The sequence below is a fragment of the Ciconia boyciana genome, chromosome 5 (assembly GCF_034638445.1).
Source record: "Ciconia boyciana chromosome 5, ASM3463844v1, whole genome shotgun sequence".
Classification (NCBI taxonomy): domain Eukaryota; kingdom Metazoa; phylum Chordata; class Aves; order Ciconiiformes; family Ciconiidae; genus Ciconia; species Ciconia boyciana.
Window position 1 is genome coordinate 31,485,455 of NC_132938.1, and position 144,179 is coordinate 31,629,633.

At 39.7% G+C, this 144,179-nt stretch overlaps 5 protein-coding genes across 14 annotated transcripts in view; 2 read left to right on the top strand and 3 right to left on the bottom strand.

Moving 5' to 3' along the window:
• Positions 1-23,907: 23,907 nt before the first annotated feature.
• Positions 23,908-31,158, top strand: SRD5A3 (steroid 5 alpha-reductase 3). The gene is made up of 4 exons (XM_072863244.1): positions 23,908-24,263; positions 27,190-27,345; positions 27,766-27,956; positions 29,758-31,158. The coding sequence occupies exons 1-4, from the start codon at positions 24,055-24,057 to the stop codon at positions 30,015-30,017; spliced, it is 816 nt and encodes a 271-aa protein (XP_072719345.1). The 5' UTR covers positions 23,908-24,054; the 3' UTR covers positions 30,018-31,158.
• Positions 31,159-31,926: 768 nt separating this feature from the next.
• Positions 31,927-43,225, top strand: TMEM165 (transmembrane protein 165). The gene is made up of 6 exons (XM_072863245.1): positions 31,927-32,226; positions 33,702-33,927; positions 36,580-36,755; positions 37,659-37,841; positions 40,704-40,809; positions 42,302-43,225. The coding sequence occupies exons 1-6, from the start codon at positions 32,062-32,064 to the stop codon at positions 42,376-42,378; spliced, it is 933 nt and encodes a 310-aa protein (XP_072719346.1). The 5' UTR covers positions 31,927-32,061; the 3' UTR covers positions 42,379-43,225.
• A 5,162-nt stretch (positions 43,226-48,387) lies between these two features.
• CLOCK (clock circadian regulator) lies at positions 48,388-114,303 on the bottom strand. 10 transcript variants are annotated; one of them, XM_072863253.1, is made up of 26 exons: positions 114,117-114,303; positions 103,016-103,117; positions 99,426-99,513; positions 94,183-94,241; positions 91,918-91,991; positions 84,601-84,715; positions 81,465-81,555; positions 79,719-79,778; positions 79,157-79,305; positions 74,824-74,915; positions 73,244-73,333; positions 71,590-71,710; positions 70,314-70,427; positions 68,645-68,763; positions 64,699-64,781; positions 64,371-64,477; positions 63,580-63,727; positions 63,289-63,364; positions 62,209-62,350; positions 61,725-61,825; positions 60,964-61,053; positions 59,900-60,058; positions 58,152-58,358; positions 56,664-56,872; positions 56,098-56,365; positions 48,389-54,143 (listed from the first exon to the last, which is right to left on the bottom strand). In XM_072863253.1, the coding sequence occupies exons 7-26, from the start codon at positions 81,509-81,511 to the stop codon at positions 53,955-53,957; spliced, it is 2,571 nt and encodes an 856-aa protein (XP_072719354.1). In that variant the 5' UTR covers positions 81,512-81,555; positions 84,601-84,715; positions 91,918-91,991; positions 94,183-94,241; positions 99,426-99,513; positions 103,016-103,117; positions 114,117-114,303; the 3' UTR covers positions 48,389-53,954. The 10 variants fall into 10 exon arrangements, 9 of the variants coding, with proteins under 9 accessions (XP_072719356.1, XP_072719354.1, XP_072719352.1 ...); XR_012042814.1 differs by lacking the exon at positions 91,918-91,991 and having other exon boundaries at positions 48,551-49,448; positions 53,666-54,143; XM_072863255.1 differs by lacking the exon at positions 91,918-91,991 and having other exon boundaries at positions 48,388-54,143; positions 59,900-60,046.
• A 4,599-nt stretch (positions 114,304-118,902) lies between these two features.
• PDCL2 (phosducin like 2) lies at positions 118,903-131,338 on the bottom strand. Its single transcript, XM_072862422.1, has 6 exons — positions 131,162-131,338; positions 127,899-128,007; positions 127,312-127,402; positions 124,605-124,748; positions 119,447-119,655; positions 118,903-119,105 (listed from the first exon to the last, which is right to left on the bottom strand). Exons 1-6 carry the CDS (start codon positions 131,336-131,338, stop codon positions 118,903-118,905), a joined length of 933 nt encoding a protein of 310 aa, XP_072718523.1.
• A 2,605-nt stretch (positions 131,339-133,943) lies between these two features.
• The window catches only part of NMU (neuromedin U), a 16,750-nt gene continuing 6,514 nt past the window's right edge, over positions 133,944-144,179 (bottom strand). Inside the window, exons 3-9 of the mRNA XM_072863136.1 lie at positions 143,348-143,395; positions 143,190-143,249; positions 142,620-142,649; positions 142,463-142,513; positions 140,342-140,416; positions 135,269-135,322; positions 133,944-133,979 (exon numbers count right to left, since the gene is read on the bottom strand). Of these exons, the coding sequence (XP_072719237.1) occupies positions 133,944-133,979; positions 135,269-135,322; positions 140,342-140,416; positions 142,463-142,513; positions 142,620-142,649; positions 143,190-143,249; positions 143,348-143,395 (354 nt within the window). The remainder of the gene's footprint in view (positions 133,980-135,268; positions 135,323-140,341; positions 140,417-142,462; positions 142,514-142,619; positions 142,650-143,189; positions 143,250-143,347; positions 143,396-144,179) is intronic.

The window sequence follows — 144,179 nt, forward strand, 5'->3', positions numbered from 1 at the left end:
TCTGTGTGGCACATTTTCACCTGGTGGAAAAGATGGAGTCATTGCCATGTTTTAGCTCATTCATTGCCCAATTTAGGTGCCTAACTTACCTACGTGGTGGTAAAATCAAGTCCTCCAAATGTGGATAGTTACTTCACTTAAATTGTACGTATGAAGAAGGAGGGGGTGACTTAGTCCTCTGAAAATAAGCTCTTAAACTCACTATAAAGGCCATGGAAGGAGGAAGGTGTCTCTGACAACCCCCAGAAGGAGATCCCGTCTAGTGAACGGGACCTCTCACCTGTATGGGGAGAGCACGCCTGCCCAAAGGATGATCTGCTCAGGCCAGGTTTGGTGTCCATCCCTCTGCCAGGGTGCCCCGAGAGGGGAAGCACAAGCTGGGGGACCCCCCTGCCCGGAGGAGGAGGACCCAGCCTTGAAGGGCCACTGCGGGCTGTGCTCGCCCTGGCCACTGAGCAGGCAGACGGATGGCTGCACGTCCCGGTCGGATGTAGGCAGAGGGGCTCCTTCAGACTGGGGCAGACGTGGACCCCATTTTGGGGGGATTCTCTAGCAATTTGATTATTGCAGAAAGGGGGACAGGCCTAAATGTGTGGGTGTGGGTTGCTAACAGTATGCTTATAATTTCTGGCTTCAGTAGAGAGATTAGCCAGTCCAGGAAAGTAGGATCAGTGTGGGGTTTAGGCAGACCAAATCCTATCCCAGGTTTTATGCTATTTTGATTTCTTTAGTCTCCTGCCAGGCCAATACACAGATCTGCAGGAATCTCTCTTCTTCCAGCTTCACACATGCTCACAAATGCCAAAATTAACAAATCAAGATTGCATTTAATTCCAGACGAGCACATCTGAATTGCTCCATCTTACAATAATATTTTGCATCTTATTCAGAAGAAATGCTTGCATACTTAAACAACTAAGCAAAACATTTCAAAATCAATTTCTAGCTCACGTCTCTGGTCCTGAATCCAACACTATGCACGAGTCCTCCAGTCAGTCTCGTCTGGTGCAAGGCGGAATTTTAGGAATTGGGCTCCAACAGTGTCAGGCAACGGAAGAAAGTGACTGCAGGTCACTCATGGGTGAGACGTGGGCATCTCGGCGCTGCCAGGACTGGGACCCTTCCAGCCACTTCCAGCCGTGGGCACTGGTAGAAGTGCGGTGGTGAAAGCTGGGGTGCTGGCAGGGGCTGAGTACCGCACCCCTGGGCACTGGGGCTGGTGATCCCATTAAGTCATAGGGCCGCCCGTCACTTATGGACTGCAGTCCCAGGGGCTTGGCCGCAGCTGCACAGGAAGACTGCAGCAGAGAAGGTTATTGCACACACGGAGCCTGTGTTCGAGGATAATTTCCTTACCATTGCACCCTCCTTTATTGTTTTTAGTGCTTCTTCACCATGCAGATCTTCTATTTTTCAAAGGCAGGTGCAGCATGGCGGGGTCTCCCTAGGGGTAACACAGGACAGCTCTTGCCAAAGCTCAGACCTGTCCTGCACCAGCTCTAAGCCATTTCAGATGGATCTGAGAGGAAGACTTGGCAGTCATTCAAGAGGTCTGAGTTCCTGGTTGTGGAGTCCACTGAGTCTGTAAAAGCATTCTTGAACATTCTGTTTAAATGCCCCCCGCCCACCCCAGCCTTCCCTCTCCAACCATTGTAAAGGAATAGCAAAGCCAAAACTATGGAGTTTCTTAAAAATAGGTCCCTTGTATAGCGGACTATGAGGAATACTAGGCAAATCACCAAATGATGAAGACCTAAATCCCTAAGAGCTTATATATATGCATTAAAAAAAGGAGTTTGAATGTCAAAATAAATAAATATAAAGCCGATTTTACACTACAGGACTATGCTTGGGAGGGAAGGTTTTCCTCCTGTCTTAACCAAACTTCAAAAGAAAACTCCCTGTGAAACGCTACTGGGTTTCTGCAGTCATGCGGACGACTCGGTTGGGCAGGACAAAGCTTTTTTCTGTTTGAGGGAAAAGCTCCATTTGGAAGGTTTGGAAGCAATTTCTGCTCTCCGTTTGCAAAGTGCAAATCAGGACAGTTTGTAACAACACAGAGCTATTGAGAAGTGGGGAACTATTTACATAAGTAAGGTAAGCAGGATTTGACCCAGCCCCGTGAGCCCTGCAGATAGCATTGTCCTGTCAATTTTCACTCCCTTCAGCAATGAAGCCAGATAAATGGCTTCCTGCCATATGGCATCTCCTTTTTGCAAGAGATCATGTGGACACTGCCACTGGCCTCTAGGTGCTTTGGAGGGAAGATCCCACTTTGCTTCACAACGTAAATTACAAAATGTTTTCCAAATCTGCCATGTATTATGAATTGTCTGCTGAAATAGATAAAGATGTCCTAGGTAAGGGTACCATGAAAAAGAAGACTCATGTGTGCTAGCTGTGAGGTTCAGTGTCTTCAGCCCTCACCACTTGGCAGGACGGAGCTCTGGACATGATCTGTGTGATCACTCAGGGTCATTATTGCCTCTTTTCGCTGGGCAAGGTTCTGTACATAGTATTTTCAGCCATTTGTGATTACTTCAGTGAGAGCAGACACCAGCCCAAGTTTTGAACAGCACCTTTCATTGTAGGGCTTAGACCATCAAATGAACAAAGTTTAATAGCAGAGTTTAGCCTGTTGGTCAGAGAAGATCTTCCTCAGTATTTCCCAGGCTGTGCTTTATCTGTAGATGCTTCTTCTCATCCTCTACTGCCCCTCAACTATAGACCAGCTAGCTGTGATGTGTTTCATGATCATGTTACACCAAAGAAAGTCAGAGAAAATAAACGGTATTATTCCAACTTGACTCAAGAAAAGAGAAAATCTCTAAGGAAAGCACTCCTTTTATTTATGAAATAAAACTCTAGAGTCTCACCCCTCAGGGAGGGATCGCTTTATATTCTCACTGTATGTAAAATTTACCCTGCCAAGAAGCAGCTGATAAACTCAAATCTCTCCTCACAGCGTGAGCTTCTTAATGCCTCTGCCTCATTTGTTCATCAGCACTTTATGAGAAAATAAACAAAAACACTGTCTGTTTGCCCATTGTCATCAAGGGCATCTGAACACTTCCTGCCGGGAGAGGTGGTTGTACCACCCTTGGAGCAGAGGCGATCGCATCTTTCTTCTGCCTCTGCATTTACAATGGCCAATCTACAAAGCTGGAATCCCAGGGAGCTTAATCAAAAGCCAGAAGACACCCCAGGGTACGTGTTATTGTCTAATAAGAGTAAGCAGTGCACGCTGTTAGCACCAGCATCAAGCTAGTGTCAGCACTTCTGCATACTTGGGCATCCCTTGGAGGAATCCTGCTGCTCTTACAGGGCAGGAATTGTTACAGATGTAAAAAGCAGGCTGTCACAATCATACAATGATTTTTAACAAGGTAAAAATTAAAAATAGATCCTCAGTGTTCCCCTCTGGTAACAGTTTTCTCTCTCACATCAGTTTGGAAAGAACATTTATGCTTTTTTCAGTTCAGCCTATCGGCTGCTACAGCAAACCAGTGCAACACTGCCCCAAAATATCCCCATCATGGAACAGGAGGAGGATCACAGTGATGTTTAGGTTAAAACCCACAGGTTTCATTGCAAGTGCACTAGCCAACATTTTAATGTATTTTTAAAGCGTAGTTCTGTGAGAGGCTCAATGCAGCTCCTACCATCCATCCTTGCAACTAGGCAGCAGTGTATCTGCAATTTCTATCGATTAGCACAGTGGATTTTTCTCCAAGTGCCTTCTTTTCTTCTTTCCTGCTTTTTTTGCGGTCTCTGGCATTCTTTTTGCCATCATTCCCCCTCAAATCTGTATTTTTTTCCTGTGCAGTTGGTCCATTCTAACGGTATTTTTCTTCCTTGTTTTAGCTGAAGTGCATAGATGTGGATTATTTGACCCCACTTCTGAGTCCACATGTGCACGTCTGAGAAGCAAGGAGCAGCGGACGTGCAGCTGGGAGGCATGTCGTTTGTGCATGCTTTGCTCATTGGCATCTCTCCAAAGAGACAGAGGGAACCGGTTTGTATGAAAGATGGCTAATGGCACTCATCTGCCTCCATCCTTCATGTAAGGGGCAGCATGGAAAAGGTGCTGGGGAGGGGATTCACAGTCCACAGGGGTATTCCTGTGCCCAGAGACAGAGACAAAACGAGGACCTGCTTCCATCCCTGCTCACTGTACCCTAAAAGTGAGAGAGAGAATGTACACATGTGACTATAAGTGCTATAATCAGGGGAAATACTCTGCTAAGTCCTATTTATACCATTCTCAGGCAAAGGGAGACGTAAAGATCTCTGCATCTTCCCTTTGCACCAATTAACTGGTTAACAAAGGGAAGAGGGGACGAAGCAGAAGTGTCCTGGGCAGACCTATAGCAACGTCGCCATTCACAACAGCTGAGTGCCGAGATGTGCGTTCAGTAAATGTGTTGTCCCATCACACTGACACTGCAGTGCTCCTTCTCCTCCACAGCCACAGCGTGGGAAGATGTATCTCCAGCTCATACACTGCCCTACACCATCATACCTATATACTGGGTATACATGCAGCTAGCAGACTGAGGTGTTACAGACTCTCAGAACTGCTGGGAAATCTGATGCGGAGAGCACTCTTCCTGGCAGAAGTACCTCCTGTAGAGAAGGCATTTGGAAGTAAATTCTGAAATTATTTTTTAAAGGATTTTGCAGTTTTCTTCGGTGGGGAACTGGGACTCCTATGCAGGTTTCAAATCTCCCTCTTTTAAAGTGTTGATAGTCTGGTACCAAGTGTTTTTCACATTTTAACATTACAAAAAAATCCTTGAACTTTAAAATTCCTCCTGCTATCGCCTGCTAGCAGCCAAATTTGCATAAATATACCCAGAGACACACATACACACAAAGATACAGTTATAAAAAAAAAATAATAGAGCACTAAGAAAACTAACAAAAGCCAGGCACAGCTCAGCAATTCTCGCTGACTTGGTTTCTTGTGCTGCCAGAGACCATTTTAAAAGGCAAATTCTCATCAGATATTGGGAAGGGAGGGAAGGGAAGGAAATTCATGACAGATTGTGCTGTGAATTCCTAAGCCTGGAGTTTTGTTTGTGATTTATCATTGCTAAGCCTTATCAACCACTGATTGAGTCTTTCCTCTCTCAGCCCTCGAGGGTGGCAGTCTCTGGTCTCCTGCAGTTCCCTCCCGGACGACCAGCTTCTCTAAATGCTAATCAGATGATACGGACCCTTCTGTGATCTTGTGAAGGGCTCTATCAGCAGTTTGGTAGAAACACCGTCATGTAAAAATGATACTCCCTTGTCATCTCCGAGAGGTGTCTGCCAGGAAGCAGGGTAGAAACACAACATCAAATGGCTTGTATATTGTCAGCTCCTACAGTTCTCCCTGTGATGTGTCGAAGTGTGGACAAATACTTACCTGACATGGCTTGTTACAGAACCGGGGCTTTTGCAAAGAAAAGAGATGTTTTATAACTCACGAATTTTGTTTCTTTGATTGCTAAACTGAATTAATTTCAGCCAAAACCTATGCTGGTTCCAAATAGGATGAACTTGGGGCCAAGGTCCTAGCAACTTTAGTTTTCTCATGGAAGATATTGTAAGCACCTACAGGCAACAGGGCCAGCAACTTCCTAACACATAAGCAAGCAAGGAAGCAGTGCTCCTACCACCACAACTATGCAGCCGAACAGCTATTCCTCAGTGCAAACGGCCAAGCTATGGGCAGAGGAGGAATTTTGCTTCTCCTCTTGCTGGGCAAAGCTTCTTGTGGTGGGGATCTGGCTAGTATGAGAGGGTATAAACGTGATCCTTCCATCACCAGCTACTGTCCGAGCAGTCCTTGGAACAGAGGGTGGCCAAAAGCTGCCTCGGGAACTCTATGTCTGCCCAGCACCTCCACCATGTCGCATCCACTAACTTGTCCAGGCATCACCTGGGATGCAGGCTCTCTGAGGACTTCTTCCACAGAGCTTGTGCGGCACTTTTCAAGTGCTCCCTCAAGCTCAGAGGGTTGCAGCTCCCAGTTGTGGGCAAGTGCTCTGACCATATCAATATAACCCCCATTGAACCAATATTCAAAATATGATAGATAATATAATAGATAAGATAATCCAAATGCTGGGCACTGCCTGCCCTTCCCTTTCAGATGCCCTTCCCTACTCTGCAGGGTGCCCAGCCTCAGCAGAGGACTGGGTGGTCTGCTCCTCCAGCCTGGTCCGGATTGCCCTCTGGGGGCAAGTGGGTTCCTGGGATAGTCCAGGGAGAGAGGAAGGCTCCTTTCCAGGACTGGATCTCCCTCCAGAAACCTGCAGAGGCACCTGCATACAATTCGCCCAGGGGGCTACGAGGAAAATGCCTCTCCAGCTGTGCAACGCTATTCTACTGTCCAAATACAAAAACGATGCAAAATGTAATTAATTCCTTTTTGCTGTTACCATTCAGGTTAAAGCTAACTCAGCTTGTCTCATTGCATATGCCAAAAAGTTTCACCCTGGGATCAGTCAAAAATCATTTATTGATTTCAGGTTGTTCAGTTATCAAACAAAAACTATTCCACCCCACACCCAAAAGCACCGTGACAGGCTTTGAGGAAAAAGCCAACCACCTGTGTGACAATATGCCAGAAATACCCACCAACCAAGTATGCTGAATTTAAGCTATCCAAAGAGAGACTGTCTTCTAAAATGGCTAATAAAATGTGTCTTAAGAACACAGAGGCAGCCCCTAACCCCAGGCCACGAGGAACCCATTCCCCAGCCCAGGTATTGCTCATGTGACAATTTTCACAGAATCACAGAATCACAGAATCGTATAGGTTGGAAAAGACCTTTAAGATCATTGAGTCCAACCGTAAACCTAACACTACCAAGACCACCACTAAACCATGTCCCTAAGCACCTCATCCAAACGTCTTTTAAATACTTCCAGGGATGGCGACTCAACCACTTCCCTGGGCAGCCTGTTCCAATGCTTGATAACCCTTTCAGTGAAGTAAAATTTCCTAATATCCAGTCTAAACCTCCCCTGGCGCAACTTGAGGCCATTTCCTCTTGTCCTATCACTTGTTACCTGGGAGAAGAGACCAACCCCCACCTCTCCACAACCTCCTTTCAGGTACTTGTAGAGAGCGATAAGGTCTCCCCTCAGCCTCCTTTTCTCCAGGCTAAAAAACCCCAGTTCCCTCAGCCGCTCCTCATAAGACTTGTGCTCTAGACCCTTCACCAGCTTCGTTGCCCTTCTCTGGACACGCTCCAGCACCTCAATGTCTCTCTTGTAGTGAGGGGCCCAAAACTCAACACAGTATTTGAGGTGCGGCCTCACCAGTGCCGAGTACAGGGGCACGATCACTTCCCTGCTCCTGCTGGCCGCGCTATTTTTGATACAAGCCAGGATGCCATTGGCTTTCTTGGCCACCTGGGCACACTGCTGGCTCATATTCATCTGGCTGTCAACCAACACCCCCAGGTCCTTCTCTGCCAGGCAGCTTTCCAGCCACTCTTCCCCAAGCCTGTAGCGCTGCATGGGGTTGCTGTGGCCCAAGTGCAGGACCTTGCACTTGGCCTTGTTAAACCTCATACCATTGGCCTCGGCCCATCGATCCAGCCTGTCCAGGTCCCTCTGTAGAGCCTTCCTACCCTCAAGCAGATCAACACTCCCGCACAACTTGGTGTCATCTGCAAACTTACTGAGGGTGCACTTGATCCCCTCGTCCAGATAATTGATAAAGATATTAAACAGAACTGGCCCCAACACAGAGCCCTGGGGGACACCACTTGTGACCGGCCACCAACTGGAATAAACTCCATTCACCACCACTCTCTGGGCCCGGCCATCCAGCCCGTTCTTTACCCAGCGAAGAGTACACCCGTCCAAGCCATGAGCAGCCAGTTTCTCCAGGAGAATGCTGTGGGAAACCATGTCAAAGGCTTTACTGAAGTCTAGATAGACAACATCCACAGCCTTTCCCTCATCCACTAGGCGGGTCACCTTGTCGTAGAAGGAGATCAGGTTGGTCAAGCAGGACCTGCCTTTCCTGAACCCATGCTGGCTGGGCTTGATCCCTTGGTTATCCTAGGGGGCAGGGTCTAATTTTGGGAGCAGGTCTGCTACCTGGCTTTCAGCACGCACCGCCCACCTACAGACCTCGTGCAGATTCACAGTTCATTTCTCCTCTTTCAGCTGGCTGTCCCTGAAGCATCTCACCGGCAGATTGATGGCAGCTATAGTCTCCAGGTGAGAAAAACCACCGGGGGCTTCAGGGGCAGTGCCGTGGCACCAAACTATCCACAGTGACCATACATTATGGGAGTGGGGTGGTTTTAAACTCACCGCAGGGCTGCTTTGATTCATTAGTGGCAAAGCAGTTTCAGATATTAATTACTGCTGGCACTGCAGGGCCAAGTTCAGTTCCCCAAGCTTTATCCAGAAGTGTAGGAGACTATAGAGATACAACCTGATATGTTTATCTTTGCGAAGCACGCTCTCTGCCTCAGTCGTGTGCCAGATGTAGCCACAGCTGCAGGAAGTTGTTTATCTGCCCTCATGACCCTGCAGAAGTGTCAGGCGATGGTAAAATCATGTTTTTATTGAGCATCTCTTCTCTTCAACTGGAAACTCTTCACCATCAGTTGAAATGTATTTTAAATTCTATAAGGAAGCCAAGCACTGATACTGCAGAGCTCTGTAAGCCAATTATATCCTTTACTGTGTGCTCGCTGTAAGAATTTATTTTGGGGTGCTAACTTGAAAATGTTCACCTCGGTGAAAAAAATTGACTGTTTGAACACCTGTGGTAGCTACTGTTACTGGTGCCCTTTCTAAATCTCTTAAGTCTGTATATTTATTGCTCTTTACATCTCCACATTTTATAGAAACGTAATCTATCACATTAGATGTACTGTGACATTATTCTGGAGCATAAGGAAGATCCTAATGAGCCTTTGGCTGGGTTTTCCAGGACTCCTGGGGCACGCAGGCACTCAGTGCCCCTGGGATTTCCCTAAGAGGTGGACACCGAATTCTCCTAGGTCCCTCTGAAAATTTTAGTCTTTACAGCTCTCCAAAGGAAAAAGGATACTGTGTGTCAGATAATTCTGTTGAAATAAATTTACAGCTGCAAGTGACAGAGCAAGAGCATTTGTCAGTAGAGCTAGATACTAATATACATTGATTGATCAACACTATGGTGTAAGTGATAGTCCTGAGCATGGGAGAAAAAGGATTAAGCAAAATACAAGTGGTATGTATCCATCAACCTTATCACTCAGGAGAAAAAATAACAGTGTCATTAGCTAAGTTTCCAAAATAGCCCAGTTTCCTGCTTGAAAGTCAATCCTTCAGAAACAGGTTAAGCCTTCATTTTGTTATGACATGCTGGTAAAGTCACAAGGGTGCCTTTGGTCTTTTTCTGTCAACATTAACGTGCTAAGTGAAAATAACTGTTCCAATGGAAAATACTTGCTTGGCTCATAATACATTATAATTATCAATGTTTCTTTTCAGTCGAACAGCAGTTGTTTCACAGAAAGACCTTGTTTACCAAAAAAAGTGAGTAAAAGAATTTGATAATGCTTTGTTTTCATTTTTCCCTTCTACTTTTAATCACCTCATTTGAGCCAAATTAACATACAAATTTTAGTAATTGTTTATCTTTCGCATTTTTAGAATAAGCAACGCAATTAATAGTAATCTAGTCACTTGAATATTAAATCTTCCACATAACATTAAAATCAATGCACATTTATTACGCCTGCTGGTGCTGTATTCAATTAGCTGCTTCTGTCTTTGCTGGTAACTTCCAGACATCCACAGTAGCTATGTTTAGACACATTTACTATGTGCTCATGACAAAACCACAGAGCCATAGATGCTTTAAACCTTGGAGTAGATCCCCGTAAAGATGAGGCTGCTCTTGAAGGTTTTCACTGACTGGAGGTGACGTTTGAGAATTACATAATTCTTCACAGCAATCTCGTTTGTTAGGGCCCAGAGATAATCTGTTTACATTTGGATACAGACCCGATTTTCTTTTAAGTTAATTTAGTGTTCTTGAAAGGGTCAGGAGCAAGTATCTTATTTAGTCACAGGAAAATGACAACTCAGGTAGGAGCAGCATAAATTCCCCACCTGTTCCTACTGAGGTGCCTCATTTCTTTTTCTGAGAGGCATCCTAATGGGGCTGAATGGGTAGGTCTGTCTCTGTAGTCATTTTGGCCTTGGAACATCTACCTAGCCTTTGGGAAAGGTGCCTGCTAAGAACAGCCGTGGTGGCAGTACCATGGTGTGGCTACTTGCGGTTATAAGACTCCAGAATTCCCTTCACAGGGGACACCAAGTAACCATTAATTGTCAATAACTCTCACTTACCAGTGATATGGGGACAGACTAAACCTACAATTAAGTTCCTCATCCAAGATCTTCTAGTTCCCCAGTGGAAAGTAAATCCTTATTTATTTATATGGACAATTAGACAACTGAATTACATAGACTTAGAGCACACATTTTTTCAAAAATGTTAGCTTGATTCTATGCCTTACATGACTCTTTACTTCCTAAAACCCCCTTTTCCAAAGGCAAAAGAGCTCCACTCTAGGCAAAGACATCCTCAAGAAAAACCTAAAAGTGGACCTAGGACATAATTCAGTTATTTGTGAACACAGTAGAAACCCACTGACTTCAGAAAATTATCTTCATACATATTTAGTGACATATGATGTTGGCATGCAAAATTTTTAAGGTTTCAATTCTACTATCAGACAATTAGGTGGACCAAATGAACACACTGTCTTATTCAAACTAAACTGTATTCAGGTATTAATGGGGTATTCGTTGATAATTTTTTAAACATGAACTCCTATTGCAATAGGATGACTTGTGCAATTCTTGGTCATATAATATAAACTGAGTAGGAAGGTTAGATTTCTTCTCTATCTGGCATGGATGAAACTGCTGCCAGAACAGTGGGATTCATTCTGGTGCTCGCAATCAAAGAGTGACTCTGCTCGACTGAAAGAGATTCAAAGAACAGCCGTAAAGGAAGTATGTCTTTCACAGATGCAAGTAGTGGCTCTCATCTAAATTAACAAATAAGAACAGGGATGATTTGATCATAGGTGCATGCACTTGTGTTGAGTCTACGAGCTGGATTTTTAACTCTATAGGACACCAAGGTATAATAAGTCCATAGAGTGAGAAGCAGAAGCCACACAAATTCAGATGAGAAATAACATGCAATCTCTTTACCTGCGAGGATTACTAATCACTGAAACACTTAACTGAAGGCTGTGGGAATTCTCCACCACTGAAAATTTGTAAGTTGAGAGTAAATGTCCTTTTTTTTCCTAAAAGATCTTCTAGGTCAAACTTTCATGGAAGTCTCACATCTTTGCTGGGGAAGAAAGGGGCCTGTATGCTCACAGTGGCTTCAGAGTCCATGGCACTGTCAAAACTGAGGTCACAAAGACTCATTTTGATTAGAATTATTTAAAATACCATATAAGGAAAAAGTTAAAACAGAAATTGAAATTATCTGTGTATTCTGTTCTCAATTAAACATCATGGAAGTGTACACATTTTCACAAAACATTCCACCTGAAATGAATCCAAAAAAGTGCTTCTACGTGCACCATTGGGAAATTTTGGTCAGCTCTAGGTTCAAAAATATACCTTGAGGGCTCTGTGCTTACTGTTCCTTTTTCTGTACAAACCTCCAGTTGAGACCAATACAAATTGTGATGCTATGAGAAACTCAGGACTGGACTCTATAGGCAATTTCAACTCAGGCATAAAACAATAGAGGTGATATTTTATATGCGGCATCACTAATGTTCAACAGTTTCTTTAAACATGAACTTTTTAAAAAGTGAGTGTTCTGATCTTTTTTTGTTATTTTGTTTCATTAAGAAACAGTTTAAAAGTTGAACAAAACCTTTTATGTCTCCTCCTGAGATTTATCTTTTCATGTCTCTATGGTCTATATTTCTTTTGTTCACACCATAAATCTAGGTTCCAAGCCAGATATTTGTAATAAGTCTATAAAGAAAACAGAAAGAGGTGTGGTAAGTTTATCAGCTTGAACCACACATTTAAGTTTCTGGTGTACATAAAAATTCCAGACTTAAGTCTCTTGACTCTCCCTTCCAAAACATTTCCTGCATGGTTTTAAAAAAGAGAGAGAGAGAGAGAGAGAGAAAGAGAGAGGGAGATTTTTGCACAGGAAAGACACAAAATACAGTTCAATTTAAAAAAAAAAAAAGTCTAATAGCAGAATTTATTGGATCCTCAGCAGCGGCATGTTCAGACTAGCACCACTGTCAGGACCCACCAACCACATTTGATTTCCGAAGCAGAAAGAATGGAGCTAAGTAAGAAGCAATGGTATTTCTTGCTAAGATTTATGCCTGTTCTTCATTTCCAACGAGAAATGAAGAAAGAATCCCCTTTGGTTTCTCTGGGAGCGTACAGGGGTTTCAGTACACACCAGACTGAAGCTCCTGCAAGGTGAGGTGTAAGGAGCCAGCTCCCACCGTGCAAGGGCTCGGTGCTGCTGGTGGGCAGTGGTGGGATAGCACCGTGTCAGTCCCTCAAACAGGAATCCAAAACCCCAGGGTGGAAAAATTAGCGCTGCAGAGAAACCCCTTTGTTTTTCCTCCCTGGCATCTCAAAAATCCTGTAGTGTAACAGCCTAGTACTAGTCACAGAAAGACTTGAGGAAGTAACAGAGAACTATGTAGAGTTATTTTCATTTCCTCCCAAGTAGCCTCTTCTGATTCATCAGATCGCTTTCCAAGTCTCTTTAGATGTAAGTGGAAACAAATGCCACACGCAGATAAAAGGAAGGAACCAAGCAGAGAAAAATTATCCACTGTCACAGCATTTTTAGGTGTGACAAACACCGAAGCCGACTCTCCAGCACAGATATCACTCCAGCATGGGTCGCTGGAAATTAAACCATCCTTTTCCTGAAGTCCTCAAACGAGTTGGAAGGTGTTAATTCCATTAGGAGGTGAATTAGGCAGGACTGCAGGCTAAAACTGTCCGGATCGGGGTGAAATGAAGAACTAGAATGCATGTTTCCTCAGCCAGGCTGGATTTTCAGAGGAGCTCATTGAGCAGGTCAAGAGTTGAATTTAACTAGAGATGGCCTTGGTAGGAAATGCTGAATCTGGAGATTTCCACCAGTCTCTCTGATCACTGAGCACCGGTAGGCAGAGGAGATACTGTTAAAACTGATTTTTGCAGAGGCAGAGAGGAAGCAAGTGGTGTTGTCCCCAGACGCCAGGTCGGGCAGGGGCTGAGGGCAAGCAGAGGGACTCGGCGTGAGTGTTGCACAGGTGGTCCCATCAAAATGCAGGAGTGATGAGCAGCAGGCTGGCCACTCAGTGGGGCTTCACAGTTCTTCCATACACTGCTCAAGACAGCCAGACCTCTGACTATCATGCTAATAAATACGAGTAAGGTCCTGAGCTTAACTCTATCCCTATTCAGCAAAGCCACTTAAGCTTGGGTTTAATCCTTTGCTGAAAAGGGACAGGCTCCTAAGTCAGCCACAAGATAACCTGAATTTGAAGGATCAGGGAGAGTCACTGTCGCCCAGTTAGAGCTGTGACGTGCCACAGTCTGTCCTCATGGCCAGCAGTGTTCATGCACCTCGCCAGGCCAGCCCACCAGGCACAGACCCATCACGCACGACACCCAGTGCTTCTGTCCCTACGTCCCTGTCAATGAGAGCAGGAGACAGGGCCATTCACACCCTTCTGAAATGGTGTAAATGACTGGCAGTGCAGGAGAGGTCTTTAGCACTTATTCCCCTGTGCCCTGTCTGCCATAGGCGCTGGCTTGGACAAGCCAGCCTAGAAGGTTTAGTGATCTTACCTTGGTTGTATTTCTTCTCGCATCTATGGGCTGTGTGATTGGAAAGAAAAACTAAATTGTTTACATACTGGTCCAAATTGCTGCCATTTTCATCTCCCCTTTTTTTCTTCCTTTAACTACTTCAGGACTGGGAGTGATTTCAGTAGGAATAGTATTCTGTACGTAAAACACAGCAGAGCTATGGGTATAGCAGAGCCAGTGCATTGCTCCATGCTCCCGGCACGAAGGGCCGAGGCACATGCAAGCAACACATCCCTACTGCTCTGACAGTTGTCTTGTTGCTCTCATTTCAAGAGTTTTAAGGCCTGTCAGGGTAAGACTTCATTAGAACAGCCCAGAAATCAGCAGTCTGGAGAGCACAGCCTGCATCTCCTCCTAGGTAACGGTGCCAGCCCCGCATGACCTCAGCTTTGTTTTGAGTCGGGACAATAAGAATATTTATTAACTGCTGTCTCGATTGCTGAACGGCACACAATGAATCTGGCGAGTAACTTGTGACGTTAGGAAAGCTGCTTGCAGTACCTGAACACAAGGGCTGAGATTATTTATCGTCAGAGACCCCACACGCCTCAATCCTATCTACCCGCTCATAACCGTTTATTTTTCTAGCCTCTAGTTCAGAGAGCAACAGAACAGCCTGTCAGTGCAAATCTGTAGGTAAGGCACTACAAGTAATTAACTTGCGGATGACCTTTTATTTGCTTTTACCACTTCCAGATTTTTTTAAAATTATTTTGCCCAGCTGTGCGCACAGAGGCGAATGAAGTGGGTACCGGCACGCTTACCTAGCTGTATCACAAGAAGCCTTTCTGGCTTCTCATGTGTCTATCAAACTGGCAAGACTACTTCCACCAGGGGAAGCTGCAGTGTATTTTTTAAAAAGTCCTTTAAAACCAGTGTCAACCCCCAGCTCCCCTTGTTTGGCTGCTGCCATTTTAAGAGATTTGCCTCTTAATTCTGTGCCCCCAGCTCAGGAGCTAATCCTGCACTGTCACGCATATGACAGATCTGGGAGGTAAGGAAAGCTCAGCTCTCCTAGCTAAAAATCACCAGATATTTATACCGATTAGCTGCATCTGAACATGCTCGCAGCACGCAGTGCTCTTCAGGCACTGTTTCTGTCTTGACTGTAGTAAATATTTATCACAATTCTACAGGGGTTTGTAGTGTTAAGCCTCTAATAAATATTTATTGAGAAAATTACTAATATAACACTTTCCTGATAAATATTTACTAGAGATTTTCTGTCAGGAAGCACACCGGGGGAAAAAAATTTCCTTTAAAAACCTGTTCCTACAAAAAATCAATTAGAAAAGCAAGCCAAGATAAAAATTAATCAAACAGCTGGCAAAAAGGAGTATACAAAATTAAGCATATGCCAGCAGGGGAAGAAGTACACAGCAAAGTAAAGGTTTGCCAGAATAAAAGATGTGTGAGCTAAAGGGGAGCTGACTCTGTTCCCATCTCGGTTTCATTCAGAACTAGTCTGGGATTTGTAACCAAAAGCTACAGATAAAATTAATTTATTTTGAATAAAATCACATTCTCTTGCAGAGAGACACCTTCATTTGGAAATACTCCAAAGCCAGCACTACTTTGTCTCATTTCCAGCCCGCACATCAGACTGAAAGCTTGAGCTCAGACATATTTAGGATCAAGTCCTGCTAAGATAACTCAACAGTTTGAAGCACAAACCATATACTGTTAGCACAGACCTTACACGCTATCTATGCTATCACCTTTTTGCCCTTTATAACAATGTGTGAACACTTGTATTAATAAGAAAACAAAGATGTTAAATTATTTTTCAGATATTTCACTGAGTTAATCAGGAAGAGTTAATTTGCCAGAATTATATTTATACAATAAAGATAAATGGAAAAAAAAATTGGATATTCATAAACAGCTTTCATTTCCCCTGTGATATGTTTAAGTTTAGCAACACAAATTATTTTCTACAGCTGTTTTTACAGCTGTTAACTGTGCTTAGTAGTTGAAAACCTGAATTTCTTTCTAGTCACAGGTCATGGACAGTAAGGGTTCATTGAGCCGCTGTATCTTTCCCAAGGCAGGATCACCGGTAAGTATGAGCAGATACATGAATGAAGCCTATGTCTTCATGTTATGGCACAACTCAGCAAAACACAGAAAACATATGGAAAAAAATACACATCTGCATTCTGGAACATGGCAATAGCCTGGCCTTTTCAAACCTAGCGTTTGCCTTGATGAAGCAGGCAGTATCATCTCTGGAACACAGGCACTTTCTTTAGCCTCCCATACCAAGGGAGAGGTACCCACTCCAGATGATGCTCATGTGAGAAGGTGCTTCTGCTACTCAGCAATAGCGTTCCCATAGCCCACAATAAATGTGGGTGATGTTCTTCAGATGTCCTGCTATGGGATTTCATGTATAGACTGGGTATCTAAAACGAACTCAGTTGCATTCACAATTCTCTACGTTCACAACATTGCAATACAAAATGGGGAGTCTCTTCTTTCCAAATGGGGCCATATGGATATTTGAGATGTGACCAGATCCACGGTCACATCTTGAACCTGCCTCTATCTAGGAACAACAAAGCATGAGGACTTTTTTTTTCTTTCCCTTTTTTCTCCATGGCAGATGAAATCTCAGAGTTAGAACACAGGTTCTACATAATAAAGAGCAAATTCATAGCCAAGATTATTCTACAACACATTTTAGGGAAAAAAAAATGGTAGTTTTCAGTCCTTGCTGCTGTGAATGACTCAGCTAATGAGCAGCAGAAGAGCAACTGCCTGAACTGTGCTCTCCATGACCTCTACGGACCATATGCAGGCTCCTTTCAACAGCCACTGTAGAGTTTCTCCAAGCTATGTAAGTCGAATAAGCTGCCGGTCATGCTCACGACAGCTTGGATGCTTGGCTTACAGCTTGGCTGCTGTGGAGTTTGGCCACATAGGCCATGCTTTCAGGCTGGCCCCCTGAAAAGCAACCTCAAAATGGAAAGGAGCCACAGAGTGGTCCACCAGATGCGGTGTAGACAAAGTCTTTCTCTTGAGCTAGTTCTGAAGCAACTTTTATCCTCCTGGAACAACTTCTACAGCCCCAGAGAACAGCAGCTATGTCCCAAACTCCCTTCTGTTTCCCAGCCGATTCTTATGAAACAGGTACCAACATTAAAATACTTTCCGTTCACAGTCCCAGAGGGCATAGGAAAGGGCCACTAATGCCATCCATTTCCATGGAGTGCATAAAGCGGCATACAGAAGGTCTTTTTTTCCTTAAGGAATTTTGACCCTTCACAATTGTGAGTTATAAATGTTGCTATTACCTATCTCATTGCCTGCCAAGTTTATGTAGAGCCTTCCCTTGTCAGCTGATAGCCCTGTTAAAACTAACTGTCCTCCATGGTTTTTATCAGCATTGGTCTTTCTCCACTGGCAGGCAGTCGGTGCCCCTGAACTCTCAACTCTTGTATTTGAGTTTGAAAGTTTAAACAGGAATCTCAGGGAAAAACCTTTATTTTTGAACCCATGCCTGAATGCAGTCTGTCTATTCCAGGAAAACCCCAATCATTTTGCAAGCAAATAGGTTCTGGTATATTTCTGCAATAACATAAAACAATATACAGAAGACAGAGACAGGTGAGTATGTCTTCCATAAATCCTTTGAGGATTTTGGTACAGAGTCAGACAATTATTTGCTACTATTAAGGGTCTGAATTCTGCTCCTGCCAAGCCCTACGGTTGTATCATGGACCAGTGCCCTTTGACAAATAAAGTATTAATGATTCATCCCTGAGAATTTTGTCATCTTCCCTGCTCTCATTTTAACTTGTAACTCACCTATAATCCTAAGTAAAGGCGTATTTATTTTTCATTAAGCTATTCTGCAAATCAAAATTATTCAAGTGATAATTACGAGCTTTAGGTAGTTTTCTCCCTTACAAACTTCCTTAGATAATGACAGTTTTTAAAAAATCCAAATGCAGATTCATATAGCAAACAACAACTTGCCCAGACTTAGCCTTCACAGCACGTGACCAGCCCGCGATTAATACCGTATCATACAAGCTGCAATAAAGCTGCTTTTATTCCCAGGGCGAAACCCCAAACTGTCTCAGATTCCAAGTCGACTGTGTCGGCAAGATACTTGCTAGCTGTCATCAGTGAAAACTCAGCAAATAATATAGCTGAATAGTGAATAAATCATATATCTTAGTATCATGGCTCTAAGAGATGTAGAAGTCACACCTTGAAGTCTACGGATTCATGTGTATGAATTACGCATTAAGAGCTATGCAAACATAACAGTGTTTATCCCAGGAGCACAGCACCGATCCTACACAGGAGCTCTCATCTTATCAGAGAATAATTCCTGCTTTCTGTCAGCTAGTGGAAACACTCACATTTTCTAATTTGAAAGCCAAGGGCACGTAGTGATCCTTGAATGGTGGGAAGTGCACTTCAGTGCAAGTTTCTCACATCTCTAAGTGCTCTTTTTTTGTGCTCTGTAATTTATGTTTTCTTGGCGCAGTATCTTGGTATTATCTTCCAATGATTAAAACCAGTAGAGCACAGGCTAGGATTTTAACCTTCAAAATGTAGCAATCTGTTGGCTTTCTTGGTTTATTTGCCCACAAATCACAGAAGTGTGTGACTTTACCCCATTATGCTAGTTAGATGAATCAAGGAATGTTTTTATAATTAAAGTTTCTAGACCCACTGGTACTGACCAACTTAATTAACGTAGATTATCATGTCCCATAACTGAGTATCTAGATTTTAAGGTCCTTACCCATATTGGCTTTAAGCATGTTCATAAAGGTCTGAAGGACTGTGGCCTCTATTTCTACTTTCAAGGTTGTCCTTGTGCTAAATTCACATTGAACCCTGTCTCACAGAGATTACCAAGAAATCCACCTGTAGTTATTTTACTCACAAAGCTTTTTGGGCTTCATTAGCAAATTAAAATCTTCGTTGGAAAAAATCTGAACAAAGCAACCAGCAAAAAGTATCTGAATAACTGAATAATTTCCTATTCTCCCTTATAAATTAAAAAATAAACCAAAACCACTACATAAAATCAGTGGGTAAGTCTATTAAGTCCGAAGTGGCAGTGAAATCTGCTGTGGGATGGCCAGTAAACGATGCTGCTTTTTGTCCCTCATGCAGACAAATTCCTTTGAATAATATGATGGTCTGAGTTAGAAATCTCCAAAGCAGACCTTTGCTCTCCCACCCCTACAGGCATTTCATGAAGCGCTATCAGACATTATGGTCCACAGTGGCCCACACAAGTCCAGCTTTGTGATACATAAACTTGAGCTCTCGTTTGTTCTCTCCAGCATTTTCCATATGGTTCAGACAAGCCTTGACCCTCCTTCGCACCTTTTGCACAGCATCTTTTCTGGCTCTCTCCCCATTCTCCTTGGTGAACAAGTTTTGTTATAAGTGATATCTCACAGCAGCCTATAAACTGTCCAAGCAGGTCTCCTTTAACATGCAGGAAACACGAAGCAGTTACATTTACAGATAACTCTCTTGTGTGGCCCAGGCCTTTGTGAAAAAGTGCCTTTCTTATCTCAGTGAAAGCCTCTTTGCATGACGCTCATCGAACCAACCCTAGATCGAGGAGCATAAATAATTTATACCCATTTTTATTCTGGATCCTTTAAGATTCTTTTTCCATCAGGAGGACCTTCACCAGGGAGGACAATTCAGCTCAACAGCTGAGACATCTGTGTTGAGGAAGAAAAAAACTGGCACCCTGGAAGTACCTGTCTCCATCAGTTATATTAGGAATCCACTTACCTAGTTTCAGCTAGATACCTAATTTATAGATGGGTAAAGTTAGGTAAGGTGAACTCCACCCATCACAATGGAATAAATGTCACAGAGCTGAGAACAAATATTTGCCACGAAAAGCTAACACGCAACCACAAACGTTTGCAATTGTCAAATTACAAAGCCTACAAATGCTACCGGTATTTCGACTGGTACAAATCTCTAACGCCAGGAGGGACTGCGGGGCGAGAGCCCCGCAGCGCTGCTGGTGGAAGGATGCTGGAAAGATGCTGGAAGGATGCTGGAAGGATGCTGGAAGGATGCTCGAAGGATGCTCGAAGGATGCTCGAAGGATGCTGGAAGGATGCTCGGGGCCCTCCGGGGCCCTCCCGGGCAGCAGGGGCCGAGCCCAGCGCAGGGCGGGCGGGCTTCGGGGGAAGCGAAGAGTGCTGGTGCCACCTAGAGGGAACTATTGGCCCAAAAAGTGGGAAAATCATGACGGCACACGGGTGTCATAATGTGCCACAGATGTACAGCACTGGGGAAAAAATTCCTAGAAAGAAGGGCTCTTACTGCGGTGCAAAAACTATACACAATTACGAGAAGTAGCAGCGTACAACTTAAATCTTCTTCTCAACATGACTTGCAAATATAAATATAGAAGGTATATTTAAGACGACCAACTGCCGATTCCTCTCTCCTTCAAACCATTTCCCAGCCTCACAGCTGTATTCCTTCCCTTCTTCCTCCAATTATCTGAACTCTGGGGAAATAGCCAGCAAACTGACCACAGCTGGAGGCTGGATCCCGCTTCCCTGTGCTGCTGTCGCACCGGCTGCAGCCGGAGCCGGCTGGCGTGGGGGGTGCCTCGGGCATCCATGAAGCACCGACTGCGCGGCCAAGAAAGCCTCAGGAATGCAACTTCACAGCCCTCTGCTGATCACCAGCTTTGCCGAATCACCCACCTGAAGCCTAGCATCTGCCTGTATAACTTAAAACTGCTCTGCATTATAGTGGGAAAAGAACCAGCACCCACAAGCAAAGGAAGGACTGGTGCATAAATACAAGTTACCTCCTTCTTTCTTCCACCATTAAATCTGTCACTTGTAACCTATGTTTACTGTGATAACTACAGCAGTGGTGATATCACACTGTGGGACTTGGTGCAAGTTGCTTATGGGTGGACTCTGCAGCTCTTTCATAGTAGATTGAAGTAATTTTTGAGCAAGTGTTCACCAAAACAGTGCTTTTCTCACCCGTAAGCGGCTGCACATGGTCCCTGCCATGGGCTGGTCTGCGGGCATGGGATTCATGCTGTGGCTTTTACTTGCCCCACAGGAAACCCCACGTGGTAACAGTGCTGGAGTCAAGGAATAAGACAGATACTAAAAGAGATCTGCTCTGTCTGTTACAGCTGTACTTCTCAGACACTCATTTCTCTCCCTTCCCACCTATATATCCCAGTAGAGTGCAGAGCAAGACATGGCTCGTGCTGACTAAATCCCTCTTTGCCTGGCTTTGCTAGTAACATTGCAGTCAATGCAATGCGGACGGTGACACAAGGTGCCAAGGAGACATACTGCCTCGATCCTACCACGCACTACGGGCCCATGCATAGAGCCTTTCTGTCCTCTGTTCCTTAAATAAAGGTTAATTGACAGAAGAGTATTTGATACTAAACATCTGCTAGTTCACTGACCTCTGTGAGAGCTGTACCTCCGAGGCTGTGGGTTAGTTAAATTTAGCAGATGACTCAAGTGCCAAAAAGCTGGGTACCTGTCACCCCAAAGGGGAACACGGCACGATGCCCTGCGTGTCTCTGGGTGCGTGTGACTGTCCTGCTGGAGTCCTGCTGTCATTCACCAGCTCCATCCCCCAGCAGCATGCCTGTAGGCCCTTTGGTCGCCACTGTCTCACGGGCACCATAACGGCCACATTCCTTATCCTTCGCTTTACAAACACCCCCAAAGTCCAAACTGCACAGAAAAATATAACTTCGGTGCAATGGGAGCCAAAGACCTGGTCAGTATGGTGCAGGGCCATGCCATACACCCAGCCAGGAGTCTTCAGACCATGATTTCATGAAAATGGCATCCACACTGGCCACCAAAATTGCTGAGCAAAGCTCTTTTAAGTTTTAAAAGTTTGCTGTTCAGACAAAGGAAGGACCCTCTTTGTGGGCCAGACCATTGCTCCCCCCCTTGCCTTATCTGTCTTGTGAAAGCTGCGAAAGGACCAGCCTGCAGAGACAAGGCTGCAGTGCATCTCCTTCATGTTTCAGAGAGGAGCTGATGCTGAAAAGAAAGAGCACGTCTGCTGTGCTTCAGAGAGACATGCTGCAAGAGCAGACAACCTCCAGCTCCAGGGAATGTGCAGCACAAAAGGACATGGTGCCTCAAGTCAGGACCTGCAGAAGCACATCGCTGGCGTGACCTGCAGGCTGTCGCTGGGGGCTCCCATGCCGTCGCTGTTTGCAAAGCAGACGTGGCTGCTCCCTGCTCACGCAAGGCCTGCTCTGCCCAAACCAGTCACTGCGGACGCACTTTCGAAACATGGCTGTGTGGGATGCAGAAATACGCGCCTGCCCGCGTGCTCCCCTGCACAGGGGCGGCCACAGCAGAGCGGCTGCTGCCGGAGCTCCCCGGGGCACGGGGCTGGGGAGCAGCGATGGCAACAGCCCCCCTCCTCCCCAGCGCTGCCCAGGCACGCTCTCCTGCCCCTGCCCTCAGCAGCTGTGGGATTACCTGCACATCGCCTGCTCCTCCCTCCCACTCCCCAGAAATGTCCACCCACCTGCCTGGTATCTTCCTCTCCTGCTAATTACCCAAAACAATCAGCCATGAAATCCCCGAACCAGATTTAGGATTCAGTTATACTGAATTGACAAGAGAATTAGACTGGGCTCCAAATCTTGACATAAATTATATTGACTTAAAAATATTTATTATAACCCATTATGCAGATATAACTGGAGAGCTACCAACACATGTTTTAGCAGAAAATGTGAACTCCAATGATTTTTTCCCAAAGCAACGTTACTGATGTCACAAGTGCTTTAGCTGAGCATGTGCTGCTCTGCAGGATTCACTGGATGGATGGAGTAACACAGTCATATATGTAAAAATAATTTAGGGAGGGTTTATACCTCTGTTTAGGAAAGCACATTGGTAACATTTAAAAAATTTCTTTCAATCAAGCCTGATCCACACCAAAAAAAAAGATACTATATGAGTTTGGTAGCTGGTAGGGATGGAATTAAAGTGCTTATGACATAATTCAATCCCCTATGGGAAAAACTCATCGACACCTTTAAAGATGCCTTGGGAGGTACCACTATGAAGGCAGCCCCACCGGCGCTGTGGAAGCACATGTGGAAGTCACTCCTGAAGTCAAAAACCCATGTGTACTTCAGGCCTGAAGCTCAGTGAGCTGCAAGGTGGTGGCCATTGCTTTATGGTCTTAATCTGTTGATATCATGATGGTTGGAAGTAGCACTAAAGACTAATAAAATTAGGTTGTTCTGTATTTAAAGACTTGGAAATATAGTCCAACTATTTTTTCCTGAGAATCCTGACTTAAAATCTTATTTTACTCTAGAGCATTAATAAGTACCAGCATGACTATGCCCACACTAAACATCATTACTTTTCTCATAGATATTATGAAAAGTTTGAAATATCTTTCGCTATCTCCTTGGAGGCAGTGAGTCGGCTAACTGACTCAGTGATATTTGGTCAGATAAACCAACACCTGGATACCTGCCAAGTAACACTCGGGTTTCTCTCAGGAAGGGAAGGCTTGACCCGCACACATGCAAGAGGGTCAGAGGGAACCGTCTCCCTTTGGTGCCAGGCTGGTTTGCTTTCTCAGGGCAAAAGAAAGGCAAAGGAAGGCTTTTCTTTCTTGTCATGACAAAACCTGTATGATTAGAGTGCAATTCTGAATACGGGACCCCACGTACGTGTAACGTGAGGGAGGTGGCTGACAGGTAAGCACTGTAAACTCGGTGAGATTACAGGCAGCTGCAGGGAAGCTGTTTCTGGGTTACCGGAGGAGACCGCGGCCGAACTAGCGGGTTTGTCTCTCCCCAGCGTTGTTAAGCCTGCGGCAGCTTCCCTCCTGCCTCTGAACCTAACCGAAGAGAGAGGATGGCGACAGCCCAAATGCACAAGGTAACGTTATAAACACAGATTCCCCCCCTCCGCGCTGTTTTGGGCGCCAGCTGCAGGGACAGCGCACCGCGAGCACGGCCCCTGCCAGCCCCGGGCCCTCTCGATCCCCGGGCTCACCGCCCCCACCGGGGCGGGCACCGCTTTCCACAGAGCGGGAAGAGGAAGTGAAGGCGCCGCCGCCGCCGCCAGGCCCCAGCCGCCCTCCGCGGCGGTGGGCGGAGCGGGGCGGGCCGGGGCCGGGGCCATGCCGGCGGTGCTGGGCGCCGCCTGGGCCCTGCTGGCCGCCGCCTTCCTGGCGGCCCTGCTGCTGCTGGTGCTGCGGCGGGCCCCGGCGGCACGGCCTGGCGGCGGCAGCGTCTCCAGCCTCTTCCAGGATCTCATTCGCTACGGGAAGACGAAGCGCGGCTGCGGGCAGCGGCCGGCGTGGCTGCGCCTCCTCCAGGTGCCCAAGAGGTGAGGGGGCGGCTTGGAGGGCTGCGCTCCTCCGAGCGAGGCTGTTCCGTTCCCTGCCGCCATTTGTGCCAGTGGAATGCTGCGCGCCTTATGCCACAGGAGCACTGGAATAGCTATATATGCATCTCAATTAATTAAACTGAAGATGTAGAAAATAAATAGCATATGCAAATAGCATTGCGTATTTTTATAGAGTTGGGCTCAGTTTCTTTGCAGAAGTGTTACTCTGTGTTTACAGATGGGGAACCGAGGAGCATAGAGACTGTGGTCGTACAGAGTCCGTATGTTCCAGATTGGAACAAAAGCCTAACCCCTTGAATCCCAGTCCCATGCAGTATCTGCAGAACAAACCTTCCTGCAAACTCGGGTCAGGGACCTGGGAATACGGATTCCTGAGTGTAACTGTGACTGTGCAAATATACTGCCGGTTCCCTGTCTTAAACTGATTCTCAGTCGTCGTCTTCTTCCTTCAAGGTTTCTTTTTGAAATGTGACTTAGGATACTAGTAACAGCGTGTTAACGTAACAGTCTGGACCCTGCGTGAACAGTCTCTCATAAGGCAAAAGAACCACTGCGTTATCCAAGCGCATGTCTTAATAGCTGTGTAATAGCATGAAAGAGGGAAAAGGTGGGGGGGAAACATTTACAGCTTTCTATATGTTACTGGGATTTCATCGGTTTTGATCAGCCAAGATTCATGACTAGAACTAGCCTTTGACTTGAACGTAGGCACGGCAGGATCTTGCAAGGCCAGCAGGACAGGACTGGGAGGCTACTTAACCCAAAGATCCGATCACCCCTAATGTAACCATCTTGTTATCACTGATGCATTTTATATACGTAGCTTTCAAACCAAATGTTAAAAAAAAGTTTTGTGACACAGCATGTTGGTCACGGAAAGGTTGTAATGTAGTATCTTGGTTATCAGGCTTCTGGTTACAGAAACTACCCAGGATTGTGTTTAAGCTCTGCGGTACCCTCAGTGAAAATAAGGGCTTGTAAAGGCTTTGTCTTAATTGCAGTGTACTGCAAAGTGCCACATTCTTAAGGAAGGTTCTTGTTTGAGTTGACCTTTCTCCAACAGAAGTTTCCCACGACCCCTTCTTAGGGAAGATGGTGTCTGAAGAACGTGGCTTTTTCAGGGAATTGGTCTCGAGCTCTCAACATCTACGAAGCGATTCTGTTACTCGAGTAGTGAACCCGTAACCCTGCTAGCTGAAACAATAGAGAAGATCCTGAAGGTAGCCATTGAAGGATTTTCTGTTTCCATTCATCTGCATCTTGTTTCCAAACATGCATTGTATTTTCACTAGCCTGGGCTTGTTTTTAACTGTGCCATTCCATCTTGTCAAATGTTATGATTCGTTTCAGGTTGGTTTGGCAAATAGTGAACATTCCTCTCCTTGAGGGATGACACATACTTACTGCAGTGCTGGATCGCTCTGTAGGTCAGATACATCCCCAGTGTAATTGGGATTGCTGAAAGCTCGCGGGGCATGTCTCTGCTAAGCTGGCAGGACTTGTTTGTGTTCTGGTAGCAAAAAGCAATGTGTGTGGAGAAAGTTCTCTGGCGAGTGGTGAGGCAGAAGCCTACTGAGTAACAGGACAGCAGGGAAAGAGCTTGAAACTTGGAGGTGGCGATGAGTTTTTTATCAATATACAAGTTCTATTTATTTGTCTTCTAAGCAGAAAATGAGGAAGAGGGGCTAAATTTTACTTCTGCTGTTTGCAGATCAGCAGAGCGAAGGTTGCTGTCTCTGCTTGGTAGGAGAAGGAACCGAGGAGGAGAAGTGATTGTCTGAAGGGGCTACTGACTGCTAATGGGCAAGGCGCTCTGGGGCACGCAGGGATGCTTGCTACGTTTGTGGTTCTAACTTGGCCTCTGTATTGCTGTTGAGAGATAGCCGAGCTGCTCTGGGAGGGGGTCACTTTATTTGGTTTCACTAAGCAGGGGTGTTGTACCCCTACACTCCCCCAAAATAAAAGTTTGCATATTCCAGAGAAATATAGTGTCTGACTATGGAGTTATATGTATTTTGTACCAATAGTTACTTTGTCAAGACAAGGCCATCAGTGTCTTCCCATGGTATGTATTTCATCTCTTTGCAGGTGTTCCCAGAGGTCCTGATTTTTATTCATAGCCAAAGGGGCTTTTAGTTTTAAAAGCAAAAGGAAATACTGAATCACTTAGTTTGAACTGGATATCGTAGGCTGTTTAACTCCATCCAGTTACCTGTCTTGACCGTAATGTCTTGCATTTCAGTAATGCATAATGTGCTTTTATAAGTGCATTATAGTGTTGGTGGATTCTTTGTGTTCTTCAAAAAAAGATGTGGTCTTGCCTTGTAATCACCCAGTAGCATTGGTGGTCTCTCCTTTTTTTCTATATGATTGTTGCAGACCTTGAATTTGCAGAGGGACAAGATATTTTAGTGTACAGCTCAGTAATTACTTCTGGGTGCCTTTTAGTGTCTGCATTTGTCATTTATGAACTTTTAACACATCATGTAATGCATCCACTAGAACTGAGGCAAGTGGGAGTGCTGCTAGGCACAACAGCCTGGAAATGCCCAGAAAATTAATTTGGATATGCTTTCAGTGGTGTAAATTATAAAGAAAAAGTTGTGCACATCATGATTAGTTGTAAGCATTGAGGAATACCTTTGCAATGTGTGGTTTATGCTTTCTCCTCTATAGTGCAGCTAGTAAGGTAAGCTAAGTTAGAGGTTATTCCAGGCAGCATTTTGCTGGAGGAAGAAGGGGTTAGGTTTATTCCTGCTTGGTACCACTGGGGTCCCAAGTTCTCTGCTTATGGATGTGGGGACTAAAAGGGAATGTACTCACCATCAGGTAAGTATGTCCTGCAGCTACATTTCCAACTAAGGAACAATGAGAACATTAATGAAGACCCTTTTTGTTTCCACAGGTGGTTTACTCACTTTTATGTGGTTTCTGTGCTCTGGAACGGCTTTCTGCTGATCTGGCTTTTCCGAGCTGAGTTCCTCAGAGGGTCGCTCCCATCATGGATTCAGCACGTGCACCGTGCTCTTGGCAGAGATTCTCAGAGTGAGGACGCGGGCAAGTATTCCAGCTATTATGATGCAGCCATATAAATATTAGAAAGCTGCGCTACCATCCTGTGCTGAATTTGTATTCTTCAAGTGCTACTTCATCAGCTGCTTTTAAACTAGGTTCCAAGTGACTTTCCTGGAATACCAAGTCCCTTTGTCGTTATTCAAGGTAGAAATAATTCTAATGTATCGATATGATGGCTTTCAGCAGTCCTTTTAGCAGAAAGGGCCATGAGCACCTTCTAGAAGTAATCTTGCTGTGGTCAGCGGTGCCTCACATGTACAAATATTTTCCCCAGTGCTCAGTTAATTTAAAATGAGGGTAAAATTTTGCTGTGGGGAGGGGAAAAAATAGCCTTTTTGAAGGACTGTCGGGGTTAAATTGTTCCTATCTGTCTCAAAGTTGATATTTTTTACCTGCAAGCAGATAGTGAGCACTTCTCTGCGCTCCTGGTTCTCCTGCTGCTTTGGCTGCATAGCTGTCGAAGACTTGCAGAATGCCTCTGGACCAGCGTGTTTTCCAATGGAGTCATTCATATCGTGCAGTATTGCTTTGGACTTGGTTACTACATTGCCATTGGCTCAACTGTGCTATGTCAAGTGCCTACTAACGTCAGGAATGGTAAGTGCCTGCTTAGTTATTACCAAAGGTGCAGTTTTGCTCCCATTTGTTTCCGTCGTGGCAAATAGTTCCGTAGAGGGCTGCTTGTGTGAGAAGTGTGTTAACTGATGAGATGTAAAAATACTTACTGGCATAGTTCAAAGTAACTACGTTTCAGTATATCACGTAATCAACCAGCATTATACACAAACACAGAGACACTGACACACACTTTCATGTTAACCATCACTGTTACTTCCTGAAAGACATCTCATGTAGATACTTTCGGGATCATTACCGATTAGTTTTGCGTTGAGATACGTATGCTTTACGAAGGACAGTAGTAGGTACCAGTTCTCAAATGCCACTACGCAACTTCAGTTCTCAAACAGGAGTTTGTTTTTTTGTTGTAAGCTTTCCTGTAAGGTGAGTCTGCAAGTCTGTCTTGGCCACCTCCTTTGTTTTCCATTGAGAAGTCGCCACTGCTCTGCCTTGCATCAGTCAGTCACATAATTTTTGTAAGGTGGTCATTACCAACTATGTAACTTTAGTGAAGTTTTTAACCATTTCCAACCAGATCAACTCTAGTTTAATACAGTGATTTTTTTAAAAGAACCTTCAGATCTCCTACATGTAGATAAAGCCCTTTTCTTTCTGGACCTGTCTTCTACTTTTCACATCTTGTAGATTCTTAGAGATGGTGTTTTGGCTTTTACATTGGAAATCATCCTTAATACAGTTAACATTTTTTTGAAGGCCTAAACGGTTCACGCTGTAGGTGTAAGTGTATGTATGTATGTATGTATATATCTCACTCACTGTGAACAAGACAAACAACTGTGTACTTATATGCTGACCTGAGCCATGACAGCATCTTTAATTAGGATGATAAGAATTACAAACAGTGTTGAATATTGAGGTCTTAGACTATCAATTATGTATCGGTTGTACATCATGCTGTACCTCAAGCTACTGGATTAAAAACTAGATATTTTTAGTATAGAGCAGTTAAGGGAAATGAACTACCAGCTGAGCACTGAAATGATGCAGGATTTAAAAGCATCTTTCAAGGGATTAGAGGCTTACTACTAGAGTTTTGTAAGACACTAACATTTTAAAAATGTATACAATGTTTTGGGATGATGCTTGGGAAGGTATTTCCTGGCCGTATATTAATGAAACATATTTCATTCAGGAAAAGAGCTTTCTGTGCAGATCTGCTGGTATCACATTGTAGGAATTATGATGTACATTTGGGCCTCTCTTCACCAGCACAGATGTCTTGTGATTCTAGCTAATCTTAGAAAAAGTAAGTCAGGTAAGATATTTCATTTCTGCCAGCCGTTCACTTAGGTAATTTTTTCCTGGTTGTTTCAATAGGCTTCTGTAGCTTCTGGTACCTTAAAACACAAGTATTTTTCAGTTCCGGGAGTGTGGTGCTCTCTATAAGACTTTCAGTAGATTAAATAAGGTTGTTTGGAAAAAAGATTGGATGGCTGATAGTTTTATAGAACTTAAAATGAAGCTCTAGCTTCTAGTATCCTAAGGAGAGACACATGCTAATGCTTAGGACTTGTGCCACTCCTCTGGGACCTCACTCCTGTCTCCATGTGGGCTAAAAATAGGTTTCCTTACTCTGTATTTGCGCAAACAGCCAGAGGTGGCATCTTGTTTCATTAAGAAGTGAAAGCTGCCAGATCAGATGGAGGTGGATGATGATGATGATAACTTTTAATGAGCATCTTGTTCTGTAATTGTGAGTAGAAGATAAAAGTTTGTTTAATGCATGTTGTTCTCAACTGATTTCTTTGTTTGCTTTCAGGAAAGGTCGTAAGTCTGAGCCACAGTGTACCTTTCGGAGACTGGTTTGAAAGAGTTTCTTGCCCTCATTATTTTGCAGAGCTCCTCATATATGTATCTATGGCCATCACGCTTGGATTTCACAACGTGACGTGGTGGTGTGTAGTGATGTATGTTCTTTTTAACCAGGCACTGGCTGCTGTTTTGAGTCACGAGTTCTACCAGAAAAACTTTAGCTCCTACCCAAAGCATCGAAAAGCATTTATACCATTTGTTTTTTAGAATATTTCTTCTAAAGTATCTTTAGTGCAAACTGGGAAATGTTTTCTATAAGGGAACAAGAAATTTACGGTTTATTAAAGCCAAGGTAAAATCGCACATTTTCTCTAATTCTAGCTTAAAAGCTCATAATTTTAATGATAATCTCATCTGTGTTACCAATTTATATGTGTAAAGGTAAGGTCTCTGCATATCATACAAGCTAAAAAAAGGTTTATTGAAGACCTTAATTCAAACTGAAGAGATGCTAATTGGCTCTTTTCTGTTTTATAATTATATCTTATGCATAAAACACTTGCTGCTGTACAGCAAGCCCAAATACATATATGTGAAAACTGTAGTGAAAGGAGGGTGCAGGGAATCATTTGAACTACTGTATTTCATGCCTTGTCTAATATTTAAGCATATTTTTCCTAGTCTCTTTTCTTTGAATCCCATCAGAGGGAGGCAAATTGTGTATTGTCTTTCTGTGCTGCCCTGTTGATAACTAAAACCAGCCAGTGCTTTATAACTGCAAGCACAAAAAACGGTGGAGAAAGCTGCGGTGGAGGAATGACTCATGCTCAGCAGTGAAGATAAACAGACCCATTCTCTGCATTATCTCTTCTGCACTGAAGTGTTTTCATTCATTGATGAAAACTCCTTGTTTATCCCTAAATTGGGAAAATCATGGAAGGTTCTCTGCCTACAGAGACAGCAGAAGAGAATTCGCAGAAAATTAACGTTCTTGGTTATGGTTCTGTTGTCCTTATAGCGGGTTATTGGAATCCCTTGTGTGTTAGAGGGGGCAGTTATGCAGGATGACCGTAACCACGGCTACACTGGTTTTCAAACAGCCTGTGAGAGCAGATGTAATGAACTTCCGAGACAGAGAACACACGGAAACCGGTACCTGACACGCGTTGCAAAGAAGTTCTTTACTGGGGAGGTGATGTCACTCAGCACAGGGGGTTTTTTGCACTTAACCATTGAATATTTTGGTCCTTTTCATGATACTCGAGTGAATGATCAGTTTGCGTGATGTAGCATACGGATGCTGGTGTTTCAGCGTGTTTTCTACTTACATGCGTATACTATTTTGTGTATGAATTTTTATATACTGAAGTATATCTTATGAATTATCTTAATTAAAACAGTTTATTACACCTTCTATTTCCATTTTGTATAATTATTCAAAATCAAGCTATGTCTTTGCAAAACATGAGCAATTACTTTGCACAAAATGTTGTGCCTCTCCTGGCTCTTGCGACCCTCTCTCCATCAACACTTCCACAGCTTCAGTTCACCATGGAACACAAACAACCCTGTCTTGGGACCGCATCATTCCCTATTTTTTTTTTTTTAAGTGATTCTCGGCAGGCTCCTGCCTCCGAGCATCTCCTGTTTCCCTGGCGTTCTTGGTCCTGTTACTGGACTGTTAATTGCTCCTCAGGGAGCACACCCCTCTCCTCGCCCCGGGGAGAGCACCGGGGCCCTCCTCCGGTCACGCGTAGCCAAAGCGCTGCTTTGGACTTGGGCTTTGAGAAACCTGGATGTGCCCAGGCCATTTCTATGCACTTTTTTTTTGCCTTCTTACGCAGCCGTTGTGCTTTCTGTCCCTCCGCGCCCTTTCCCTGCCCGGAGGCAACTCCGAACGGAGGAGGAACGCGCTTCGACTCGCCCGCTCCCCCGGGAAAGCCGCACAGCCGCCCTCCTCGTCCCCTCCTCGACGCCCGGAGCCGGAGAAGGGGATGAAAACCAATGCCTAGGGCTCACCCCGGCGGCTGCGGAGCTACCCCTGGGCTCGCAGGGGGCCGCGACGGGCCGCGGGACCCCCGCCCGTTCCGGCCGGGCGGGGCGCAGCGGAGGGCGGGGCGCCTGTCAGCGGCGGCCGCAGCCAATCGGCGGGGCGCGGCCCCGCCTCTCCGGGCCGGGCCGTTGCAGGAAGCGGTTGGGGGACGGTTGCGGTGCCGCGCGGCTGGGGCGCTGCGGGCAGGGCGATGATGCGGCGCCTTTAAGAGGGGCCTCGTGCCGTGCCGCCCCCCCCTCACCACCGCGCTCGGCCGCCATGGGCTCGTTGCCGTCCCCGCCGCCGCTCCCGCGGGCCGCCGCGCTGCTGTTGGCGGTGTCGCTGCTGCTGACGGCCCCGGCGGGGCTGCGCGCCGCTCCGGAGGAAGAGCCCGGCAGGAAGAAGGAGCCACCGCCGGCGGCGCAGGGAGCCGAACCGCGTGAGGTGAGGCGGGGCCGGACCGCGCCGCGCCGGCTGCCTGCACACCCCCTCCCCCCCCCGCCGCTTCTCTCAGCCGGGTCACGGGAGCGGGAGCGGCCCAGTCGCCCCCCGCGGCAGCTCTCAGCCGGTGGGGCGGGCCCGGCCTGCAGGACGCCTCGCCATTTGACTCCTAAATTCTCCTCTTTTAGCGGAAAAAAGGAAAGCTGCAGGGCCAGTGGCCCTGCAGCTTTCCTTTTTTCCGCTAAAAGAGAATTTAGGCCCATTATGAAGAACGGACTGATGTTTTTGTGCCTCGCTGCATGCAGGGGGGGAACCCGACCTCTCCAGGTCTTCCTCACAGAAGCAGATGAAAGCAGGCTTTGTTGTGACTCAAAACCTGCCGGTTTTTCCTCAATATTTAAGATTAATTTCCTTGCGTTAAAACTTTTAAAATGGTGTTCTTAGTTAGGGGATTCTAGTGCCGGGTGATCACACAGAGGGATGAAAAAATTGTTAACATATGGCTTGATGTAGCATAGAGTATGCCAGGTTTTAAAGACCAAAAAATAAAAAATTTACAGCACTGCTAAAGGTGAAGGAATTCTGGGAAGTCACCGTGTATCGTATAAAGCATGGAAACTTTTAAATTTCAAAACAAAAAACTTACAGCACTACTAAAAGTGGAATGCTGGGAAGTCACCATGTTAAAACACGTTGCAATCTGTCTCCTGGTAGACGTGCTGAAACAAGGTTTCTTAGCCATCTCTGGTCAAGCATGTGAATACCGACTTCCTTGTTTTGGGTCTTGCTTTTAACTGTAGATATCTTAATCTCTGTAAAAAGTAAGCTCTTCGGTGAGTAAGTGAGATCTGGAGTGTGCTGGTCTGGTTTGACCACTGGAAAGTGTTAAAGCTTGTTTTCAGCAAACAGAGCATGTACAAAAAAAGCTGATGAAAACTTCTGTAAAACTTTCATGCAGCTGAGACGCAAGATTCTGCAAGGGAAGAAAGTGATCCTGACAGTTTTTGAAAGGACTTCGTATTTCTGCTTAAGCTATCCTAGTTGCCCAATTTTAGTTTGAAGAATTTAATTCTTAATATTTATATCAGAAAATTGCTTGTTTGGTCAAGATCATAAAGTAAATAACCAGGGATTGTAAAGACAGCAATATTAGAGCTGAACTAAAGCAGCTTTCCCCATGTTTTGTTGTAACAGTGGTTCTCATGTTCTGGTAATAGTGTGCACGGTGAAGTACTGCTTTAATAATCAGTGCACGATCTGACCTTTTTGCTAAGTGCCTAACTAGCAATTTGAGGTAGGTGGCAGCCAGTAACTAGTTAATGATCATTAATGATGTGTGAGAGGTGTATAGTTAAAATGTCACACTACGCAGTATGCTATGACAGGAGAAACACAAGGCTCGGTACTTATGCAAACTAACTATTCAAGCCTAATTAACTAGTGGTGTTTCTGTTGGGTTTTTTTCCCCCCTTTTACAGAAGGGGTCCTCGGCGGTTGCTCCAGTTCACATTGTCAATGAAGAGTCAGCTGACAAGACTAATTTGGGCTTTATTCATGCATTTGTGGCTGCTATATCGGTCATCATTGTATCAGAACTGGGGGATAAGACCTTCTTCATTGCAGCCATCATGGCAATGCGGTACAACCGTTTGACTGTACTGGCTGGTGCTATGCTTGCCTTGGGACTGATGACATGTTTATCAGGTTAGCACTCCTTTCTTTTTGTTTCATCTCTTAAAATGTGCTGGCTACATATTTATCAATAAATTTTACTTGAAATTAAAATGAAGGTAGTAGGTATATGCAGTTTTCTGTTTAGAGGAGAGTGTGAGGGTTTTCCTGGGGACCGTGGCTCAGATTGAATATTTAGGTTCTTACCTGTAATGAGGTGTTTGCGCTCCCTGGACCTCACAGTGAGCTTAAGGAAGAGGACTGGGATTGGGAGCCTAAGCACTTCCTTTGATTTTTTTGGGCCACTAGTTTCCTTTTTATTTTTATCTCCTGTTAAATTAGCATGCCTAAAGGGAATGTGGGAGTGACTTCTCTTTTTCCTCCTAAGGCAAAAGATTCTTAATATGATGACAAATTTCCCTTGACTGACTTGTGTCCCTGTGTGTGTAGCTGTTTGGATTTGTGCTGGGAGCTGCATAAGTGGAAGATGACGTTCTGCTGTGATCCTTCAGGATGGGTGGTACTGACAGAGCCAAGACCTGGGGCGGTGGGAAGTGAGCTATCAGGTGGCACTTGAGGAACCTGTAGCTGTGGGTGCTTACGTAGCTGTGATTGTAAAATGGAGCAGCTTTCAGGTGTATCAGATGCAGCATAAATTTTGTTGTGGGTGTGCTCATTCCTAATGATGCCCATTTCAGAAATAATTGAAATAGTGTTCATTGGTTTATATACACTGGAGACAGCCGATTAACTGGCTTCAGGCTTCTCAGCAAGTGTTTCTATGAATGGTTTTTGGATGTGTAGCCATTGCTATACATATTGCTTCAATTATTATTGCAGTCTCAGAGCACTTTCCAGTTGCACTGTGTGTAGTGATAGCATTGTATGAGTTTCTTCTGTTACTCACTTAATATAAGTCTTTGACGCTTCTTCCACTTCTGCACTGCTTGCTTCATTTATTTATTTAGTACCACAGGTGATGCACTATTCTGTAAATCTTGCAATCTCTTTTCTCCTGCCCATTATGGCTCTCCCATTTTCTATACTAAGTCTTTCTTCAAATCTTTCTTGATGCTTTTTCATAAAACCTTTATTTTCTGCTTTATCCCCCAGTTTAGAGGTTTCCCACTCTTTCTTCCTTTTCAGAAAGGAGCCCCCCCTTTTTTTTTTGTTTCTGTTTTTTTTGTTTTGTTTTGTTTTTTCCTTCTCCCCTTTCTCTACTGCCCTTGTTTTATACAAGCTGTGTCTGGAAATTCTTGAGTGTTTTTGCCCACCTTGATTTCATGAAACCATGCTCACTTAAACTCACTGGCTCCAAGTAATCACTATTGGGGGTATTTATCAAGCTGTGCTTAGGGACAGTTCTACCCTTGTGACAAAATAAGCTGTCTTATCATTCTGATTATTTCATTCCTTCTATTCTTGCATATGCAAATAATGCTAAAAAAATCTTTTTGTATAGCTTCTTGCATTGCTTTACTTTAGTATTTTCAGTGTTTAAAAAGAAGTTTAGTTTAAGTCCTTTTTTATTTAGCTGTGCAACTAATGCTGTTATTCATATATGTATGTGCCGTGTTTTCTAATAGTACAGCCTGATTAATTTTGGTCTCATAGTCTTACTTTTGGTAGTGGTAGTGTGGATTAATTTCCAGATTATGTAGTAACTTCTGAGTGCATTTTTCAACTAAGAAAGTGTGTGCAAGAGAACACACACGGTAATATGCTTCCTTTTAGCTGATTGCACGTGGAGTAAAACAACAGGAGTTGTGAGTGCATGGTCCAAGCAGCCTTGAATGTTAGGTGTGTGGAGTTTTAATTTCCTCTCATTTATGCAGGCCTTTTTTGTCCAAAAATGCTAACTAGTCTTACTTTGTGAAGAAGCAAGTAATTTGTCCTGGATACATATTTATTCTTCTTTGAGAACTAGTTTTGGCTTAGTTTGATTGCCTTCGATACCCATAAAAGTAGATAGATGCACCGTGGAGGTAGCTTTTTGGTCTTTGAGTGGGATCAGTGTTTTTAAATTAAAGGAAGATCAAAGCTGGTTGCATTGTGTGTTTGTGGGGAGCGTGGGAGAGAAGGCAATAGTAATGTGCAGGTATTTGCACTTGGCAAAAGAAGACAGACATGGATTCATGCAGCTGGATGCTTTGTGGGTATGTCTAGTAGATTTAACTTGTAGAAAATCTTATCCTAACTTTATCTGATAAATGAAATTATTGGAAAGAGATGCTATCCAACATATAGCCATATATAAAAATGGAAGTAACTGGTATATACCATGACTAGTCTAACATGGTTACAGATGATAGTTTCATGGCATGTTTGGAGAAAGGCAGGATGTGCATAGTCCTTGATGGGAAGGATAATGCTGCTTGGACTGGCTCTTGGGAATAGCAGCACATCAGCTTTGCCTGGTGTGCCTTGTCTGTGTGTTAATAGACTTTAGTTTCTGGTATGACCAGTAATGGTTGGAGTTTCTAGAGTGTTGTTATCTTGCAAAAAAACCCAAACGAACAAACAAAAAAACCCACAAAAAAACAAAACCTAACAAAACATGCAATATTTATTTATCCGTGGGTATTTGAATTGCAGAGTTTGCTAGTGAGCATTTCTTAGATATGGGAAATACAATTATGATCCTCATGCTTATTTTTTTAAATGACACATTTGTTTTCTTTTCAGTTTTATTTGGATATGCCACCACGGTTATTCCTCGTGTGTACACATACTATGTGTCAACGGCACTGTTTGCAATTTTTGGCATCCGAATGCTTCGGGAAGGCTTGAAAATGAGTCCAGATGAGGGCCAGGAAGAGCTGGAGGAAGTGCAAGCAGAAATTAAAAAAAAAGATGAGGAAGTAAGTCATAAACTTGCTGTGAATTATGGATGATGAAATAGTTACAGCTGTGAAGCTGCAGAATGGCACTGTCATGTTTGGGTTGTTCAGCTATGTCTGTGATTGATAATCTGACACAGAAAACGTGTGGTAAATGGGACAGAAGTGGCCCCTGGAGGCTGTTTCAACAGTTGATTCTAGTTCTGTGGCAAGCCTGGCTTCTCAGGAAAAAAGGGACTTTCTCCATAGATTCTTTTTTTTTTTTTTTTTATGCATTACTAGCAGACAGGGTATCAGCAGTTTACTCTTGCCTCTCCTTTTATTTCTTTTTATGGTCAGGCAGAATAATGCGGAGGTTTGTAGTGTTGCAGCAAAGGTCTCTTATAATAACTTTCTAAATATACTGGTCCACTTCTAAGCAGTAGTGTGGAGTATTAATCTTATTTCTTTCAAGATTTTTTTTTCCCCTATTCATTTTATGAAATCCTAATTTGAGAGCCACCACTTGGGAAGAGGGGGATCCCTGCTTTAAAAATAGGAGGAAATCTGTGGTTAGAAACCAGGTGTCATTCCTACTGAAACTGCTGCGCAAGTGTAAGCAGTACAAGATGGACAATAACTGGAGGTTAGAGGTGATTACAAGTGTTTATATATGTGTGTGTATATGCACACACATATGTGTGCATATATATATTATATATATGTGTGTGTATATGCACACACATATGTGTGTGCATATATATATATAGCTAGTTTTTTTAAAATGGTATCTAATATAAATAATACATGGATAATGCAGCAGTCGGTGCCTAATAACATTCCAGATACTTAAACTGTAAAGCTGGTATTTCATTTGGGTTGTGTAGATGACATTTCTAGTCTTACGGGTTTTGTTTTGTTTTGTTTTTCCCTTGTCCTCCACAGCTTCAGAGAACTAAACTGTTAAATGGGCCAGGAGATGTGGAATCAGGGCCAGGCACAACTATACCTCAGAAGAAGTGGCTACATTTTATTTCTCCAATCTTTGTTCAAGCTTTTACTTTAACGTTTTTAGCAGAATGGGGTGATCGTTCCCAATTAACAACCATAGTCTTGGCCGCCAGAGAGGTGAGTGTTGCAGAATGCCTACTGTTCTTTTTCCCTCTTTGGGCTGCCTGCGGAGAAGTGGGAGAGACAAAATACTCTTGCAGGAGGTATCAGATTCACACCTGCTGCCTTGCTGTGCCTTACTTAGTGTCACAGCTGTGCCGAGACCTGAAAATAAATGCACTGAAGCTCTGTGTATTATTAAAACTATTGTTACATGATTGGGACTGCACAGGCCCTTCTGGAAATAGTTGTCTTGTATCATGCAGCTGAATATAATTGTTTTTGTTAGTGTTGAGAGATGTTACAGAACCTCTTTTTCTTTGATGTATGTGGTCATACAGTTTTAACACAGTAGCTTTAAAAAGATACCTTCATCCCAGCAAACTTAAAGCTGTTAAAAAGATACCTCTTTTTAAAAATCTTAAGTGAATACAGTACGGTGTATAGAACAAAAAAACTCTAAACTGCTGTGCAGTAATACTGTAAATGAAATGGTATTCAGCATGATGATTAGAATGTATGTAACTGTATTTAAAGGAAAATTAAGGCTTATAGTCAACCTTGTAATAAACATAAGGAGCTTGCCTGTGCTCTTTCATGCATTGAGACAATTTACAGTTTTTCCCTAGGACTCGTGCTTCTTTCAGTGTACTCTCAGACCTTCCCTAGGGATAAATCAGGGCTGTGTAATGAAGGAGGCTATAATCTGTAGGAACCTCTTGTCTTTATTTACAGTGCAGGGAAGGTGCTTAGAGCTAACAAGGCAGGGAACAGTGGGACGAGAGGATGATCTCATTGTTCAGGCAGTTATGTGCCATCTTGGAAAATGAGGAATTATTACTGCCTCTGCCCAAGTTTTTATATGGTACTAGGAAAGTTGCTTAAGCCCATCTTTTCACAGGTGGTGGTTGACTTCTGGTTTGTATTTTCTGAGTGTCCCATTAGGAAGTGTCCATCTGACTCTGGGGTCTGATCTGTGAAGTGCTGAGCATTGCAACTAAAGACTGTGGATGTTGTACCTTTAGCATATGAAGTGTTTGTATAAGTGCTACAAAAATGAATACTACAAAAAATGAATTGAAGATATCTTGATCTTGGCTTTCAAAATCAGTGAATGATTATGATCTGGATCTTTTTTCATTTTATCTGTGGGATTCTTTTATACCCCTTTGTGTCATAATATGTTCAGATCAATCCTTGTTTGTGAAGTACTAAGATATATAGCAGAAGTACTACAGAAGTGCTTATAAGGAAAGAAATTATCTTTATACAGAGATTTGAGTAGTGTGGTAAGTCAGCTGGGACCATACATTCTTCAGTGAAAAGAAAACAAAATACTGGATGAATGTTCATTAAGCGAGTAGCATTCATCTTGTCACAACCAACAAACAGGGCTCCTTTGGAGGAAAAAAGGTGATAATTTGGCTGTCTTGGTGCATACACCAGGGGAATGAGTTAAGTCTGTCTTAACCTAATCCTCACAACAGTCCTTAAGAACTTAATTTTACACCTTAATAGTTTACTGTGTATAAGAATTGTTCATCTGTTTCAGGAAACAGAAAAGGAAACTCCACAGTGTCCTACTAGACTGGCTCTGCCTCAGCTGCTGCGTCTGAGCACTTCTGCTCCTGGAGACGCTACGCTGAGGGAAGCTGTTATAACTTGTTACCTTCCAGGGACAGCTCTAGGGAATGGGGTGGGGGCTGAGATCTACCCTACCCAGTGGGGGCTGTATAAGTAACTCCTGACAGCAAGGAAATGGGGATTTACAGACTCTTTGGGTCCTGCCCCTGATCCTGGAGGCAAGTGTGTTCTGCTGGCACAGCCCTGCTTCTGACCTCTGCTTGTTGGTGGTTTGCTACTTGTCCTCTGCTTCCTTCTCACCACCTTTTCTCACTGACATGAGGTTTTAGTTCTCTTGGCTGGTCAACGTTGTCTGTTTTCTTCATACTGTATCATTTCCTAGATAGTTTTGTTGTTTGTCTGTTAGAGATTTCATGCATTCCTCGTCTGAAGGCAGCAGCTTTTTTTCTTCTCAGAGCTAAAAGTCTGAGATGTGCAGGGGACTCAACTCCACTTTCCATCATTCATCTTTGTACAGCAGAAAGTCATGCTCCTACCTTGCCTTCTTTATCGGTCATTAAAAGATTGGTTTCTGTTTCTAATGCTGAAGTCTTCTGTTTTGAGATGTTGAATACAGATGCTGACCGTAACTGTGTAATTTGTAAGTAGATCTGAGAAACTTCTTTACATAGTAGACTTGTTCACGTATTGATTAGCTGTTTGTTATGCAGTGATGTGAAAGCTGTCATTGACAGTAAACTTTGAAAACAGTTTATAATCCTCTGGACTTAAACTCTTTCGTACTTCCCTCTTTGGATGATTGAGGGGGAGAGTGTAGAGCACAAGCTTGTGAAGCTGAACAAAGGAGTCAGAGTGTTTTAGCTGCTGAAAGCTTTCATTTGCAGTTCATGGTTTTATTTTTCTCTTTCTTTATAATTGGGTTGGTGTTCTTCCAGCTGATGCATACTGTGTTTCTCAACAGCTGCCACCTTCCCTCTAGAGGTTACTTAATTGTTTAAGTACAGTAGAGCGATTTCTGGATCTATATTTAACAACTTGAAGATGCTTCTTGGTTGAAACATGCCATATGCTCCTGTATTAGTCAGATTTAGATTTAAGTCTGTCTAGCTAGCTGACGTACACTGTTACTGGTCTTTAAGGCAGTGATGGATAGCAGAGTAAACAACAGAGAGTATCCTCCATGCTTGACAGTGTGCACAGGGCAATCAAGGCATTGCTCCTTCATGGCAGGAGGTTGTCGTAGGACTAGTGGGTTTTCAACTGTGCTGATATTTCCCTTCTGTTTTTTTTCCTCAGGACCCCTATGGTGTGGCGGTAGGAGGAACAGTGGGACATTGCCTATGCACTGGTTTAGCAGTTATTGGAGGGAGAATGATAGCACAAAAAATTTCTGTTAGGACTGGTAAGTGAAAACTCGCTCCAGCCAAAAAAATGCGTTAATGCTGGTAATGTCTGTGGTGTAAATGACTACATGTTTGGGAACAGTGTTTCTCAAAGCTTTTGGAAAACCCAAAAACTTTGGGTTTTTTGAGTCTGTGTCTTCCATCCCACCTCTCCCTGCCTTCCCCCTGCCCCGTGGTCAGCTCCCCTCGTGCGGGGTGACCTTGCACTGTTCCCAGGGCTGTGTGTCCCTCCTGCCAGGCAGAGTCCCAGCACGTGTCACCCACCCTGGACAGGGTGCTTCTGAAGGGTCTGGCCTTAATTGAACTTAAGGGTTTACTGACTCTGATTTAAGGAATCAGTATTGTAGCTCCAGGTTTAAATATGGACACAGGTGAAGCACGTTTTGCTTCACTATTAGCTAGCTTGTAGGAGACCAGAGGAAGGAAATACAGTATTTTGAGCAGTCGGTATGTATTGTTCAACAGCGGGTAATAGAAATTCTGTTGTAATTCTGAGTGCAGACCTTCAGGTGGGCAAGAGAACTTCATACTTACAAGTTATGCCGGCCATATAAAAGCTTTAAAAGCTACTCTGTGTGTGGCATAAATGTTTTTTTTTATTTTATTTTTTTATCATACCTGCTATCTGTAACAGTAAGTACCAGTAAGGTTACATTGTGGTGTTGGGTTTTGGTTTTTTTTTTCTCTCCTTAGATTAGGTTGCAGCTTGTTTCAACTGTCAGTCCTGTGATGTAGTGAGATTTCTTGCTCCCAGGAAGGACTCTGTGAAGCTGCTTCCTGTATTTGTTCTGTAGTTGCAGAAGCTGTCAAAAAACATGTTCACTGCAAAAAGTGAAATGTGTGTTCTGTCTTGTTTGTTTGCCAAGGAAATCGGTGATGAGGTGCTAATCTAAAAATGACTTAACATGCTCCTCATAAGCTCAACGTGGATCTTTGGCCACAGGAATAGCCTTATTAGGTTAGACTAAAGATCCATCTAGCTCGTTAGCTTGTTTAGAGAAGAGTAGGAGAGCGGTCCAAATACAGTGGTGCTTTCCTGGAATACTGTCCCAGCCTCCAGCCGATTGTGGCCATTGCAAGCAGTTAATGTTTTTGATACTGTCTCTTCAATGTAGTTACCTGAACTGTGCAAAAAATGCTAATTAGTATGTCACTCTTAACTGATGGCTTGCTCCAGCATGAGAATATTGTATCTTATTTTCCCCCATAGAGCCAAATACTCAACAGCAGATATCAACCTCAGTTTTATACTAGCTTAAAGTAAGAAGAGTAAAACAAAGCTTCCTCCTAAGGACCGGAATATATTCTTGTAGATGCAGTTAGACAATGGGATGGCATATGGGCATCCTGACACTGAGCTAGAAACAACGTCCACTGTTTGCAGCATACATTTTAAAGTAAGATTATAAGAAAAATAAAATCAGTAATGTGTCATGGAAGATATTTAACTTTCAGTATCTAATTTCTTTTTGGTTTGTTTTTTCTTTTCAGTGACAATCATAGGAGGCATTGTCTTCTTAGCATTTGCATTTTCTGCACTATTTATAAGTCCAGACTCTGGTTTTTAAAATTTTTCATCACTGCAGAAGAACAAGGATTGGAAGCATCAAGCAGCTATCCTTGCACGTTTTTGTATATAATGTACAGAATTATAGATAAAGAAGCACTGAAGATGAGACACTGAACTTTTTATAGCAAGTGATTCATGGGACTGACACATTTATGTACAGCTTCTGCAGTGGAGATCTGCTTATTGTCTGGTTTGTTTACTCTGTGGTGCCTGCTCCCTTGGTGGGATTTCCATGGTTTTCTTGCTTGCTGGGCCTGGCTCAGCTGAGTTCTGAGGATCTACTCTCATAAGTATTGAGGCTTCCTCTTTTCTTCCTCTGTTACACATGGCCACCTTTCCTGTTTCTTCAAGAGCTGATTCTTAAGGCTTCTGGAAGCAGACTGTGTCTTGTTCCATGTTGCTCAACAGACGGCGTTAAGGAGAAAACTGCTGGCTCCCACCTCCAAGGACTTCGGTTCCAGGGTGCCCCCGAGGCTGGATAATCTAAGCAACAAGAAACCTGGGAGCAGTTCCTATGCCATTGAGTGGCTGAGCCACCGGCGGAGAATTTTATAAATTTAATTTAGAGGGAAAACTTCTTAATCAGGGATTTTTATCAGGAAATTGATGTGTGGCGATTAACAACCTACCATGTTCAATATGCAATCTGTCTGGAGCTAGTATTTGACTTTTTTTAAAATTTTGAAATATTAAAGTATATGAAAAGTAATAAAATGGTCCAACTTAACAATGTTCCATTCCCAGGGTTGAACAGTAATGGAATTCTTAGATTTAGATGTGTTCCTATTTTTCTTTTTAGAAATAGAAATGTAATCTGGAAGAGTATTAATAAAACATAGTGTCTCAATTTGAGTTGTTTTCAGTATTGTTTTTGATGGTTCCCATAATTCCTGCCCCAGAGGTTTACCTAGTGATTATGTACTTAAGGTGAGGGAAGTTTACTAAATTTATTTTGGATACTGTTATAAATACCAGTTATACAGACTTTGAAAATGTTGACCACTGGAGATATGTGGGTTGCTGAAATACATGCTTTTCTCTGCTCTTCAGTGATGCTTTGGATTCTGAGCTAATGGCTTGAATAACCCACTGAGATCTGCTCAGTAGCAGTCTTGTAAAATAGAAGATACAGTTTCTAATATTGTGAATCTGCCTCATTGAAGCTAAAGCAAAACAGCATTACAAATGTGACCATTCCATTTGTGGCTCACAAACAGAGCAGTCCCTAATCGTCCTCTTAGGTTTCTCTGCCCAGAAAACCCCTTAATGCCACACTTCTCAAACTCTTAAGACCGCAGCAGCGCAATGCCCGTCATGCACAGTGGTATGAAAACAGGCTACAGTTTCAGGCTCCAGGTCTAAAGGTTCATGTCTTGGCCTGAAGGAAGGGTGCTGCTGGCAGTCCTACCGCTAATTACTAGGTGAGGCACTGCGTTGGTTTGGTGTTGTGGTTTTGGGGGTTTTTTTTGCTTGTTTTTTTCTTTTGAACCAAACATTGTAGCCAAAACCTGCAGCCTCTTCTTTCCCACAGCTGGAAACACACACTCTGTCCATGGCGTGTTTCAGCTCCTGTGTGGAGGGGATTTGTAGCAGAGGTCATGTTAAAACAGGGCAGGAACAGGGAACCCAAAGTAGGGAAGAGCCTCAACTTTTAACTGTTTACTGGACAACTGCTTGTTGTATTAATCAGAAGTGGTGCTGCTGGGCTACAGTATGGTCATACGGATGTGTCCTGGGTAAAGTGACTGTGGTGCCGTGGTTCATCCTGCTGAAAATTCTTGCTCAAAATCAAGAAAGCCAAACCAGTTGGCTGTGCTCTAATGTAGAAGCTTTCCAAACTTCAAATGCGCTGTTTAAAGCTGTTTTGATATGAAAACAATTAGGATCAACTGAAAGATGAAGCTATTTAATGTGGTGTTTGTAGAGGTAAGTGTGAAGTTGCAGAACAAATCTCTGCAACTTCCACACTTATATTTTGCTATTACAAACTTACACATGATGCTAAGTACTGCTTTTGACCAGTCATGGCAATGCATTTGGCTGCTCTCTAATGCTAGCTAGGCAGGTAGGAGTGAGTTTGAATAGTGTTGTTTTTTTTTTTTTTTTAAAGCACAAACATTGTCTTATCCTTGGAAATCTTATAAAATCAGATAGCTCATTAATTTTTAGTAAAAGCTTTGAAAGGTGCTTTAGTAGTTGCTACTAATTACAGTGATTTAATGTTGTCAAGTGCCTGCTGTAATTTTTCACAATTTAAAGAATCTAGTTGGGATGTAACTGAAGCCTGGTGGAGGTGATGGAGGACTCCACTGATGTATTTTTAGCAGCACTGTGGCTGCTGTGCTGTCTCTAGCACAAATGGTGTCCTTCCACAGCGTCTCAAAGCACTCGCACCCGGCCATCTCTTGCCTGTGGGCTGGTTGGGATTTTAGCAGCTTTCGTCATGCTTCTTTCTTCATCTCTAGTGCATTGCCATCGGAGAGGTGTGTGGCACTGTTCTGTCTCAAAATTACCTGTATCTCAAGTATCCAGGTGTACCTTAAGGAGTGTGTGCATGCACATATATATATGTGTGTGTGTGTGTGGCTTACCCTTTAGGGGTAAAAACTTCCAGATTTTGTTAAAGCCTTTCCTTTGCCTATGCTTTCCTTAAAGTAGTGGGAAATCTTAATTGATGAGGTAGGTATGTTGTTGGTAAGATGAAGTAAGTCTGCTTACTAGAGCTAAAATGTTCTGGGAGAATATGTGAGCTGGGTCACTGGCCCCTGGGCTAAAACACCCAGTGTGGGAGATGTTGAAGGCAGAACATGGGAAGATCTGGACTGAAGCTGCAGTGACTTGCGATGCCCTCTGAATTCAGAGGGCGGGGAGCCGAAAGCTAGTGTTTTGATGCTTGAGATACTGATGCCTGTGAGCAATAATTCATTCCCTGCCCCTCCTTTCCCCACCCGATGCCCAAAGTGGAAGTTACTCACCTCTTAGTGAAAGAAACTCTCTCTTTCTACTTCTCCTTATGCCAAGAGATAAAGTAGGAACCATGGGGCGTGTCTTTCTGATTGAATGCGCTGTGCAGTTCAGGAGGCTCATGTGTTGCACCTTCATCTAACTTCTTCCTTCAAGATCCTCAATGAGCTGAAAAGTGTTTTAACAGTGGAGCTGGGCATATGGGAATGGATCATTTTCTTTTCAGCAGCTAGCTGTAGCACTGGCTTCCTCTCTTCCGAGATACTGTCCTGACAAGTTATTTACCAACTTGCAGGAGCGTTAAGCCTGTACATTAAAGCACCAAGGCTGAGCAGAGTATGTGGATGACCAGATCGGGGGCAGATGTGATGTTACAGAGATGCTCAAGCTGTGAAACTGTAGCCAAGCGCTTGGGGAGGGTGGTTTAGTGCTTTTGGCCACATCAGCTTGCTCATGAGGAAGAAATACAACCACAGCTGTAGTTGAGTCCTGCAGTGGCAGTGTTTGAGCTGCTCTCAGGTAGGAGGAGCATTTGCGGGGCTGGGAATTGCAGAATCTCAAGTTTCAGGATGGCAGAGCAGGCTCGATGCTGTACTGGTGGGAAGCGTGTCCCATATGGCTTTGTAAGTGCTTCTGTCCTGAGCATTAAGTGTAGCTGCTTCCTAGATGGTGGTACTTTTGGGGAAGGAGCTGGTTGGTGTATTAGCCAGCCAAGGCCCAGCTTTTCAGCAACAAAATATAGAAAAAGTTTAAATAATAGCACTCTTTCCCTTTTAAATGGAGGTAAGTTTGGGGGTTGCCTTGCATTTTAGAGTGTGAAAGAAACACTTAAGGTAACTGGCTGAAGTTTTAATTGTCGCAGTCCTGTGCAGTTTCTTGTTCTTTTGTAGCTGGAGAATGTGAAATCCAGCGAGTGAGCGTTTCAGTGTTGAAGGGAAGGCTCTGCAAATCGTTGCCCCTGCAACATGGGAGATGATGGGCAACTGTCTGCTGCAGGGTTCCCGTCCGTCTTGCAGCTCTCCCTGCTGGGGTGAGATGCGTTAGCAGCTGCAGCCGATTTCAGTGTCGCTGCCAAAGGGACCTCTAAAGCAGGAACGTGCATCTCTGCATGTGCACACAAGAGAGGTTTAAAAGTGCACATCACCTGGAACTGCTCGTTTCCAGGCTTAAGCAACAGGAACAAAATAGAGATGATGACAGTCCTACTGGGATGAAAAAAATCTCGCATCAACTGACATGTTTAAAACAAGAAAGATCTTGTGCTTGTTATTTTTGAAGGTGCCTATTCCCAAGCCTTCGGTAAAGCCTGTCGCATTACATCGTACGTGGCAAAGTGCAATAAGCAAAGATTAAGGCAGACTTGTAATTTCCGTCCTGCCAGGACAAAGTTTTTCAAAGGAAACCTACTGAACCCCGGTACAGGTCCAGTTCACAAGCAAGCCTGTTTGTTCCTTCTAGGGCAATGCGACCAGGTATGTATATGCTAGGCTGGTGCTCGGGCTTGCTGTTTTGAGTTACAATAGTCAGATACCAAGTCTGGAAACTTGAAAGTTAGTAAGCGGCTCTATTCACCCAGTGCTGCAAGAGGCAGCCTGCTGCTGTACAGGCTTCCCCTCGCCTCAGCTGCAGCTCCAGCTCAGGGCAAGCTGCGCAGCAGCTGGAACGCTGCCACCATCTTCACGTGAGTGGTTTTACAACACATTTCTAGAAAGGGGTTGGTGGTTGAGCCTACCTATGTGTTAGTTCCAGATTTTGTATATTAAGAAAAAAATCTCTGATCTTGAATTAAGAGGATCAGGCAGTTCCATCCTAATATAACCCAGAATTATCCTGAATTTCCAGAGACATGGAAGTAACGATGTAGTGGCACTTGCTGTACTGACATGGCATTTTTCCACAGATGACCTCGTACAGTCCCTGAAGTCAGCACCCTTGGCGAGTTACAGCTATAGGCTGTTGGTAACGTAGATACAGGTTACATTTAACCTGTAACATTTCCCATCTGTATGTGGCTTGTACTACAGATCTGTGTTTCTTCTGGAGTATTTGAGTGTGCTTCCCAAGTGAAAATATAGTTGCCAAAGGGTCTGACAGTGATGGGGACCGTGCGCTACAAAGGATGCTAGTAAGACCATGGAAATTTTTGTTCTTCTTGTATGTTACGCTCGAACAGCTGACATCTTCTGGAGTTTATATCACTAATGCCTGAGACTCAGAAGTGCAACTAACCTTTGGATTGCTAATCTTTACAAGTACTTAACAGTTGCATTCTCATATAAGCATGGCTTTTGTTTCTAAGTTTGCACGACAGCAAAATGCCATTGAACAGCCTTGCTTCAGGTGTGGCAGCAGTTATTACAGCTCTTCTTCTTGATAAGTTTATGGAAAAATATATTGATATTTCCAAAGTTCAGTTTTAAGAAAACTGATAATCTTGCTTGCTACATGCTATTGGTCTTATCGCTGGTGGGTGTTGACAGTTTTTAATGACAACTACAGCACTTCTATAGCTAATTTTGACTCCTGGGGCACAGGGGGTTTATGGCATCTAGAAGTCATATACAACTTGCAGAAGTATTATTTAATTCCCAAAGGCAAAAGATCAGTATCTTTGCATGGGCATCTAGTGTGATACTACGGAAAGAAAAGAACTGCAGACTGTAAAAACGGCTAAGCGTATTTATAATTTTCTCCAGGCATTCAGCTTCAATTACAGGATTTCCTTCCCTCCCACCTTTCCTCAAACACTTAATTTCAGATTATTAAATGCTTATTATTGATGTTCACACTTTGATCAGTGCAAAAGGATGAGGGAGAAAGGATTAGAGCACCCTGACAGGTTACATGCTATCACACAGCTCTTCAAAGCAATGCTCTAAATGAGTTGTGCTCTCAGCTAAACACAAGTCTCTGCTCCCTTTTCCTGTGGCAGAGCTGACATTTCAGATCATCTCTATTCCTTTAAAATATTTTTCTTAACAGTTCAGCAGCAGTGGAAATATCCAGGGAGGGGAGTTGAAAGAATTAAAGGAGGGTGTTTTGCCCATGCCAGAATGTGAGGGAAGGGCTATGCTCGATAAAGCCTCCCGTGCACATGCGTACACCCTGCAGTGCTGCCCCATCATTTGGAGAGAGCAGGGACTGTACACGTGAAGATACAAAAGTAGCTTTAAGTTGTGCACATTCAAACAAGTGCTGTGTGAGTAAATTCCAAGGCAGTAATGTAAATACACAAATCAAAGGTCTCTAGCCTTTAGAGTGGGGCATCAATTTATAAAGATATACAGAGAGAAGACAAGGAAAAAAAATACAGTATGCATTTTTACTGAAATCTCACAAGTCAGTTGTCTGGGTAGGGGGAGAAGATAAAATCGACATCAAGCAATGTCTTGCAAGTCGGTTCTGTGGGTGGGGGAGAGAGAGTGTCTTTGTTACAGTTGTGGGAAGGGTAAGAGAGTGCTTCACTGTGAAACTTGGATAAAATTGACATCAAGCAACTCAGAAAAAAAACTTCTAGAACCTTAGAAGCTACAAAAAGCGAAATTTTAAATGAGTTACATTTATTCAGTTAAAAAATTGACAGTTAGTAATGGTCACATGAACACCAGGGAACTGTATCTACATTTCCTGACGTCAGTATGAGCGGCACTAGGGTTTTTCTGTTTGTTTTCTTTTACGTATACAAATCTAATGCCAGTTAAAAAAATACAAAACAAAACTGAAACCCAAGACACTGTGAAATCAACACTGCTTAAAAACTCAAAATTCAATCTGATATATTTGAAAATAAATAATTTTTACCCTTTCTTGTTAAAAAAAGACAACTTGCCAACTGCTTTCAAAGCAGTAACATCTTTAAGACCATTCCAAGAAGTGCTTCATAAATAATTACCCATTGATTGTCTAGTAATGCAGCATCTCTCAGTCTCAGCTGGGGTCTCTAGATTAGGCCATACAGTATTTTATTCAGACACAGTGTTTTGTTTTGTGTTGTTTTTTTCCCCCTCCTTTTTATTTAGGTACAATTTCTTTGAATATAGCATATCATGCTGGCAAAATTCATGCAGATGACATAGCATGAAGCATAGCAGAGTTTAAAATCACCTGTTTAAAAAAAAAAAGACAAGGAATGTAGTGTTAAAAATCATGATAGTGAAAAAGCAACTATCCACTCTCATGGACAACCAAGACAATTTCAAATGATCTCTCACAGTTGTCTCATCTACTATGATTTGTTTAAATATGTCTTTTAAAATCCAAATTCACTTAGTTCTCTTCAACTTCTTCCACCAGGGATAAGTAAAAAAATAAAAGGTTAATTATTAAAACTAGTCTCTTTTCCCTTTTAATCAAAATAACCATTTTCCAGCCCTCTGACTGTACATCTGATTTTAATAATGATTTCAAATAGAGAAACTTATGAATCTGACATGTTTGACATCTCCTGATGCCACGACATTTAAAACACTCATAACAATACCTGGGTTAAATCTCTGAAAATATAAATGGTTCTTGAATCAGCTTCAACACTTGGAAAAGGCCACATCTTTAAACCTTCAGAACATTTTCACACAAATTATAATCCTAAGGGACACTTAGAATTATTGAGCAGGCAAATGAGCCTCCAGATTATTCTCTCTCACAGGCAACCGTGCAACTTAAAAAGTCTCCTTCCAAGGAAGCTATCATCACTAATCCCATCCCCTGGCCATATAAAACACAAAGCCAACTAGTTTTAGAAGCCTTTTTAATCTTGCACTTTGAGCCTCAAAGGATCACCATATTAAAGAAACATTTTCCAGAAATGTCTCTCTTGACAGTTTTATGCATGTTATTCCTCAATGCCCCCCCTTTTTAACAGTTTCACTGACTAAAGAAATAAACTGTTTTTCAAATAGTCTTTTCAGTAAAGTGCTTGTTATTACTCAAAAAAAAAAGAGAAAGTGCTATTTGAGTCTTAACAGAATTTCTTTTTCTGTGAAAAACAGCCTGATATAGCTTTATTTTATTCATTTTTACATAAAGCTGAAATGAAACCTATCTCTTGTAAGGATACTGGGTTACTAATTTTGGTGTTTGGCAGTAGGCAAGATGCCCACAGAAGGTGGTGACACACGGGAACCATAGTGCAGAAGGTAAACCTTCTAGATGAAATGGAAGGCATATGGAGAGCTCCTACTAGAATCCTTTCATATTTATATACAAATATAATATATATTAAATATAATATAAAAATAGCTATATTCTTTTTCTCTGAAGTTATCCTAGAAGCTTTTCTTCAAATCCTCACCCATCGCAGGCAAACAATGTCTGTCTCCTAAACTCCATGCAACTATGCTGTCTTTTTCACTCCATTATGTATCACCAGCCCCTTCCTTCATAAATACAATCCTCTCCTTAGCAGACACCTTCCCTTCTGTCAGAGTCATTCTGTAACGTTTACGCTCCAGAACCTGCAGCATCACAGTATTCATTATCGTGCTATTTATTAGGATGTTGCAAATAAGCCTATGGCTGTAGTACACAAGTCGGGCAGAAGCAAAAGGCTGATTAAGAAAGAGGCAATAGGCTGGTCCTCTTCCCACTAAAAATCAAGGACAGTTCAGCAATTGATTCAGCAACAGGGGAAGCTGCAGACCCTTTAAAACTACACTTTTTAGTCATTAGCTGTGAAACAAAGCATCTGCATCCTTGCACAGAATCTGGACCAAGTTCTACGTACTCGCTTTTGTAAAAAGTTTGCCTGATTCATGGCAGGAATTTTTCAAATGCATGCTGTATTTTTCCAGTTTCTTTGAATTTCCCCATCTTCTATACTTTCTCTACTAGCTGGTAGTTCTGTAATTGAATGACCTCTCTCTGAGGTTACAAAAAGCTTCTTGATCAAAGCGTACATTTCTATAGTTCTCTTTCAGCAGTCACGCTATTGTCACCATCTAATTTCTCTCTCACCTAGTTTAGCCTCTTTACTGACAGACCTATAGCAGCACACCAGAGTATTTGGGAAGGGGGAAATGGGAAGCGAAGTTTAAACGAAGCTTTATATAAAAAGCTGCATCATTAACTGTCTGGCTGGTATCTCTATTTTCCGTAATTCTCAGTATAATAGCTTTATAAACCTATTTTACCACTATTCAATAGTTCTAACAGCACTATTAAAGCTCTCCCAGTTTTCTTTTTTAGTGCTATATTATTATTGTAATTGGTTAAAAAATTTTTTATCTAATCTATTTTCCATTAAGCAAAAGTACTGATAGCACAGATCTCTAGTCAATGCAGCTTAATTTAGAAACAGGTGGAACGGCATGGTAGGGATAGTAGAGCAAGGCAGGATTTCTTTACATAGAACTTCACAGAAACAGGTTTCTGACAATTATTCCAGCCCAGAGAATGCCAGAAATCCCTTTAAAGAAGGGGAATTGTTCCTTGCTATGTTTGGTATTGGCATCTGTTCCTTGCTCCAGGTTGCAAGAGGCTTCTTGGAGCGGTAAGCAATCTGATTCTCTTTGGTACTGTTTCTCACACTCTCCTTCCTTGTTCACTACTGCACTTTTTGGTGCCAAACTCTTGCTTTATAACTGGGGAATAACAACGACCTAATGGTGGGACACGTGCAGAGGCAAAGGCTAGCCTCAAAACGCAACCAAATGCTTGGCTAAACTGGTATTACCTTCCTGCGGGTTTGGTTCATCCAGTAATACAATCAAACTGTTTCATAGTACAAAATAGTCCATCACCATTTGGTTACATTCATTCAACTCCTCCTCAGTATTCAAGATTAATCCAGCTTTCTTTCCCTAGTACTAATTTTAACTGCTTTTACTGTTTTTGTTTTTAATTATCAGATCTATCAGCATTTATTCATTCTCCTCTGAAGTTCCGGTTTCCACAAACTAGTACCATAAAAACCTACTGAACATTTACTTAAAATAGCGCATCATATCTGTTGGAACTTTTTATTTTCTTTATAAAGTGAAGTTGCCTTCTGAAGTCTTAGTTCAGTGATATCTCTTAAATCAATAGCCTGTAGTGTTAAATGCAATCATGATCTCCCCCAACATGCACTTTTAAATGGTACGAAAATGATTAAAAAACAAAAACAAACAAACAAATCAGCTTACTATTCCTCCTCCTGCAAAAGGAATAATCTATACTTTTAGATTTTTTGCTCTTTTAAGAGTATTACCTTCAAGGGCTGAGATTTTAGAGACTCCTCTGTTTCTGGCTAGTGTTTGAGGGGGAGTACCACTCAAAAATGCTCATGTTCTCAGACCATTGTTAAAATCAACACAATACAGAAATAGCTATGAAGTAGATACACAAGTTTGGTTGACAATGTACTAAGACTTCAAAATCGAAAATGGTTACAGATTCAAGACGTTGTAATTCAAGATGTTCAACATTATCACCTGAATTAAAATCAAGGCACTATGGGTTTTGTTGTTGTTGTTAAAATGACCCTGAATTAGTTCTGACTAATTTTTGAAGGAGAATAAAAAGATTCCAACATATTTTAACAAGTTACAATTCTCACCACAGAGAAAGTGGTTAAAAAGTGCCCAAAAGGTTATTAAATGTAAATATATTTTTGTGCAAATTACTCCTATAACTGAAACATTCTTGAAAATTACTGTCATTTTTTTTAAACCTTTTACATAAATATTTCCAACTATGAACTATATCAAAAGATAGCTTTGGGGAATAAAATTCCAAACCATCCGCAAGAAAGCAGTGCAAATTCCTATTTTTCAAACAAAACGATGAATTAATTATGAAATGATGGATGATATTCATGAATCTGAATGTCCTGAACCCTGATGCATGATCACCAGTTCAAACAGCTTCATCAATAATTTAACCTCGAGAAGTCAACTAACCAACACACTATACCTCACCGAACAAACCCTGACATCACAGACAAAGCACAAACAAGAGACTTGTGCCCACATTAAGGGTGAAAATAATGATGCATCATGTTGTAAACAAAAGGGTAGAACAGAGGAAAACATTAGTCTGAGTATGGCATGAGAATTTAGGGAAACATATTCAAACCTACAAATAACAGATTACATTTTCATGCATCATATAAAATATTTTGCTCTTTCTCCTTTTATGCAGACATATACACAATATTTTACAGCATCTGTACAACAGAGAACTGGATTTCACACAACATTTTCAAAATATTTACTGTCCCATGATCATCTGAAAAAAATTAGATGTTTTTTGGACTATATTCCTGGCATTTTTTCCTGCTAATTTAAACAATTGCTCCATGTCTATTTTAATACTTTAAAAATGTACAGGATTGATAAAAATACCAATATTTTCGGCATCCCGCTCATTTCAGTCACATTTTGAGATTTCACCTGGACAAATTAACACATGGCAGCAAATCCCTTAGAACACAGAAACTGGGGCAACTATCAAAGTTGGCCATGTCCCCATCATCATCTTGTGGCTTTTCTTAACAGATTCCAGACGTTAGAAGTAGATCTCAACACTGTGGTGTTAGAAAGCCTTCATACTGCTACCTCAGTAGCCTCAGTGCAACTGTTTGTGGAGAGCCCCCTCCTGGTAGTTTGCTTCAAAAAGAGGCAGAACCCCACACTATTGTGGCTGAACTTTGGAAGGATCAGTCATCTTGTCAGTTCTGTGTCGCGAAAGTTGCTGCTGCTGCTGCTGCTGCTGAGACTGATGCTGCTGGTGGTGGGACTGAGTAAAAGTGCTTTGTTGTAGTGGGAAAGCAGCAGAGAGGATAAGCTGAGCTGACTGATTTCCATGAAGTAACCTGGATGTCTAAAACATGCAAATAGGAAAAGATTATTTTCTCCTGCTGCACTGAGAAACACAGGCCTAGCTGCTTTTTAACTTTCCACAAGGGTTAACTGAAAATAAACTTCTGATTGGTCATTTAAGCTCAGCAAACAATGCAAAGATTAGTTCATACTAATAAAGTTAATTAGAGCATCTGACTAATTAGCAAAGCAGCTGTAACTGGTCTTCGCAATTTCCTGTGACAATGGGTAGGAAACACGTGGCAATTTGTCTCCATTTCAAACCACAGGAGCATAACAGGGCTTAAGGAATCTATTTGAACAAGTGCAGGTGGCTGTCATTGCAGTCAAATGAAAAAACAGTGCATGACTTGGCACAGATCACATGTACCCCCCACAGCCAAAATGAACAGTCAAAGAAACTGCCGCATTTGCAGACCCAAACATCCCCTTTCAAGGGGATTCATTACTATTGGAAACAGTACTCCGTTTCAATATTCATTTTCTTAGAACCAAAAGATGATGGTTACTGAAGAAAAGCAATGAAGGATGGGTACAAATGCACTTGGATGTCTCAATCCAGAAACACGTTCTGCAGCAGAAAGTAAACTACATCGCCTGCTGCACCCACAGAATCAGACTGTAAGAAGCCCCAGTGAGCAGGGGCAGGAAAAGCACTGTTCCTTTTCTCCATTTTAAAGAGCATTTGCTTCACTTCAAATTCTAGCACTTTAACAGTTTGTATTGAAAATACTAAACTTTTTCCTAGAAAGAAATTCTAAGACAGGAACAGACCTTTAGAGATCTTAATCTTTCACAAATCTTCTGTTTTTCACCAGAATTAAGCCAAAATTGTACAAACTTTTTAATTTAGAAACAGAGCTACAGACGTTACCAACCTGCTAAACAGCACTATTGTTACAGTATTTATCTGAGTTGCCAGAGAACACACTCAAATCTGTGCTCTGGTTTGATTCAGTTCAAGAGTCTCCCACTACATAAATGAGTGCTGAAATTCAAATCACTAGGTATTCTTCAGCTCTCTTTTTAAGAGTCAACTTGCAGCTGAAAAGCCTTTGCCTGATGCATGACTGAAATTGGTATGTTTCCATGAAAGATTTTTTCAACAAGTCAATATTTTCTGTCAATGACCTAGTGAAAATAAATTTTACTCAGCCCTTATCAGAACCATATCCATTCCTTGTGCACATAAATGTACGTTAAGCCTCCAATTACTCACTCCATTTGTATATATTCCACCTGTGCACAGGATCCCTCATTTAGTGCAAATGGGAGACCACACATAGTAAGAAAGAAGAAATACTTGCAAAATAAGGATTTTTGATTATGTATACTCTTAAAGAGTAAAAAAAAAAAAAATTTACATTCCCGTAGTTAAAGAATGTTAAAAATGTGCATAAACTACATTGTGATAGTTATATGGACTTTATCTTTCTTTGGAGAAGGCAACATCAGAGGCCAAATTAAGATTTTTTTAACCCACGCCTTCTTGGAGGCACTTCCTCTCTAGTGTTCTAGCCACCACTACATCTCCCTCAGCAACATCACCTGCTGGGTGAGCTATGTGCCAGCGATTAACTGGAATCAACAAATGGCAACAGATTCCCCCACCAATTCTTTCTACCTTCTGGTTCTTTTCTTTTCTTTTTGTAGGCATTTCCTATCTGTCTCTAAACTCCTTGGGTGTTGCCTTCCTTCTCTTTTGATCCAATCTCTCTTCTTTCTCCACTAAACCAAGGCTCTTCTCTTGAAGGCTCTTCTCTGCTTACAAGGTTACTTGCTGCTCAGCCTCCCCTGTAGCCTAGACAGATGTTCATGCCTCATGTTACGGGGCCATATCTTGCTTTGGGCTGCCATGCTGCTTTCCAGACCAACCAATTCTGTTTGAGATCATCTCTCACACCTGCTTGCATTAATACATGAAAGCAAAGAATTTGTAGAGAATGCTGCATTACCTGTAGGAACTGTTGGGGGTGCTGGGTCACCTGCGGCTGAGCTGGTTGCTGAACTGTGGTGAGCTGCTGCTGATGGTCTTGCTGACTTTGCTGCTGCTGCTGTTGTTGTTGCGTTATTGACAAAGTCTGTGGCTGCTGCTGTTGGGCAGCAAAAGTGGGATAAGCTGTCACCACCTGTCCCATAAACATAGTACTTGGTACCATTACCGCTCCACATGCTACTGGGGCCGTGACAAGTTTTGTTACAAGTTGCTGACCTTGAGAAAATCTGTTAATGGAAAAAGACATTGGGAATCCCTTTAGGGAAAAAAAAAAGAATCAAGCACCACGTGCACTTGAGAAATGCAGATTTGTCAGGTTCATACTTTGCTACAACAACATGGGTTTTGATAAGCCTGCCAACATGTTATTTTGGGCAAAGGTTAGTTTAACATTTCTATCCATATATAGTTAAAATAATAAATCACGTGATTTTTTAATGCTACTTTAGTTCCTTTTGTAGATGATGTAGCTATGTAAGCATATCACTATAGCAAGTCATCTGAATATTGGTCTTGAAGATTTACCTGATTTGTCTGTCCTGTGTGAAAGTGGTTACTGCAGCAGCATTCTGGTTATTGTTCTGTGGTAAGCTAGAAGGAACTTGGACCACATTCCCTGTTGTTGGCTGAGAAATCACCATAGTGTTATACAAAGGTGCCGAGACTGTGTTCTGTGACTGACTGGCAAGAGAAGACTGTTGACTGTGTCCACTAAGTACATTTTGTTGATTATGCTGAAAAGAAAAAATATTTCATGAGGTAGTAATTTGAAAATAGGCAGGTACTATAGCTGTCCTCCTCACTGTCATTGCCCATGCTTCACAACTGCCAATGTTTTTCTATTAAAAATGAATTCTTAATTTAAAGTCCACAGGTATTTCTACCAACTGAGGATTTGGAGGTGGGACTGACCCTCAGGCATCTGAAAATCTATTAGATTAACCTCTTCTCCTCTTCAGGTTATTTTTTTCCTGAATTTTTTAGCTACTTGCATACTGTTTGTTCAAGATCCTATTTTCCACTCCTTTAGCATCTCTGTGCCAGACAGACTAAAACGTGCACATCACGTCAATCAATTTCTTACTTGGAAGTTTGGAACTAGCTTACTGCTGAGATGGTAACACTGTCCACCACTAGTCTGCCCCTTCACAAATCTCAAAAAGAAAGTATGGAATTTGGATACAGGTACAGAGGAGGGTGACCACAGAGATCAGAGGTATAAAGAGCCTCCATACACAAAACGGTCAAACCCGTTAGAAGTGTTCAGCTTGAAGAGCAAGCTTCTATGGAGATATATGTGACAGAGGACTTTTAAATCACTTATGACTGAGAAGATGAAAAGTGAATAGCTGCTGAATGTGTTTCCCAGTATATGAGCTGGGTGGCAGGTTTAAAAAACAAACAATCATATTTCACAGAAAGTAAAGCTGTAGAACTCACTACGAGATACCGTGGATTTCAAAAGTTTACATGGAATCAAAAGAAACTGGATAAACTCATAGAAGAAAAATCCATCAAAGGCTATTACATTACAGGTGCAATACACCCATGGCATCTGAAATTGAAGACTAGAAAAGTCAACTGCAGAAGCACCAACATATGCTTGTCCTGTTCCTATGCTTTTCTAGGTATTTGCTGTAGACCACTGTCTGGACACTGGGTTTCAAGCTCACCTAGTACAAATCTCATTATGTGTTCTGTCAACAGACAATTCATAGCCATTCAAAAAAAGGCAAGCTAAAAGTTTTCTTAATACTGATCTTTCCAAAAGCTACTTGTTATTAATTATTTACATGCCTAAGTCTCAAAATAAAAAACAAGATCTGAAATTGCATTAGCAAGAACAGAAATGCATTTCAATTGTAAAACTTGGAACATGAAGAAATTAATACGATTCAAAAGACATTGTTAAAAAAAAATTTGGGAGAGGGATGTCAGGGAAGCCGTTGTTGTGTTTCAGCTATGGTTTTGAGTATATATTCTATCCAGCAAAATCAATAATAAGAATTTTACCTGTGTTGCAGTACTCTGCAAAGGCTGCTGCTGTATCATGTGTGGAGTACTTATATGGCCTGTGTTCATCCCACTTTGAGTCTGATTAGTCTGAACAACTTGACCTTGCATGTTTATTGGTGTAAGCTGCTGAACATTTGAAGAATTTCCAGAAGCAAGCTGCACAGAACCAAAGTTGAGTCCAGAAGTTGATTGCTGCAAGAACATCTTAAAAAAAAATCCACAAGTTAGCTTTTAAGAAAAATCTGTTAATTGTTCAAGATGTTTTAGAGAAACTAAACTTAATTATTTTAAATCAATATAAGATAAAGTTTCACCTTAGTTATTAGAGGTGTTGAAACAGCATTGCAACCACCAAGAGTAAGAGGCCCAACTCCCATATAGGGTCAGCATTCAGAGACCCTACTGTAACTGATAAGAATCAGAATCCCAATTTCTAGACCCCTAAACATTGTTTAATATTTGTTCTTAAAGAAAAAGTACTATTTAGAGACTAACTTGTAATGTAGTCTATAACTGTCTAAAGACAAAATGTATTTGAGATCACATTTCTATTTGGAAGATCTCCAGCAGTGAAACTAATTCAAATGAAGAAAATCTCAGAGTCAACAGATCCAGGCATAGCACCAAGAACGTAATCTTCCTGGGCAATCAAGAAATCATAATGATTATACTGAATTTTCCAACATCACCGTAATAAACTGAATTCAGCACAAAAATCTATGAGTCTTTACAAAAAGTTAGGCCCAAGACTGCAATGAGACTGGGTAATAAGGTAGAATGTGCAGCACTTGGATATTTTTCCCTAGTTTCCACAGTCCTGAATAAGGTCGCTCCACAGCGCATGGGAAGAGAGCTGTGAAGCTCTCCTTTTCAAGTATCTATAAGGCAGTCTACTGCTGGCAGGCTTACACTAGACACGATAAAACATTGAAAATGGCACATGCCAGAAACTCCTACTGTTCAACAGAATTTAAGCAAGATACTCAATACTTCCAGAAAGTAATATTTTCTACTCTTTATTCACAGTTCACACTGAAAATATTTATAATCTTTCCTTAAGATCTATTTTAGTTTTTTGGTTTGGGTTGGGTTTTTTTGTTTGTTTGGGTTTTTTTAACTAGAAAAACCCAATAGGATCATTCTTTTCTTCCAAAGATAGCTGCTGAAAAGAGAATGACAAAATTAGAAAAAAAATATACTGGTTAAAATACAGAAATCAGGTAGTCAGCTGCTAGACTGAGTAATGCATCCTCTAGTGCATTCTTGTCTTTGTGGCTTAGTAACTACTTCAGTACATCATGAGAACCACTTCACCAGGAGGGTGTGTAGGAGGACCACAGCCTGATAGTTAGGACAGTCTAAGAAACAAAAGGGATGAGTTTGACACCCTTGAGCTAAAAGGGGAAATAAATGCTTATCTTGCACATTTTGGATGAATATTCTAATGACTGCAAAACTATGCAAGAAGTAACAACCACTGCATCCTTTTACATTTAGGGATAAGCTAGGCTTGAGCTGCTCAACATTGAAAAGATACATTGGGGCACTTCCAGATACATCCAGAAGCAAAATGGCAGGTACCTCAGGAACAGTAGCTTCAGATGCTATGGATTTTAGGCACTCTAGGTCCAGATGGTAGCTGGCAGGGGGTAGAGAGGATCACCTTGTGGAATTAAGTGCCCAAGACTCATTTGAGATGCCTAAATTCTCTACAGATCAAACCTGTAAGAGTTACACTAACTCACCTGGAGTCCTTGACCGTGGACAATTTGAAGCTGCTCTTGAATCTTACGCAACTCTTCCTGCTGCCGATGAATATTTGCCTCTATCATGCGTGTTCTTTGCTCTAGCTGGTCCTTTAGATGCTGCATAGCTCCTAATTGAGCTGAAAACTGAAACACAGGCTGTAGTGCAATGAATAAATGAAAAGCTGAGCAAAAATAATGACATTTTATTTAAAAGCAGTAAATACACTCCTCCACAGTAGCAAAGAAATCAAGCACTACTTTTTAAACTGCTAATAACCATAATATGAGGACAAATTCATTAGTATGAAAATGTCACAGAACTCACATTTAATTGATGTCACATTTAATTGATGCATCAGAATTGGTGAACTAAAAAAAAAAATCCATTGCAAAAGAAATTGACTGCTGTCCAAATCACCGAGACTCTATAAAAAGCCTTAGTAATTACATGGTACTGTGGATGTTAAAGCTCTCTCAGGTTAAAAATTAGAGTTGTACCACTTTACAAAAAAAATTCACCCAGAGCTAAAACATATGCAAATAACTTGGGAATACCCTCAGTCACAAACTGGTGAAGGCTGAGCCCGCAGAGAACCTGTGTTTGCCACTTCTATTCTTCCCTAGGCATCTGCCTCGGGCTACAAGGCAATACAACCTTTTGATACTTATATCCTATCTACAGGACATAGATCTTCAGTTGGATCTTATACCACTGTTCTTATTTCACAAAACTGTTTTATAGACTAAGTTGCCTTGTGTTACAAGCATATGTGTAGAATGTTAACAGCATAGTAGGTGGATTTTTACATTAATATCCCAAAATATTTTATCTTGTGTTATCTATGTTGCTCATGGCCAAGGCCAAAAACTATATCCACACAAATAACGGGAAGAAAAAAATAAAGGAAAAGTGTCAAATTGGGGAATTGGCTCATTTCAAGAGAATAATGTTAAAGGTGACTTTGGCACCCAAGAACTCAATTTCTGAAAGAGAAATTAACCTTATATTCAGAACAAGACTGTTTAAAAAATAATAAGCAATAAACCAACTTAATCCATACCTGGGACATGCCAGACTGGAGCTGTAAAGTTGCAGGCTGAGACATCGTTGGCTGTGTTACTGGTTGTCCAAGAGACTGGGAGCTTAAAGACTAGGATTTAAAAAATTGTTCCATAAATGGAAGAGAATGAACTTCATACTTGACATTAAATACTTCTTTACATAAAGTATCTGTTCCAAAATATCATCATATGAACATATGATAAAAACAAGTAAACGTTTCCTGAAATATCTAACCCTTAAATATTAGAAAATTAAGAACACAAGAGCAACTGATTATATACATAATGTATGTATAACTTTTCCATTGCTAAAAATATGTAAAAGCAATAGGTATAAAACAGGAAAAACAGAAATTACAACTGTTTTAAAAGTCTTATTTGTAGTAAGGGAAAAACTTTTTCAACAAGTTTGGAAGTTGACACCTTTGATTTATTCTTAAACTAATAATTTTTCTTAAATGCATATTTTAATAAACATTCTATTTTTGAAGTGAATTTATTAGTTCAACTGGAACATGAGCACCACGTACATGAAGCATGACATTTTCTCCTGTTACTGAGATTTCAGAAACTATATGAAAGTATTCACTAATATTCTTATGATGATACAATTCTGATAGTCACGTATTCCACGTGAAATTGTTACAGTTTAAATTATGTGTTTTCAGAAGAAATAAAAACAAAGGTTATTTGGATTTAATAATACCTTTGAAAGGTGAATTACACTGATTAAGTACAAAATTTTTCTCTGAAGAGTTACCTGACTACTCAGAGATGATCTTCTTTGCGCAGTCTTTTCATGACCAGATAAGCTTTGCCTTGGAGGAGTGCTAGTGTCCACTGTCATTTTAGTTGGCGTTGCTGACAATATAGAGAGTTACAACAGAAAGAGACATGTTAATAATAATGTCAATTCTGCAATGCAATAATCAAATCACAGGACGCTTTTCATGAATAAAAAAAAAGCTTAAGGCTTGGCCTCTTTTTTTCACCTGGACTATCCAACAATAATCCAATCTGACAGACTGAAATAGGCTGCTATTGTACTTTCAGAAGTAGAAGCCACTATATAACCTCTGAAAATCTGACTGGTCAGCAGATCTCTGAACCATCAAAAAGGACATTTTCATTTGCACACTTCACAAAATTATGATTAACTGCTAGTTATGCATTTAATTAAAGTAAATAATGTAGAAAAAGCCTTCAGAAGGAAGGCACTTACATTTTCAACAGCTGGTACTTACATGAATGATCTGATACTGCAGTATGTGAAGATTTTCTTGAACTCCTAGAGGAAGCAGAAGGTGTGGGGCTGGTATCAAACCTTTCCAGTGCTTCTTTGAGACTCACTGTGTTTATGTGATTGTCAGATCCAGAGTCCTGACTCTGAAGAGACACACACAAACAACAATTATTTTATCTGATTCAGCACACAATGTAAGTTTCTGTTAGCAAGTATCTAAAACCATGCTGTGTCTAATCAACCTCCTTACACAGGTGACTGTGCAGAACTAGTGGCCTGGTTGATATCTGTAAGCTCAGTTTCCATTTGGGGCTTTTATCCTTGGAAAATAAACCAAACCAAAGCCATATAAGCCTAGAAACCAAAATGCATGCAGACATAGGCCACAAACTGACTGCTGAGTTGACCTCCTTCTCTAGCAACCCAATTCACTCTGAAGACCTGTGTAATGAGTGAACTTCTTATTCTTTTGAGGAACGATGAGTTAATTCCACTAGAAGGAGCACTGTCAAATGAAACTTGCTGAACTGCCAAGGGAAAACATTTCTGAATTGCCAGGGGAAAACACGACAGAGCATCTGCATAAGCTGGCTTATCTAAGACTCTCTGAGCTTCCAAGGACATTAATTCAAAATGAATTTTGTATACTTCTTAGAAGTGGGACAGAGTGACACAATGGAACAGCTTCTGCTTTCCTCTTGTGAATTCCTTTAAGCCATCTTTGTGTGTTGACCTTGTTTTTTTCAGATTATGGGTGCTTCCAGTAAGGAAGAACATTTATTTATGAATCAAACTCTGCAGGAATCAGATCTTAATAAGGACTTATAGATGTTGCCATGTTATAACGGCATGCACATGAACCCCGGAAAAGAGGAGGGTAAGTGTTCAGGGCAGAATACAGTTAAACAAACACCCTTCCTAGACTTCTTTGATAATTTTAAATAGTCATACTATTTAGAGATCAAAATAATTACTTTATCTGTAACAGGACAAAACACTTCTTGCTGCTGTGTATTTGCTTACATATTATTTTTAGTATGAAAGAAAGAAGAGTTAAAATAAAATTATATAAGACACTCACTTTATCTGCTGTTATCTCTGGAAGAGACTCCTCAATACCAAGTTCTCGTCGTCTTTCTGCTCTAACTTCTGCATAACTAGAACAAACCAAATATGACTACTATATTCTTGGGTGATTTAAAAAACATACCTCAAAAACAAAACTCCCCAGAGGTACCTTGGTTACAGTATCCCAGGAAGTTTTCCAATGATTCTTTAAACTGCTATGATTTCTCTACCTCCAAAAATACCAGCAATACAGCTCCCATGCCATTAGAATTTATCTAATATAGATTTTTAAAAGATAACTTACCTTACAACAGTGTGCGTACAGACAATAAACTCTGGCCTGGAATTCCACTGGTGATACGTGATATAGTAATGTGTTTGCAGCCAAATCCATTGTTGTCCCTTTGTAAGGAATCTGTAGTAACATGACTTCCCTTTCCCATATTGCATTACTATAAAAGTGAAGAATAAAGTTTACTGTCTTTCTAGTCTGTAAATATTGCAATTACATAATAAACATTATTTCCTAGTTTCATATGGCCCAAACCCATGTCCAAATCCAGTATTATGACAATGACTAAGAGCAGGTTTAAAACTGTAGCTTTCTTCCAAAAAAATTTACACTGCATTTTTCAGAGAACTGCAGAATTCAAACTTCCATATTTCTGTGGTTTTTTTACATATTGTGAAAAATTTATGTGCAAAAAATTTAAATACAGCTTTATAAAGAAAACCACAGCTAAACAGAAAGCTTATTCTATTATGTGTTTAAACAATTTTTGCATTTATTAAACATCGCAGAGCCTTTTAAATGCTATTGGAAGAACTGGAGAAGTATTAGTCGTAGTGCTGTGCACTCCATTTTACCACAATGAAAACTCTAAATTATAAGATAAAGTTAAATCTGTTTTGTAGTTCTGTATCAAAAGAAAAAAGATTAAGATCAGCAGTGCAATAATGTCAAATGAATGGGAGTAAAGATACTTCACTCAAATATATCACAAAATTTCACTACAACATTTGTACAATCTAACAAACTTTAAACCAACATCTATAAAGCAAATCCGCTCATTGTAGCAACTTAGTCGTACTCACAATGCTCGTGACATTTTGCCAGATTATCTAGATCATCCACATGATAATAATCATAGCCTGATGTTCCCAAAACTTCAAATGGAAGATAACCTATTATCGGAGGTGCCCTAATTAATACAAAAATTAATGTCATTTTATTTTCACACAAAAAGCGAACCACAAATTATTTCATTATATAACTTTCTTGTTTACAGTATGTGCTCTGAAAAAATTAAAAATTAAACCCAACACAAGCTATGAGTAGTTAATGCTGATTAGTGAACTCTAAATATTATAGCCACCACTGTGATTCAGCTACTATTGCTGCTATACATAGAAGGAATTGCACCTGTGATCCAAGAATAGGAACTTCCATTCTAAGCTATGTCTAGATGTGAACTCTTCATTGGGTTCTTCAACAGTGCACATTTCCTAAAAAGTAAAAAAATAAAAATTTCTCTCAAAACTGCTCTATTCTAATTCATAAGCTCTTTCAAAATTCAGACTTACCTAAAGTTAGTAGATAACTCCACAATAGTTATAAAGTTATTTTTAGACAGCATCATTGGTTTTACCTGTTTAGATGCATAGTACTGAGGTAGAATCTAATCTCAGCTGTAACAGGCTGACATTCACTTGATTTAAATGGAACAACCCTGTGAGATTAAACTCAAGCTCAGCATCTACACAGTAGTATAAGCAGAAATCAATAGTTCCTGCAGTTACACTTTTAATTTGTAACAAGCAAAAGAAGAGATGAAACACTCCCACCAGACACTTTGATTACAGTATATGCTTATAATGGGTAAAAACCAACATTAGCAAGATGGTCCCATTATTTTGACTGCAGGAATAGGATTCTTCCGTTTAGTGAATACAGAGTACTCTAAATAACTTTGCCTTGAGGGCACCGACATGTACTACAAATAACACGCTATTCTTATGTTTAGAACTCATGAACAGTAAGAGAATGATTGTATTTCCACTATTACAACAAAACCTCAAGGTATTCTGTACATCGTTTTAAATGTATTCCACTGAGACATATGTGCAATCAGTGCAAGTCAGTCAATTTCTATTGTCCCCTTCCAGAGAGGTAAAGATGCCCCACCAAATACTGTGCCTCATGCTGAGACAGTAACAGAGCTAAGTACCCCAAGCCAGTCGATTCTTTTGCAAACTCCTCTAGTACTGCCTTACAAGAAGAAAGATGGATGATGGAATACATGCATACATACAAATACACCCCTCAAAGAATTACAATAAAATTAGAGATCAGTAAATCTTTCGTTTTTGGACACGTGCACATGTTCGTCACACTTGTAGGAGCTTGCAATGGTACTCCAATTGCCAGGAACACATTAGAATCTATTGATGATCAGATACCACAAGAGTTTCCTAAAGACTGCAATATGGAAGCTGCTGCTGCACTGACATAATATTCATGACAGATGTGGACATATGAGCACACTGCTGCTCTGCAAACATCTATAACTAAAATAGTCCTGTGGAAAAACACAGAAGAATAACTGTTGCTCCTACAAAGGAACCACCTTCCTTTTCATTCTTTCAGGTTATAATACAAAGAGTTTAAGTGGCTATTTTGCAGTTCTTTAAATAGATATTTCTAAGTTTTCTTTCTATGAAAGAAAAAAGTTAACATATCTAGGCAATGATTTTTCCTCACCTTCATCGGTGTAAAATCTAAAGACAATGACCAGGAAGTGAGTTATATGATAGAGGTAATGAACAAAATCACTCTGGGCACAAATTTGTGACTCTTGGTGTGACTTCCAGTTAGCAAGAGTTACCTTCCAGTTACCTTCAAAGTTCTAGTTACCTTCAATACTGAAACTACCCCTAAAACCCAAAGCTCATCTACTTTCCTAAGATTACAGCATTTAATAAAGCACCACTCATAGCAAAGTAAAAGAAAGGACAGAGCAAGTGTATATCCTTGGGATATACTTTTGATTTGTTGTTTCTTTTTATCTAATTATTTTGGCACAAGTCAAAACAAAAGTACAAGTAACTTAAGTGCAGGCAGTAAAATCACAGTAAAACCACCATTGTTAGAGAGGAGCTGGCAGCAGGTTAGTATCTGATTATTCAATGCATTTATATTAATGATTTACAGATATTCCATTGTAAAATACCCCTTTGTAGAAGCTATCTTGTTCAACAAGGCATCTTGTTGAAGTTGTCAACAAGGCATCTAGAAAAGAAAGGTCTTCCGTTTGTAACAAAAAGTATTCTGGTAGAATCCTTCTGGCTGAATTAATCCTGCTTTCTTGATAGGATTCAATCATTTACCAGCCAAAATGCAAGACAAATGTTTTAAAGAATGTGTAGAGCCAAATCCCTTCAGTAGGGAGCAAAATTTGTGGCACATTTTGTTACAAAAGTGGTGGGGTCATACACAGAAAATAAAAATGTGAACTTTCAGACATTATTCTCATGAATACTATGGCTTTCTACAAAAGCACCGTATATTCTTGAGAAACTACATTCTAGGTAAAAAACACCCCAGAACTGTATACCATCCAAAATAAAGAGAAAAAGTGGCAGATGAGCAGGCAGGTTCTACCTTAAATAAGGTAATCCAGTACTAAAATACACATCTCTACTGACTGTGTTACGCATCTGTTAGTAAAGTTACTGGGATGGTAAAGTTCCTGACATAACACTTATTTGCTAGAGTCTAGTCAATGCTAGTCTCAATAATAACAGAAGGTATCAAAAGAGTATAAACAAGTATTGCCAGATTAAAAGTCTTCACTCTAATGTTAGTCTTCTTCACAATAATATTTCTCAGATGAACAGCACTAGTCGAAACCCTTGAGAGGATCTTAAAACCTCTGTAACATGAAAGTTTCCTTAGGCACCAGAGGCTCAGAAGTTCAGGTAAAGAGGAGTGAGAGCTTGGCTGGAGTATAATCTGTAAGGCTTTCGCCCTCAGGAGACTGAGACACCTGAAAGATCATAAATGGATGTTCCTCAGCTTCCAAATGTCCTGTTCCAGAAGTAGGAAACACAGAAGTTTTACTATAGTACATTCTAAACTGTCAGACTTTAAAAGATAAAAATATTTGCAAATACTGCTGGGTTGGTCTTTTTTCCGGAGGATTTAATGAAGCAGAAATCACACATTTAACATCTCTATCAACTATAGGCATAACAGGAAGAACATTATTTAGACCCGCATGGGAAGAAAAGTGTCAGATGAAAGATTTCCATGGCTTCAGGAAAAATAAACAACAAACTCTCTCTGGCATGCAGTCTGGAGAGATCCAATTCCTATTCAGCCTGACAGAACTGAAGAAGTTTATATGATTTCTCCACAGGCTCCTTACTACACTTTCAAAGTGCAAAGCACGTAGACCATGTCTTCAGAGGATACCACCGACAATCTTCAGCTTAAGATACTAGCGCATTCAACTTACATGCGGAATATTTAAATGTTCAGAGTTCTGCATGACAGACAGCAGCTTAACCATGTGCCATATACATTTCATGGCATTTCTTTACAATTGAATTGTAAGAACAAATGTTCGATAGTAGACTATCCTGTACCTTGATTAATATATTTGTAGAAAACATATAATCTGAATCACTATCACAGACTATGCTATACTGTAGCCTGAGTATTTATTTTGATTCATTTTGGTGAGTAAAGTCTATAAATTTCACACATATCCAGTTCGAAACTTGTAAAGGTATCTTCACTGTGCATTAGCAGTTAAGCAAAACATTCTCTTGAAACAACTCAGTTATTGAATGACAAACAGTACTGAAACAAGATGAAAGATCTTTATTACCTCAAACCTGACTCTCAGTTGTTGACAAATAATTCAAGCTTTCATTAATCCCTAAAAGATTTGCTTCTGTGTCAAACCACAGCAAGATCATCATCAGCATAAAATTCACATCCAAGTGTCAACTAAAAATTATTAATTTTTCCAGTGAAAGTGGAATCTCAGTGTTATCTTTCATTGTGGTTAAGTTAAACTTGGTAAATTATATTCCTATGGACTTCTAAATTTATTTGTTGTATATTACTAATTTATATGACTATTTAGAAATGGCACTCACCATAGCAACCTCATTTGATACTTTGCATAACATTTAACCTATTGGTATGCGAAGTAAGAAACACAGACACTTTTAGTTTCATATAATAAAATGCCTTATTGTTTTCATTAATAGTATTTGAAATGTTTTGTGCATTCTCTCTGAAGTTTTCCTGTTCAGAGTACATTTAAAAATTATATAAAAGTGATTTCATTTGTACATACCTTGATAAATTGAGGCGTAGCTAATCTAACTGTGGCTACAAAGCAAACTTTGTCTTCATATGAAGGCCGGTGCGATCGCTGAATAGTTCCTTCAAAACCGTTGTGCGCTGAGTTGGGAACTGAGGGAAGATAGATGAGGTCAACACGGATTACAATATAAGCATGGAGAAAAACAGCAGTAATATCACAAGACAAATGTCCCAATATTTATCTGATGTGGTTTGCTTATAACTTAACATGCATTAAGAAAAATGCTACATATAATATATATACATATATGCACAGGAATTGTAGTTGTACAGTAGTAATGGGAACACAACCATCAGGTAACTTTCTCAAAGAAGTGAAACTACAGTTAACATGATATTTTCTGTGACAAAGCAGTTTTAAGAAACTAATAACAATTCTAATCCTTCTTGGTAACTGCTAAAAATAACTGGAACACATTGTCTTCAAAAATATCTTTAAAGTTTCTCTTTTGTATCAGCTTTTGCTAACTTTTTCTTTTGAACTCTGAGGTAAGTATTTCTTTTCCAGGCTTCCGTCACATTCAAACGACGTGAGCTGAAGACAAAACTGAGTAACAAAACAGTCAAAGGCACAACAATTATGTACGTGGAAGAATCAGGACACCGAGCTGAGAACTAACAAATTCCACTTACTGAATCACAGAGATGGATGGGGGCAAATCATAAGGGGGCAAAGGATGGACTAGATTATTCGTTCTGGAATATTTCCCAATATTGAATTGCAACCAATAAGTCTGCAGTTTCCCAACTCCTCCTCTTTCCAAGACTAGCACCATATTTGGCCTTTTCAGGCCTGTTTCTTGTCTTTTGTATAATATTATATACCTGCATTTGGCACTAAAACTCAACCTCTCCCCATTTTGTGAGAAAAATGCTGGTATCACATAAAAAACATAGGTTTATTTACAAGATACTGGTTTTGATAATATTTTTGGGGGTGATCTCTATGAAGATCTACTACTGACCACACTGCACAATCCATTTGTCTGGCTGACCAAATAAACATGCCTCTCAAGTAAATAGCCAGTACAGGCTGGCCAAACAGATTAGAGAAGTAGTACAGAGGAATAATATTAGTACATAACTAATAAAAATAACTTCAATGGAAGGGAGAAGGAACTCGGTGCGGAAAACTGTACTAGCCCATCCACTCATCTGAGTGGTAACTCCTCTCAGTGAAAGCACAGAACTGAAATGGGGGGGAAACCTACATTTTACTTCCCAGCTCACTGCATAATGAGAACTGCGGGTACTCGGTACCACTGCTCTTCAAGTTACTTAGTCACCTGCTTAAGCATGGATTATGCTTAACTAAATTCAGGCTCTTTATTTTGAACGGTTTGCTTAAATTTCTCTTACATTCTTTTAAAAAATGCTTTACAAGATACTAGTTTTCTTTAATTGAGAGCATTAAACATAATTACTACATTTCGCATTCAAACACACAGACCTGTAATATCTGATAGGCAGTTTTTCTTCTTTTTCATTAAAACAATATGGAAGCGATACAACTCTGCTTCAAGCTCTTCTTTTGAAAGACTGGTTTTAGTTCATCATTAAGTTTTGCACAATGGTCCCAAGCCTGTTTAGCTGTGAAGCTGCCTAAGTATTCCACTCTTAACATCGCTGAAATTACTTACCATTATTCAAACACTTGAAATTTCCTATAAATTTTACATATTCATATGTAGGTTGCTCTTTCGGATCTATTGTTCCTCGCAGCATATGGCAACAGAATTCTAGCTGATTTTTTGCTGAGAAAAGAATAAACAAATTAATAGGCTACATGCTTGATGAAGCACACAGGCAACATGAAATGGAAAGCAGGAATAATTAAGCTGCATACTTATTGAGGTACTCTAAGTGTTGTGATTACAAATGGCTACAGTCTCTGCTTTTAACCAGTGTGATATTAACTAACGCAAAGAAAAGGAGAACTCCTTTAGAATTTGTGCATGAAGAGCCTGAATGCTAATGACATAGAAAACCCCTGAAAACTAGAGGTATTTTAAAGAAGCAGCTGCCCTAAACTTAAGTTTATTAAAGCATGCACTTCCAAAACCCATTAGGCTGCTATGTTTTTATTCTTGCCAACTGCTACAACTGTCTAAACAGAAGCTATAAAACAAGACGAACATTTCTAATACATGGGAAAGTCATAGAGTGAAACGCAATGCAACGCTGAAAATTTTACTCTTGGGGGGGGGAACCCACAAAAAGGTGCTTCTGTTCTTCAGGGCTCACCCGTATGTTTCTGCTTAAATAACACTGGAAGAAAAGAACTGATCACATGATACAAAGCAGATTATTTTTAACACAACTACTGTACTGGTTTCATCTGGGATAGAGTTAATTTTCTTCATAGCAGCTCATATGGTGCTGTGTTTTGGATTTGTAACTAAAACAGCATTGATAACACAGAGATGTTTTAGCTATTGCTGAGCAGTGCTTACACAGTGCAAGGGCCTTTTCTGTTTCTCACGCTGCCCCGCCAGCGAGCAGGCTGGGGGTGCACAAGAAGCTGGGAGAGGACACAGCTGGGACAGTTGACCTAAGGGATATCCCATGCCATATGACACTGTGCTCAGCAATAAAAGCTGGGGAAAGAAGGAGGAAGGGGGAGACACTTGTGCTTATGGCGTTTGTCTTCCCAAGTAACCATTACACATGATGGAGCCCTGCTTTCCTGGAGATGGCTGAACACTTGCCTGCCGACAGGAACTAGCGAATTAAGTCCTTATTTCGCTTTGCTTGTGCACGCGGCTTTTACTTTACCTACTAAACGGTCTTTAACTCAACCCATGAGTTTTCTCACTTTTACCCTTCTGATTCTTTCCCCATCCCACTGGGCAGAGTGAGTGAGCGGCTGTATGGGGCTGAGCTGCCTACCAGGGTTAACCCTCAATAACTACTTACATTTTAAGTATTCTGGTGTCAATGAATCACTTTCCAGCAGATGAGAAGACAATATTTTATAAATTTCTGAATGTTCCCCCTCTGGGATAAAATTAAATACACTCTGATCCACAAGATCAGACTGAAAGAAAAAGATTGAATAAGCATTAAACTAATACAAGATGTACAATGTCACAAAGCCTACTATTTTAATGCAAAACAATTCCACAGTTCAAAAGAACATTACTGACTCAACAAAGCCACCTGCTGGAATACACATGAATATTTTGCCAGAAAAAAATCTCACTTTGATCTATATTAATTTTGACACTGCGAACCATTTAACAAAAAACATCATGAATGCAGCAGATATACTACACGTTAAAGTACAACAGAGCTTGTATTAACCTCCCTGGGATGCAACAATTCCAAGTAAAGGAGCACTTCAATTGTTCTAGGGCACTGTAACCTCTCGGTGGCATCCAATACATTGAAATGATATCTTGGAACAAAAGACAGCCCCTCCCCACATCATATAGGTTATTATGTTGCCAATAATTATATCCAATTGCAATTGATTTTATGAATACATTTTATAATCATTTCTGAAACTATGTACACAAAACTGGGAACAACAGAGATGAATGCAATAAAACTGAACAACTGATTATATGCATAAATGCATTTGATTAAGTATTCAGAAAAGAGGGATCACAGAAATGTATGTTTAGAATATATAAATCGCACCGAAAAGCAAAGAACAAATGTGCCTCTGAGAACTTGGTGATTTTTTTTTTTTAAAGTAGAATTTTACTTAAAAAAAAAAACCCAAAAACTATTACCTGTACAATTTTCAAAATTCTCAGCCAGATATAATGCATACCTTAGGGGAATGTGTGTTTTGCAGAATCATTTTTTAAATATGCCACTCCAAGTTTTACAAAATACTCTTATCACAGTAAGACAACTAGCCTTTAACAGTAACTTGTCCTTCTCTTCTAGAAAAGAACTCACTTTTTCACTCGTCAGTTGTTTGCATTTTAGAGTACTAATTTGCCTCACTTCAAAATAACATTATTTAAAGGTAACTTTAAAAACTAGTATGTTAAATTTACCAGTGAGCAATGCCACCAAGATTAAAGATGAGTGAATGTGGTAAAACCCAAAGTATATACCTAGCTTAAAAAGCAGAACCAGCAGCAATTTCTTATTTCTTATAAGAAATATAAGAAATATATCTTATAACCAACTCTTATTTCTTATAAGAGTTATTTGGCAAGAAAGGAGTAAAAAAAGTAGTTTAAAAAAATTCCAAGGATATAGCTCTTTAGCAATACTCTTCTGACTCGTGTAGAGGCTGTGAAAGGTGTGAACTCTGAAGGGTCTCCTGCAGTCAACTGTGTTATTTTAATCATGTTGAAGAGAAACTGATGCTAGCCTGGCACTTCATAATCCTGCCTAACAGAGCGCTGACTGCATTCTGTATTTCCAAAGGAAATGTTTCATATAATAGACAGACCAATAGGAAGGAGTTGTGCTGAAGAAAAAGCGAAAGCATTAGAACGAAGCATACATCTGTTCTATAATGCCAAAAAGGCTAACGATTAATTAGTACTCATAGCAGAACACCATCCATAGACAAACTGATATGTTACTGAAAGCAATTTGTACTTACTGGCAAATGTTCAAGTAAGGGCGTTATACTTTCAGACACATATATTATATTTCCATCTGTCATAATTGCTAAAAAAAAACCATCAAGAGCCTGAAATTAAACATAATGGGCAGTTAAATAAAAAGAAACAGAGCGTATTAAAAATGTTAAGTTATATTCAACATGGAAAATAATTTAGACCAATTTTAGTTTAGTTTATTACAGAAATGAGAATGGCTTTCACTACTAAAACTTTTTAGTCTTGCTTTTACACTGCGAGCATTACAATTCCCATACTGTTCTGTTCTTAAATAATCTGTCATTTCAGAAGGAAGTCCATATACAGCTAGCTACTGTTTCCCCCATCTCTCACTCTGCCTGCCTGTTATTTTTAATTCCATCATCATTTTAAACATCAGAAAACTCAGAAAAATGAGGTAGACACAAAAGTAAGAAGAAGTGGAAAAACTAAGGGAAGAACAAGTAAAAGAGGTGGTGAAATCGATGAATTTTGGTATTTAAAATCTCAATATTCCCCATCTCAATAAAAGAAACTTGTAGCAAGATTTTATTGAGACTTGAAAACTGTGGGATACAGTTCTGACTGCTTTACCTTCTACTTAACTCAAACTTATTTCCACTGAACATAACACAACTATCTTTTAGTTGAACTCTACCAAACATAAAAGCATGACAGAACTGTATTTCTAAATAGGACATTTTAAAGCTCACATCTTTGAAAAAAATTCTTCTATCATATTTTTCTAGCTTTACAGTCACTAGTTGCAGACACGTATTTTGTCAGAGGACTTGAGAAACACCAAAAACAGCTATAAAAAAACTTGAAAAACAGAACAGTGAAGCAACTACTTCACTAACTTGTTGGAAAAATTATGCAAATTCACCACAGAGGATTTTTTTAACATTTTTTAAGTACAGAAAATTAGAACTTTTTACTTTTTAAATCTGTGCCTCAAAGAAAAGGTTTAACTATCGAATGAAAATAAACAGTGCTTGTTCATTTACTTTAATATTTTTCATTTACCTATTATTAGAAATTATTTCACTAACAAGATACAAATGACTTATGCTCATTTCCAAGAAAATTATAGCTTATACTGAAAGTTTGTATCTAGTAGTAATCCAACTATTCATGTAATCTTCTTTAGCAAACTAATGCTCACACACTGTTTTTGGAAAGTGTAACAAGCAAAGAACTTAAACACTTTATTGCTCACAAGTTACATGGATGTGTTGAACCTTTTTTATAATTAATATTTTAATTTATGCATAACAATTCTTTATTTAACTAGTACCTTCCTTATGTTGATAATTTAAAATATCCACTTTACTTTGACAGTAAATATGTTCATTTGTGGACTTGCTCTGTTATAATATCTTATGTAATTGAAAATGCAGTTGAAAGAAAAACTGTTTTGCATTACATTGCACAAATAGGAATTTTGACTATCTTCATGAAAATGTACAGTTAAAATTAAAATACAAAAATAAAAAGTTATGTCATCAAACTGAAAAATTTCATCATGGAATGACTCCCTGTGAGGAAATATTCCACTCCCAGAAAAACAGAAATAATATACCTCTAACATTAACTGTGTGAACTCTTCATTACTAAGGAATGTCGGTTTCCAGTCCTGTCGAATCTCACTGGCATCTGATTGTGCAGTAATTTCTACAATCAAACATATACACAATATAAGGATTCACACTTCCAAAAGCCACTATTTTCCCACTGAGCTACATATACACAGTAGGAAATAGCAGAAGGTTCTCTAGTCTCCTCTGTTGTTCATTCATTACATATAAATGTTGTTGCTTAAAAAGAAAATAAATGCCTTCTTCCCTATGTCACAATTAGATTTGTCTTCTCTTTCCTTCTACCAGTTTGTGCTACAGTCCTGCCAGACTTCAAGGTAATGCTGAAGTTAATGACAGTAAGTAATGGATTTTGATAATGGAAAAATACTCTTTCCTCTGAGACTATAATAAAATGTTTTATTGAGAGTGTTGTTTTCAAAGATTTAGAAAGCCAAAATTCCTGATCAGTTTAGGTCATTAAAATGCCTAATCCTCAAGTATCTTGGCCAATCCTGGTCATTCTAACCTTTGCATTAAAAATTGTCACTGTCCTTTCTCTTCTTCCCACTTTTTTCTGTAAAGAAATAACGTTACATTAAAAAAAAAGTAAGTTTTCAACAAAGACTGTTAAGAGCTGTATGACAGACTCCACTGCAGAATTAGTCTCATCCGTACACAGAGATGAAATTTGAACAGAGATTCCTGTAGAACTTAAGAGAAATATATAGATTAACTTCCCATACATAGGTGAGAGAAACAACAGCTGCTAAGCAAAACCAGATCCCAGGTTCTGAAAGCTGATGCCTCCTTATCAAGTGATAACTGAAACAACAAGAAGCAAGAGTGCGTAGTACTTCAGTTTTGATAAGTAACAAGGGCATTACAGAAGTACTGGTTGTAAGAACAACCTTGAACAAGTAATTGTATATCAAGTATTTAGATGAATCGAAAGAACCAAACCATGTCTTTAATGCTTTTGATTTCTAAAGGACAAGCCTGTACAAAGGGAGTTAAATATGCAAAGGGATGGAACAGTTCATAATTTTGGTTCCCAGACTGAAGGGGGAAAACTTTACGAAAGAGCTTTAGACTTAACTAAATAACAGTAAACAACAGCAATGTCATGCAAGAAACTGGCAAGAAGTGGAGAGCTGCGAGGAGAGGGGGGAAAAAAAAAATCAACAAGTAAGACGGACCAGAATTTCCAACAATCAGGCCTCACAAAAGACATACATTGATGAGGCTTTTGCTATCTGTTTTGAAATGGTATCACAAAGCAGTAAGAGTGGGCTGGAGAATAAGGATAACCTAAGTATAACCTCAAATGTAACTTTTCAGTCAGAACAAATACATGGAACGCTGAGGGGCAAGTCACAGGACACAGAAATGAAAACCTCTGCCACCAAAGTAGAGGCAAAATTCAAGGAACTTAATGCATTCAGTCCACAGGACACAGATAATCTCCACTTTAGAACTGGAAAAGTCTGATTCATTGGCTCATTCTGGTCCATATAACCATCCTACTTCAGAATTTAAAAAAATAAAAAAACTCTCTCTAGCTTCTGCAGTAGAAAGGATTTATACTAAATAAAAGCTGAAGTTCATGCCTTTAATGAACCATTCTGAATTATCTTACCACAAATACAGGTGTTCTTTTACATTTCCTGTATTAGAACAAGTATGGTATTGGAAAACAGAGCCGAAGTAACATGGAAGGAACTTGTTTCACTTGGTAATTTCAGAGAAATGCCTACAAATTCTGGCAAAAGGTTGCATTCAATGATAAATGGCACTGAGGTCACGTTCCTGAGCTAGATAGTAGACAGAGGAGCATAACCACTTGCACATTAAACTCCAGTATTCAAATCCTAGATCTGAAGCAACTCTAAAACTGCACTGAGCATCCTCAAAAGAAATTGACAGCTGGGCCAAGATCTGTAGCATTTATCTGTGGGTTGTATGAATATCAGTCTACTAGTTGTAATTATAAGCAGCAAAATTCTTCAGTATTTCATAATTTTCAAAAATTTCTTGTTCACAAGTTCAAAAGAAGATGGATGATAGGCAGTATTAGCCAAGGAAAAGCTCCCAGTAATATAATTTCAGTGTGTTTAGCCTGCTGGTTTTTCCCAATGAGAAACAGAATTCACACTGGCCAATAACCAGCTCAGTTCATCTGGAGCTGCCACCAGAGTACCAAGCCTGGCCAATGTGGAAATAGTCCAGAAAGAACCAGAAGCAACGCAGTTAATCAAAACCTGGTGGCTGAACACAGTAGGAGTTTCAACAATAAAGCAGCTAATCAGTGCTGAACAATTCATTTATTGCTAGGGTCACTCTGCTTTATTGTAACAGATCCAAGCACCTCAGGAGGCAAAATATGCTTCTGACCTTTGCCAACATTTTGTCCAAACCATTTTAATGTAAACCAGTGCAGAGCAATGCTAGTAAGCACTGGCAGCCAGAGCTTTAGAGACCTTAATATGATATGTGCAGTCACACAAAGCTGCACTCTGTCCCACCAAGTAAAGGACAAAAGCATCATGCCCTAAAAGGCACCCATCTCCAGAGCTGCTTTTTTCCCTTTATGCTAAAAAAATAAAAAAATAATAATAACAGTTTTAAAAAATAATCTTAGAAAGCACTTTGAAGAAAAAAGTATGACTGGTGCTGCTGGCTGGCTGACACACGGGTTCATTCTACACTCTATATTTTATTATAGGAATCATCAATACAAGATAAAGTGATTTTGAAACAGAACCAATTTTCACAAAGGCCTTAGAACCTACAAAACTGACTTTTACAGAAAGGGAGCCTTCATACTGCTTTTCTTTTTGTTACGAGACAAACATGTCTCAGAGAATTAAAACAGTGTGATCAATATTTAATTGGCAAAAAAATCCCAAAACTATGAATTCTCACACAAATTATTCCCCCCTCCCTTTCCATTTTAATTGTTATGTTTACCCTTTTAATGGCACTATTCAGTACACATCTGGTGCTACTTGAACCATAACACTAATGCAAGAGACATGCTAGGGCATGAAGAAATACTTATCATACCTTAACATACCTTAAATTGACACACATACTGTTGATAAATACATACCTATCTATGCACTTAATAGCTTTACTTATTTTATTTTATAAACTTACAGCTGCTTCTTTTGTCCCTACTGCTTTCTTGTTAGTATGCATGCCCAGAAATTACACAGGGAAATGGGTTAACTAGCAAAAGAGTTCATTTTCTTGAATTTTTAATCTTGTTTTTGGCAGTGTGAACCACAAGGTGCCATATTAAGAACAAGTGTAGGAGCAGGAACAGGGATTTTTTTATATACATAAATATCAAACAGCCATAAATAAGTGTATGCTTGGTGGAAGAATTTTTTCGTGACAGAAACAGCGATCTGTAATGAACTTCAGTACAACATATCAGGGTATATCCCACCATCAGCTGATGCAAACAACCACAGAAACAAAACATAGCAAGGATGTTCAAAGACATTCATCGTTTTGACATTTCATATGACTGTTTACAAAACAACAAACACAAAGTTATTGGCTTACACATCAGCAGATATGTCTTGAACGTTAGAAAGTTCAGCTAAAAGTATTTACAGATTTTCTGGGGTTTTTTTTCCAGCTAAAAGGAAAAAAGAAAATGCCCATGCTCCTGCCTGTATGCCCACTGCAGGCCACCCTCTCTCATCAAACAACCTACCCAATAGCACTTGCTGGAGACCACAATGCCCTATTGCCTTATCATTTTTGTTAAGTAGCCAGTTGTGTAGATACCTGACATGAAGAGAGGGAGCATTAAGTTCCCTTGCACTAGCTTTTTCAGTGATTTATCTTGCTTTATGTGGACCTTGGAGAGACAAACCAACTGTTCAAACCAGTCTTATCTAAATATCAAAATAAGTACTTCCAGCAAGTACTTCCACTGAAATGGATCTGCAGTTTTCCTGTGAAGCAAAACTTTGACAACTTGCACCTTATGAAGCAACGGTATTCTAAAGGTCTCCATCTGTCCAGAACAAAAAACTTCAAGGTTATTTAAAAAATAAATGCTTGTCTTTACGAAACAGACTTCTTTGACAACTATGGGGCAAAAAAAAATTAGTACTGTCTTTTGCAAAATATTAGCAAAAACATAGTTATATCCTGCTACCTAAATTATGTCTTAAGAATATCTTTCTTCAGGAGCTCTTCACATTTTTTTGACAACTTCCTTAAAGGAGCTGCAAATTTGTTAATGTTTTATGTACTAAGTGAATATCATTTAAAAAAATGAAGAATTTACAAATATTTTTAATTGTTACAAATAATTACCTTTGTGCTTCCGTAAAAAGTCAATGCTCTTCTGCAGTACAGTGGATTTATCCATCTTCCGAGCATTACCTGGAAGCATGGAACCCAGCTCTTTGATAAGTACATTAAACTGATCTCGACGTTTCTTTTCAGACTTGTTTCTAGACACTCTGAAAAAGAAAACAGAAAATATTTTATAACAGCTATGAAACTTTCTTATAATAAGCTGCATACTACTGTCAGGTTCCTGATGCAAACAGCCCCTTAAGAATTTCTGCTGTGAGAATCATCACAAAAACAACTACTCCATATCTCAGACACCATTTTTGAAGAGTGGCTTCCTCCTTTTCACAGAGGGGTGCAGCTAAGCCTTTGGAATAAAGCACACTTTTACAAAAATACAAATCATTGAACCACAGTTATGAATACACAACATATCTGAAGAATAAAAGTAAAAGAAATGCTGTTGAGTGATATGGTTATTTATAAAAGAATCACATTTTTATTGTTTAGAAATCACCCTGGTAAGTTCAAGTGTACAAGTATAGGACATTTCTTAGCTTTAAATAATTTAAAAACTTACCTCTTTGCTTTATCTTTGTCATCTTCTTCCACCAGCCCATCAAAAATGCTTCCATCATTTCTGAAAGAAACAAAGAGAAATAAACATTGGAGTGTAAAATTTCTGTCTTGTGGAGTCCAATCACAGTGAAGGTGGCGGGGGGGGCGAGGAACTGAAGCATTGTTTTACTGTGATGTCTCGCAAGGACCATCATCAATAACCTGAAGCCAAGTCTGCTATAAGTTCTCCTTGCAGGACATTTACTAAAGAGAAAGCAAAAAACCTTATATTTCTGACACAACTCAAAGGATTTTCAGACTATTTCTAATGAGAACTTACAACTCTATGCACTTAATTGAACACTACTTAATTTTATTTTTCTATCTTCTTGATTATTTCCATTACCTTACCCTTTTGAAAACATGAGAGAGGACATATATAATTTATTTTTACTTATTGGCAACTTCTATTCCAATTATTGAAAATATTTATAGTAAGAAAGTACATTTTTCTTAAATACTGAAGTATTATTAAGGCTGAAGAATATGCTATATTTCATCAATGTATGTAATTTTATAAATATACAATATCAACATTAAACAGTAACAGTAATTATTCATTATATTTGCTTCCTCACCAAGTATCACATAACTTTTCCTCAGCATGACAACTGTCCATGTACTGCTAAAGACATATTAAAATATCAAAATGAGAATATGTTTTCCTTTGAAGATGCCTCAGTATACTTCATACAACACCTTTGTTTCATTTCCTTTTGTTTTAAAAATCAAGTCAAAACTGTTCTTCTGTTTTCCAAAACTGCTGTATAATGGACTTTCACATTTTAGTTCTCTAACTTTTTCTGTCTGCTTTCAGTCTATTTAGTGCTGTCCACACTGACCTCTGTGTGTCCACCCTTAATTTTTTTATCGTAATGTTTTCTTCCCTGAAGGCAAGTAACCATCTTTCTAAAAAGCTTACCTCATCTCTCTGATTTATAACTGATAAATCATCAAGCAATTGTACATTACGATAAGCAGTGATGTTAGGAAGTAATTATTTTGCATGCTACTACATAAACATAAAGCTTTTAAAACTAATTCATATATTCAAAAGGCTGAAGTTTCAGTGAAGTAACACAAAACTTCACTAAAAGAATTGGCAAGTCAGACAAGCATTTTAAAAGTTTTACCCTTTGCTTTATTGTTATTTATTTCAATCGGGTTTAACTTCCCGTAAATTTCATGTGTAATTTCCTGAAGTCTCAAAAATGGTAATACACAGAATATTAAGGACAGATGTTCACCTAAGCTGCTAAGAAAGTCCAGCTCAAGGAATCAAGTAGAAAACACGTCTCAGCTATTACTTTTCCCTTGAAATAGGTTAGCAGGTCACTTTAGTATCATCTGCAGCATCACTAATCATTTAAGTGTATTTGTTTTCCTTAATCAAATATTGACGTACTAAAAAGAAAAAATTCAAGTCAACATTAAAAATCAGCTCAACTTGCACAGATGCTGTTCCACGGCTGAAAACAAGCAATACATTTTAAGATTCATCTCAAACAATAAAAATCACTGTTTCCAATGACTACAAAACAACACACCTAACAACTACCAAAATAACTTTGTCAAAAATAGCCAAAACCTCACTCCTCTTATTTTTTGCATAAATTAATATTCTCTATATATTAACCATAAGAAAAATATTATTAAAGAAAGCATTGAACAGTAATTCCCCCAAAACTCTCAGTATCTATTAACATACCTGTCTGCAATGGAGCTCATTTTATGGGTGCTTATGGTAAAAAACATAACATATCACACTTTAGTCTTGTGGTAGACATTTGTACGTTTGCCTATAAGAGAAGAAAAAATAGCAAAATGTGACTCTGGAGGAGCAAACATGTTCTTCATTACAGCATACTGAAGTTTTCATTTGCTCTATAAACTGCTCTTAATCTTCCCTTCTCTTCCAACCTTCTGCTCTGCCCTCCTACCTTCTCTAATACAGTCTCTATTACCATCATAACCTGGACTCTAATATCTCATTTTACATGACAGAGAGTTCAAGAGAACATCGTTTTATTAAATGCCACCATAAATAAGTCTGGACTAAACCAATACAAACCTTTTTCTGACTCTGAATTCAGATATAGCTTTTCATTTTTATTTTAACTTTTACCTAAAAGACTCACATAATTTTGAAGGTTTGAACAGATGTAAAATACATTCCTCAGTAGTAATACACTCCATTTAGAAATTGTGCAAACAGAAAGCATTTGGGATATAGTATTTTACAGCTATAATTTATTTCTTACTATATTTTTTTTCTTAAGCACATTGTTATAATAGACATGTGAAATGATAACAATAAGATATCTATTAGAATGTGATCTTCATACTGTGAGAAAGTTAGTTAACCTGGCCATTTCTTAAAGCAGCCCCTTATTCATTACAAAGTTTCAGCAGGAAATCTTTGGTTTTCCAGCTGTACACATGATTTTGAATAAAGAATGTGAATGAAATATTAATAGTGAGAGAAGGAATATAAAATTAAAATAAGTGTTTAATTCAACAACTACCTACGTGTAGGTACCCAAAAATTACAAAATGACACAGGTTACGGAAAGGCTGAAAGTCAAACATAAACCAATACAATTAAACCTTTTCCTTTGATATAGCAAAGTCAGTTGTCAGAGGCTGCTCAAATGGAACAGCAAGATTGTAACATTGTCAGTGATTAAGGAACAACTGCATGCAGCGAGAAGTTTTATATGAGCCAAACTTGCAGATCTTTGGGAATTTTTACTATGTTACAAACTTAAGAGTGAAAAGGCATTGCATTTATTTCAAAGGAGTTGGTTTTAGTCACTTGAGTGACTCACAGTTTCTGAGAAGGAAAGATCTGTTTGTTTCTGAGAGTGCCAAATCCAGTGGAACTTGCAGTGTTAATACCACAAGAAATATGGCAGCAAATCCATGATCCAGACAGTCTGCAAAATGTTCCAGGAAAATCTTATTCCATTTTTTTCATATAAGGGGAAACTGAGGAAGAAAGCTTATGCTTCAACCAAACTGTCTCAGAGTCTACAACAGCCACATACTACGCAGGTTTGCTTCACAAGGCTAGTACTTTTGCCCACAAAGTTTCATAACCTGAGTGCAGCAGGAAAGTAAATGGGAGAGCTGTGCTGCAGCACAATCTCTTTCAAGGTGCACCACAAGGTGTGCATGTGGTTTGCCCAAATGCCCCATGAGCCCTCTTACCCACTTCTTCAATTAATACGGCCCAACTTCATCTTGCCTTTATTCTCCAAAATCTAGTGCTCTGAAGACAGACTGGAAGCAAACCATTCCTTCACTCCAATTCTTCAAAATAACAATTGCACTGGCCATACTGACAAATTAAATTCCCCAAATTAGTTGGCTAAGTTTTATAAAGTAATGGAGTTGCACTATTTGAAAACCAGACAGAAATGGCATGAGGAAAGTAAATTATGAAGAAGTGTTTCTTTGAATTTTTGTCAAAAGCACGCAACTACAGACAGGTTGCTGTCCTGGTTTCAGCTGAGATAGAGTTAATTTTCTTTATAGTGCCTGGTATGGGGCTATGTTTTGGATTTGTGCTGAAAACAGTGTTGATAATACAGAGATGTTTTAGTTGTTGCTGCACTAGCCAAGGACTTTTCAGCTTCCCATGCTCTGCCAGGTGCACAAGAAGCTGGGAGGGGGCACAGCCAGGATAGTTGATCCAAATTGACCAAAGGGCTATTCCATACCACATGACGCCATGCTCAGTATATAAAGCTGGGGAAGAAGAAGGAAGGGGGGGACATTTGGAGTGATGGCGTTTGTCTTCCCAAGTAACCATTACGTGTGATGGAGCCCTGCTTTCCTGGAGATGGCTGAACACCTGCCTGCCCATGGCAAATAGTGAATGAATTCCTTGCTTTGCTTAACTTGCGTGCGCAGCTTTTGCTTTACCTATTAAACTGTTTTTATCTCAACCCTCGAGTTTTCTTACTTTTGCTCTTCCAATTCTCTCCCCCATCCCACCGGGGGGGAGCGAGCAAGCGGCTGCGTGGTGCGTAGTTCCCGGCTGGGGCTAAACCATGACAGTTGCTCAGCAGTAAAAGCAAACTACCGTCACTGGCATGGAATTAAGTTTAAAATCAAGACACAAATTAGAAACTTGTTTTCATTTAGCTTATATAGTATGCACTAATACAGGTATGCACTAATTACACTTTTATCCCTGTGTTAATTTTTAAATGAATTTGGTACCTAACATTATAGCAATCAAGAGTAATATGAAATTCTATAGGACAAATGATATATTGTTCCCTTAACCTCCAAAAGAAAAATACGTGTACAGCTAAATACAGAAAACTTTCACCTGTGACATAACCAACATCTTCATTATGCAGAATCAGAATTTAAAAGTTGATATTTTCACTTTAACAAAGCACTAAATTTCTAGAATTCAACAAAATCATTCACTTCTTCCAGTATACAGATCCTATGTCAGAACTGGCAACTTAGATTTGGTATCCAAGACAAACAGTTAAAAGAACTTAAAGACTACAGGAAATGCACCTGTAGTGCATTTGTTTCTCTCTTTTCAAGGTCTGACCTTTCTGTCTTTGCATCCAAATTTGCAAGACGCTGAACATTCTCAGCGCTTATACATGCCAATGGGTAAGACTGCAGAGATAATTCCAATGAAACCAGTCAAGTTTAAAGGAAACACTACAGAAATCAAGGACTATGTCTATTTCTAAGATTCAAATTCAGTCGTGTTCTGGAGAACAAAAGACACTACTTAACACTGCTACTTGGCCCTTCAGTGTTCATAATTGAAAGCCATAGGAACCTTACTAATTATAAGAATACAATTTTACCTTTTACACTTTGAGACTTGTTAAAGTGTGAGGTTCAGGGATGAAACCTGGTTCCTTTGAAGAACAATGTGGAGTTAGGTGTATCCTCTTCTGCAGAAAAGCATTAAATTCTGATCTGTAAAAAAATTAAAAAGGAGAGTTTTAAAATCATTGAGTTTTAAAATGATCACTTTTTTTTTTTTAATAAAAGAGAAGTAATCATTCCATCAAGAATAATTTATAAATGCAATATTCTGCTTATTAAAAATATCCCAATTATTTCACTATCCAAATTCACCTTACTTTAAAGCTCTTCTCTTTGATAAGCAGGATATTCTGACACAATTTTATCCTGCTGTAATCTATCACTTTATGCCTATCTTTAATCTTGTTATCATTTTTACTTTTTAATTCAGTATCACCCACACCATCTACATCTTCACTTCCACTTGCTACCTTCAAAGTATATCTTTATACCATTATTTAATCACCTTCTTCCGCTGAAACTCTTACTTGGGCCTCTCCTGGCTTTCTTCAGTTATGCCTTCTCCTCTCCAAGTCTCCAAAATTGCCACTCTCAGGACTCCAGAATGTGTAGAATGCTGCTGCTGGCAACTAGCAAAGTTGCCCAGCTGCATTATTGCTACTCTCTCAGACACAGCCATTAACTCCTTCTCTCAAAATCCACTTCAAAAACACTTTCAAGAATGTATTCCAAACTTACCTCACAAATGCACTTTTTCCATAAAAAAACTCAGCACCAGTATAAGTGATCACCAACTTCCAGTCTCTTTATACCATTACATTTCATTTATACAGTTTCTTCCCTTGAACCATGCTACTTTCCACATTTTTAAGTTACATGAAATCAGTTTTTTCTCTCATCTTTAACTCGTTTCTATCTGCCTTGCTTACTGTTCTTAAAATAAAATGTATTCACTATACAATGTACTTGTACCACTTCCAAAAAAATTTTTTTTAAAGCCTGTTAAATTGTAAAAGGGAAGCTGGGATCTAAAAACTAAGCTTATGCTACTCTTAAATTCATTAATGGACTTTATGGAAAACACCAGTATTCTCTTATCTCTTATTTGATTAGAAAAGTTAAGTTTCTCCTTCCCCTGCACCTAACAGAGGCTCTTAAGTGGTTAAAATACAGATGTAAATATTAACATAGGAAGTTAAAGCACAGCAGAACAATCTGCCAACAGGAGAAAAACAATTACAGCATGATTCAGTGAAGCCACTTGTTCTTTTCTGGCCAAATAACCTGCTGGCCCATTGACCTACTTTTTTAGGTGCTTACAGCCTCCTCTCCTATTCTGTTTTGTTCCGTTTGACAAGTGCAAACATTAATAGTGGCAAAGAGTCCCATGGAAGTCTAGGTCACAGAGACTGCAACATGAAACCTGTGTTTTTAAACTGCTTGGAGTCCAACAACTCTGCCAAGTCTCACCCAGCACCTAACAGAGTTCTAATGAGGAAAGTTTCAGACTTCATCTCTGCAGTACGTAGAGGTGTATTTTTTTTTAAATAATAATTAAACACTTAAGACAAACACCACAGGACTTAAGCACCGAACCATCCTTGATAATGTCTAAAACAGAATTTAAAAAGAAAGAAGTTTTTGAGGATATTTCAAAAAGGGATTTTAAGATTAAGAGGAAAGGAATATGTTTATGTCATAAATGAATACAAGCAAGCTTAAACCAGACCAAAAGGAAAGCTAATCACAGTGGAAAAGCTTTTGTAACCAAAACCACATAGATCTCTAACTCAGTAGAAATGGCATGTGTGTGAAAGCCAGCAGAAAGGTTAAGACGCCTACACGCCAGCATTGTCAGCCACAAGTGTTCAAAGGTCATGGGTCTGTCTCCACAATTCATTAGGTTTTTTTAAATACAATGAATTATGTGTATTTGTCTCTAGATACTACGTCTTTTGTACACATTCAGTGCATGTTTTCAAACTTTTCTGTAACCAAGAAGGCTAGAAACTCACTATCTTTAAGAAAGCTGGGGTTCTCAATCAAAACTCTTAGCTGCTGCTGCCATGGATATACAAACTACTAATACACAACATTGCTCAATCTGTAGCAAAATCACAAGAACTAGCAACACTGCAACTTCTGCACTATGCTGACTTATCACTGGGTGCCAAGTTATTGCTTGGCCAAAGAAACAAGGTTCTGAGTAAGTCATAGGGTAAAAAGCCACAATCCAATCTAAGGTAACAGCGAAAGTTCACACCATCTGATAAAACATTCCATGTTTTACACTGAAAGAATTTCAGTAACTTCAGTCTAATTTTATCATCAATACTGGTATGCACATTGGCAATATTAAATCTTAGAAACAAATTCAAAGATTGAACAAACCATGAAATTACACTACAGTCTTTCTCATGACAGATGTTCTGTCAGGACTGGACTGAAAAATGGATGGGACAATAGTCGATGAGTTGCCTGTACTTAATTTTGTATGTAGTCAGTGACTGAAACCCTTATGTCTCCAGCACTTCACCTTAATGGCAACATTGCTAAATATTTTTGAGGAAGAATCAGTATTGCCCTTAAATTGTAAAAACCATTCTTCTATAAATGTCTTGATTTTGTAAGTAGTATTTTCATGACTTTACAGATTACAGCCCTCAGACAGAATTAATGCGAGGTGACATGTATTATTAAGACAAATAATTTCACCCAGGAAAGATCACAGGAGAAATATAAGAAACAATACAGTTTTCCAACACTACAGTTTCTGCAAACAGAAACAGATTAACTTCTTTAATACAACCTGATCTCTGTGCCATAATCCTATTTTGCCAGGAGAACAAACTAGTTATTATAATCACTGAGGATTAGCTTTAGAGAAGATCTTGTTTAAAGAATCAAAACCACAACACACCAGTTTGCGTTTCCACAGCACCTGATGCCCCAGCAGAGCTCTAACACTAGTTACGTACCAGGGTAAGCAAGCCAAGGAGCAGAAAAATCACACTGTGAGCAAACAGCTGAGCCAGAACCTGACTCCCAACATAGCACAGCACCAAAAGCCCTAGTCGTTATACAGATTCCAAGGATAATTATAAACCTTCTTGATACTCCTTTCCAGGAGCCAAGAAACATTTGTTTCTGATAACTTGGATGATGAACTTCTGGGGTTTTACTCTACTGGGACATCCCACCATAATAGGCATGCAGAGATTGATCCATTATCTCATTCCCAGAAGCGCACATCACTATCACTCATGTTTTCCATTTTGCTCTTTGCTCCATAGATTTATCTCCAGCCCAACCATTTTTCTCTTTAGCTTTTTCTTTTTTGGAGGTGGGGTAGAGGGGAGGAGAAGGGGAAGAATTTATTTTGGTTTAGTTCCTCTCTAGTAACCATAAACTTTTGTAGAGAGCAAGAGATGTTTAGACAGGTAAATCATAACCTGCTCGCTAATCAGATATAGTTTGGCCTAACAGAACAAGCTAGCAGGTTTCGAGATACTTGCTCCTTAGCTTGCAATGGTATACACACCAACAGAAAGCAAATTAGGGCAATGACTGATTGATCCCTTCTCACTAATCAAAGGCTATCTGTTAAAATACTATGTTTTTAAAACTGACATACATCTCTCTCATTTTCTACCTCAAAATAAAAATAAAGCAAAACAAAAATATCGGAAGATAGAGCTGAAAGGATGTTCAAGAAATGCTGTCCAAACCCCACAGCTGAAAAGGTTATTCTAGCAGCTGGGAATAGTCATATATTGCAACCTTTTCTCTACCATGTCAACAAACCAACTGTAATCTTGGTCTGTACTTGTGCAGAAGAGCTGACACATCCCAGCAGTGTCATTTTCTGTAGATGAACGCACTGTAACAGCAGGTGTACATCTTCACCTGCTTCACAGGAAAACAGAGTAGGAGAGGGCTGCTTCTAGTGCAGACATCCACACAACTTGATCCCAAATGGGCTTTTAATAGGAAAAATTGTGAGTGGACATGAATAGCCTGCTCTGGCAGACCAGCTTGCTTAGGTCCATTACTTTTGCAGGGAGTAGACAAGGACACATCTGTGTGCAATATTATGAAGAAAGGGCAGTAGGACAGATGACTGGTGGTGTGGGTTGCCATTATCAGAATAACTCATCCAGTCTCAAGTCTGTTCCTTGAGGGATGTTTGGGAAAGAGGGTAAGTCCAAGCAGTCTACAGGAGAGATGAACTGCCTGGTAAGAGGCCTGTTGTGGTAGTGGTCAGCAATATCACAGATTTAGTCAAGTTATAATGACACTTGAAAGAGTTCATACTATTTGCTCACAGACCTATTTGTACATAGTCCAACCAAACAGCAGCAGTTGGAAGAGCCTACTGATCACCCTGAGTGGGAGACAACGTAGCAACCACAGAGGTGAAAAGAGGTTACGTTCTTAGAAACGGTTTGCCACATAGATGTGTCCTTGTCTACTCCCTGCAAAGGTAATGGACCTAAGCAAGCTGCTCTGACAAGTCTGGTTAAAAGTCACTGTAAATAATATCCTCATAGAAACATGGATGATGAGGATTAGAAGAAAAAGCAATTCTCTCCCGCGTTCTTCATGTATTACACTGTCCTGCCATCAGGAAAGAACTTCGCTCTGTAACTTGGGAGTGAAGGCAGTTTGCAATTTCCATCTCTCCAGCTCATGGTTAGAGGAAACACCCCTGCTCATCCCTTCTCTGTTCCAGATCATTTGGGCTGATCTCTGCTTGACCAGCTGTTCTGCTACCACCCTTCCACTCTTCTCTGGAGTCTGCACCTCCTTCCCCTTCCTCACCATGGAGATGGGCCCACAGCTCCCTCCCCGATAGGGTGCAGCTCTAATCTTTGTTCAGACTGCAGTGAAGGTATGTGCAAGAAAGCTGTAAGAAGCCTCGGAGCCTGGCCCATGCCTGGCCAGGTACCCCACTGATCTGGCCTCTGACTCACTGATTTGACTTCTCGGCTTGTCCTTAGATCTGCCTCCTCACCAGGATCTTGCTGGTGATCTGGGCACTTGCGGGAGCCTGGCTGCCCTCCCCGGGAACAGCCTGTCCCTCCAGCTCCCTGGGAGTGACCAGCAAAGTGCTTAGCAGGTTGCCAGGCTTCTGACAAAACTGGTCCTTGACAGTGGGGTGCTGAAGTGCTTACCCAGCTTTTTTCCTCCTCCATCCCTTTCCAGGCTGCTTGTATTATCTTTGTCTTCTAGAATCCCAATTAACCAAATTAACCACCTTGTTGCTTATGCACTCTCTTCAAATTATTAACAAAGATTATTAAAAGAAAGTAATTATAATACTGATTTTCAGAGTTTGTCAGTGAACACTTTCCACATTTCAGAAAACTGTAAAGGATAATCAAGGAAGAGTACAAACCTAAGTTTATCAGATAAATTCACAAGGCAGTGTTTAATGATCTGGCCATCAGAAACAATTGTTATTCTTCCATATTCTGATTTAAAATATTTTCTCAGTCCTCTGTATTCACAGTTCCTTAGTGGAGATCCCCTTCCTTCAATAGCAAAGCTGTAAGTGTGGCAGAAATAACGCTTGTAAATCCTGTGCAACTAGTCTGTACAAGAGAAAGACTGTGGCTACATGTTATGATTCCACTTGCACCCACTTTTATTTATAAGGCTCCACCTTGCTTCTTGCCACCCTTCCGTGGCTTTTACTGGAGGAGCACACCCCTTTAGCTCTGGCCACACGTGAAGTAGATTTGTGAAATGATGTGGCTAAAAGAACCCACATATCACACAGTTTTAAATACAATCTTTATTATCTTTTCTTATTAAAAAGTGTGGCTTCATGTACCTTTGAAAATTGGTGCAGCTGAGGAACAGTACCCCTCTACAAAGAGGAGCAGGAACCTCTTGACTACACCTGCCACTGCTGGATCTGTAACAGGGAGCCATGGGTTACACTGAAGAGTATGCATTGTGTTTGCACATCTAAAATACAACTTAGCTCATGATCAAGCCTGGCTGAAAAATACACCTACTGCCTCCTTAAACGGTGCTTAACAAAAAACCCCAGTACTTCACATGAGTTTTAATCATGAGAAGCTAATGTGTTAGTGTTACAATTCAAAACTGAAAATCTTCACGTCTCTGTAAATCTTTTTCCTTTAATGGGATTCTGGGCAGAAACAACCTGCAGCCAGCCAGCTCAAGAACAGATCCTAAATTAACACGCACTGCGCTGTGGAAAAAGTGCTGTAGATGGTGTAAAATCTGGAGATTCTCTCTCACAGCAGGCATCTAAACTTCGTATATTTTACAATGAACAAATAAAATCCCAGCTTCTTTCTTCCACCCTCAAATAGAACTGGGAAGGTAGGCAATTGACAGGGTTTTTTCAGAAGTTCAAAAGGGAAACACACACACACATGCTCAGAAGTTTAAATTCCCACTGAATGTTACTAATTATCCCAGAAAATTATCTGCTACATACAAAACAATGATTTTCTACAGAATAAAGTTACTAGAAAAAAAACCATTCTTCACTTAATTTCTTAATAGTAACAGAAATTTAAGGAGAAAACTTTAAAATATGGTACCAAGATATCTATCCTGGAGTTAACACCACTTTGAAATGATTCATCCAATTACAAATGTGCATATTTATGAAACAGACCATTAGCAATTTTAAATGTTTTGTATCAGATACAGATGTTAGTTGTAAATAATTTGTCTAAAATGGTTTGCCACGTTTTCCTCAGAGCATAATAACAAAGAATACTCATAAATCTAACCAAAGAGAAAAAATTAAACACTTTATTCCTACACTGAAAAATATACATGAAAATTCACTGAGAAATGAGACAGATCAAAGAGTTAAACATTGTTTTTCCTCTACACCAGTAACAAGAGGGAAGACTGTCTAGATAGAGAAAGTAAACTAATTTTTGAAAACTGTCCTGGAGAAGATTCATGACCAAATTCAACAGACAACTTCATTATTACACATTCAAAGCAAGATAATGCCAAGTAAATTATTCTTCCATTCCATACAAAATTTCTGCTCAGTGTTGGTATGAACTCATGTTTAAGTTTAGAAAATGAGACTTTACAATTATTATTACTGTGCCAAAAACAAACACTCAGCTATCCACTACAATTAAACTTGCAGAAAAACATGAACTTACATGTTAGGTGAGCACCTCAACTGCCAGACTTTTAGTATGCATGTGTGTGTTGCGAGGTGGGAAAGGTAGCTAAAAAGCGGTTTTTGAAATTCACACAAATGAATCTTTTGAAAATTCTATCCTACACCAGAAAAATCTACCCAATGAAGATGTATTAGCTTTTATATCCAAATGAACACTTACACTTTTTACATATCTCACTACTGCATTCTAAAAATCTTCAGAAATCCAGGAAGTCAACAGATGGCCAAGAGGGTCTGTAAGAAGTTATGCAAGTTATTTCTGCACCCAATGCCTTTACAGTCTATTTAGAAGAAATTTTAAGGATATAGCTATGAGTCTTAAATCAGTTTTGCTTGATTTATAATCCACTTTACCTTTTAAGGGACAACCAACTATTTTATATCAACAACTTATTCCTTTAAGATACCATTATCTAGCACATCCAGACATCAAGAAACATCCTACCACTTCTCAGTTATGCACACATTAAAAAGGGGTGGAAGGGGCAGAGGGAAAGCAGCATGCCATGCCAGACAGCTCAACAAAATGAACTCAAGGGATTTTTTTTTTTTTTTTGGGGGGGTGGGGGGGTGGGAGGGGGTGGCTTTGGCTGTTTTTTTTTTGTTGTTTTGTTGTTGTTGTTGTTGTTGTTTTTTTCTTTTTTTTTTTTTTTAACAGGAGACAAAGATTTCTTCCTAACTCATGGACAGGGTACTCACCTAGAATGTGAGAGAAACAGACTAAGTACTTCCTCTGAATCAGTCCGCAGGTGAAGAATTACCACACGTAAGATAGCAAGACAAATATATACATAGACCATGCAGGTAACTACATGACTACAGATACTAGGCACTTCACACCCTAACAGTTATTTATATTTGTAAGCACTTTTACCAAACTCCTTGGTCAAGCTGCAACTTTTCATAATGTTAGCCTTTGATCATTACTTTAACCACTCACTTCCACATCCATATTAAATTCCCTCTCTTCTGCTAGCATTAGCATCTGTGATCACACAGTGAACACAGCCTAAAACTGGTCCAGCCTAAAACTAACCCAAATATTGTTTCATTCAGCTAAATCAACTAAATTTGTTTCACCATATGGCTGCTCAAAAGCCATGCTGGCACAGGGGAAGGGGAAGCAGTGAATCACCAGGTTAGACATCTTTTGGCAACAATGCCATTTCATGCTGACCTACACCATGTGTTAAATTACAACCAGAGAACAGAATTAGGAAAAATAAGATTCAAATTTGTGCTCAAAGAAACGAGCGTTGTAGCTACTACTTGAGAAGTCTGCTTCATATTTAAATGAAACATCTGTACTCTCCCATGCATTGCTGCATCTCATGTGGCATCCCATGACAAATTAAATTTCTGGACAGAATGAGGTTTGTTTATATACACTGATCCAGATGGATCTATGGATCAACTTTGGGATATGCAAACAAATCCAGAACTCAGCCTTAGAGTCAATGGGAAACTCAAGCAAAACCTAAAGCACAGGAGTATGTATACCTGTTGTGTTGCTAAGTAGTTATCAACCTATCTATCAAATAACATGTTAATTAGCATGAACTGTGACTGTTTTAAGATGATCCTCAGTACAGATACTTATACAAGGGTATTCACCTAAATGAATAATATGAAACTAAGAAAATTTAATGAAAGAATGACTTATAACAACAGCAGCTATTTATAACTCTTAGAATTGTACAACTGTACCAAATGGACATATATAAAAAAAGATTAGGACAGTTGCTAACAACAACACCCAAGAAGAAGTGTCAGGTGTTTCAGAAAGCTAATATTTAAACTGAAACTTAATTATCCATCTCATGCAGAAATGCAAACATGTAAATAAAACGCTTTAAAAATATTTAGTGATGGGCATAATTTTTTTTCAGAGTTGATTGCACAATCCTTGATTTGTGCAGCTGTGGAAGTGCTTCTGATACTTAGATCTCCCAGCGCGGGTGACTCATGCACAGCTAAATTATTCTGTAAAGCTTTTGTGAAGAGTGGACTGTTTGACTGCCTGAAGAATGGAGTAGGCAGTGCACTTCACTGGAAAGCGTCTTCAAAAAGAAAGAAGTGAGACTTCACATTCACGTTCCCATCAAATGAGAGAGTAGGAACATTTTAAGCTCCAACATGGAAGCACAGTCCAAGTCAAAAATTACCAAACAAGCAGCTCCTCCTCCCTGCCTCCCCCCGTCCCTTTCCCCTAGAAGTCCTGCACATCATCCTAGAAACCAGAAAGTGATAACAAAGGAAAAAAGAATGAGGTAGTAGAAAAACAGAACAAAACAAAACAATGGAAATGCTAGGGGATGCTAACTTCAGTGTATTCAAAAAAGATGTGGCAAAATACACTTCTGTATTAGCATGCTTACTGTGATGTTCATAAGATTAACAAGATTTAACAAAAGTAAAGACTTACTTTTCTAAAATTCTGGTGTCTGCCGGTGGATCCTTCAGTTTTTCCCCCAATACAACTACCTGTTACAGAAAGAACAAGTTTATACATTAAATAAAAACTCAATACTATAGTTACAGAATTCCAAACCCCTGCATTGCACTACTCCTTAATTTCATTAAACGAAACACTAGAGTTACTCTTTTGTCAGAGCTTTAAATATAACAATCCAGGCTCAACTGGAATTACAGCGATTGCAAAACCTGAGATACAGGACAAGTCTTTCATATTACATTGGCAAGAAGTGCCTTAACAGGAAAGAGAAAAAACAAAACAAAATAAAAAAGTTTTGCAATTGGTGCAGAGAGGAAACGTCTTAAGTGTTGTCTTGGCTAAAGAATGGACAAAACCAAGGCAGAAAGACTTTACTTTTCTTGTCCCTGGAAATTCTTTGCAAAACACTTTGTAACCACTTTGAGGATATATGTTAGGCAGCCTTTTGCCACCCTGCCATAAGCAAGGATCAAAAGGAAATGGAACATCAGCCAACATTTAGTCAATAACTGGACTTGCTCAGGCAGGAAAGATGGTGCGTTATTTTAACAAAAGGGATAGTACTGCATGAACTAAGCATAAACAGCAATGCAGCAATAGAAAAAAGCACATAAAGTTAACTCTAAATTTAATGTAATTTTACTGTAATCATTCTGCGTATATATTCTTATATATATGGAAATAAAAAAGGAAGAACACCTTTACCTAAGTATTCAAATATTAGAGCACTGAACACAACTGAATTTCCGAATGTTCAGTAAACACTGTTCAAAGGAAAAGCATAGCTTGAAGTAGCACAGTAACATTTAACCAACTGGTTTTTAGCATTCTGTGTTTCTAAATCATTATCAATTTATGTAGATACCAAATTTGCTCAAATTCTTTCTTCATTCTCCTGAGCAGCAGCAGCATGCACTCCTCCTCTGTGGCTTGATACTGAGCAGAAACTTGCAGAGCTTGTGCTGACTAAGCGAGTCCAGAAAACCTACTGAATTCACCTTCTGAGGGTCACCAGAGAAGCAGCAAAAGCAGACCAACAAACTCCTTGTTCTCATAGATCAGTATGATCTTCAAAATGTTGGGCCCAGTCAATTTAATTGTAAATTAAGTTGATTAATTATGATGACAATATTACTCTTCAAGCATTGGGAATTTTTTAAATGAAGGCTTTCTGGACCTTGCAGACTACTTCAACACTCACAGCAAAAACTCTTGTCAATTATTTCCCATTCCCCCAGCTCTTTCAAAAATATTTTAAGACCACAATATTGACTGAAAGACATAAAACATACTATAACTGAGGAATTTCCAAGCCAAGGTTTTTTACGCTTTGCTGCTACCATATTTGAGGTAAGAATTTTCAAGATTAGGTTACGGGGGAAAAAAAAAAGGTCACAAATTCAGCTCCTTTTGTATTTTTGGAAATTCAGATTCTGTCCTGATACTTCCATATAAACTTTAAAAAGTTTCAAATGAGTCTTTGAAGTTATTTACGTGAGAACTATTAGTCCCTTTTACCATCTACAATACCCAACACAAAAATCATATCAACTACTTGGGACCATAATCACTACATTTACATGACTGTAAACTCTTTTCCTCAAGGTTTTTCTTTTTCTCTTTTACCACTTCTCAACCTTTTCTTTCACAGAATGATAAGACCACACTATTTCTATCTACCAAAACACATGCCGCGGTATGCTTACTTCTTGCTCCTCAAAGCCTTCTCTGCACTCTCAAGTTCTCAACACCTCCCAAATTAGTACCACCATATTTTATCTGCAAACATTTAGAACCTTCCCTTCCAGGTCATTACTGAAGATACTAAAATTAGCACTGCTTAGAAGACTTCCATCTCAACTAGTAAGTAGGACCTAGTTAAAAATCAAGTTGCACTAGATGTATTTTGCAATTAATATTTTAAATCAAAGCAAATGTGGTAATCCACCCCTTACAGGCTCTTTTCCCACTTTATTAACAGAACCTGACTTAGATCATCCAGCACTTAAGTCCTGAAAAGTAACATTAAGAAAGTATTTATAAAGGCATATAGCTATTCCAATTTTCAATTAATATACCAGTTACCAAAAAGTAAAACTATAACCAGGTTTTATTTTCAATGGCAATTGTCTTCTGCTCAGAACATTGTGAATACGGTTTCAATAACCTAGGATATTGCTAGTAGCCTATTTAACACTGGTATCGAGGAAGGGGATTCCAAAAGCTATCAATATTCACAGGAAATCCTGACACTAATATAAATTATATGTTGATGCCACATGCTAACAGCCTAATGAAAACAGCTGTGTTGTACTTAAGCATACATCAAGGCTTGAAACAGTTTAGTTATGCCTAACACATTAACAAATATGCAAATAGAGCGAGAATTAAATATACACTTCAACGTAACAGTGCAATATTTGTAAGACAAGATTCCTTAAAATAACCAGGACTCTTCATAACTTGCTGGCTTACAATTCTCATGTTTTGACTCTCAACATTTTTCTTCATTTTAAATTGAGGCTTGTACCTGCCTCAATGAGGCCTCCTCCCAAAGCTGCTATATGAAGCAGCTACGTAACTAAATTTTGATTTTTCTTAATGCATTGGGTTTTTTGCTAGCTAAACTGCTACATGCACATGTGGCAGTAATAATCACTCTTTTAGAAAGGATTATACAAATTGAATGGAGAGATACTTAAGCCTAGGAGAATAAAATATGCTAACTTTTATAATATGTTTATGCTAGTTACAACATGAGGGAATAGACTGAACAAAAACAATTTAAATAACACTGCAAATAACAGTTTGAAAAAAATCACTGGCTTTATTAAAAAAAATGTTCTCCAAAATGATGCTGATACTTGTGCTGCTACAACCTTAGATTTTTTTTTTTTAATTATTATATTAAAGGGCTGTTGTTTTAAGTGTTCCTATCAATAGAAATCTTACTTGAATCTTGGAAATTTTCTGAAAAAAATGCTGAAAGCTAAGGCCTAGATTCTGCAAAGATCTAAGAAACAAGAAATATAACTGAGTTTAGTCCTAATCATTGGCTTAGACATGCGGGATATTACACTAGCAGTAAGTGTGCAAAATTCTTGGCAATCTCTGAACTCAAAATTACATGAGGCAGATGGGGAGAAAACTCTTACAACTCTTACTTCAAGATAAAATGAGTTAACATTGGCAACTAAATATTATTTAAATTTTAAAAACCCTAACAACTGCCATCTACAACCTCAAACTGAGGAATTCAGTCGGGGGTGGGGGGGTGGGGAATATGTCTTGATTCATGACAGCTCAATGCACAGAAAGATTGTAAGAACTGTAAACACCTGTGAAGACCATCTCTTTTTCATTTTTTGTCTTGCTCCTACTTAACGACCACAATAGAACACTGGACTTCGTTTTTTTCAATGCAGATGAGTAGCTCAAACAAAACACGTGGGGTGGGAAGTATACAAATTTTAGAATTCTACATAAAAATCAGAAGATTCTTAATAATTTAAGAATATAAGCAGGGAAGAAAAACAGACTAAACAATCAAAATTTCAGAAGGCAATTATAATTTAGCCATTTGATTTACTGTGACTTGTAGAATTTATCTGTTTCCTTGACAGTTTGTATTAACAAAAGTTGCAAAGAACATTCGTGGCACTTTGAGCATTGTAAATATTAGCACCAAAACTTATGTATCTATTCTACAAATCCACTTATATCACAGATGTTCATTGCCCACATCTACTGACCTATAACCAAAGTGAACAATTTTGGCTATGTCTCCATTAGCAAGTAATCTGGAGCAGTAGAAATGGATCACTAGATCAAAGCAGCTGGTGCTGACACTCCTATGCTAGCTGTTCAAGAGGATTTATTTTGGATTAGATTTCACCTGGTCTCCAGAAGGCAAGCATCACCATCACACAGGCCATTCAAAGTTTTCCAGGAATTTAATAATTGATTCAGGCCTGCATGTCCCCATTAGGGACAGAACACTACTTTGCACCTGCAGCGGAACTTAAAAACTAGTTTTCTGGGAAAGGAATGTAGTTTGAACACACTGAGCAAGTATGTGGTAAGGGAAGATAACAGAGATTTTCTCCAAAACAGTATTAATGATCCAAATAAAAATGGTAATGCATACACTGGAATTGTATCCTACCTTTCCAAACCAGACTAACCAAAGCAGGTGTCATCTCACAAAACAGAATACTTGAGGGCACTGAAAGACTCTAGAAAAATTCTGTAAGCTTTTATTCTTAACTCCTCACACAAGTCAAAAAAAAAAACCCCACACAAAAAAGAGAGATCATAGTACATGGATCTACTGACTACCACAAAAATAATTTATTTCCCCTATTCCAGAATTCAGCAGAAGACATAAAACTGGATATCCCTATCACTATTTCTTTTTGCTTCGTTTCTTCACTCTATCTTTTATGTCCTTTTTTCTTCCTTTAAATATTTTACTTCTTTTCTTGTTTCCCCCTTATTTCTTTCAGATTTTTCTCTTGTTTATTTATTATTTCCTCCTATTACCTGTGCTATTAAATACAGCAAGAGAAAACTGAAGATTCTGACATCTCTGAACTTTCAGACAGAGCCGTCAGTGTTGGTTTTTTATTTGGAAATTCAGATGGTGTAGACTGAGACAGGCATGTAAGCACTACCACTGTGACTTAACTTGCCCTAACTCAAACAAAATGTAAAAGGGCTAAATATGAACATGTGTTTGCTTCAATCATTCAAATTGATCTCTAAATCCAGTGCTAAGCAACTACGTGAACTGAGAAAAAAGCAGATTAATGACACAGGAATATTAGTCTACTATAAGACTGAAATTAGCCTGGTTCTAAACATCATCTCAGAGAACAGCCACAGGAACACCATGACAGAAATGCTAATGGAAACTAATCAAGCGACTAACGTTATGCAAGAACTTCATTACAGAAACACTAGATAAAAATATATTTGGTGTATACACAGCTTTTTACCTTAGGAGTAAAGCCAGGAATATATTGCTTAATCTTTGCCTTTTTTTTTTTTTTTTTCTTTCTGAGCTATGTCATTTGTTTATATAATAATTTAATCTTCTAGATTTTAGGTTAAATGCCAGAGTTTCTCTTAGTGTTGTAAGTTATAAACAGAATTTTCTCACACACAATGAACTCATTAGGTGCTTAGAGTAATCAAAATATTCAGAGACTCACCTAGTTTCACTGACATTCAACATACAGCATCCAAGTAATTTTCCAGAAGAGTTTTGCAAATGAAAGAATGGGCTTCACTCTGCATTTGCTAAAATTTAGACAAAAAGAAAATCAGATCTCTTTAAAGCAATTCCTAAAGAAAAAGTGTCTTTTACGAAAAACAAAAAACAAACCACATAACAACACTATACAAACTTTCACATGTACACAAATTGAAAATTTTCAAGTATAATGACAATCCTTTTAATTTCAGAAGCTTCCTTCTGTGTGGACCTGGGCTTCAAAGCAAAACCCAAAGTTTGTAAGTAAACCTGGTTTTAATAACAAAAAATCAGTTCACAGCAATTTTCATCAACATTAAATACAACTTATTCCATTGATTTTTTTTAAACCCTAATAAGCAATTACAAAACTTTAATATGAATTCAATGCTACAGTTTTAATCCATAAAAATCAAAAAAGCAATAAATCATTCCATTTATTCCTGTACTGAACACAAATTCTGTCTTCCTGTAACTCATGAATACCAGATGCTCTTGGGTCACTTCAACACAAAAAACCCAAAATATTTGAAAAGAAAGTTCAGTGCAGTCCTGTAATAAGCAAAAGGGAGGGGCAGATATGTTAAGATCATCATCCACACTATACATTCTAGTTTCAGCAAAAGAAAGTGGAACTAGAAGTCTCCAGCCTGTCTTGTAAGTCTGTCTTCATTTGTTTCATAATTGGAATCTTTAGACAAACAAGGTGGTGATTTCTCCCACATAGCACCTCTCCCTCCTCTCTGCCTGGCACAGGGCATACCTTTGCTTTGGTCAGCAACTCTACTACTTTATTTCATCAATTTAAGTCAACTCCTCTGATCCAAATGTAAAACCTGGGATAATCTCTTAGCTTGCTCAGAAACAATCTCTTTTTTCCCTTAAATCTCAGTCAGGAACCAACAGACCATTTTCAGATCATCAGCTCTCTATACCCTATTAAACAAATTTTGATTTAATGAGTTGCAGTTTTTCTTCACTGTGATAGGCAGAGTAGCCCCAATAATTATGACCAAGATAATTAACTTCCTTACGATACTGTATTTCCCATTCCTTGTGGATGGGCTCTGATTGTGCTGCTGCTACTCCTTGTTCATTGCACTTCTACAGCAGGTGTATAAGAACAAATCCAAATAACAGAGTGGTTTGACTTCACTGTCCTCATGTGTAAATCTGTTTTTGCATTAACTGGTGACATGGGCACATTTCCAGAGAAGCACAGAGGTACTACTGCAAGCACTCACACATGCACACAAGTCAGTGCGAAAGAGTGCAACAACTTTCAGATCTCTATTCTCTTCTATTTCTACAAATCAGTGTCAAAAGTATTTTCTCTCTATTTAGTTATTTGCTTTTCACGCTTCTATAAAAAACATTAAGAAAAAAGGTATAAAAAGAGGTTTTTATATAAGTAAATACAAAAGTTCTGTAACTGAAGAAAGGTTTTAAACTGTCGATTTTCAGCACAAGTTAAAAAAAAGCTCTGAGGAAGGAACACAAGTAAAAGGACTAATGAAAATGTAAAGGTGAAGGAAAACAGCCCATGGAGAGACAAGCAGTAAATAAAGCTGAAGTATGCCCTGGAAAACACAAATTCTTAATAAAACAAAGCAGGTCCTGATGATCTAAAAAGGTTACTTGAAAAGCAACACCAAACATGCACAGCATGTGTAAGTTTTCAGGATGCTCGTCGTTTCAGGATGCCTTCGTAACTTTTAACCACACACAGTATGCATTGTTCAACACAACCTATTTTATTATGATCTGTTCTGAACACATGAGCAGCAATAAAGAAAAAAAAAATCAAAGAATATAGAAAACTTGAATCAAAAACGTACAACAGTTATGGAAATATACTACTGGAGCAGCATTTGAAGGACAGAATCAACAGTAGATGGGGATGGGGTTAAAGAAAAGCACAAGGAGTGCAGAAGAAAGTCTCCTTACTCAGCACCTGACATTACAATGGAGTGGAGGAGATTAGGGCTGTTTACTTCTCACATTCCAGCTAGAACATGCTCAGTAGCTCTGTCTGGTTATGACTAAAAGGATTTGGAATATATCTACCTCATCTGATTTGGACAGGTGAAATTGATTTAGGCAAATCATTGAACTGGTACAAACCGTATTTTCAGAAATCTATCATGCTGCCTAATGTAAGAGTTTGGGATGGCACAAAAAAAATATCCTGATACTGCAGCGTAACAGTTTAATTTTTCTCCTAAAACCTTGAGTGCTTGCTCTAACATATGCAGGTGCTTTATCTTTCCATTGGTAAGATTTTTCATTGCATTTTGAATGAAGAAAACAGTACGTTCCCCCCCTTCATCTCATTCTCAGACACAGGCTGACTTCCGGTAAAGTTTTAGCTGAAGCAGATATATAACAAAGAATTACTGCTCAATTATTTAAGTCTTGCTAAATTATAAGCAACTAAAACCAGAGTCATAGAATTGAAAGTGTCAAGTATCATTAGCTACAAGCACTGCTACCTGTAACTCCATTCACAATGAAACTTCATGCATGACCAGACATCTCCAATGCATGATAAGCCATTAGGAATATAGGAAGGCTTTCTGCCAGCAAGACAATATAATCCAGTTTCAGTAAGATTGCCACAATGTCTGATCTACCTAAATAGATCAGTTTCTTGGGGTTTTTTTGACCCAGTTGAAAAAACAATGGAACATCTGAAAAAGTTTAACAATAATATCTACTTACAAAGAAAAATCATATAAACACATACATGAAGGCTACAGGGGGCCACGGCAGTGATCCTCATGATGCATCAAACCAAAACCCCTTTGTCACTCATAAGACAAACCTTAAACAAACTACCCTGTTTGCCGTGTGTTTCTCTTTGCGTGACCATGGATGTAAAAAGCAATCAGTAACCTTACTGCAAGATAAGACAAATCCTGCAAAGATGAAAATCTGCGCCTCCTGGCCAATCTTCAGCTGAATAGGACAATCTTCAGCTGAACAGTATCCAATCAAGGAAGTGTGGAGATGCAACCTTTTCACAAATAAGATGACATGTGAACAGAGACATTGCTATTTAAACCTATTAAGATGCATTCTTTTGCTTTCTATATATTCTTACATTAATGGGGCATTAAGTTCATCTCCACTTCAACAAGAGCATCTGCAAAAAAAAAAAACTACCCAAAAAAGCTGTGAGCACGGCAATAGATATGCTCATTCACTGCAATGCATCCCTGGGAGAGATATTAATTCAGTCTCCAGAAACCACGGTGCCACATTAGCACACTTCATTGTTGGGGACAGTGTCATCATGAGGGTTTGGGTTTTTTTTTTCCTCCTAGTTTCCAAGGCAGCTCAGGTACAGTTAGTTCAATTGTTTCATTCCATGCCTGGTGTACAGGATGAAAGCTTATTAAAAGCTTATTTGACATTTATTCTTGCCCCCACGCAACATTAATTTCAATCTCAAATTGAAGTGGAATGTCTACCTTGCCTGAGGTTGAAAAAGAGATGCTTCTGTCTAAAGCATTACTGTTCTAGTAGCAATATAATCTACATACTTACTTAAATTACCTAGAAATGCATTGTGCCTTGTAGAGTGGGTGGATAGCATTAGTAGTCCAAATGTGATGTCATCTGAGCAAAAGTCTTCTTTGGCACAGACTTCTGAAAAACAGCAACAACAAAAAACCCCACAGTTTTATAAATATGAATCAATTCAAAACAACTTTTAGAGGTGAGCCCTTGATTGCTGCTCTCTGTTTTCTTTCCTGCCATTTCAGTCACTTTATTTCCATCCCTAAACTGTCCACAATTTCACTTTCCAATTCCTCTATTCAACATAGTGAAGTAAATACACATGAAGGAGAACTTCAAAATTGCATACGACCTTTTACTTAGCTCTAGCACTGCCTGAAATCCAAATCCGCGAGACAAATGCAACAGCCTAATGGAAACATTAAAATTACGGTACTAACACTGCCTACAAAACATTAATATTACAATTATTATATTACAATTGCTTTGGGGTATATTATGACCTTGCAGAACATCAATAGTACACCAGGCAAATTTCTGGAAAGAAAATACATCAATACAATCTTAACTGTGTGTGTCTATTATGGTTCAAACAGGACATGTGATCTACCTCGTAACACAGTTTAAAACTCTCACAGAACATGGCACACAACATCATAAGAAAGACTCAAACATCTTCCCCTCACTAATGAAAAACTAATTTCAGTAAGCTGTATTGAGTAGAAGCTACTATACAATAGATATTTCTATACACAAACACTCTACTTATTCCACAAAGGAGTAGCTCCCTGTCTACTACAGATCACAAATTCTGTATTCCTACATACAGTGCTGTGTTTTAAATATGGATGCACCAATTTGGTAATATAATCTTACTGCTGACAATGCTGCTGGGAAAACTACTGCCAGTTATCACTATTTATACTTTCTATTCAGCACTCCCATGTGGCAAAGTATATCCTTTAAGGTATACATAAATCTATTTCCTTCCATCATATGCAAGGATAGGCAGATTGCCTTTGACACAAGATAACAAAAAAAAGGAACTGCAAAACCCCTGTTCTTTACCATTTTGTCCCCCAGTACATACAACATAGAAAGAAGAAGCTGTCAAGCTGGGGAAGAAGAATGCCAATGTTTGAAGAAGGTCTACTGGACAAGTGTCATGAGATAAGAAAGGCAGACCATTATCATCTACTTATCTACTTTTCTGTACAGTAAAATGAAATATTCTAATGTTAGAAATCAATGTTTTGAATCAAATACCAGTATATAGATAAGAAATGGCAAATTATAATCTACAGGGCAGGAAGTGCCTAGGTGCCATTTTAAAAAACAATACATACAAGTTTATAAGATATTATTTTTCATTTCTTATGCCAGCAATACAAAGATTAACATAACTAAATATAAATCAACCATAAATTTAATTGTCCATATAAAGGTAGTATCAGTTTAATTAAAATTTTGAAAAGCAATTTCAGTTATTTTAATGAAAAAAAGTTTGTGATCCTTTTGACGTGGATAAAGTGGTAGTGCCTCAATTACCTTTGATGTTAGAGGCTTCTACAGCCCCACCTCACTTGTGCTGAAACTCATAAAAAGTCCTCCAGCTTATACAAAAACTGGGTGTAATAGGAGGTAGTTGACAGAGCAACATGAATGCCTGAGATGACTGAATTTTCAGGCACAGTCGCCTGTTGTTTTGCCACTCACTTTAAAAGCAAGTTAAACTGACAGCTAAATATCTTAAGGGGTTAAAAAAAAAAATCTTAGTATTAGAATTTGTGTCCTGACTTTCCTGCCAAACCAATCAAACCAGCACATTCGCAAATCCTTTTCCTGTCTCATCTATTTTTCTTCATAAAAGCCAAACCCATCAACATAATTTATAAGTTTCTACATATCTTTTTCCTGCCCCATTTCCCAACACCTTCTAGTTACTCTTGATTCAGACTACTCTTCTGATTCTATGATGCTTTCCAGATCCTGCAAAATAACACATTCTCCCTCTTTTCCTTCAAATCCCTATACTATTTGGACTTGTTTTATGTTGTCTTTTGCTTCTATATTCTCATCTTCCTCCTTGCTGATCTACCTTATTCTGTCCTTAGAAACGACAACTTGTTTAGTTCACTCACTATGACTCACTTATTCATTTGAATCCTTGTCCCCCTTTCTGAGGTCATTCTCCTCATTTTCTATGTCAGTGATATTCATATCACAAGCTCTTCAAGGCTGGAACTGTATCTTATTATCTATGAAACATCATGCAAAGCTTTAGTGCAGCACAAAATGTTTAACCACTGCTTCTGAGCTGGAAAAAAAAAAAACAATTTGAAAAAAACCTGAAGTACAGTATTTTAACAACAAAAACATTTTCAGCAAACATATTTTAAGCAAAATTGCTGAGATGTTAGAGAGTTATCATTGGAACTACCATACTAGTTCCAAACTCTAGTTTCATCCTCAACCACGCAACTGCTAGTAGTAGCTTGATTACATATAATGAATGTTGCTGCTGTGGATGGCAAGAAAAACTTTATTAAATCACATTACTACATTAAACTTGACAGTGAGGAAAGTGCGTGTGTGTGTGGAGGGGAAGAATCTGCATTCCTATTCTGACAGTTCTTGGAAGCTGTGATTCATGCTGCTACTTGCTTTTCTACTCACAGTCAGAGGAAAATCCTGTTTCCTTTAGAATATTTGTTGTTACTATGAAAACTACTTTAAATTAAGCACAAGTCAAAGTCACCTACCTATTTTGCAGTCCATTATGATATTTTAAAACTGAAGTATTTTAATACTTGAAATTATGAATTAAAATTTGTGAATACTATAAAATTTGTGAAGATTATAGTGGTTACTGAAGGCTTGAAAAGTATATTTGACATTATTGAGCAGGGAATTCTCTAGAAATGAAAGTAGCAAGCTAATAAAGTTTTCTTCATTTTCACCATTACTAAGTCCATGAGAAGTTTCTCTAAATCTATCAGCAGGACACACTACAATTCTCCACTGAGACTTGATGAAATCTTACAAGTTGAACATAATGAGGTAAATTTCAGTCTGCTGTTTATAATAATTAATAGGTAATGCAAATATAGGCAAGACAGGAAAGAACCAGAGAAATGTCATTCTAGACAGAAGTCCAGCTCCTTCTGCTTTTCAACTAATAACTCCATGTTACAAAACAGAGGAGTGGGCTTACAGGAAATCCCATTTGGGAGGTACTATCTTTTGTTCTTATGCTGAGAGAAAAATCTTATTCTTTGGCTATTAATGAACATATTTCATACAATAACTGGTAAAACAGAAATCTTTAGATGGTACCCTTTCAGTTTTATCTCTCCCCTATTAAAAGCACTTACTTGCTATGGCCTTTAAATGAAGAAGTCCTCTTTCTTAAGCTCAAGTTACCCTTTCTTTTCCTCTTTACTACTGAAAGCGAGGTCTACGTTCTAGTCTTTTCAAAGAAATACACCAAAGCCATTTTTTTTCCCCAAAAAACAATGGGAAAATATGAATTTAATCACAGCTTAAAGCTACTATTTCAATTTCAGAAGGATTTTTTTTACATACTAAACCAAACTAAGAGTCAGGCAACCTTGCAGCCAGTGAAACATAGTATCATCTAATTCTGATCAGGACAATAATTCCCTGGTTAACGGTCAAAATATCTTTTACCAGCTTATCATTAAGCGAGTTCTTCAGCAGACAATAAAGCACAGTTCTGATAGCTCTACTCTCCTCTCCCCCACCATGAGAAGCCAGTTTCCCCTCCCGTCGTCCTTCTGACACACCACGATATTCTCAGTCCCCATCACCTTCCAAAACAGCCCAATGTTCTGCCTGTCTCCTCAAGCCCCGTTGGCACATACAACCACCTCCTGTTCTCCTATCCAACACAGAGCCAGAGAGTGCTGAAAAAAACAGGTCAATGCCAAACTTGCATTGCATTATCTCTCTCTCAAGAGAGGGTAATGACACACGTTTCTCTCTACCCAGTTTGCCTATTTTCCCAAAACCTGTAGGAACATTACGGTCTTTGAGATTTCTATCCCTCCTACAAACATGGTTGCACTTGGTCAATGATTTCAGAAGCTACTGGCGAATCTGTAAGGAAAGAATGAGAGAAAACAAGGAAAAAGCATAAATCATGTTTCCTTAGGAAATCAGGCTTAAAAAGAAGGCAACTCCCTACAGCTTTTAATGGAGAAAATTTCTTGGTTGTTTACTGAGCCAAGGGAAATAAGCAGATTTTGGCAAAACATTTCCCGATTTCTCTGGCTTTTCACAATTTCACACTTCGGTTTCAAATATACGTTTAGGGGACTAAGGACTGGGAAAGTTACTCCATGTAACAAGACAGTTTTTCCCCTAATATATCTTGAAGTTTTTGATGATTGACAAAAACTCAGATAATCCAAACCTTTGGCACTTCTCTGACAAGATCCATCTGAAAAATTACGAGCCTTCTACCTTGCCACATCAGCAGGAGTTTACCCTCTCCGAATTCATAACCACCTTCTCGCCAGCGGCCACCAAACTGATTAAATATTATTCTGTCAGGGTATTATGTCAGTAATAGCCACAACTAAAAAGGCAAAACCAGTCTCTGACATTACATTAAACATGCAATGAAATAGCCACCAAACACATCAAATGCTCTTAAATGCCAGAAACTAACATGTACTATGTCATTAAAAACTTTAGTCAAATGTAAAAATGGTGACTTATGTTTTATTTGCAACAGCAGCAGCATTCTCAGAATTGGAAATATGAAATTAGCTATAGTAATATAATTTATTTTGAAGTATCCTTTTTTATTAGGCAGCTTAGTGTCTCATACTTTCATTCTCTAAGATCATAATTTAATATGTAAAAATATATATTTCCTCAAGATTTCTAATGCACATTTTAGGAAATTCACACATTATCTTTCCTCCCTCCTACAACAGCCACTTGTTACAGGCCTGGCTCCTCTATGTTCACAAATGCTTGCCCCAATGGTATTTAAAAGAAAGTGCTGAAACTTTCTGGATATCTACCAGTTCAGCAGATAATGAGATGCTTATGGGATCTGAGATCATCCTTCTGCAAGGAATTGAGATATACTCACAAACTTGTGGAGCTGCAAGCTAAAAACTCTTGCAGATGACATTATTAGCAATACTATACCCTACTACAAAGCACTTAAAATTTAGACATCATGCTGGATGATCAGCCAATTCCCAGGTACTCCTTCTCTAAGTGTCCCACAGCAACCCCACCACCATGTGATGAGTAAGTTAAGTTTTGCCGCCTGCTCTGGCTGTAATAGGCAATACTACCCTAAACTATAGTCTTCACTAAATGAGATTATTAGCAGGGCACAAACAGGGGATTTCATACAACAGGATCCACAATTCTAAAGTAGCAAAACCAGGGAGAGTTGCATCACTCAGCAAGACTTTTGAAAAAGTTAGTAGAGATGTGAACCATAAAGATAAGCAGTGAACACAATATTATGCCTTCATCTTCACCTGTTTCTGAAGGCCTAGGACACAGGTAAGGTTAGTACTCACAGTCCTGGTCCCTGTCCTTGACATACATAGCTAAGCTTTTCCCACCAAAACAGGAGTAATATATTCTTTTAACATGCCAGCAGGAGGAAAAAGATGTGCTCTTATTTAGTTCAGCAGCATGGGGTTACAGGACAATAACCCGGAACAGAGAAGTCTGAAAGCCAATCTCTACTCTGTCAGAAGGGATTCAAACCATAATCTCTCAGCAGGCTTCATGTTGCACTGGGAAGATGGATCAACTCATAACTTTTAATTTCAGTGGCAATCTTCAGAACATGGAAGAAAAAATAAAAAGTAAAGCTTTGCAGGACAGAGCAGAACAAGCAGTGTGCATGCCTCTCTAGGGAGAAGGGCACCCAAATGAGAGACAAGTCCTGGTTTCCAGTTCCTAATGGCACTTAAAATTTTAAATCGAAGAAAATATAAAATAGTTTTTGGAACACAGGCCAGAACACAGGTACTTGCCTCCTTTTTCTCCAAGAAAATAAGTGGCCTAGTATTTCTCTTTGGCCCAATTAGACTTTAATCATCTTGTACACAAGAAAAAGTGAATTTTTAGGGTTTGGGTTTTTGTTGGTTTGTTGTTTGGTTTTTTTTAAGGAGACATCAACAAAACCTCTTCCTCCTCCCCTCTTTGCGTTTCTGAACAAAAGGGAGAGTCACCACAGGGTTTTGGTCTGAGTCCAATCCCATAGGTGTGCCTGAGGTGTGGTTTGAACATGTCTTTGGACAAGTGAATGCCTAATTTACAGATTGCCTAATTTATGAATAGTAAACAGATTTAGATGCCAAGATGCTCAGTTGTGACAAGATTATGGAAGATCTGAGTGAGAACAAAATTTCAAGGTGTTTGGAAAACTTTACTAGTGAAAACGTAGAGACCTGTAAAATTTAGCCAACACACAGCTACAATTTTATTTGGGGCTAGATACCCAAAATCCATCTAAATCACAGTTTTGACTCCTCTATATTATTTTATGGATCTGGCCATATACCAAAATAACATACGTCAAAAACCTTCTCAGAGATACCTGCAAATATCCTTTTTAATGGAACTCTAAAAGGACCTCTACAGAAGAACAAGGCCACATATATTTATTTTTAAAATCCACTTTGAATGGATCTGTCTTACTCCATTCCTGTTTTCTTCTGTTTTAACACAAGCATAATATTCTAGCGCCATTTATCTTGTGGTACCAGGCTGTCATTATGGGTAAAGTAATATTAGCTTCAAAACTGAAGCTTTCTCATGTACTCTGAGATTATTAAACACATAGTTATAAGGACAAAGCATTTAAGTAGCCACTTTTATGCCTAATTTGGCTACATTTTTATCATGAAGATGAGGAATGCCCATAGTATCTACTAAGCTTCATAAGATTCAGTCTCTAAATATTTCTTTATCAGTCTTGAATCTCATAGGGTATATTTAATTTTTAAGGATCTATATTTAATAAAATATTAATACTACTAATGATGATTTTATAATATACTCAGCAATGCTCCTCAGAACATCAATGCAGAATAAGAAAACTAACTCAGTGATTTTAATGACAAAATGTAACAGCTGGAAAGAGTCCAAAGTACGCAACGCTAAATTGCTGAAAGAATCTGAGACCCAATGAAGCCTTGCTGCTTCTACATAATAGTAAATATATGCAGAGCACCAAACAGCAGAGCACCAAAACTTTTTACATATATGATTACATATTCTAAAAGTGGCTATAATTAAGAATTTATATTATACACAAAAAGTATGGTAAGATAATATTAAGGCTATAAAATTAAACACTCAGGCATGAGGTATGCCAAAATTAAAGCGGCCTTTGCATTACAAAGGAATTTTGTGGCAGCAGTAGGGGTTGAGAATTCAATCCTTCAAGGCAGCACACAGCTGCATTAACCATGAGTCTCCTTCCTCTTCTGTGATTTTGCATTTCACATCTTTAACTCCTGCAACAAATGAACAGTGGAATGTCTGACAAACAGTTTCAAATTATTACAGACCACAATTAACTAAATTAACAAAATAACCAACTGCAATAGTAAGTTGTTTTCCCCAGGTGGACCACCCACAGAAGAGAACGAGATACCTTCCCAATGCATATAGCCAAATTTGGTTGTGGCACAGTGACATTGAAATGAAAGATTCCAGTGTCTCAGACTCTGCTATGTGACTGAAGGTGCGCTTCCTACACCTCTTCCTATTCTGAAAGACCACTAAATTCAAAATAATAATACCAATAGTACTAACAATAATTCAGTATTAGTAGAAGATGAGAGAGAGACAGTTTAATGGTTTGGCCACCGTCTGTCTGTAGTCTCACAGATTTTTTTTTTTGCCCCTCCAGAGATAAAGCTACCTTAAAACACAGCTACTGCTCTCCCAGCAGCCTGGAGACTCTCTCCTGTTCTTGTGCCACTCCTTCAGTGGTGCCAGTACAGCTTTCTACAGGATAACCCAGCTCAATTAATGTAGAAAGGTTAAAAATACATTACAAAATAAATAAATAGAAGGTAAGAATGGCAAGGAACAACTACTACTGTCTTTGCTATGCAACTATCTACTAATACCATCTATCCTCAGAAACATTTCTAGATCTGCTTTATCATCTGGCCTTTACAATTTCTAGCGTTCATACGAAAACAAGTACTTTAAAAAGGCTGAAACACTAAAATGCACTTTTCTTTACTTCAAACATCTACCAAAGTCCTTTCCTGAAGAAAAACTAACTCATTGCAATGTGATGAAAAGCATCTTAGCTGTAATCCCACTTCTTCCTAATTATATTGTGTATGTTTTATTAAAAACTGTATTAGGGTACTAATTTTCTATTCTAAGAGAACTATTCATATTCTTCAATCTACAAAATTAGGCTGCAGCTTTAGACAGCAAATTATACATCTCTCCTGAAGGGGTGCATAGCTAAAAAAGGAGCTGTTTTCAAATGATGAAATTACCTAGAGGAGAAAACTGCATTTTTGATTCACAACTATTTTCAACACAAGCCTATTATTTTTAACACCAAAATTTCACAACTTTTCAAGTTGATAAAAACATTTCATATAAAGAACATGTGGGGAGCGTGGAGGTCAATATCTCTACTACTAATTTATATCTTCAACTTTTTGCACAAACTTAGAATAGGGCCAAAAAAAATAGCAAAAGCCCAAAGCTCTCGAAAGCATAAATTCCCTTGGCAAGACCAGTCCATCCATGAAGATTCATGACTTTGGTGAGATTCTATACTAACAAGATAATTAACCAACACTACAATTAAATTTTAATTAATTACCACTCAGTTTTTAAATTGCTGAGTACAAAAAGTGTAAAATTAGCTACCACAGAGAGTTTATGGAGACCTTAGAGCATTAATAAAGAAAATACTCCCTGCTTCCCTCACATCCTTTTATTTTACCTTGATGTGTTAAACTTTGCTATGTAAGAACATGAAGCGGAAGAAATAAAAAACAAGACATGGGTGAATGACATCTTAAACTATTAAATATCAGCCCGGGAGTTATTTTTTTCCTGTTTGGACTGTTTCTTAAGAGGTAACTCTTACCTTACCAACAAAATTCTCAGACTTTAAAAACGCTAGCATTCACACTCAACCAAAAAACTCTAACCCAAACATGTAATGTTTGGTAATCTGAAAGCAGTGTCTGTACACTTTTGAGAAAGTATCTTAAATGGAAAATCAATAGTTTATTCGAAAAAAAAGTTGCAGAGTTCTTTGTCCTGTCGAGTAGAATTCCTCTATTATAACAATCAAATACTGTCTAATTTCACATAACAGGCCCAAAACCCACAGATATTCATAGACAAAATCAATTTTATCCCTGTAAGACTGAACAGTGTGAAACAACTGCAACTGCTCATATTGAACCTTGCCAGGTCTACCACAATTGAGGTGTATTTCTCAAGTACTTCTTTCACTAGAGTATTTGCTTAAACAGTCCTCTTGCCTTCTGGCACACCTGTCACCCAGAGAAATGATCTAGGTTAAATATAACCACATTAAAAAAAAAAAAAAAGGTAGTTAATTTTAACCTGGATCATTTCCCCAACCCAGTTACGGGACACGGTTCCATGAACTGTTGTGCTGGTACAACTGAGGGGGGCAGCAACGAGGTGAGAGCTGGGAGCAAGGAACAGACAGGCCTGTTTAAGTCAACACTGCCACCAAAAGCACTGCTTGTCAAACTATGTCATAAAAAAAAATACTTACTTGAAGGATTTAGAGGATCAGGATCTACGATCAGCCACTCCACCTCTACACGCTACTTCATATCCTAGCTAGAACTATATCTGACTTTCCTTGTGCCTCTTAGTAGGTCAACTTTTAACGTGTACATGAAAACAACAGCCTTATAAAAATCTCACTACGAATACATTTGATTAATTTATAAGCACTCCTCCTCATAAAAAACATTTCAAATTTATATCCAGGCCTAACACGCCAAGAATCTGAAAGCGAAGCCAACCAAAAATCCAAATCTACCTTAACAGAAACACAAAAATGAAGTACCACGGATTTGCAGTCCCTCGCTGGTCATACTTCACGCACGCACGCAGTATTTGACACACTGATTTTAAGAATGCATGTAAGCCGGGAGAGGACCGGGGGCTACTGAGAAGTCCTCACGTTTAAGAGCACAAACACGTTGTAGGCACCGCAATTAAGTTGTCAGAGGAAAAAAAAAAAAAAAAAGCCCACAAAGTGCGTACCCAACCCTGTACCCCGCAGCTCCAGTCCACCTGCCGCAGGGAGACTTCGTGCCGCAGGAGCGCCGGGCACTCTCTAACCGCCCGGAGCCCGAGGCCCCGCAAAGCTGTCCCGACGCAGGGAGGGCCCGGGGGCCCGCCACGGCCCAGCCGCCTCCGCACGGCCCAGCCGCCGGGCGGGCACCTACCGCCGCGGCCCCCGCGCAGCCGCCTGCCCGCCGTGTAAACACATACACCCCCCGCCCCCCCGCTCACCGCGCTGCGCGGAGCCGCCGCGCAAAAGCTCCCCCACGCGTGAGGCGGCGGGGGCGGGCGAGCCCCTCCGGCACCCGCGAGACGAGCCGCCCCACGGAGGGTAGCGGCGGCGGACGTGCCCCGGGGGGAGGCGCCGCCCGCGGCTCTGCCCGCCCCACCGCCGAGGGGCCGGCGGCGGCTCGGTTCGGCACGGCGGCGGGGGATGCCGGGGAGTCCCGCGCCCGCCCTGCCTGCGCGCAGCCCGGGCGGCGGGGGCGGGAGCGGCCCGGGCGGGCGCCGGGCCAGGCGGGCAGGGCTCCAAACGTGCCCGGGAGTTGTGACAGGAGCAAAGTGGGTCACCGGGCCTAGCGGGTGCCCCGCGAGCGCCCCCCGCCCCCGCCGGCGCCCGCCCCCGCCCCCGCCCTGCCCAAGGGCAGCCGCTGCCCTCCCCGCGCGCCGCCGCTGCCCTGGCGGCGGGGGACCCGCCGGCGCTGTCAAACTTTAACGGCTCCCCTCCGCGGCGTCCCCCGCCTTCCCCTCCGCCGCAGCCGGGCCCGGCGGAGCCGCCCGCCCCGCCCCGCAGCGCGCTCCTTACCCGGCCCCGCACGGCCGCTGCCCGCCCGACCTCTCCCGGCCAACGCCGCTCCCTGCGCGCAGCCCCAAGCCCGCCGCCGGCACAGAGCCTCCTCCAGCGGCAGCACCAGCAGCCGGGCCCGGGAGTCCCCCGCCACAGCGCCTGCGCCGCCGAGCCCACCGCCGGCAGCCGCGGCGCCTCGCGCCACCGCGCGTGCGCCGAGGCGCACTGCAAGCCGCAGCACCCCAGCCCCTCGCGGGGGGCCACCGCCGCGCATGCGCAGCGCGGCGGCCGGGGAGGTGATCCCCGCTCTCCACCCGCCTTTCTACGCGTGCGCGCCCGCCCGCCTGGGAGCCGGCTGGGCACCGGGGGAGGGAGGGCTGCGCAGGCGCAGTGGGCGCCGCGCCTCCCTGACCTCGGCTCACCTCGCCTCACCTCACCCCGCTCTGTTCGGCTCCGCTCCGCTCGAGGAGGAAATGGCGGCGGCCGCGCTGCCGAGCGCCTTCGGCATCGGCCGCGGGGGGCCGCGCTCCCGCGGGGCCGGGGTCGTGTCCGGGCGCCTCGGGACTGGGGAAGCCCGACTCGGCGAGACCCATCAGCGCCACGGCTCCGGCTCGGAGCGTCAGAGCTCGACCGCTCGCGGGGCTCACGGTAGCCGGGCTGCGAGGTGGGGAGCCGGGGAGCGGGAACGGTGCCCGGCTGCGCTCTGCCTCTGGACAGCGGCGTCGGGGGAGGCTGCGAGCGGTGCCGCCTTGCGGCACAGCCGGGGTGGCCCGGCCGCCGGAGCGGCTGCCACGGCTGCCAGGCGTGATGCTCCCTCCGGGGCTTGTTTTGCAGGCGGGCGCAGAGCCCGGCGCCGAGCCCTCGGAAGGGGTTCCGCCGAACGGAGGCGCGTCCCTACTGAAACAGCAAAGCCGGTACAAACCGCCGTTCCGGGCAGTGCCTGAACGTATGAGACGGTGCCGTGTAGCCGGTCACACGTTCATTCCCAGAGGGGAATAAGCAGCACCTCGGATGCTCTCTGGGAACAGACGTGCCACCACAAGTTATTTAGGGATGCAAGCAACCCGTACTGGTGGTGGTCGGTGGTTTCTTTTATCGGTATGCATACACGGAGTTGCAGAGAACAGACTTGACTGTCTCAGTCCTTTTGTCTGTGTACAATGCTTTTAATACCGGTTTTATAAAATAGTCTTACCTAACGTTAAAAATAAGAAATTACTCTAGCTGAGTTTAAAATCTCAACACCTAATAAAATGCTATAACTTTAAAAATGTGGTACTAATATTGCACGGTTTGTAGAGTTTGTATTGTACAGTACTAATATTGGCTGTTGAGGTCTGAGAGATTTCTGGACCACCGAACTGATGGAAGGCTCACAGCAAGTAAATTTCCTGCTTTCTGACTGAAAAGCAGCAATTTCAGTCCATTCTTCTCATTCTAATCCTTACAGTTTGGGGTTTTTTTTGTGTGGCTGCAAGGTAAAAGAGTAATTGTGAACTTGATAAACTGAAGTGCCCAGTATGGGGTTGAAGTATTTTTGTTAGGCAGACTACACAGTGATGAGGTATAGATTTGTTCAGAAAATGTATCACTTCTGCACAGGAAGACACAGCTGTAATAGGAGTTTGCAGGACTATCTCTGGTAATAAAAGTTAGCATTCTTGTGTTTGTGTGCTGGTAAAGCTTATAAAAACTGTAAGATGTGTCTGTATTATTGACTTTGCAGAGAAAGTTGTGAAACAGCCCAGCTACTAAATACAAACAGCATCAGGTATCAAAGTTAATCAGAGAGATGACTTAACTGATACCGCACACTCTTTTATGTACAACTGTAACGGATTCCAGCCATACTGCCTACTGCAGGACTGGAATATGCTTAAATGTCCAGTGATTATGTTAGTATAAACCTGTTCTGTGTGCAGCAGAACATAGCAGTGAACTGTCTTCTCTAAAATAAAACATTGCTCAGTAGTAATAATATGTAAATATTCCCAGTTTTCTTTCTCGGTTACAAGGGTGTTTATTTTTCAGTTGATCTCAAAACAGCAATATATCTGAAAGCGTAATTACCAATGTGTATCTATAGAAGCTTAATTAGTGTTTGTGTCTGGAATGAAGTAAGGTACTTGGCTGCAAAATCCCATGGATTTTTCTTTCTGGATTACCTTTCAGGTAGATCAGTTTCCCCATTTGATTCACCTTGTGACCAAAGCCTTATGCAAAGGTATTGTAGGGAGAGGAACCTCTTTAGCAACAATGCTGCTGAAGAGCTAACCATGAACTCAGTTTTTCCACTGGAAGAATTTTTAAAAGCACCAGTAAAAACACTTATTTTTGTTACCTACTGATTCATAATACTCTATTTCTAGCTTTCAATTGAGGACAATGTGATATAAATGAAACTAATAATTTCATTACTCATGCAAAGGATAATGCTCCTATGATGAAAAGTAGTAAAGATAATAGGATACAGCAAGAATGGAAAATTCAGGAATATTTTCAACAAAAATGCATAATTACCAGAACTGGAATATGGACAAGAAACCAGGAGGCTAAAAATAGCATCAACCTGTATGTATCAAATTTGCCACAAGATCTTTAGTAACCAGTAGTAATTCTTCAGAAAAACAAAGTAGAGATACTGTACTGTGTCCCTTCATACCCTGCATGTATGGGAGTGTAACACCTACCTACTGCAATGTTGCAGCAGCAAATTACTCTTTGTGGTTTGCACATCTTACATTTCGGGATTTGACAAGATCAAAACAGGCAACACAGCTGTGGAGATGACACACATTTGCATTTTCTGCCAAAGTAATGGCCTAACCAAGGTCACTTTTTTAATGCTTCTTCTCTTTTGAAAGTATTTTAAACGCTCCTGAAGGAACAGGAGAGAAAGCTTAGAAATGGTATGGTGGTTTTATGAAACTATTCTCCACCTAGAAATACTATTTTTCTGGCTCTTATCATCAATGTGAGTTTGCTCTGGTGTGTAATGATAGTTTTGTTTCACTCACAAAGGTTACATGAGAGCCAACATAGTTTTCAGACATTGCCAAATTATGCTTTTGTGAATTATTGAATGATGGGACTAGATTGGGCTAGAAATGCAGAAATTTTCAGTGCACTTCCATTAACTATAACCATGTTTCTTACAGAACCATCATCCCTATCTTGTGCATGATATACTTCAGAGCCATAAAACAATCATCTGCTCAGGATGTTCCTTTTTGATCCTCACTGGCATATTCAAAAGAGGATCAGTTTGAGGAAGCTGGTTTTGAAACTAAATTTCACATCACTCCAGAATACTAAAATCAGTGGATTTAACAAAGATGCTGGCTTGAAAGCCTGTCACAATCTACACAATCCTTGTAAAGCAAGGTTGATGAACATTCATTCCTAGACCCTTTTCCTACAAATGGTGTAACTGACCAAGAACCAGAAACACCTGCTTTTAACCTGCAGATTCTCTTTGATTTTGCTGCTGCTTTGTCACATCTAGTGGCCATAATCATGATTGCATGGTCACTTCACCTGGACATAAGTAAGGGTCACCAAAGCGGAGGTTTGCCACTTGTACAGTTGTGTGTTGTGCTTATATGTATCTGATGGCAGCCACAGCAGCAGGAGGGAGGTTCACTGCTAAGAGGAAGTGGTTGGTAGTACTCCTTTTATAGCAGCCAAGACTGATACTCACCTGATGTGACTGTGGAATCATATCTAAAGTCACTGATGACCTATTTACACTTAAAACTACTAGTTAGCTTTCTAGTTTGAAGTGGCAGGTAATGGCAGATAATCCATTATCTCTGAAATGCATCTACTAGTTATCTCTCTGAAGCTGCAAAATACAAGTTTCCAGAAGTGGTATCTGCCAGTAGGTATCTAATAGCACAGCTGTATGCTACTGGGTAGAAAAAAAAATGGCTAATGTTAATTTTCTTGTTATTCTTGGGTATCTGTGTGCCAAGTGCTAAGTGAATGGTTTATGTTTCATTTTTCTTTCTGCATCCTGGTGCTATAAACCATGTCAACTGTATATAACTAAGTCTTCATTAGCACATTGAGATTTTTTTTTTATGATGAGTCACTGGAAAAATAACTAATATTATAAAATTTGATTCATTACTCATAATAAATAAAAATGCTGAATTGGGAGCGTGGTCTCTTCATTCACTCATGTAGTTTTGCTTATCTACAGTTGTACTGTAAACTATTTTGTTAAGGATATACTTATTTTTGTTAGGAAGGAACAACTGATCCAGCTGTCAGTATTCTAAAATATTAGAAAGATTATCTTTGACACTGGAGAAGATTCTTGAACACTTGTCAAACAAACAGAACTGTTAGTTGATAGATTCAGGGACAAATCCTGATTTTATATCACTATACGCATCATTGTCTTTGGGTCAGCTTTTCAGTGGGGGAAACTGAGAAGGTCCTTATCAGAGCAGAGTTCTGCTACAGTCGTTTCACTGAGAATTAAAGGACTATCTTGCAGCCATGCTGGATAAAAGGAGGAAGAAAGTATTGGTTAGAGCCCACCAGCTAATACCCTCCCCTTCCCATTCCATTTAAGCAGCGTTTGTATGAAATGGAGAATCCAGACTCTCAGTGTCAACGACAGCCATCTGTATGTATCCAAAGCTAAGCATGGCCTTCATTTACTACATCAATTTTCTTCCACAAATCAAAACCCAAAAAATATACAAATGAAACCACAGCTCTTGTTTTGGGTTTTTGGTTTTATTTTTTTTTTATTGTTTCAGGCTTTCCAAAGGGGTAAAAAACTGTATTTGAGCTAATTTATGTCAGAACAGACGATCTCCATTAAAATTTTCTCAAGTAAGCGTGGTTTCATCACATCACTGCTTTTTGTATTGGTGTCTTCACGAGCAGAAACATTTTGCACTGACAGTGCCACCATATTCGTAATGTCCTTTTTGGGGTTTTCTTCTAAGTCGGTTTCTATTGCTCCAACTTCTGCTAGTTTCCATTCAAGCTCTGTAAAAACAAATGACTATTCTGATTATTGCAATAAACTCCCACTTAAGAGGAAAAGGACTTTTATTAAAGCTCAAGCTCTATCTCAACAACAAAAAAGAGAGCCATCCTTGTGGCAAACCAACTTTATCTCAGTAAAATATCTAACTGTGAAACTGCAAAATATCCATGCTTATCCAATATTCTTACCACAGAATTACATAAATTATTTGCTTTTTGTAGACTTTTTTTCTACAAAAATATTCAAAAATCTTTTCCACCTTTAAGCAGTGATCTATAGATCTAATGATTACAACATGAAATTTTCTACAACGTGAATTATTTAAAAATACTTCTCATACCTTCCACTTTAAGATCTATTCCCCCACATTCAGCTACTCCAATGAACCTGCCTTTTATTTCACCAGTTTTATATACAAGTATTGTGGGTAAGTATCTGTCATAGTAATTCTGAATGCAGCTGTTTACAGTGGCTTTGAGAAACCTGACTTCTGGAAACTTTCTGGCTAGCAGGCTGAGATGTTCGTTAACCAGTAAACACATTGGGGTGCTAGAAAAGAATAAGAAAGTCTCATGACACTTCTGGTGTAAATGATCTGTAAAATAACTAAAGTTATTAAAAACAAAGCCTTTGAAGAATAAGTGTACCTTTTCCTATAGTCTGCTTCTACTTTAATTTGTCATAAGAATTGCACCACAAATTTTATTTAGCTGCTTCTAAGATCATTGTGATTTAAAGAGCAGTCCAATTAAAAATTTTCAATGCATACATAATAGGCACAGTCTATAAAATATGTCAGTAAAGCTACCAGATGCTTCAAGCATTGTGCCTCAATTTTGTTCTCCACTAAATGAACATTTTTAAAGTTCATTTTGTCCATTTATTGTAGAGTTTAAATGAGATTTTTAAATCTGTAATATACATTTTACTTTAATTAATTTGACCTGGCCTTCAGTTTAACATTTAATTACTTCTTCATTCTTTTAGTAAAATTTAAGTAATGTCAGGGAAACCTTTGTATAGTCATACCACCACCATAGGCCTGTTCATTACTTTCATAGCTCCTATTTGCAATGCAATCACCATATAAACCTCGGTTAAAAAAAAACTCAAATGAAACAACAGGGCTTTTTGTTCCCCTCCAGCCTGTTAATGTTTTAGAAGTTTAACCCCAGCCAGCAACTAAGCCCCACACAGCCGCTCACTCACTCCTCCCCAGTGGGATGGGGGAGAGAATCACAAGAGTAAAAGTGAGAAAACTCGTGGGTTGAGATAAAGACAGTTTAATAGGGAAAGCAAAAGCCATGCATAGGCAAAGCCAAACAAGGAATTCATTCACTCCTTCCCATGGGCAGGCAGGTGTTCAGCCATCTCCAGGAAAGCAGGGCTCCATCACGCATAATGGTTACTTGGGAAGACAAACACCAACACTCCAAACGTCCCCCCCTTCCTTCTTCTTCCCCAGCTTTATATACTGAGCATGACAGTATTCCATATCCCCAGGGTATTCAGCCCCCTGAGCTGGAAGACAGGGACGGACAGCAGAATAAACCCCCCATAATCGGGGAGGAAGCAGTTAATGACCTACTATGCCACCTGGACACTCACAAGTCTATGGGGCCGGATGGGATCCACCCGAGAGTACTGAGGGAGCAGGCGGACGAGCTTGCCAAGCCACTCTCCGTCATTTATCAGCAGTCCTGGTTAACAGGGGAGGTCCCAGGCAACTGGAGGCTTGCCAATGTGACGCCCATCTACAAGGGCCAGAAGGAGGATCCGGGGAACTACAGGCCTGTCAGCCTGACCTTGGTACCAGGGAAAATTATGGAGCGGTTCATCTTTGAGAGCGCTCAACAGGTATGTGCAGGCCAACCAGGGTATCAGGCCCATCCAGCATGGGTTCATGAAAGGCAGGTCCTGCTTGACCAACCTGATCTCCTTCTATGACCAGGTTACCTGCCTAGTGGATGAGGGAAAGGCTGTAGATGTTATCTACCTGGACTTTAGTAAAGCCTTTGACACTCTCCCACACATTCTCCTAGAGAAGCTGGTGGCTTATGGCTTAGGTGGGTGTACTCTTTGCTGGGTAAAAAACTGGCCGGATGGCCAAGCCCAGAGAGTTGTGGTGAACAGAGTTAAATCCAGTTGGCAGCCGGTCACAAGCAGTGTTCTCCAGGGCTCAGTTTTGGGGACAGTCTTGTTTAATATCTTTATCAATGATCTGGATGAGGGGATCGAGTGCGCCTTCAGTAAGTTTGCAGATGACACCAAATTGGGCAGGAGTGTTGATCTGCTTGAGGGTAGGAAGGCTCTACAGAGGGATCTGGACAGGCTGGATTGATGGGCTGAGGTCAATTGTATGAGGTTTAACAAGGCCAAGTGTCGGGTCCTGTGCTTTGGTCACAACAACCCCATGCAATGCTACAGGCTTGGGGAAGAGTGGCTGGAAAGCTGCCTGGTGGAAAAGGACCTGGGGGTGCTGGTTGTCAGCCAGCTGAACATGAGCCGGCAGTATGCCCAGGTGGCCAAGAAAGCCAACAGCATCCTGGCTTGTATCAAAAATAGTGTGGCCAGCAGGACTAGGGAAGTGATCGTGCCCCTGTACTCGGCACTGGTGAGGCCGCACCTCGAATACTGTGTTCAGTTTTGTCCCCCTCAGTACAAGGACACCGAGTTGCTGGAGCATGTCCAGAGAAGGGCAATGAAGCTGGTGAAGGGTCTGGAGAACAAGTCTTATGAGGAGCGGCTGAGGGAACTGGGGTTGTTTATTCTGGAGAAGTGGAGGCTGAGGGGAGACCTTATCGCTTTCTACAACTACCTGAAAGGAGCTTGTAGTGAGGTGGGTGTCAGTGTCTTCTCTCAAGTAACAAGTGATAGGACGAGAGGAAATGGCCTCAAGTTGCGCCAGGGGAGGTTTAGACTGGATATTAGGAAAAATGTCTTTACTGAAAGGGTTATCAAGCATTGGAACAGGCTGCCCAGGGAAGTGGTGGAGTCACCATCCCTGGAGGAGTTCAAAAGACATGTAGATGTGCACTTCGAGACATGGTGTAGTAGACAAGGAGGTGTTGGGTTGACGGTTGGACTAGATGATCTTAGAGGTCTTTTCCAACCTTACTGATTCTATGATTCTAGGATTCTATGAATATCCCTTTGGTCAGCTGGGGGCAGCTGTCCCAGCCGTGTCCCCTCCCAACTTCTTGTGCACCCCCAGCCTACTCGCTGGTGGGGTGGGGTGAGAAGCAGAAAAGGCCTTGACTCTGTGTAAGCACTGCTCTGCAGTAACGAAAACATCCCTGTGTTATCAACACTGTTTTCAGCACAAATCTGAAACATAGCGCCGTACCAGCTACTATGAAGAAAATTAACTCTGTCCCAGCCAAAACCAGCACGCTGGCTGAAGTTAAAAGAAGCTGATTTAGCCTACGAACCCTCAAAGAGTTCCAGCAGCACCCTCTCGTGGCCAAAGACAGGTGAGGCAGTTTTGTTACTAGCCTTAAGAGACTTCAAAGAGCTCGTATTCATTCCTAAGGAATTTTGAGTTTCCGCACTGACTCGTATTTATGCAATGACAAAGTACATAATTGGTTCTCTAGTAAACAAAAAAAAATTAAAATCAAGAAAAGCTGCTGTTTTCTTTCTTCAGAGCTGTAAATTTACATTACTGTAATTTGAACAATTTCATAGAATCATAGAATACCAGGTGGGAAGGGACCTCAAGGATCATCTGGTCCAACCTTTCTTGGCAAAAGCACGGTCTAGACAAGATGGCCCAGCACCCTGTTCAGCCGAATCTTAAAAGTGTCCAATGTTGGGGAATCCACCACTTCCCTGGGGAGATTATTCCAATGGCTGATTGTTCTCATTGTGAAAAATTGTCCTCTTGTGTCCAGCCTGAATATCCCCCAAGTACCTTGTATGCATTACCCCTCCTCTTTTCCATGTGACTCCTTGTAAGAAGGGAGTCTCTGTCTTCTTTGTAGCCACCCTTTAAATGCTGGAACATGGTGATAAGGTCTCCTGTAAGCCTTCTTTTCTCAAGGCTGAACAAACCCATTCTCTCAACCTTTCCTCATTTGGCAGGATTCCCAGTCCTTTGATCATCTTTGTGGCCCTTCTCTGGACCCTCTCCAGGCTGTCCACATCTTTTTTGTGTAGCAGGGACCAAAACTGAACACAGTATTCCAGGTGTGGCCTGACAAGCACTGAGTGGAGTGGGATAATGACTTCTTTATCTCTGCTGGTGGTGCCCTTGTTGATGCAACCCAGCATCCTGTTGGCGTTCTTTGCCGCAGCAGCACACTGTTCACTCATATTGAGCTTGCTGTCCATGAGGACCCCCAGGTGCCTTTCCACAGAGCTGCTCCCCTGCTGGGTAGATCCCAGCCTGTGCTGCACTCCTGGATTATGTTTTCCCAGGTGCAAGACCTTACACTTGTCCTTGTTGAACTTCACAAGGTTCTTGTTAGCCCACTCTTCCAGCCTGTCCAGGTCTTCCTTCAGGGTGGCTCTCCCTTCCAAAGTGTCCACTTCCCCACTCAGTTCGGTATCAGCAAACTTCATCAGGGTACACTTGATCCCATCATCCAGATCACTTATGAAGATATTAAACAGCATTGGGCCCAATATCAATTTGGGGGACCCCACTTGTGACAGGTTGCCAGTTTGAAAAGGAGCTATTTACCACCACCCTCTGGGTGCGGCCTGTCAGCCAGTTCCCAACCCACCACACAGACCACTTGTCTAGACCGTAATGTGTAATTTGATGGACCTATTCCTATTGCTCCTGGAAATAATACTCAGTTCCTGACAACTGAGAAGAATCAAAGAAGCTTCCTCCTCCCAACAAGCTTAAAAAGAAGGAAAAGAGAAAGCTGGTCTCAATCTAAAAAATGCGTAACATTCCATACTAATTCTTAGTGCTTTTGGGAAACATCTAATAGTGTTGCTAACATATGCTGAACTAATCATGGGAGTCCTTTGACATTTCTGCTGGATCCTGTCACAACTTCTGCTACCACTAGAGAATTTATTGGGGAACTGATAAACTAACAAATTCCCTAGCTTTCCTCAATTTTTGTAACTGAGACTTTTCCTATTGGGCTTCTGATTTGTTCAAGTGAAAGGGGAAATAAAGGTAGAATAATCCTGTTAGAGCACTCCTGCTGAGGAAAGAGTCTGCAAACAAACTTCCCTTAGCACAGACTGCAGACACCACTTTCTCAGTGAAATTCAGAAATCTCAGTGAGGTTCAGTACATGGTAATAAGCATATCTAGCAAAATAAATCTTTCATATAATTGAACAAAAGTGAAGTGATTAACTCTCACAAAGTGAATAAACAAATCAAGGAGGTCCCATGCTCTATGATTCCATTGCCTCCAAACAATTGCTATTTCATTAGTCTATTTTATTTCATTTTTCTTAGTATTGCTTCTTAATTACGAGTTCAATTCTCTGTATTAGAGTATTCAACATCTTAAACAAGAAAGTAATTACCTTGACCGATAAAGATGAGTTATAACCCAAACATCCTCTGGAGCATTTGTAACTTCCTTTACATACTGCTCTCCACAAATTTCTCGTAGTTCCCCATACTTTTGCATCCTCTGAAGACATTTCCATTCTTGCAAGCGTTGCTGCCTAATTAAAAAGTAATAATAAAAATAAGCATTTGGAACATTTTAAATGCATTTTAAAATAATATCTAGTGCTTTTCTCTCAATTACTCAAAAAAATGCATTGAGTAACCCTTTAGCTCAAGGTCTTCTAATGTAATTTCAGAGCTAGAAAGGCTTCTGTGCTAATCTTTACTCAATAAGATAACATTAAAATACATTTTCTTAGTTTTATGTTCCTCAGTATCACATTTGGGAAACTTGAGCAACAAACATGTTGCACGAGGGTTTATCATTTGAGACAAAGCAAGATAAATTAAAGCAGGTACTAATTGTTTTTCTGATTCTGAAAATGAGATTAGTTTGAGGAAGAACTGCCAGTACTTATACTAATATTTATGAGACAATTTTAAATTATTCATAAAAATTGGCATGTAAAAACAGTAGATGGCAGTCTTCATCTATAAAAATACTTGCAAGGTAGAAAAGGAAAATGCCTCACTGAGATTTGTTGAACTAAAAGCAGCTATTAATTTTACTGACTGAAAGCCACTATAGAAGTGGCTTTTTCAAAAAAGATTAAAGAATATATATGCAATGTTATTACACTGTAGCAACAATGCATGATAATTTAGGTTCGCAACTTCCGCACAATTATGTGAATTATTATCTTCCTATGACAACACAGTGCTAGATACACAGTGTTAGCACTAGAAGTACTGTAGTCATTTTAACAATGCAAAAGCAGTAAGTACAGGTAGAATCTAGAAAGAGGAAATGTTTTGATCATATTAGCATTTTTATTCTGTGTAAACTGCATGTCTCATTTTTCTTAGTTACAGTACAAAACTCTGCAGAACTCAGTAGAGTACTTTGTAAAATATCTACAAAAATATGCATGTGAATGTCCAGTACAGCTAAAATTACTAAGTCTCCATACAAGCTGCCAAAGTTTTCTGAACCTGAATTCAAAAAACATATTCACTCTGCATGGTATTGTAAGTAAAATGATTGGTGTACTCCCATTAAATAGTTGAATAAGGTTGTGCCACAGTTATGCCTAAGAACAGTATACAGTACATCACAGAATTACAAAATGGCAGCATGGCTGAGGTTGGAAGGGACCTCTGGAGGTCATCTGATTCAACCTCCCTGCTCAAGCAGGATCAGTCTTGAGCAGGCTGCCCAAGAACCTGTCCAGACAGCTTCGAACATCTCTGAGGATGGAGACTCTGCAGCCTCCCTGGGCAACCTGTGCCAGACCTCGGTCACCCTCACAGTAAAAAGTGTTTCCTGATGTTCAGAAGGAACCTCCTGTGTTTCAGTCTGTGACCATCATCTCTCATCCTGTCACTGGGCACAACTGGAAACACCCTGTCTCTGTCTGCTTTATACCCTCCCTTCAGATATTTATAGACATTGATTAGATCTCCCCTGAGCCTTCCTTCTATACAAACTTCAAAAGAATATTTTCATGAAGTAAGAAATAGAAAAGCCAATAAAATTAATCTTGGATAAGAAGCAAAATAAACACAATAGTTGTGTATTAGGGGTCCACAGCTGACTTGATAAACATCTTTCAAAAACACACAAGTTTATCTACTACCACCGTTCCAGCATAGAAACTGCGGTGTATGATACAGTGAAACTGTGATTCATCATAAATTTTACATTGCATTTTTATTTCAATAATATATTTAGAAAGCATACTGTACCAGAAATGAGTGCTATCCAAAAGGCAGAGACGTATTTTGCTCATAATACTCAGATTATTTAATTATCAATTAAAAATACTAAATAGTTTGATTCCAGCACTGAAATACAGTTTTCTTCTTTAATGACATGCCATCCTGATACAGGTGGCACACACTCCCTATGCACAAACTCAGTATCTTTTACAAAGCTGGGGCCACATATGTTGAGACCCTGTTTTTCCTAATGTTCTTGTGCAACATGATAGAAAAGGGATACCTGCGACCAACTGTCCATTTCCTTCTGGCCTGAAATCCACAGAAACTGCTATCCAGAAGACATGAGAGAAAATGGGATACATATTTATCAGCATTGCTCTAACTCCTAAAGACTGGCAGAAAGTATCTTCAGAGTGATAGAGTGAGAGGTACAGTTTAATAAGGCAAACAGAGAATAAACGCTACTTGCAAAACAGATAAATGCTGAGTATACAACACTTCAAACATGCAATGCCTGTAAACACACAGTAGCACAATCTATCTTGAGCTGAACTGAGGATGTGTAACACTGGTTCCCACTGTGGCCCCTTCCATTCTTTTTCTTTAAAATATCCAGCTTTGAGACTAAATTAAGTATTTTTAAAGGGGAATAATTTTGTTCTAACAACACATCAAAGTAAAATATAGTGTAAACTGCCTCTCTTTGCCACTGACAATCAGGAAGATGCAGGACAGTAATGTCTATCTGCTGGCAAAGGAGTGGAAGGTGAAAGAAGGCAGTTGTGTCAGTCAGCAGACATTACTGCTCAAAAGATTCTGATTTTATGTTTCAGGAGCATGCACATGTACAATAGTGACATGTGCACTGTTGATCTGGATAGAAATATCTTACTATACCTGTACATTTCAATAGCTTTCCTATCAGCCTCATCAAAGTCATCTTCAGCTTCCTTTAATTCTTCAAGATTCATTCTTTTGTATGGTTTCACTAGAAAAAACAAACAAAAAATTAGTCACCTTTTGTTCTCCGAAGTGTCTTCAAACATTTTAAATGTATGAAAAGTATTACACAAACATGGAACTAATGAAAGAAAAAGACGCACTATTTCAGAAATTAGTCAACTTTTGTATAGCTCTGGGTAAGAGAGAAAAAAAAAAGTCATTTGTTTAACTATAAATATACAGGAAAATACAGAAATACAGGAGTGCATTACTACCAATTTTTCAGAATGTGAATCTTACTTATACTGACTGGTTCCTCTATGAAATTATGAAAATGAGTTATCTGTACATGTTATATGCCATAATGTTTGTCACTGTGTTGTATGTTTAATTCAGAATCCTTTTTAAAATAACCAAGTGAAAATAATTAAAATAAAAATATAATTATTGTACAATGTTTAAGTTACAAAAAGCATTATTGAAAATATCTCAGCTTTTCAAATTTTGTTATACTAGTGGTATGTATTTTTAATTTTACTTGCCTTCTGCTTCTCTCTGCAAGTGTAAAGCTGTTTCTTCAATTTCATCTTTTGGTGGAAGAATTCCAAAATCTCTCAGTATGTCATTCCATTCAGTATCTTCATTTGGATCCTGTTTTAATATTATGAAAGAGAACTAAGTCAACAAATCAGTCTTGGGTGCCCTTTTTTAAACCAAAACCAGCCCTTTTTCATTTTGGCATATATTAAGGATGTAACAAAAGGAAACCATTACTTAGAGGCTGTAATGCCTTCATAGACCATTCTCTAGCATGAATGTGCATTTGTCATTTTTCATTTCTGAACAGGAAACAGCAAGAAAATAAGAGAGAAAGAAATCTCAAAATGTAAGCATAGATAAAATAATCAGTCTCCAAAATATCAGCTAAAAAAAAGTCTAAAACAAATATGGAAACCTGCTTCAGAAACCTGAAACTATATACCACTTACTTAAACACAATTAAAGAAATACAGCTTTATACAGGCAAGATTCTTGTATCAGTATTTTTACGTTACTACTAAGAATAAGGTATTGACACTGTGAATAAACATGTAAAAGCATGCCTAGAATCAGAAGAAAAAAAACTTTTTATTTTACATGAATGATTAGTATTAATGTGTCAACATAAGGTACTTTGCACATGAGGTTTATAACACAGGACTTCTGCAGGTGTTAAGTCTACATTTGTGGTAATTTTAATTAAATGGTTAAGATAAAGGAACTGCATGTTATTTATAAGACTGGATTTCTACTGAAATTGTCACATTAAAAGAATCTGTTTATTGTAACTAGACTGGTGTTGGCATGGTAGAACAGCAACACATTAGGAGGCCTCTCAAATGGATTAGAAGTAGTAAAGCAGATTTTAAAACAGGTTGTTAATCAAAAAGTGTGGTGGTTTTGGCCCTGAAATAAAAACTTCTTTGAAAGCCTTCATAAAGAACATTCTGTATAGATATTTATATATCAGAAATATTTAATGATATTTGTAATTCCATAATAATGCAGCATCAAGTGAACAAAAAGTACATTACAAAAATTCTACCTGAGGAAACATCCAGGATTTCCATTGGATTACTGCCATGCCCATGAGTACTACATTGGCCTTTCCAGCCAACAGCTGCCTCATTTTTAGTCAACAAATCTCTTGTACAGAATTTAGCATGAGTATAATGAAACAACTTCTAATTCAAATGCTACACATGCCTCAACGAATTTCACAAAGGTGAAAGAAGTGCTTTGCATTTTAGGTGAAAACTTACTTGGGAAATCCACAAAGAGAGTAAATAGAGTCATGCTATTGCTCACAAGAAAGTTAAGTACAGCGGGTTTGCAAGAAGACTCTTACCTCTGCCAGTTTCTTCTGGCAGGAGTGAGGAAGCAAGACTTTGCAGGCTTTGGAGTGGAAAGGAAGTGGCAATAGTTATGGCAGTTCCTGCAACCATCTTAATGCATGGGCTCAGCAAACTGCAGGTGAGGGTACGGCTACCAATATTCACTACTAGTGGAGCACTCTGGCTTTGCAAACGTCTAGTGCCTTATTGCTAAGATAAAGCAGAGATTTCATACCTGAATACTTTAATTGATTTCTTCTGCAAAGCTCCAATATCCAGATTTTGGATCAGAAATGACAACTCCATTGTAAATAATTGGTTACAATATTTGGAAAATTATTTTCTGTAACATTCTACCTCTAATGATATGGTTATTTCATCACCAAGTCTTTCAAATATACTAGCAAACTTACTTTAACCTTATCCACATATGAAAACGTTGATAAAGAATTAAGAATGTGATGTTTTCTCCTTCTTTGATTGAAAAGTAATTGATATAATCCACTGGAAAAAATAAAAGAGAAACTCCATATATAATCTAATGAATTAGATGGTCACTAATGAGTCTGGAATAGGAAAAACCCAAAATAAGATTTTGCTGGAGTGTACTTCCCCAGGGTTTACTTATATAAAAATTCTTACAGTCAGTCTTACTGCAAGTTTTCAACCCTTCACCAAAGAAGAATTTTGTGTTAGGTACTATCAGGGTATCAAAAAAATCCACAGAACTAAGAGGACTACTCCTCCAAGGGAACCACTGAAGAAACACGAGTGATACACATGCACTTTGGCCTCCACACAAGTGATTTAGTGCATGATTTCCCAACTTAAGTCAGGATCAGATTTCCCCACTTCACAGAATGCAAATCCTTCTCCATAGCAGAAGGATTACGAAGAATCGTGAGACATTAAAGAACATAATAAAAATCATCATCATAACTGGACAAATAACTTCAAAACCACACAACAAAAAGGACTATGGAAACAGAATTGGAATGTAGGTAACTTAGAAGATTAGCTCTGGCCAGTTTTTGCCAGGAAAGATTTTGACTTTTTGTATTTTTCCGTAAATGTAGGTCCTACATAAAATCTTCCCATAGTATTTTACTTAAATGGCGTATTTTACACTATTTCTATTTAATGTTTGTAACATTCAATAGGTTTGTGTAACCTGTTGTACACTGGACATTTTCTAGATGCTGTTACATCTACAAAATGTAAAAGCAAAAAAAAATTGGATCAAGAATCCTAGATCACAGTAAGCATAACAGAACCAGGCACCTCTCTCTGATAAATCTGAACTCCAGTTTCAGGGAAAAGATCAGAAGCTAGCAAACCTTTAACAATTTTTTAACAAATTGAGTTAAATAGTGTTTAAAAAGTTGGTGTTAAGTGATTAGTTCAAGGTTGCAGTAATATGCACAGATGAAATAAATGAAAATGGGCATCAAAATCTTCAGAAGATATTTGATGGTAAGAGTGCAAAGGAGTCAAGCAAGGGCAAAAGTGATCTAACGTAAATTGGTTTCGGAGTATGAAGCTAGACTACTGAAGCAGTATTACTCTACTAGCAGGCCACAATCACACGTGAAAACACTTCTCATGACACTTCTCACTGCTGCCAATGATTATGTTAATTACCACCAGCTTTGCCAGAGGTAATGCATAGATCAAGTCTGGGAACCCACAGGCTAGATAACTTCAATCCTTAAGTGTAAATAACACTTCTGGTAAATTTAATTTGCAGTTCTGGTTTTTTTGGTGAATGGCATGAAATAAATTCTCAATTATGTTTTAAAAATATGCTACGCCTATGATCGTCCAGCTATGAAAGTGTAGTATTTTATTATTCTTACAGGAGAGTAATGACAGTTAATTCTTAACCGTTAGAAACTCAGACCTTCCTGATGTATTCGCACAAGAAAACCCACATAAACTGCTCTCCCATCTGCCATTTCTCGGGACCCCGCAGGGGCTGGGAAGGCTACGCAGGCCCCGGGCAGCGACACCGGCTCTTTGCCCTGCGCGGCCTTGCAGGGCCCTGCGGCAGGCTTGGCCACGCCGAGGGAGCTCTCCCCGGTGGCCGGCTTTGCTCCTGCCCTCCCCATCTCCTTGCCCTTCTCTCTCTGCCCAGCAGCGCGGCGGTTGCCTCAGGCAGCACGACACGGCTCTCGCCGCACCCAGCACCCCTCTCGGCCCCAACCGCTGCCCGCCTGCAGCGTCCCCCATTTCCTTGGCATCCCCGCCCCAACTCCCTCATCGCCCTCGGTCTCGGCTGCTGCCCCAGCAGGACAGCTCGGGGCTGGGGTGACCCTCTGCGCCCACCTGCATGGCGTCCCCCAGGGCACTGCCTCTCATCACGGAGCCCACTAGTCTGACCCGACGGTGGCAGGACGGCGACGGCGGTTGGGGCAAGGCCACCCCCCCCCGCTTCTAACGGTGGCAGCGTGAAGTGGGCGGGCAGTGAGGCGTCGGCGGGCCCCGGCCATCTGCCTGTTCGGTTGTTGGTTAGTGCTGATAAAACTGATCCTGTTTAAAAATGTTTCAGCAGAAAAAAACCCAGAAAACAAACAAAAATAAACAAAATCCAAACAAACAAAAGATCAAACACAGGGCACTTTCAGTCTGGGCCACGTCAGGCCATGGTTTGGTGCTGGGTGTGACTGAAGGAGGCAGCCCTGCTTCCCTGCCTTGCCCTCCGCCCGTGGCCTGCTCATCCCACTGCCTGCTTGAGTGGAAGCTGTCAGACGTACGGTGTAAGGCAGTTGTGGGAAAAACTTAAACAAATAATCTAATTTAATGCAATACAATACAATGCAATACGATATAATATAATACAATAAGCGTTTTGTGGCAGAAGGTCACACATTAGTTCAGACCAGGGGTCATATATAACTGGATCCTCAGTTCACAAATAATTGCACCAGTTCAACTGGAGACACAGCAAACTGTAGAGTAAAAACAAGTGGGTAAGAAGAGGAAAAGGACTTCTTAAGCTGGTTTCCACCTCTGAGGCCATCAGTTTTCCCAGCTACCTTCTGAAGTTCAGCTGCTCCTCCAAGCTTGCAGAAGGAGGAGTGGTAATGCTGAGGTCAGTTCAAACAGTGACCAGCCAATACAATGTTAAAAACAATAATCAGTTTATACATTGAATGATTAGTTACTTTCAACATACTTACAGCCTCAACATCATATTTTAACACAACCCTGGTGTGAAAACAGCCTCAGAGAGAGAAGCTAGGAAGATTGTGAGGTTAACTTGTTCTTTTTAGTAGAGTTTCTTTAAGTCTACATGAAAAGCAGTTGAGTTTTCAAGTGAATCCTAATTCTGGACGAATGTAAATAATACAATTAAGTCTTCTGAATGAGAACCATACTGCATCTGTGTTCTTAATAGCTAAAAAAAAAAGATACCATTGTATTTCAGTTGAATTAAAGTCAAGATATTTCTTCAAAACATGCAACTTGTTCAATTTCCTTTTGTTAAGGGAATAGAGATTCTAATTTTTTTTCAGCCAATGAAACACTCTTAACCTTAAGGCTTATTGAGACTGCCAGCTCCTTTATCATCAATATAGCTCTGAAGATCACTGGCAGGGCACTTACCCTGACCCCGCAGACTGCCAGAAGTCCACAGGCTACAGTGAGGGAAGTACAGGGATAGAGAACATCATCTTGAAAAGCAAACCACGCCTTTTGTTTGGCCTGCCTAGATAAGCTGTGATTTTAAAGACTGCACAAATCACAATATATTCTGAAAAAATGCAAGTCTACATTGCAAACATTCTCATTAAAACTACTCTCTAATTGAGTGTCTTTATTTATAAGGGAAAATAAATGTACATAACTTGTTAGAGGCAATGTCTGTTGCATGCACACACTGACTTTTTTACAGTTGCATTACACACAGTTGTAAACATCATAACACTAGGAAACAAATAATTTTAATATGCTTTTAATATAATCAACAAAGTAAAGAAACATTTGAATCCTTAATGGAATCTAATCTAAGAACATTTACATTCTAGTGATTTTTAATTGTACATTAGTAACGAATAATTTTTGTAAGGAAAACAGTATGTCCATGTACTCAGCATTCCTGCAGCATTAGTTCTAGGTCAGGAATCAAAAATCCTGAAAAATAAGAAAAAGCTTTAGCTGTTGGTACGATATAAGACTAAATACTTAAAATATGATAGAGATGTAAGATGTATTAGAAAACAGAGCATTATAATATTGGCATAGGGAAACTTTTTTATATCTCTCCAAAGAATTGAATGATTTGAAATTAAATCCTGAAGTTTGTACTTAGTTTCAGTGTGAGGTTTTTTTCTGTGTAAGAACAGGGGGATTACCCCCAGGATGTTAGTATGTGTTTGACAGGTAGTTGAATCAGTTCTTCCTGACATACGCTTATCATCATTGTAAACTTTCCAAATTGTTTACAGATCAGGATATTTTCCATTTCTTGCTGCCTGAAACAGCTCTGAGTTCTCAGTTCTAGGAACCAAGTACCTACAGCTTCTATTCACTTCACCTGAAGTGACGTGAATTTAGCACATCTGGGAGAAGCTTGTCTGCAGAAATTTAAGTTGACAAAACAGTTAAAGGCTTTCTGAGACTACTCCTCAACATAAATGTTGTGCCCTATTTGTGTAAAAATAAACTAATTAAAATATAGATTGTGATTAAAAGCATTAAATAAATACCTCCTTAGCGAAAATCCACTGATCTCCTTCCATTGCGTGGCTGAAAGACAAATATCCATAAGCGCTCTATAAAACTGACTGGTTTCAGTAACAAAGCCCCACCCAACTTGGTATGTATAGAAATTGGGAAATGTCTCAGTTCTGTCAATGTGATCATCATTAAAGATAAACCTGAGACTAGTTATTGTTTAATGTATATCCACCTCTGCAGGAGAATTATACAGTAAAACTTACCGTATACAGATTGAAGAATTAATTATGCCCATCTTGTATGATTTGATAAGGGGGAGAGAGCCACAAGAAGTCACTCTAAGAGACCATTATCCCTCATTCTTTTTTCATTTTCTTAAGATGTGCTTCCAGATTGTTGTTGTTATTGCACTGTAAGTGTTTGTTGTAGTTAACACAGAAATATATGTCACTCAATGATTTTACTTTTAGACTGTGTCCTTTAACATAGGCAAAGAGTTTCTCCATTTTCACCATGGTCATTTCAGAAATATTTTGCGCTATCAAGGAACTTGATAAAATGTCTACTAAAGCTGATAAAAAATCTCTTGCTGAGCTTAATAAGAATTTGCTTTTCACTCTGGCATCATGAATGCATCAATGATAATATTACCCACAACTTTGGCCTGTCATAAGAACTCTAAAGATTGAATCCTGATATATGAGAAATATAACTATACATACTTGCCTTCTTTTAATTAGCCACTTTCTTATTTCAATAGAAAAAAAGATTAACCAAAATCAAGAGAATTATTATTAAGTCTGACTTGCCATCTTTAACTTGCGCAATTTTGCAAAAATGTCATAAAAAGGCTCTATAGCATCAATGATGAACAGAGTAGTGTCATTCTCATGAGAATTTCTGTTTCTAGTTTCTAATCTTCCTGGTCAAAACACAAGGAAACCAGGAAGGTCAGGCCCAGTATCTGTTTTGGTACAATATGCAAGCATGGAATTGTATTTATATCAAATGCAAACGTACCACACTGAACAATGCTTTGAAGGACTGCCCAAGATGACCTATTTTCAAGAACTTTCTCCAAGTATTATATACATAATAACCAACGACTTATTAAGACATAGGATGGTATCATGTATGTACAAACATTAAGATGCATACAAAAACTTCCTCCTATGCCTTTATTTTAATCAAAGAAAATGTCTGGAGCAGATCTTGAGTATTTCTATACGGTGGCATGCTCTTCCTGAAAAAAGTTTCCTCAGTTACAGTAATTCTTACTGTAATTCGCTGGTTTCTCTACTTTTTGGTTTGTAACACTCATAACGAAATGAAAAGAAAAAAAGTCAAACAAACCATACCCTGTAGAAAAAGTAGCCTCTACTTTGAATCCCTCCAGGTCCTTGAAGTTCTTCCTGAAAAAAGGTATTCTAAATCATATCTGCTCTTGTAAATGAATCCATACAGAGAGGTTGTTTATGTACTTATTAAAAGTATTTCTTCACTACTACTATACATGCCTTAAGGCATGCTTTATGTATATTTCTCCATGTCAGTAACAAGAAGTTCATGTTGTCATGTAGAAATAGCAGAAAACATGTGAATGAGGGCCAAATTCCATGTCAAGTTTTGGCTCAGTTCAGATTGCTTTAGAACGGTACCAGTAATGGTAAGCAGCCTTTGCCTTCAACTTTCCAGGTTTCATTACCCAGACACAACTAAAGCGTCTTTGTGGTAGTGGAGTCTCTACGGGCAAAGTAGAGTTGGTCTTTGCACCTCACAGAAAGACAACAATTCTTAAATATCAGAAATACTTGGGCTTCTCCCAGGAATGAGATCCCAGACTGTTCCCACAGGTGTATCATGATCACCCTTCTCAGATTAACTCCCAAAGAAAAGACCAGTGCTTATGATACTCTATCATGTCCATGCTGCACGCATTGAGAAACAACTGTCTACTGATCCATACAGAAAGGGCCAGGGGGCGGGGAAGGAACAATGAAGAAAATAGAAATTCCATTTAAATGTAACAAGTACAAAGCATGAAGTATCCAGTTGCTTTAATGAGATCTTCATGATTAGAGAATACATAAGCTTAATCACAGTATTTTAATTGCTTGTGTTAATATCAGATATATAAGTGACGTGTCTGTCCTGCAGGTGCGGGGACAGGCCAATTGAGAAACAAAATAGTTCAAATCTTGTGCTTACCAGAACATAACATTTAGATGGAATTTATTTGGCAATGATGGTATTTCTCAATTAAAAACTGGGGTCATGTGATCTCTTGGGTAATGATCATAACCTGAGCTGTCATAGAAAGACAGCACTTCGTGCTCTGTTCTAATGCTGGATGAACTGTGTAAAACAGGATGGCTCCCATCATTTCCAAACACAGGAGTAGCTTCAATCCAGGGAAGCTTTCAAAGGAAGTAGGGTTTAAACTACATGTCGTTTTCGAGTCTTGCTTTTAATTTTGACTTCAATTCATCAGGTATACCATTATACCTGGTTTCCCTGCTGTACGTATAACATTTTGATTATTTTTATTTATATTGTCCACCTCATTCTAGCATTACCTGGTTTGAAATACCCATCTCAGATCTATAATCCATTCAATACTATAATCTTTTTGTATTTAAAAAGGCTAAAAATTTATCTGTTAATGGAGTCTTGTACATTGCCATTGGAGTGTCTTACCATATTTATATTTCATTATTTTTCTACTTTTTCTATTCAATATGTGAACAAAAATAAAAACAGAAATTAAATAGGAAATTGATCTAGAGCACAAAAGGACTCAAGACTACAATTACTAATACAGAATTATGATTTATTTTATGAAGTTTTAACATGTTAATATGTCATTCTCTACTTACAACCAGACACCTCTTGATGTAGTTTCCTTGTCTGGTTTCATGTCAGAAGGTTGGTATTAGAAAACAACTGAAGCTAAAAACTGTCTTCATTGTAGCCCCTGCCTTCTAAACTTCCAAGGGTTTGGAGATATTAAAAAAATAACTAATACATGCTGTAGTGTACATTCATGTATATTCACAAACCTGCATGTATATATGTATACAGAAACATATGTACTCATGAAGTATGTTTATTTAGAGTTTAATGCCTGCCCTCGCAAAGTTCTCTTGTTCAATCTCTTAGATTGACTTGCCAACAAAGTGCTCTTGCTTCTTCTTAGATCATATTATATCAGCCAAGATGGAGCTCAAGAGGAATCAAATTAATGACAAAATCTGGTGTCAGTCCAAACGGGGAAGAAAGAATAAATTTAATAAAGCATGTTTCCTCCTTCACCCATCCACCTTTTCAATTCCTTGTCTGGTCGGGGAGAGAGGTGGGTGTGTTTAAGTATAGCAGGTTCTGGTTTTCTTTCCAGTATTAGGAAAAAAAAAAAAAATAGCAGCAAGCTAACCCTTCCTGAAGCACATTCTGTGACACCAGAGTCGGATAGTCCAACCAAAGGTGGGCAGCCCACAGGAACATGGGGGCTTCCTGCTCCGTGGGGGACCGGAGTTCCTCTGCACATCTCGGGCAGGGCTGCTCTGATCCTCTACTGGCTTTAGTTTACCTATGCCATTTCCCTATCAGCCCATCTGGTAATGTCTCTTGGAAAGATAGATTTATAGCTTTCTCACATTCAGGGAATAATTACACTACTTTTGTTATTGATGGCAGGTTATTTCAGTATTTTCTTAATTTTCTTATAAACTGATATGGCCCTCAGCAATAACATTTAGAGAGGATTTTAAACTCTTATACTAAAATACGCTGAAATCTGCCATATGAACAAATATGATAAGCGTAATATGGATGGATTTCAAAGATTCATTATGACATTAAAACAAATAAGGTGCATGCGAAAATACTAAAACCAAAAGAGTCTGCAAAGGAAATTGATTCCAGAAGATGCTAGTACTTTGTAAACATCTGGTGTTTATGCACTGTACAGGAGTAAATAACACCTTTAACAAGGTGACTGGTATTCACAGCAGAAATTGAGAACAGGAAATCAAAAAAGTTGCTTTCTATAAAATGCAATTCCATTTAGAGCTGTTTTCATTGTTTCCTTAGATTTATATGAGTATTTTAAAATGTCTGTATTCTGTAAGTGTTGGCCATGTCATTACTTCATAATGCGTAACATCACAATTGCAAATTAAAGACTACTACTTATCACAGTGTGGAATGGTTGGAATTCTAACTGTTGCTATTTCCATATACCACTAGTTAAGAGTATAATAATACAAATAATAGGAGATAGATGTTTTAAAAATTAGCCACTTGAAAAGATGACTAAGGAAACACATAATACTCATCATCATTCATTCATTTCTACTTTAAAAATCTGACGAAAATAAGGTGCCTTACAAAAAGAAGCTTGATAAAATGTTTGCCTTTTGCCACAAAGTTATATCAGCCTGCTCTGGGCTTATTCCCAAACACTATAGCATTTGTCTGGTTTTTTAATTTCCTTTGGAATAAATATTTCCAAACACTATCCTAAAAAAAGGTATTTTCATATCAGATAGCTAGTATACTTTTTAATTTTTTTCCTAAGGATTTGTAGAGAATGGACTTTGATGTTTCTTTGATGTAAAAAAATAAGTCTTTAAATTGTTTGTCACATGATGGCTTGAGAGCTCTTAAACAGAAACAATGTATTAAATTTAATTTGTGACTTGTTATAAGTATAGTGACTTTCTAAATATATATATAAAGACAAGTGATCTGACTGATGTACTCTGTAGAGTTTGGTATTATTATTACTTGGGAAAATATCCTTATAATTACTTTTTTGAGCCCACTAAAAATAAAACTGCCATGAAGAGGCTGAAATATGTTGGAATATGCCAAATATGCTACAAATTTTAGGTTATTGCCTATTAATTAATGTATTCTATTTCCATTAACTATGCCATCAACCTCAGTGGAAGTAAATTCAAGCTATTAAAGTATTCTAGCAAAAGGACTTTATTGGATTTAAAAGGCAGATTGTTTTCACTTACAGCAATTTTGTGTTCTTGCATTTATGCTTTTCTTCCCATTCTTTGTCTTAGTTGATACGTATGTTCATTTAAAAGCAGAAAGAGCAATTACAAGAATATTCTTTGCCAGTTAATAGGTCCACTAGCATAAACACAGTTCACATCAATGTTATCACAGAAGGTAAATTTTAACCAGTATTTTCCTTTCAGATATGCAGTGGGTTAAAATTTTCATGACAATTTTAGTCCATGAGAAGATGTACCAACTCTTTAAGTTCTTACATGTGGCCAAGTTCTGTCACTGGATAAGAAAAGTGTGATTCAGGGCATATAGTTGGGATTATGCAGTGATCCAAAGAGAGGTGTAGGTAGTATTACCAACCACAACCATGACTAGATGAAAGCTGACATACATAATCATAGGATTAAGAGTTCATTGAAAATTTGGGAGTTAACAACACAGTCTTTATCTGGATTAATAAAGGAAAAGTCCTACTTATGGGGATGCTACTGTCTAAGTTTTAAGTATCACATTGGTACACCCAATTTAACTTGTGTATCAGTGGACATAAGGAATTATATCAATGAATCTAAGGAATAACCAAGCTGAAGTCAATGTAAAACAGGAAGAATCTGGATCTTAGATTTTGTTACACTTTATTATACAGAAATCTTCAGTATTCTTATAGAGGAAGATTCTTATATATCAGACTGCATTTTTCTCTTCTCCCTATAGCTCTGTTAAAGGGATAGACATTTCTATCCATCTGCTTTTTGATTTTTGAAATTTGAAATTGCATTTGCAGCAAATATACCCAAATTTTATTATATTTTGGAAACAATGGAGCTATATCTTTCTATGTGAAACTTTTGTTGCAAAACACACTATTTTCCTATGGAAAATTAATTCCACAGAGAACTTTCTTATCTGCACCTTAAGTTGAACAGTAAATTGCCTATAAAGTACTTGGAAATTCTTAGCACTCTAAGTCATAAATAATATATGTTTAAGGAGTAGATATGGTTTGAATTCCAAATGGGGGGATAAAAGACACCCCTCCATCCCGTCCCCCCATATATAACTCAACTGAAATATAACGGTACAGATAAAATGTAAAGTATTTTTCTTTTTATAAAAGAACTAACAGATCCATTTTGATACATAGGCTTTGTATTCTACCACTGTTCTGTGTTAGGCATATATTACTTTAGTGGTTTTTGGTTTTAAATGCTAAATAACCAGCAGGATTATTTTTCACTAATTTAAGAATATAAAAACCTCACATTTTTAATGAAAATACACTAGTGTGATATTAAATCTTGAAAATAAAAATGTTATGAGCAGAAAGGTCTACAAGGACATTTTTAGAAGAGCTAATGAATCACAAAGTGTGAGAATGCAAGCATGCAGAGTTTAAGATTACATACGTCCACTTTGTATCTCTTCAGTCTTCTCTCATTAAGCTGGGGAACAAGTTGCAGCAAAGGATGCAGGACAGACGACTGAGAGGACACGAACACAGACACATGAGCAACAATGAAATTCGGACCTTATGATGCAAAAAAAGTCTCTTCCCACAGTATTGGCTTATGGACCAAACATGCACCAAAAAAGGACTGAAGATGTTAATTGAGAAACTTATTTTTTTAACATTCGGACTTGACAACCAACAGGTATCAACATTTATATTTACATTATGAATGTGACTCACGGAGTGATGGAGGGAAAAGCTATGAGTCCTCACCTTTACTCATTGAATGTTCAGAACTGTTTACAGACTTCTTGCCAAGGCAATTGCAATTATTCAGACTTTGATCAGCCTCTGTGAGTGGTACAGAGAATATTTCCATACAGTACTCCTACTAACGTTTCTACAATTATCTACTATGGAAGTTAGCAGCTTCAATCTCCATTGTACTGAAAAGTTCATTTTACTTCAAAATAACCTAAATTGCAGCAAGATTTTTTTTTTTTTTTTTTCCCTAGAAAACAGTGTGCAGGAGGGATCCATTCTCAAGTCAAATTTGTAACCACGGCACTGGTCAGTCTACCTAAAAGACAAGCTCCAATCATGAAATTCCTTGTGTTGAACAAGACTTTATACTTGCAGACAGCGTGGTTAAGCACAGTGGCATTGTGTGCAGCGTAAGTGCCCCCCTGGCAAAACACAACTATGTGGGCTTGTGAAGAGAGGTCCACAGTGAGAAATGAAGTAGAAAAACCTATGTTCCATCAACCAATTTAAACCTTCAACTCAGGTAAACGTAATTTAAAAAATAATGCATTTTTGATACAATACTTCTTAGAAAAGTAATACAATGAAGAGAATTATAATATATGGAATAACTAGAGTTACTGAAGTGTTAATGTACTTAAGAGGTAAAATTAACTTGCCTACTTGGAGCCAATTTTGCACTCTCTGATGAAGGTAGGCAATGTGGTATCATAATAGCTAAAAAAGTAGAGGTCTGATGTGTAGTGGAGGAGTTAAAGGGCATCCCAGCTGGCCGCTTGGGCTCTGTCTTGCAGTCAGTGGAGAGAGGTTAATAAAGCCAAAGAATGATGGATCTCACCTAAGTTAGTATCTCTCAGAACTGCACTAGAAAATAGACAGCTAAACCAGAAGTGAGAAAGCAGTAATCTCTGGGGGCAGGCAGGGGCAAAGGTGTTCAGGATGGGGGCAAAGGGGGATGCAGTAACCTCTTAAGCAGGAGCAGCAGCAGAAATAGTTCATTTCACTGGGCCCCGATTACCATTAAACCTCCAGAGCAGCATTATCATGAAAACACTGACCCCTATATCGTCAATATCACTTCCTAGGAAATATACCACATATTTGTGAAGAAATTTAAAGAACAAGGCAAAAAAGAACATTAACGTATAAGAATGATTGTTAAGAAATGAGAAAAAATGAATATGTTTAGCTTTCTCAAAATCCTATCGTGCACAGAGAAAACACATAGATGCACAGAAATAACAGATTGTGTTTGCACTTTAAAAGCAAGAATGGATCACATGTAGTTTGGCTTATGAGAATATTTTTATAGCAACAATACTAGGCTATTTTTAAAATCATATTTTTCATTTAAAATATAATCCAAAGTCTGAGTGAGACTTAAATACTATTTTGCCTGATACGTATTTATGACATGCACAAATAAATACATACCATTTAGTTAATAAATAATAAAAATTCATTAAGAGTTCTTGATATTTATGGTCATGTTCTCAGCTTCTCTAAATCCACATTGTTTCACTGCATATGTTATGTTCCAGTACCAGAAACAAGCATCTGATCTTATTCTTAAATGTTGTAACTACAAGATTAAGATGCAGTTGGGATTCTATGAGTGTTTGGTCATTTTTTTGCACACTTGGACAGTATTGATGATCCTCTCCCATGTTATTAAACACATTCTATATCTTAAACATGAAACTGCCAGTTCTGAGCTTGCTATACAGTTGGACATACTACTGCAAAAAGGAACATTACCTTGTTTTTACGTACAAGCACGCATGTACTCACAAGGAGGTGCTATGCCACTTACCATAGTGTCTGAGTTGCCTGAGTCATGAATCTTAGAATAATGAAATAAGAACTGTTCAAAAAAATTAAAAGTGGGGTTTTACTACAAAACAGGGCAAGGGTGTTATGATTTTCTTGACAATTTTAATGTGATCACAAAACATACATAGAAATCTTACCCTTTTGGTGTTGTCTTTTTCATCTAAACCCTGTAGGAATAATAATCAGTAGAGAAACTTTTATTTGTTAAAAAAAAAGAGCAATGGGCAATTTTGATTACATTATAAACTTTCCAATTTGATTACATTATAAACTATACTGGCTTGGAATATCGTCCTTCCTTGACAGATGTATTACATGTCTTTGCTTGTCAGTGTAACCACTCTTTTCAAACTGAGGAGAGCATTGATTACTCACCACAAAAAGAGTAGATGGGTTTAGCGGATGCTCCTTTGTATATCCCTAGACTCCCATAAGTAAATTTCTTTCTCCATTCTCATAATTTTTCTAATCTAGAGCAATAAAAACACCTGAAACCTTGTATCCAACCTGGAGATTGTTTTCCAAACACTGGAGTCTCCCTGTTGTCTTTAATAGGTGTTGGGTTAGGACACATAGCATTTCAGAGTAAGAACTGATAGTACTGCTTCCAGCACTGAGTGACACTTCAGATACTGGGTCCTCAGTAGACACTGGCACAATGAGAGATCAGGCTTCAGAAATGCTAAGTAGTCTTTCATGTGGGTTACCTGTGGTTTCTGGAGAAATCCCACAACCAGAAAACAAAGTTCTTCCAGCGCACTGGACACCTAATGCAAACAAAACATGAACTCAGGTATCACACTTCCAATCCTACTGCATATAACAAATAGTATCAAAATAATAAAGTAACCTCTATCTGACTCACCTGAGGCTGAGAATCTGTGGACAGGTAGGCAGAACATGCATCGTCTATCTGTAAAAGTTCACAGAGTCATTTTTAAGAAGTCAGATTAATAAAAACAAGTGAAATGCGTATATTTTCAAAAACAGTTCAGTGCAGCCAAAGGTATGGCAAGCTTGCCGACCATAAGGAATTCTTATAGGTACATTCATGAAATATTTTGTATTCAAGGGAAAAAAAAACCCTTAACCAAATAAACAAATTTATACTTGTTTGATCACAACAAACACATACATATCTGGATCCTTTATTCTCTTACTCCACTCACGTCCCTCCTATTTATAGCCTTCTCAGACTAAGTCATGTTTTAAATTATGATTTTAAGCACCTGGGGTATGGACTATGAACTTACATCTCTTCTGTGATATCTTTGGATTACACAAAACTGCAAAGAAAATGACAAAACGAAAGCAAGTGATTCAAAGAGCAGCCCTCAAACACCACTCTTCCAGTTGGATTCCAGCATCCCTGCAGGTGTATGACACACACATCTCTTGCGTGATTATGATATGTGTCAGCACGTCTTATGCATGCCGGTCATTGTGTGAGTCACCAAGCAGCCAATATCCCAGGTTTGCAGTGATTTCTTTGGCAAATGAGGAGCCTTACAAGATTTTCTTTAAAGGAGGTGGTTCCCAAATCACAATGCTAGTAAGAGATATATTCAACATATTTCAAGGAATCTAAACTCAAAGAGCACTGTGGAGGAAGTCATTGGTGTTGAAGTTAGACATGTCAGCACAGAATGGAATGTTACACAGATAGACACAAAACAAAACAAAATATCCACAAACCA

Excerpts from the sequence above, each read along its gene's own strand:
- SRD5A3 (XM_072863244.1), top strand. The coding sequence starts at position 24,055 with ATGCCGGCGGTGCTGGGCGCCGCCTGGGCCCTGCTGGCCGCCGCCTTC. Across the intron at positions 27,346-27,765 it reads CAGAGTGAGGACGCGGGCAA|TGAGCACTTCTCTGCGCTCC; the intron begins GTATTCCAGCTA and ends GCAAGCAGATAG. Across the intron at positions 27,957-29,757 it reads GCCTACTAACGTCAGGAATG|GAAAGGTCGTAAGTCTGAGC; the intron begins GTAAGTGCCTGC and ends GTTTGCTTTCAG.
- TMEM165 (XM_072863245.1), top strand. The coding sequence starts at position 32,062 with ATGGGCTCGTTGCCGTCCCCGCCGCCGCTCCCGCGGGCCGCCGCGCTG. Across the intron at positions 37,842-40,703 it reads TAGTCTTGGCCGCCAGAGAG|GACCCCTATGGTGTGGCGGT; the intron begins GTGAGTGTTGCA and ends TTTTTTCCTCAG. Across the intron at positions 40,810-42,301 it reads AAAAATTTCTGTTAGGACTG|TGACAATCATAGGAGGCATT; the intron begins GTAAGTGAAAAC and ends TTTTCTTTTCAG.
- CLOCK (XM_072863251.1), bottom strand. The coding sequence starts at position 81,511 with ATGTTTTTTACCATAAGCACCCATAAAATGAGCTCCATTGCAGACAG. Across the intron at positions 68,764-70,313 it reads TTTCAAGTGTTTGAATAATG|TTCCCAACTCAGCGCACAAC; the intron begins GTAAGTAATTTC and ends ATCTTCCCTCAG. Across the intron at positions 54,144-56,097 it reads ACCCCCAACAGTTCCTACAG|ACATCCAGGTTACTTCATGG; the intron begins GTAATGCAGCAT and ends TGCATGTTTTAG.
- PDCL2 (XM_072862422.1), bottom strand. The coding sequence starts at position 131,338 with ATGGGGAGGGCAGGAGCAAAGCCGGCCACCGGGGAGAGCTCCCTCGGC. Across the intron at positions 124,749-127,311 it reads AAAGCTATTGAAATGTACAG|GCAGCAACGCTTGCAAGAAT; the intron begins GTATAGTAAGAT and ends CTTTTTAATTAG. Across the intron at positions 119,106-119,446 it reads AATAGATCTTAAAGTGGAAG|AGCTTGAATGGAAACTAGCA; the intron begins GTATGAGAAGTA and ends TTGTTTTTACAG.